The sequence below is a fragment of the Nelumbo lutea genome, chromosome 1 (assembly GCF_056320005.1).
Source record: "Nelumbo lutea isolate HS-2025 chromosome 1, American lotus-T2T, whole genome shotgun sequence".
In the NCBI taxonomy this organism is placed as follows: Eukaryota; Viridiplantae; Streptophyta; class Magnoliopsida; order Proteales; family Nelumbonaceae; genus Nelumbo; species Nelumbo lutea.
Window position 1 is genome coordinate 153,072,431 of NC_142684.1, and position 118,947 is coordinate 153,191,377.

The following is a 118,947-nucleotide window of genomic DNA, read 5'->3' on the forward strand; positions in this document are numbered from 1 at the left end:
TCCTTTTAGAGACTTAAAGGGATCAGCTCCTAATCCCATTAGGAGTTGCTAATCCAAATCATATCTGGATTAGAAGTCCCTTAAAGATAAGGGATAACCCTTATCTTATCTGCAGATTAGATCATCCATCTCCTAATCTAATTAGAAAGTTTCCAGATCTAAATCCTATTTAGATCTTGGACTCTGTAAGTGGATAGGGTGTGGGCCCAATCCTATCAGCTAATCCATCTTAGAATTCGCCCCTTAAGTGACTAATCAAATTAGCCCAGTTCGAAATGGGCTTAAGGACCATTTAATGTTATGTATTCATTTAGCCTTCCAAACTGCTGCCCAGTTGGGCTTCCTTGTATGGCGTCGGACCCAAACATTGATATATACATCAGCCACATGGATTCAACCCAGCCTTTGTTACAAGGCCTAGCCGAATACACTGTTATGGACAGTGCACCCGCTGAAACCCATCAGATGGGCTCAATGGGCCCAACACTTACCCTAAGTGGTCCCTGGGCCAACCCACCTTGTAACACCCAGGGATTGTGGGCAGATGCAAGATTAGTCCATTAGGTATAATCCTCAATGGTCTTACACTTAACCTCTCAGCCCATAATGATCATACATTGCCCGACAAAAGAGGACCTCTCCCTCGGCTGCAAAGAACAGTGTTACACTCTCTCTTCTATGGATCCCAGGAATTAAAACCTTTTGCAAATCATTTTGAAATCATAATTTATATACTTTTATATCTCATATAAAATATATTTTGCAAAACAAATCTCAACGATTGAAATCGGCTGCCGGCAGTCTTGGTTTCCATCAGTGAGAGCGCATCCCCGATCATTACCTTTGTCCGACAAAGAGGCTGATCCTGTCACTATGATCACCCACTCAGATGAATTCTCAGACAGTCCCAACATACCCAGGTTTGGACCCCCGCTAAGGATCTCACTGATTGGTACATCAAAGACAGCCTAATCCGACACCTAGTGCAGTATCATAATCGAGTTTAGGAGTCAGGTGTAACTTTCCAGTTTTGCCCATCAATCTCCAAGGTTCAGGGCAATACTGGAAATCCGGTCCAATTCAAAAATTCAATTAATCCTACACTGTATGTGCCTAAGGTCTCACCCTGGTAGCTGAGACAAGCCACCCCAACCAACTTGGTGGCACCACAATGTCAACCTTGTCAGGATAGGTCTCGCTAGACCGACCCATTGGCTGTGAACATTCTAAACTAACACGAGTCTCATTAAGTGTCCAGTTTAAGGGTATTACACAGAAACATACCAAGGGAGCATGAATCAAATATGCACTTTTATTCATTTACAATTAACTCATAAATTATATCATTTTGATTGAAGCTAAGGGCATACAAAACTGTCTAACAGCTCCCACTTGCACTTAGGTCCGATCAGGTACTAGCCGGAGTCCCATGCTTTTCACGTGTTTCTCAAACACTTTCTGTGACAGTGGCTTAGTCAATGGGTCTACAACATTCTCCGCTAATGCTACCTCTTACTATCATCATCCCGTAGGTCCAGTGTTGTCATACAACAGTGGAATGGGTGATGTGCTGAATTCCAAATTCAGGAATGAACACCATCATTCATAAGGCAGCCTCACTTACGGCAATGCACTCGGCTTGGGTTGTGGACTATTAATTTGCTACTCAGGACCCCTTTTTGTTGACATTCAGGAAACAGCACACGATCCTATCGTGAAAACATATCTGGATGTAGACTTTTTATCATCCGGATCCAACTGGAAATCGGCATCAGTATACCCTTGGATCTGAATTACCATCGAATACTAGACAAAACTCTTTTATCCTTTGAAAATACTTAAGTATGTTTTTCATAGCAGTCCAGTGCTCCTGCCCTGGGTTGGCCTGAAATCTGCTTACTACACTCACTGCCTGAGCAATGTCAGGACGAGTGCACAGCATGGCATACATGATGCTCCCTACGGCAGAGGCATAGGGAACGTCTTTCATGCCATCAATCTCCTCAGAAGTCTTGAGAGACATCTTTTTGGAGAGAGTGACTTTGTGCCTGAAAGGAACATTTCCTTTCTTGGAGTTTTCTATGTTGTATCTTTTGACTATTTTGTCAATGTAGGCAGATTGGGATAATCCTATTATCCGCTTCGATCTATCTCTATAGAGTCGAAGACCCAGTATATAGGAGGCTTCTCCAAGATCTTTCATGGAGAATTGCGGTGAAAGCCATACTTTCACCGTAGTCAACATTCCTACATCATTCCCAATGAGTAGAATGTCGTCTACATACAGAACCAATAAGGTAACCTTATCTCCACGGTACTTCCTGTAAACACAGGGTTCATCCGGATTCTACTCGAAATCAAACGATTTTACGGCAGAGTCAAAATGGATGTTCCAACTTCTAGAAACTTGCTTAAGTCCATAAATGGATCTATTGAGTTTACATACCATGTTTTCCTGACCTGCAGCAATGAAGCCTTGCGGCTGCTGCATATAAATATCTTTACTAAGATCTCCATTCAGGAATGCAGTTTTGACATCCATCTGCGAAATCTCATAATCATGGTATGCTGCTACAGCTAACAGGATCCTAATGGATTTAAGTATGGCCACAGGCGAAAAGGTTTCCTCATAATCGATGCCCTCTTTCTGAGTGTACCCTTTCGCCACCAGACGAGCTTTGAAGGTCTCAATCCTACTATCGGGGCCCTTCTTCCTCTTGTAAATCCATTTGCAACCGATTGCTTTTACCCCGGAGGGTGGATCTACTAGAGTCCAGACTCCATTGGTCTCCATAGAATCTATGTCCAACATAGCTTCCGCGTAAGTCACGGGATCCTCCTCACTATTCAAGGTCTCCACTAGGTAACTATCTTGGTCATAACCATAACGGACTGGTGGCCTAGATACCCGAATGGATCTTCTAGGTTGGTCACTACCTGGAACTTGTGGGACATCTCCCACTGCTTCTGAGCTCTCCTCATCAAGAACAATTTCTAGACGATGGGTGTCCATGATGTAATCGGTCTCCAATAATTGGGCATTGCGACCGCAGAACACTTTCCGCTCACTTGGGTCATAGAATAAGTAACCTGTTAGACAATTTTGTATGCCCTTAGCTTCAATCAAAATGAAGTACTTTATGAGTTTATTGTAAATGAATAAAAGTGCATATTTGATTCATGTTCCCTTGGTATGTTTCTGTGTAATACCCTTAAATGGACACTTAATGGGACTCGTGTTAGTTTAGAATGTTCACAGCCAGTGGGTCGGTCTGGGGAGACCTATCCAGACAAGGCTGACACTGTGGTGCCACCAAATCGATTGGGGTGGCTTGTCTCAGCCACCAAGGTGAGACCTTAGGCACATATAGTGTAGGATTAATTGAATCTTTGAACTGGACCAGATTTCCAGTATTGCCCTAGACCTTGGAGATTGATGGGCAAAACTGGAAATTACACCCGACCCCTAGACTCGATTATGATACTGCACTAAGTGTCAGATTAGGCTATCTTTGATGTACCAATCAGTGAGATCCTTAGCGAGGGTCAAAACCTGGGTAAGTTAGGAAAGTATGAGAATTCATTTGAATGGGTGATCAAAGTGACAGGATTAGCCGCTTTGTCGGACAAAGGTAATGATCGGGGATGCGCTCTCACTGATGGAAACCAAGACTGCTGGCAGCCGATTTCAATCGTTGAGATTTGTTTTGCAAAATATATTTTTTATGAGATATAAAAGTATACAAATTATAGTTTCGAAATGATTTGCAAAAGGTTTTAATTCCCGGGATCCATACTAGAGAGAGTGCAACACCGTTCCTTGCAGCCGAGGGAGAGGTCCTCTCTTGTCGGGCAGTGTATGATCATTATGGGCTGAGAGGTTAAGTGTAAGACCATTGAGGATAATACCTGATGGGCTAATCTTGCATCTGCCCACAGTCCCTGGGTGTTACAAGGTGGCTTGGCCTAGGGACCACTTAGGGTAAGTGTTGGGCCCATAGAGCCCATTTGATGGGTTTCAGGGGGTGCACTGTCCATAACAGTGTATTCGGCCAGGCCTTGTAACAAAGGCTGGGCAAAACCCATGTGGCTGATGTGTATATCAATTTTTGGGTCCCACGACAAACAAGGAAGCCCAACTGGACAACAGTTTGGAAGGATAAATGAATACATAACTTTAAATGGGCCTTAAGCCCATTTTAATCTGGGCTAATTTGATTAATCACTTAAGGGGCGAATTCTGAGATAGATCAGCTGATAGGATTGGGCCCACACCCTATCCACTTAGAGAGTCCAAGATCTGAATAAGATTTAGATTTGGAAACTTCCTAATTAGATTAGGAGATGGCTGATCTAATTTGCAGATAAGATAAGGGTTATCCCTTATCTTAAAGGGACTTCTAATCCAGATATGATTTGGGTTAGCAACTCCTAATGGGATTAGGAGCTGATCCCTTTAAGTCTAAAAAAGGAAGAGGGGGCGGCAGCGTTTAGACACAACAGACAACCACAAGCAATAGTCTTGTCTTCAGAGCTGAAATCACAAAAGAGAGAATTCTACACCCTGCAAATACTTCCTTGCTGCCTCCTTCTTGCATCCGCCGCCTACAGCAGTTCGATTTCCATTCCTTGGGTGAAATCAAGATTGGATCTTGATTCCAATCTTTTGGAGAAAAGATTGGTGGGAGTTGTATTCACAAGCCGTCCAGGTGATTCTTGAGAAGGATCTAGTTCTTTTGGAAGAATATTACTAATTCTGCTCCACCCTGCACTGCGCCATCTTCAGTGGGAGCAGATTTTAGATCCTACCTTGGGCAAGAACACCTCCATTGAGAGATATTATTTCTCTGTATCAGGTAATATCTCTCCCACTCCTTTTGGTTCAGATCTGGTTCAGTTTATGGTTCAAGAATGATCATTGAAAATATGATTTTCTAAATGGGGAATTCGATTCCCAGTTTAAGGGAGAGAAAAAATTTTGAAATTCGCCCCCTTATTTCACAATCTTTGGGCGTCCATGTGATGGATTTCCTATCCCTTCAGTGGTATCAGAGCCATGGTTCAAATCTTGAACATTCTATTTCAGATCTTAACTTGCGCAAATAGGGAGAAGGCATTCTACCCAATTTGCGCAGATATGGGTTTTGGGAAATTTGTCCCAAAATTGATGGGCAAATAATCTGAAATTAACTTTATATAAATCTGATTATTTTTTAGATTAGTTCTATGTGATTTTCTTGATTTATGGGCTGTTCGTACAAGAGGAGATCGAATTCTTGGTTTGCGTAGGGAGAACTGCAAGATTTGCAGTTTCTTGAATTTATTTAATATTTTTGGTTTGTAAATAATTTTTTTTTTTATTTTTAGACTCAATGTATAGGCATTCGATCTGATGTAGTTATTAATAGAAATAGGATTTCTATTTTTTTTTGGATCAAAGATGGCGGCGCAGAGAAGGAGATTTCACAGATGGGACATTCGCTATCTACGATTTGTGAAACTGCAATCTGTGATCTAACCTCTGTTTTGCAGGATGGAGTGTGCGAACGGCCCTGATTAACTGATTCTTGTTTTTCTTTTATCAGTTATTTAATTTCAGATTATTTTCTTGAAGTAAGGATTTAATTGAAGATTAAACCCTAGACCCATTCGAACCTAGATTGGTTCAAAACTGTTTGGACCAAATCTAGGGTTTAATCAAGGCTGAAAGTCAGCCCTGATTTTTCCCGCTAATGGGCCTGAGAATTGATATTTAATTAAATGGTTAATTCAACCCAACCTGTAAAGGCCCTGTTTTAAATAGTTAAAACTGCTAAAAGCCCACTTCAAAGGATAAAGCTATATGGGCCGAACTGGGTAACCCTAATTCAGCCCATATACCTAGATAATATTAATGGTTAATATTATGGATTTTTAACAGGCTTTCAATGGGCCTTATAGATAATTAATTGATTTGATCAATTTATCCCTGCATGAGATGTTTGGATGTGTGATGTGCTGCGTACATGGGCCATAAGTGCTTGGCCCATGCTCATTCGACAGTGGCTCTTGCGCACACCATGGCTGAATGCACATCATTGCCATGGTGCCCCTTTTGGTCATTGGATGACCTTCCTTAGTGGTGGGCCTCACACCTCATCGAGAGGTTACATGCGGAACCCTAGCCGATTTAAGGCCCACCGAAATCTGGCTATATGAAAGTCAGTGGGAGCCACTTTGGTTTGACCTAAATCAAAGCAGGGCGTAATTAACTGTTCCCCCCAGCTAATATGAATGCACGTGATAGGGAGATTCATATGATGAACTCTCTAAAGGCCTTCCATCATTAGCATGAGGAAGGGTCCTACAATAATGAGGAAACGCACCAAAAAATGGGTTATCCATTTGTTGTTGGGCTTGTCTGAGTGTTTCATAAGATGATAGGGGCGTCATAGACCGATGTGGGAGGGGCTTCACTAGAAAATGAGAACTCTCTCACGGTACCTTGGCGTTCACGAATATGATGGGTAAGCATTCACTGGACAGAAAGGTTTACCTAAAAATGGCTCAGAACTTTGTCTGACAAAGTCCAAAAGGAAAACTCATATGATTATGGATATGATCCTTCACAGAAAGGTGGTGGGGTTATGCAACTGAAACAGTTGGCTCCATTCACCCTATGTGATTTCCCACATTTCCAGAAACTTCTCGTAGTCTCCATCACTAAGAAAGTAGGGAAATCTTAGAGATGAATAAATGGAAATGGATCGTAGATTAAAATCCATATCTATGAAATAAACATGAATCAAATTAGGTTGGGGAATGATGTTTGCTCTTTTATCAGAAAATGGCAAACAGATCTTTTGCAAAGCTTCTTGATGACAACAAGCTTAAGGGCCCAAACTATGCCGATTGGTACAGGAACATTATGTTGGTCCTAACTTCTGAAAAGCTGGACAAAGTGGCAAAGAATCCTACCCCAGAGCGTCCGGGTGACAGGGCTTCTGAGGCCCGAAGGAGAGACTATCAGGAATGGGGGGAGAAAAACTCCCTAGCCCGGTGTTACATCATTGCCTACTTGGACAACCCAATACAAAGGCAATTCGATCAGATCGAACTTGCCAAGGACATATTGGACAGTCTGAGGACAATGTATGAAGAGCAAAATCATTCTACTCGACAAAAGGTCTTGAAACAGTTCATGACCACACAAATGTCCAAGGGCCAACAAGTTCACGACCATTGTCTTCGAATGGTGGGATACATCAACGAACTGGAGGCTCTTGGATCCGGGCTGGACCTTGCAACCCAGATAGATGCTATCCTTAATTCTTTGCCTCCTTTCTTTAATCCGTTCATCATGAATTATAACATGAACAAGCTGAATGTCAGCTTGTAAGAGCTCAGCAATATGTTGTAAAGAGCCGAAGAGCTGATTAGAAAGGATGAGCCTGTAGCTATGCTTGTTGAAACTAGCAAGACGGGCAAGAGAAAGAGGAAGGCAAAGAAGCCTTAGAATAAAGCCACTAAGGGTAAGAAGCAAAAGAAAGACAAAGCATCGGATGCCTGTCACTTCTGCAAAAAGACTGACCACTGGAAAAAGAATTGTCCTGCCTACCTGGAATCCAAGAAAGTTAATTTCGAGTCTTGTGTTATAGAAACCAATTTATTGGTAGCTTCTACGTCCTGGTGTATTGACTTCGGGGCTTCAACCCATGCGTGTAACTCACTGCAGGGGTTCAAGGTAAGTAGAAGGCTGAGTGAAGGAGAAGTCACTCTCTACTTGGGGACTACTGCAATTGTTGCAGCCACGGCAATAGGAACCATGGAGTTAATTTTTAGAGAAGGAAAAATTGTACTGAAAGATTGTCTTTATGTACAAAATTTAAGAAGAAATTTGATTTCTATTTCAAAACTGTGTGCAAATGGTTATTCTATCTTCTTTAGTAATACGATTACTATTAAAAGAAATAACAGATTCATCGCATATGGGGAACTGGAGAACGGTCTCTATGTTCTACATCCTTCTCTAGAAACTAACAGAACCGAAACTACGTCGGCTGAAATCTCCAAGAAGAGAGCCCGTGATACAATTAATACCACGTGTCTGTGGCATTACCGACTTAGCAACATCGGTGTTGACCGAATCACAAGGTTGGTAAAGGATGGTCCTTTGGATTTTCTAACTGTAGAAGATCTTCTCACCTGTGAGCCTTGCCTACAAGGCAAGATGACGAAACGACCATTTAACGGTAAGCTTGAAAGATGTACAGGCACACTTGACCTAATACATACTGATATATGTGGTCCCCTAAGTGTTAGGACACGGAATCAACACGTGTACTTCATCACCTTCATAGATGATTTCTCACGATATGGTTACGTGTACCTAATGAGACACAAGTCTGAATCCTTTGAAAAGTTCAAAGAATTTAGACAAGAGGTCGAGAATTAATTGGAGAGAGAAATTAAAGCCTTTCGATCTGATTGAGGTGGCGAGTATCTATCTGACGAATTCAGGGACTACTTAAAGGACAATGAGATACTATCACAATTAGCTCCTCCTGCTACACCACAACTTAACGGTGTTTCAGAGAGGAGGAATAGGACCTTATTGGATATGGTCCGGTCACTTCTCATACACTCAGAGTTACCCACATCCTTTTGGGGCTACGCATTAGAGACTACAATTTACGTGCTGAATTGGGTTCCAACCAAATCGGTTCCGAACACTCCATATGAACTTTGGACCGGAAAGAAACCAAGTGTCAGATACTTGAATATTTGGGTTTGTCCAGCACATGTTAAAAGAACGAGTGCAAACAATTTGGAATCCAAAACCAGTCGTTGCCTATTTGTAGGCTACCCAAAAGGCTCTATAGGTTACCTATTCTATGACCTAAGTGAGCAGAAAGTGTTCTGTAGTCGAAATGCCCAATTTTGGAGACCGATTACATCCAGGACACCCATCGTCAGAAAATTGTTCTGGATGAGGAGAGCTCAGGAGCAGTGGGAGATGTCCTAGAAGTTCCAGGTTGTGACCAACCTAGAAGATCCACTCGAGCAGTGTATGATCATTATGGGCTAAGAGGTTAAGTGTAAGACCTTTGAGGATAATACCTGATGGGCTAATCTTGCATCTGCCCATAGTCCCTGGGTGTTACAAGGTGGCTTGGCCCAAGGACCACTTAGGGTAAGTGTTGGGCCCATAGAGCCCATCTGATGGATTTCAGGGGGTGCACTGTCCATAACAGTGTATTCGGCCAGGCCTTGTAACAAAGGCTGGGTTGAACCCATGTGGCTGATGTGTAGATCAATGTTTGGGTCCCACGACATACAAGGAAGCCCAACTGGGCAGCAGTTTGGAAGGCTAAATGAATACATAACTTTAAATGGGCCTTAAGCCCATTTCAAACTGGGCTAATTTGATTAATCACTTAAGGGGCGAATTCTGAGATAGATCAACTGATAGGATTGGGCCCACACCCTATCCACTTAGAGAGTCCAAGATCTGAATAAGATTTAGATCTGGAAATTTCCTAATTAGATTAGGAGATGGCTGATCTAATCTGTAGATAAGAAAAGGGTTATCCCTTATCTTAAAGGGACTTCTAATACAGGTGTGATTTGGGTTATCAACTCCTAATGGGATTAGGAGTTGATCCCTTTAAGTCTATAAAAAGAAGAGGGAGCGGCAGCGTTTAGACACAACAGACAACCACAAGCAATAGTCTTGTCTTCAGAGTTGAAATCACAGAAGAGAGAATTTTGCACCCTGCAAATACTCCCTTGTCGCCTCCTTCCTGCACCCGCCGCCGCATACAACAGTTCGATCTCCATTCCTTGGGAGAAATCAAGATTGGATCTTTATTCCAATCTTTTGGAGAAAAGATTGGTGAGAGTTGTATTCACAAGCCGTCCAGGTGATTCTTGATAGGATCAAGTACTTTTGGAAGAACACTGCTGATTCTGCTCCACCCTGCAATGCGCCATCTTCAGTGGGAGAAGATTTTGGATCCTACCATGGGCGTGAACACCTCCATTGGGAGATACTATTTCTCTGTATCAAGTGTTATCTCTCTCTACTCCTTTTGGTTCAGATCTGGTTCAGTTTATGGTTCAAGAATGATCCTTGAAAATATGATTTTCTAAATGAGGATTTCGATTCCCAGTTGAAGGGAGAGAAAAATTTTTGAAATTTGCCCCCTTATTCCGCAATCTTTGGGCGTCCATGTGATGGATTTCCTATTCCTTCATAACCTACAAAGCCTTTTGGGTAGCCTACAAATAGGCAATGGCTGGTCTTGGATTCCAAATTGTCTGCACTCGTTCTTTTAACGTCTGTTTCAAGTATCTGACACTTGGTTTCTTTCCGATCCAAAGTTCATATGGAGTGTTCGGAACCGATTTGGTTGGAACCCGATTCAATACGTAAATCGCAGTGTCTAATGCGTAACCCCAAAAGGATGTGGGTAACTCTGAGTGTATGAGAAGTGACCGGACCATATCCAATAAGGTCCTATTCCTCCTCTCTGAAACACCGTTAAGTTGTGGTGTAGCAGGAGGAGCTAATTGTATTAGTATCCCATTGACCTTTAAATAGTCCCTGAATTTGTCAGAGAGATACTTGCCACCTCAATCAGATCGAAGGGCTTTAATTTCTCACCCCAACTGTTTCTCGACTTCTTGTCTAAATTCTTTGAACTTTTCAAAGGATTCAGACTTGTGTCTCATTAGGTACACGTAACCATATCGTGAGAAATCATCTATGGAGGTGATGAAATACACGTGTTGATTTCGTGTCCGTTCTCCAGTTCAGGCTTACCGTCAAATGGCCGTTTCGTCTTCTTGCCTTGTAGGCAAGGCTCATAGGTGGGAAGATTTCTACAGTTAGAAAATCCATATGACCATCCTTTACCAACCTTGTGATTCGGTCAACATCGATGTGGCTAAGTCGGTAATGCCACAGACACGTGGGATTAACTGTATCACGAGCTCTCTCTTGGGGATTTCAGTCGATGTAGTCTCGGTTCTGTTAGTTTCTAGAGAAGGATGTAGAACATAGAGACCGTTCTCCAGTTCCCCGTATGTGATGAATTTGTTATTTCTTTTAATAATAATCGTATTACTAAAGAAGATAGAATAACCATCTGCACACAGTTTTGAAACAGAAATCAAATTTCTTCTTAAATATCGTACATAAAGACAATCTTTCAATACAATTTTTCCTTCTCTAAAAATTAACTCCACGGTTCCTATTGCCACGGCTGCAACAATTGCAATAGTCCCCAAGTAGAGAGTGACTTCTCCTTCACTCAGCCTTCTGCTTACCTTGAACCCCTGCAAGGAGTTACACGCATGAGTTGAAGCCCCGGAGTCATTACACCAGGATGCAGAAGCTACCAATAAATTGGTTTCTATAACACAATATTCAAAATTACCTTTCTTGGATTCCAAGTAGGCGTGACAATTCCTTTTTCAGTGGTCATTCTTCTTGCAAAAGTGACAGGCATCCGATGCTTTGTCTTTCTTCTGCTTCTTACCCTTAGTGGCTTTATTTTGAGGATTCTTTGCCTTCCTCTTTCTCTTGCCTATCTTACTAGTTTCAACAAGCATAGCTACAGGCTCATCCTTTCTAATCAGTTCTTCGGCTCTTTGCAACATATTGCTGAGCTCTTGCAAGCTAACATTTAGCTTGTTCATGTTATAGTTCATGATGAACGGATTAAAGGAATGAGGCAAAGAATTAAGGATAGCATCTATCTGGGTTGCAAGGTCCAGCCCGGATCCAAAAGCCTCCAGTTCGTTGATGTCACCCATCATCCGAAGACAATGGTCGTGAACTTGTTGGCCCTTGGACATTTGTGTGGTCATGAACTGTTTCAAGACCTTTTGTCGAGTAGAACGATTCTACTCTTCATACATCGTCCTCAGGCTGTCCAATATGTCTTTGGCAAGTTCGATCTGATCGAACTGCCTCTGTATTGGGTTGTCCAAGGAGGCAATGATGTAACATCGAGCAAGGGAGTTTTTCTCCTCCCATTCCTGATAGTCTCTCCTTCGGGTCTCAGAATCCCTGTCACCCGGACGCTCCGGGGTAGGATTCTTTGCCACTTTGTCCAGCTTTTCAGAAGTTAGGACCAACATAAGGTTCCTGTACCAGTCGGCATAGTTTGGGCCCTTAAGCTTGTTGTCATCAAGAAGCTTTGCAAATGATCTATTTGTCATTTTCTGATAAAAGAGCAAACATCAGTCCACAACCTAATTTGATTCATGTTTATTTCATAGATATGGATTTTAATCTACGATCCATTTCCATTTATTCATCTCTGAGATTTCCCTACTTTCTTAGTGATGGAGACTACGAGAAGTTTCTGGAAATGTGGGAAATCACATAGGGTGCATGGAGCCAACTGTTTCAATTGCATAACCCCACCACCTTTCTGTGAAGGATCATATCCATAATCATATGAGTTTTCCCTTTGGCCTCTGTCAGACAAGGTTCAGAGCCATTTTCAGGTAAACCTTTCTGTCTAGTGAATGCTTACCCATCATATTCGTGAACGCCAAGGTACCATGAGAGAGTTCCCATTTTCTAGTGAAGCCCCTCCCACATCGGTCTATGACGCCCCTATCATCTTATGAAACACTCAGACAAGGACCCTTCCTCATGCTAATGATGGAAGGCCTTTAGAGAGTTCATCATATGAATCTCCCTATCATGTGCACTCATATTAGTTGGGGGGAACAGTTAATTATGCCCTACTTTGATTTAGGTCAAACCAAAGTGGCTCCCACTGACTTTAATATAGCCAGTTTTCGGTGGGCCTTAAATCGGCTAGGGTTCCACACGTAGCCTATCGATGAGGTGTGAGACCCACCACTAAGGAAGGTCATCCAATGACCAAAAGGGACACCATGGCAATGATATGCATTCAGCCATGGTGTGCGCAAGAGCCACTACCGAATGAGCATGGGCCAAGCACTTATGGCCCATGTACGCAGCACATCACACATCCAAACATCTCATCCAGGGATAAATTGATCCAATCAATTAATTATCTGTAGGGGCCATTGGAAGCCCGTTAAAAAAATCCATAATATTAATCATTAATATTATCTAGGTATATGGGCTGAATTAGGGTTACCCAGTTCGGCCCATATAGCTTTATCCTTTGAAGTGGGCTTTTATCAGTTTTAACTATTTAAAATTGGGCCTTTACAGGTTGGGCAGAATTAACCATTTAATTAAATATCAATCCTCAGGCCCATTAGTAGGAAAAATAGGACTGACTTTCAGCCTGGATTAAACCCTAGATTTGGTCCAAACAGTTTTGAACCAATCTTGGTTCGAATGGGTCTAGGGTTTGATCTTTAATTAAGTCCTTAATTCAAGAAAATAATATGAAATTAAATAACTGATAAAAGAAAATCAAGAATCAATTAATCAGGGTTGTTCGCACACTCCATCCTGCAAAACAGAGGTTAGATCACAGATTGCAGTTTCACAAATCGCAGATAGCGAATGTCCCAACTGTGAAATCTCCTTCTCTATGCCGCCATCTTCGATCCAAAAATAAATAAATAGAAATCCTATTTCTATTAATAACTACATCAGATCGAATGCCTATACATTGAGTCTAAAAAAAAAAAATTATTTACAGACCAAAAATATTAAATAAATTCAAGAAACTGCAAATCTTGCAGTTCTCCCTACGCAAACCAAGAATTCGATCTCCTCTTGTACGAACAGCCCATAAATCAAGAAAATCACATAGAACTAATTTAAATAATAATTAGATTTATATAAAATTAATTTCAGATTATTTTCCCATCAATTTTGGGAACAAATTTCCCAAAACCCATATCTGCGAAAATTGGGTAGAACGCCTTCTCCCTATTTGCGCAGGATCAGATCTGAAACAAAATGGTTCAAGATTTGAACCATGGCTCTGATACCACTGAAGTGATAGAAAATCCATCACATGGACGCCCAAAGATTATGGAATAAGGGGGTGAATTTAAAAAAAATTTCTCTCCCTTCAACTGGGAATCGAATTCCCTATTTAGAAAATCATATCTTCAATGATCATTCTTGAACCATAAACTGAACCAGATCTGAACCAAAAGGTTTAGGGAGAGATAATACCTGATACAAAGAAATAATATCTCCCAATGGAGGTGTTCACGCCCAAGGTAGGATCCAAAATCTGCTCCCACTGAAGATGACGTAATGCAGGGTGGAGCAGAATCAACAGTGTTCTTCCAAAAGAACTTGATCCTTCTCAAGAATCACCTGGATGGCTTGTGAATACAACTCCCACCAATCTTTTCTCCAAAAGATTGGAATCAAGATCCAATCTTGATTTCTCTCAAGAACTGGAGATCGAACTGCTGTAGGCGGCGGCTGCAGGAAGGAGGCGGCAAGAGAGTATTTGTAGAATGCAGATTCTTTCTTTCAGCTCTGAAGACAAGACTATTTGTTGCTTGCTTGTGTTTAATTGATGTCTAAAGGTTGCCGCCCCCTCTTCCTTTTATAGACTTAAAGGGATCTGCTCCTAATCCCATTAGGAGTTGCTAATCCAAATCATATCTGGATTAGAAGTCCCTTAAATATAAGGGATAACCCTTATCTTATCTACAGATTAGATCAGCCATCTCCTAATCTAATTAGGAAGTTTCCAAATCTAAATCTCATTTAGATCTTGGACTCTCTAAGTGGATAGAGTGTGGGCCCAATCCTATCAGTTAATCCATCTCAGAATTCGCCCCTTAAGTGACTAATCAAATTAGGCTAGTTTGAAATGGGTTTAAGGCCCATTTAACATATGTATTCATTTAGCCTTCCAAACTGCTGCCCAGTTGGGCTTCCTTGTATGTCGTGGGACCCAAACATTGATCTACACATCAGCCACATGGGTTCAGCCCATTCTTTGTTACAAGGCCTGGCCGAATACATTGTTATGGACAGTGCACCCCCTGAAACCCATCAGATGGGCTCTATGGGCCCAACACTTACCCTAAGTGGTCCCTAGGCCAAGCCACCTTGTAACACCTAGGGACTATGGGCAGATGCAAGATTAGCCCATCAGGTATAATCCTCAATGGTCTTACACTTAACCTCTCAGCCCATAATGATCATACACTGTCCGACAAGAGAGGACCTCTCCCTTGGCTACAAGGAACGGTGTTGCACTCTCTCTTTTATGGATCCCGGGAATTAAAACCTTTTGCAAATCATTTCGAAACCATAATTTATATACTTTTATATCTCATATAAAATATATTTTGCAAAACAAATCTCAACGATTGAAATCGATTGCCGGCTGTCTTGGTTTCCATCAGTGAGAGCGCATCCCCGATCATTACCTTTGTCCGACAAAGGGGCTGATCCTATCACTATGATCACCCACTCAGATGAATTCTCAGACAGTCCCAACATACCCAGGTTTTGACCCGCGCTAAGGATCTCACTGATTGGTACATCAAAGACAGTCTAATCCGACACCTAGTGTAGTATCATAATCGAGTTTAGGGGTCAGGGGTAACTTTCCAGTTTTGCCCATCAATCTCTAAGGTCCAGGGCAATACTGGAAATCTGGTCTAGTTCAAAGATTCAATTAATCCTACACTGTATGTGCCTAGGGTCTCACCCCGGTAGCTGAGACAAGCCACCCCAACCAACTTGGTGACACCACAGTGTCAGCCTTGCCAGGATAGTTCTCCCCAAACCGACCCACTGGCTGTGAACATTCTAAACTAACATGAGTCTCATTAAATGTCCAATTTAAGGGTATTACACAGAAACATAACAAGGGAACATGAATCAAATATGCACTTTTATTCATTTACAATAAACTCATAAAGTACATCATTTTGATTGAAATTAAGGACATACAAAACTGTTTAACAATACTTGCCGCAGACTGAATGTAACTGCAGCAGAATCAGACTCATCCTGTTTGGATGTTACAACTGAGACATAACATCTTAACTTTCTCGTGGACGTGAGAAGTAACCAAGCTACCTTACCTTGGTTTTAGACTGTAAGGGAGGTTTAATTGGGCTAATGTCGTGGATGCAATAATGAAAATCCTGAAGAAAAATGGTTGCTGTTATTCATCTTTTGGATGAAAGAAGATTCTGACATCTGAAAAATAATCGTCCAGACTGATGCGAATATTGGCCTCTGGTCAATCAAAAGGGTCGTCCTAGCTAGTAATTGTGTTTCTGATTACAGGGATTAATGAAGACCGGACACAAGCCCACATGCAGCATGTTGGTCCTCTTACACTCATAACAAAGAGACAATGTAGATTGGCACTCGGACCAATCGAGAATCTCCTTATTGGGAGTGGATAGTCCCCTTTCAGGGATGGAAAATTTTCCCTCCTCCTTTTGTTGGGTTAGTTGGTCTCAATCATTCAAATCAAACAGGTTGGTGACCTCATGGTTTTGAAACAGCCAATTGAGCAATGGGACCGAGCCTCAGGCTAAGAAAAGAAGAATCCTAGTGTTGCCTTCTATTTTTGTTAAAGGTTAAGAAGAAAACGATGACCACAAGAACTGTCTCAAGATTTGACACTTGTGTTCCTCTTGGAGAATTATTGTACAATATTCTGATTGGACAATCCTTTCAAGTACTATTATTTTTGTCCAAGAGAGTGCAACCACTGTTTTTGTTTAAAAACCACAGAGCTGCTTCAGCCTTCTGTTAGATGGACGGCATTGTTTTGTTTGTGAAAGGGAGCAACCCAATATTCGAATTCCACTAGTGTGGAGATGGATCCCTTGAAAGAGCTTAATTCTCCATTGAAAGGAACATTTTTCTCCTTTAAAATGGAGCAAAAGTGTTGAAAAACTGTCAATTATGATGGGAAATTATAAAAAATGTATTATCTTAAGTTCTTATATATGCCTTTTTTTTTGTATTCGGTGCTATACACTATTAATGATGGTTTTTAAAACCGATTTGGAGATCGAACCGGTTAGGGGTCCGGTTACCGGACCGACAGTTCGACCCGAAAGGTCAGTCCGTTCTGACAAAAAAAAAAAGGTCAAAATCGTTTAAACGGTTAACCACCCAGATCAGCAGTTTGCTGACCAAAATCAACAGTTTTTTGAGAAATCCCAGTTTTGAGAAAGAATGAAACTGGTTCCTGATTTTTCCGATCCGACCAACCGATCCAGTCCGATTTTGAAAACCATACCATTAATTTCCCCCTCACCCCTTTTCCCCCAAAATTCTAATTGCGGGATTTGATTCCATATCCCTGAAACAAACCAGTTAACACACCAACGAACCAACGAACCAGCCCTCGATTGGTAAATTCTTATATATGCCAAGGATAAGGGCAGTGAATTCTATGTGGTAATTTTCCTTATTTCTAAAGTTATGCCTACTGATTAGTTCATGTCTCCTTTGCTCCACGTACAGGCAACAGAGCGGCTCATGTCATTGCCAAATTGGCATGTAATGTCTCTAGGACCTTTTATCATGGTCCATTCCACCTGAACTTATGGATGATTTGGTTCAATGGATTTCTTGAGGAAAAAAGCTATTCCTACTATGTACTGAATCTAGCATAAATTCAGTTTTCTATTATTTAATCTCTTATCAGTTGGGGACAAAAATGAAAATTTCATTACATTCTTTTGTGTTATTTTGATTGAAACTTGTTGGAAATTTATATAGAGATCAATTATAAACAAACATAAAATAAAAATAAAAAACACTTCATCTTTGATTAATCTCTCCTCAACAATGTTAACAATTAATTGAAAATACCATTGGATGTTTAAAGACATCTTAAAGGTTATTGGGCAGAGGTTGAATACAAAGAGGACACACATAGTGGCCATAGGTGTCAATTGGAAGAAACTTTAAAGATTTTGGTTCGTAGTCTTAATTAAAGTAAAAGTATAAAGGGTGTCCATAACAGTAATTTTCTCAGTAACTTTCTCCCTTTTTTGGCAAGGAGGGAATGCCCCTTTTGGTGGTGATAAAAGATGCCACATCATCCATGTTTTAAGCTTCTGAAATAATATTCCTGATGTGACTTTGTTATTTACCACTGAAAGGAGCATTCCTCCCTTTTTAAGAGGAACCAAAATGATCTCTCTGTATGTATGTATTGCAACTCTAACCAGTGTCCTTGAATTATTTCTGATCTGACACCTTTTCTACCCCACTCCATCCGGTTATTATCAATCACTGTCCAAGTCAAAGAAGTAGAAAGCATTTTAACTGCATTTTAGCTCAAACAGGGGACCATGGGAAAGCACAACTTCTCACCAGTCATACTTCTTTTCTTTGATGGATATTCTCATCATTCATACTAGGTACTGTGTTGAGTAATTTTTTCAGAGAAAAGAACAGAGCCTGGCATCTGTATTATGTGGAAACAGGGGTTGAGCTAGGATTTTTTATTGAGAAGGGCCAAAGCTTAGAAAACATGGATAAGGGGGCCAAAAGTTAAAAAACATGAATAAAGGAGCTAAAATACAAGTAAAATTTAAATAAATTTGAAGGAAATTTTAAAGGCATAGGGGGGGCCATGGCTCCCCTCTGCCACTCCCTGGCTCCGCCCCTGTGTGGAAGAAGTTTGCTTTAGGGTCAGCACTGTTTAGAGATGAGCTTCTGAGTTCTGGCACAAAACTACATGGAGGGTTTGGCCAAGAAAGAAAAAGCAATTTTGATTACACCTCCCATGGGGTTTCGGTCTCTCGAGTTCACCTAATAGCTTAGCCCCTCTTTCTTTGACCATAAAACTACAGGGATTTGTTATCGGAAGAGACAGAAATGAGACAAAAGTATTTTATCAAAATGCCCTTAATAGTAAAATATCAGTTCTGTCTCTCAATTATATTCTAAAAATGAAGTACCCTATGGCCTCATTTACAAATACTGAATACAGTTGTATCCTGTGGGATAGGTGGTGCTAAGTCCAGCACAGAGGGTAAATATAGGGTACTGTGACTACTGTCCCTAGGGAACCCAGAAACCTTGGATACACTAAAGGGCAGATGCCACATTGGCTGGTTCTACTATAGTGGCTTAGTGCTTGTTATATATAGCTGATTGGGACTAATAATTCAATTCTATACTCGATGGCAAGTGAAGGTTTTGATTTTAAGACAGAAGAAGCGAATACAAATTGACCAGCAGAAAAATTGTGTTCAAAATGTTCTTTGACGTTGCTAGTAGGTAATTATGTATTACACCCAAAGGTTTGGCAAATTTCATGTGTGCACAAATGGTTGAATGCCACCCATTTACTTTAGGGAACGTCTGGTTCCAGTCAACATCAAAATCATTCACTAAATGGGTTTCTAAGTCACCTCCCTAAATGGAGCTATGGCCTGTGTAGGCTAGACCGCATGCATTATATTATTAGTCTCAGTACCGATTATTAGGCTGTTCATGGGTCGGGTTGGGTCGGTTTGGGTTGGTTTCGACTATAAATTCAACCATGGTAATAAATTGGTAGATTGGAGAAAAATGGCTGAAATTTGATGTAAAAAATGACACCTAATTCTATTAAAGAAAGAAGACTGAAATTGGTAGGGGGCGGACCAAGTTATAATAAAAGCTATCAAGAAATAGAAAGTCAAACTGTATTAGAAAAAGAAGACTGAAATTTGTATATTTCAAGAAACCTTTTAATCTAAGTAAAAGATGACACATAGTTCTAATTGTAATTAGTTGACTATTTGGTGTAAAAGACCACAAAAACTATGATCCTTTGATTCTTTTTTTTTTTTTTTTACTTTTCCAAAAAAATTCATTGTCTAGTTGTCTTACAATACTTGCCATTAATGTCATTCCTAACTAGAAGAATAGAAATTAAGTTAGGTTGTAACTAAGATAGAGACAACTTAGTTAAGTAGGTACTAAGTAGGTTGTAAATATTAAATAGGAACTAACTACTAACTACTAAGTCGGTTCGGTTTTCATATGGCTAACCCGAACCATCGGTTTATGATTTTTTACAACCCGAAACCGACCGGTACTGAAGAAAACCTGGCCGATTTGGATTGGGTCGGTCCGGGTTGGTCGGTTTGGTCGGATTGAATCTTCTTATGAACAGCCCTACCGACTACCTACCTCAAACCGTTCAGTTAAACATCTCTGGCATCAGTCCCAGGAGAAACCAGTTCTGATTGCAAAGAATGGAAGTGGATTCCTCTTAATAACTTCCTCAGAAAATGGGAAGAAAAGTTGATCCAATTTGGTTGAGTATTTTAGCAATTTAGACAGGAAAATGAGAAACCTTGGATGTGCAAAATGAAGGAACTAGTTGATGGAAAAAGAAACTGAGCACTGGGCATTGCTTTGCTCCTTTTGCTCATTTGCACAAGCACTTGCTGGGGTCGGGTGGGTGCTTCACTCTAAAAAGAAAGGCTCCTCCAAATTCAATTTGAATGGTCCAGCCATGCACCAAACCTCTTATCCCCACACTAAGAAGCATATTCTTATTCTCCTTTTTAGGGAGAAAGCAGACCCCACTGCCACCATCGCATGAAGAAGTAATGACCAATCACTAATAATCAGGTCGCTCAACCCCATCTCTATACACTTATTGTTCATGTTCATTGGAATGCACTGCCAAACTTGTCCACATCCTGCATGTCCAGAGGATTGGAAGTGGAACCCACCAATCCACACCATTCAACAGAGGCTCGCAAAGCCAAACCATTTGTGATTTGTCCAAGGACCATCACCTTTCTGCATTTTTCATGTAGTCATTTGTATCCTCATGATTTCAAAATTTTCCCTCAAAGCTCGGTACAAGCTTTTTAACTATAATGCAAACATTATGTGCATGCCACCAAGCGTATAAGAAGGGCTTATCAAGAAGAAAAAGAAAAAAAGAAAAAGCCCGCAAGAAGTAACAAAAATACACTGTTTAAATTCTTGTCCTTGTGTGATTTTAAGGGTCATGCGGTTTTTAAAGGCCCATGTCCCGTTATACATGGGTCTAGACAAACTTATTGTGGACCCATTTTTTGTAGGTCTGGACAAACACGTGGCAGTGCTCCAAACCCATGAATGAGGGGGTCCTTCAATGCACCGCATGCCCAGAACGGGCACATAAATTGATGGAATAATTGGTGCATCTCTCAATGGCTTGAGAGGAATCATTTTAAAAACTTGCAAGTTACAACTTGTTCTGAAAGTATGGCTGTCAATGGGTTGGGTCTGGTTTGGGGTTGTCTTGATTATTAATCGGGATAAAACCATAAACCCAGAATCATCTTAATCATAATTAGGATAATCAGGTATGACCCATTATATTGGCAGCTATAATTATTTAAATAAATAACAACACAAAACTTGGTTTTTGATAACATAATTTTAATAAAAGTGACAATTAAATAATAAAATATTTATATATGAATAAATCAAGTGTTCATCAAAATCATATTATAAATCTATCAAAGTTATCCTTTTACATGTAAAACATAATAAAAATTACAAAAGATAAAAAAAAATACTTTCGATTTGGAATAAGCAAGAATCAGAACCGACCCAATTATTAATCAAGATAAAACCACAGAACCAGAACCGATATAATCAGTTCAATTGGTTTGAGCCTGTTGGGTAAAACCAACCCATTGACAGTCCTATCCGAAAATCAATCAAGAAAAACGAAGCAACAGAGAAGTCAAGATTTGAGAAACATGATGAAATATAGAGAGGTCTATGGTCGAAGCAACAGAGAACTCAGATTAGGAAGCTTCGATTGATACTGTTGTCTATTATTACCTTTCTGAATTAACTTTTCACTTGCATTGGCCATCAATGAGCTTCGTTCCGTCATCCAAATATTCAATATGAAGATTGAAGAGAAAAAAAAAAAAAAACTAAAAAAAAAAACTAAAAGGGACGAAGACTGTGTCAGCTGGTAATAGTAAGATCTTCCACTAAAGTCCAACTCTGAAGGGTTGGTGCAGACACCTGCGTTTGACATGCATGGAACGTTTCTTAGCGGACAATCGTAGGACACAGAAAATCCACTGTTGTGGCTTTTCGTATAAAGCCAATATATAGTTTAGTAATTTAGTTGTAGTTGGGTGGATGGATTGATTATGACCATCTCTAATGAAGTCATGATTCAAATCAGTCATGACTCGTAAGATATCCACGAAGAGTAGTTCCCTAACGACACCCGAAACAGTGAAACTTAAACCTGTAACTAGTGGCACGAAGTTGATGTCGTGTATGGTAGATTGGTAGGGACCAAATCCAAAGAGGCACGCTTGCTGAGAAATGAGAATAGAAGAGATCAACTACGTATGTGTTGCGGGCATCTAACGGCAGTCATATACTCCCAAGCGATGGTCAGAGCCTGCCTGTCAAACGCACGCGTCCCCCTCCTTTATAAAGAAAAACTAATAGAAGGGGTGTTGGGTTGCAAATAGATGCATCTCCAATATCAACAACAGCTGCAGTAGTATCAACTGCTTTCTAACCTCCATGCCATACCCATCCAACAACTCAAAGACAACAGAATGTCTGGGGAGATGAGAGATGGATTGTAGTGGACTTTGGTAGAGTTCTCCTTATCTCTACTTCCATGTAGAGAGTAGCTGCAGCATGTTCTTAGTTTTCTCTCTTCCATTTTTGGGGTTGGGTTGATGGGATTCAATTAAAAGAAAAAAAAAAAAATCAACTCCAAAAATTATTCCCTCTTCCAACCCTTGTCTTGTCTGGGCATCCTCACCTCTCCTCTCTTCACTCAACAAAATGATAAAGAAAAGGGCGCAAGGGAAAAAAAGAACAATATCCCTCCAAAGCCAAAAGGGTTCTTTGAGACAAACCGACAAAGCATCACCCAACCTTTTATTCCCCTAAAGACACTCCTCCAAACACTACCCTCCACCTTCCTTTGGACTTTTCTCTCCCACCCTTTTCTACCCTAAAAGTCTTTTTGCCCCTCAAGCCCACCAACCCAAGCCTCCTTAGATTAGCCACATAACCTTACCTCCTTGGATTTTGCAACTGTGCTGCCGATTCTCCTCACTCCTCTCTTTATTAGATAATCCAGAGAATCAATCAGAGCTCTTAAAACGTATACACTAATGCAAATAGACAATACCCATTTCCTATATATAGGCGCGTTCCTTGCATGCTCAGTTGTTCACTCCCACCCGTTCCAAGATTCCCCGACTACAACAGAGTTGTCTTTCCAATGGGTAGGCAGAGTAGTGACTCCACCGTTGCCCATTCCTCCATTGCCCTGCTGCAAGAGAGGTTCAGACAGTTACAGAGAGTGAAGGAGATGAGAGAGGAGAGAGAGCTCTTGAGGTTCTATTCAGAATCTGAACGGGTTGCTCCAAGCATGCCTCTCGAAACAACTAGGCTGTTCTTCCACTCTGATTTGATCCATCCTCCTAGGCCAACTTTTCAAGGTCCTCTCTCTCACCAACTCAACTCACGGGCAAACCATGTGGACTTCCAGGCCGTTGAGACCCCACTCATGAAAAATTTATGGCCCAGAACTGTGACATATACACCAAACAATCTTGATGATGCAGACGTTGACACCTCTCTTCACCTGTAAACAAACCTTACATGTTAGTCTCTTTTTATTCTTCTTTCTCATTCTCTCTTTTATTTATTTTTGGTGCTGTAAGAATAGGAAGAGATGGGAGTATGTAATTACTGTTTCCTGTTATTATCATAATCATCTTCATGTTCAGCAATTACATAGCCATCAGAGAGTCCATCCTCCAGTCTCTCCTGGAATGGAATGTCATCGTAATGGCCCTTATCAAATTCTTCTTCACCACTCCATTTCTTTTTCATGATTCTGGGAACCAAGCGAGTAAACTCGTTGACCTCTAGTGTTGCATCGTCATGGTTTATACGTTCAAATCGAACTGCACTCACTTTTCTTGCATTCCCTGCCAATATCTGCATCCCATGATAAAACCACAAATTAGTAGGTCAGGTGAATTTTCAAACAAAAACTTAATAAAAGTGTCCCCTTGAGTCTGGTCACATCAGGCACCAAATGAGTAATTTATGTGGACTGTAAGTTTGTTTCATGAAGCTATCCAAAATTTTCTATTTACTGGTAATTACCATAAAAAAGGCCATTACACAATGTTGGTCCCAGCTATCTGAGGTCTAGGAAGGGGTGGACTGGATACAGTCTTAACCTTTAGCCTTTTCTTTTTTTTTTTTTTTTTCATTTGTGGCCACTCTCAGACTCGAGCCCACATTCTCATACTTGACAACCTAAGATTTTACCATTACATTACACCAAGTAATGGCCCCTATTTACTGGTAATTACCATATATGTCAAAAAAAAGGAAAAATTAAAGAAAAGGCCACAAACTTAAGAAGGCATAGATGGTGGCTAATGAAATCTTCCATGTACTTGTAATGATAACCAATAATATAAGTACAAATGATGCTTTAGCAAACTGGTCAGTTTATATCATGGAGAATGTTGTCTTCTTACACAAATTTGTGCTATGCAAGTGATAAGCATCATTTTCCATGAAAAAAGACAACAGTGGGGGCTCCTTAGAGTGTTCAACAGTGGGGAATCCCTTCTAAGTGTTGTTTTTATTGGTTACAATAGGAAATATCCTGCATTTGTTAAAAGAAAATGTCTTGCATAAATTGAGCTGGAGAAACTATATATCTGGAATCACTGGTAAAAAAACAGGATGTAAATGGATTATTAGATGAGGAGAAATTCAGGGATAGGTCAGTTTATTAACTAAAGAATTCTGGCCTGAAAATTTTTCTGTTAATCACTATCATTCAATTGAGATTGACGTATAATTCACTTTTACCTGCTTGCTTGATTTTATAGTACGTTTAAGAATTCAAATAGGATTGAATTTACGTGATGTTAACAATTCAGAGTTAGGCAAACTTGTTTTACATAAAAAAGTACTGCTTTCCACTGGAAAATATTGGCTCCCTCTTATAGCTAATGGGGCTTCATGAACAAACCGAAGGACATAGTTGAAAGTTTGACTGCTAGGAAATTTTTGAAATACTTTGAATTTTATTGGGCATGAACTACTAGATTCAATAAAACAATTAAAACAGATCCATTCATGTTTAGAGTTAAATTATGATTTAAAGGGAACTATAATAACAAGAGGCTTGGATAAAATTTAAATAATCCCTATTGAATACGAGAGAGAGAGAGAGAGAGAGAGAGAGAAAACCAGAAAATGATGTAGAAAATGAATCCAAATCTGCTGTGAAAGAAAATGCTTTAAGCCAATGCTGTGATGTCTATCAATGTTGGACAGCTGTCTCCTAAACAGCACATGAGGCCACAAATTCTTACAAGTTCAAACAACTGTCCAACACTGAGGGTTACAGCATTGTTTGCAGTAAATTCCAGGTCGTGCCAAATTCATGGACATCTTCCAGCCACCACCCAAGCAGTCACAGGAGGATTATTGGGTTGTTTAGCTTTTCTTCCCTGGAACATATGTCTATAAAAGCCATGCCTTATATTGCCTGGCAAAAACAAAGTTCAAAACAAGGCAAAGAAAACACCAGGACCAAGACATCTCATCTAGGCAGTCTATTACCTATCCAACAAATGTTTGACATGATATTTCCTAGGAAGCATATTGCCTAGTGTTGTAGAACCTTTTTATGTTTTTGTTTTTGTTTTTGGTAAGGAGTGTTTTGGAAACTATTAGATACCTAGCAGGTAACCATTAACAGCAATTCATACTCTTAATGCATTGAGCCCTACCAAACTAAGATAAATAAGAAAGTTATTTTCCTGGTATTTGTAATCCAAGTGCTAGATTTAACATTTCTAACTTGGCATGTCAGAACAACATAGTGGAACCAGATATTGCAAAAGCAAAGCAGGCCCTCATGCTATGCTAGATACAAGGTTCAAAGTATTGATACGTATTGACCCATATCGTGCCAATAGCTTCCCGATACACCCCTACAGGGGTTGTATCGGGTCAGACCATGGCTCAGAGGGTAGCTAGGACTTAAACCAACCCCTCTGAACTGGTTTTGAAAAAATAAATAAACAAAACATAAAAAAAAAGCACCGGCACAGACCGATATGCCCTACCAGCAGCCATTAGACAATATGGCCGATTAACTTGCAAAAATATGAATATTAGACAATTGAACTTGTGTTGACTTCCAAAAATAACACCCCAAGTTGTGAACCTTACCTCCAGTTTAAAAATCTGATGTTTTTCCTTATGATCTTGGCGGTCATTTTCTGCTTCATTATCGTTTTCCTCTTGGTTTTCCGTTTCTAGTACCACTTTGATACTCTCACCCGTCCTGGGGATGTAACCAAATGCTTCACAGATAAATCCTGATACTGTTTCATACTGATGACCCTACAACACATCAATGAGAAAACAGAAAGAAGATATAAGGAATAAAACTCTTAATCCAAAGTGAGCCCTATGAGCATTTGAACTTCTTTTTTACCCCCTCCTTTTTTGAACTGGAAAATAACAATCCAAAGTGAGCCCTATGAGCATTATGTGCAGCATATTTTCAAAAGTTTCTTTTCAACGGAAAGAGGAAATTCTCTTTTCTTTTCCAGAGGTATATTTCTTTCCTTTTTTTTGAAACTGTAAGGTAAAGTATTTCATTGATATCAAAATGCCAAAAGTACAATAAGTCCCCTGTACAATGAGAAGTTGTACACTGGAATAGACAGTAAAACTCATCCAAGTGCAGGTCTGAACTTTATCATGGTATCAGAGCAACTGTGAAAAAGAAAAAAAAATCAGATCTGCCCAGGGTTTAGTGGGTGTTTGTGGTGGTTTTGGAGGTTTTCATGCCTCTTGTCAGTGGTTTAGTGGGTGTTTGTGGTGGTTTGTAGGAATCCCTCTAATCGATGGTACGAAGGGGGCTGTTTCAGGTGGTGCAGTGAACAGTTGAGTGTTAGGCTGTTTTTCGGTGATCAAATAGGTGGGGCATATGTGTGTTTCAGTGAGGATCAAGTGGTTGGTGAGTTACTAGTGCTATGATGTGTATTCAGGTAGTTGTGTGGTAGTTTTTGTGGTGATGAAAGTAAAGAAATCAGTGACAGGTATTGCTGAAAATTTGTGAGTATAGGTGGTTCCGCTAGTGTGCAATGTGTTGTGGTGCGGAAAGTGAAGAAATCAGTGATGGGTATTGCTGAAATATATATATATATATATATATATATATATATATATATATATATTGTGATTGTAAGTGGTTCCAGTAGTGTGGAGTGTGGTGAAAAGTGATTTAGAAGCTTGATATACGAGAAAAAAAAGAGAGGAATTCAGATATGGGAGTTCAGCCCGGTCGTAGTGGTAGCAATGGATTCATGTATGGTCATAGTGGTGGTGGTGGACCCAATGTATAGTCGTAATGGTCAACATGTTGGAGGGCAATGGATTCATGTATGGTCATAGTGGGGGAGTTCGTGGCAGACGTAGCAATGGTCCAAGGAGGTGTACTCATTGTGGTATGGAAGGGCACACCATTAACTTTTGTTATGATTTGCATGGCCCACCTTCAACTTGAGCAAATCATGCAGTGTCCAATGATGGTAATTCAAAACAGGATATCCAACAAGCTGATCAGATGCCCTTTACATCTAAAGATGTCTCCAAGAAGGAGATGATAAGTATCCCGCGTGATGAGTATGAGCGGTTTATTCAAGCCACCTCTCAATAGAATACAACTACTCTTGCACATTCAGGTATGGCTTGTCTGGCATCCAAACTCTGGAGCTTCCAATCATATGACTGGGACTCTAGGTGTGTTTTCCTCCCTTTCACAGTGCTCCACATCACAGTCTATTACCCTTGCTAATGGTTTCACATCCTCAATTTGTGATGTTGGTAATGTTGACATAGACCCTTTTCCTCTGTCCTCTGTTCTATATGTTCCCAAATTCCCTTTTAATCTTATGTCTATTAGTAAGCTAAACCAAGTCTCTTAATTGCTCTATTACCTTTTACCCCTCTTCTTGTGTCTTTCAGGATCTCAAGACGGAGAAGAAGATTGGTGGAGGGCATGAAGCTGGTGGACTGTATTATCTTGATGGTGGTGGTGGTTTGACAACAACCCTTCAAACATCCCTTTTTCCTCTTTAGTGGCACTGCGAACTTGGTCATCCATCACTTAAAGCACTAAAGTCACTTGTTCCATCATTGAGTCATCCTTCTGTTATGGATTGTGAGTCATGTAAGTTGGGGAAACATCATCATGTTCCCTTTAGTCCTAGGGTTGATAATCATATGTCAAACCCTTTTTCTTTAGTGCATTCAGATATTTGGGTTCCAAATAGAATAGTGTCGTACAATGGCTACAAATACTTTGTTATTTTTGTTGATAATTATTCAAGGATGCCATGGCTATACCTAATGAAAGAAAGGAGTGAATTGTTTTCCATCTTCCAAAAATTTTATGTTGTTATTTGCAACCAATTTGGTGTACACATTAAGATCCTTCATTCTGATAATGGTCGAGAGTACTTTTACACACCATTTCAGGAGTATCTGGAACAACATGGCATTATCTATCAGACTTTATGTACCTACACCCCACAACAGAATGGGGTAGCTGAGAGAGAACTATCATCTTTTGGAAATTGCCCGGTCCCTTATGCACCATATGAATGTACCCAAAAATTTTTGGAGTGATGTTGTGCCTACATCTTGCTTCCTAATTAATCGGATGCCCACGCCCATCCTTGAAGGTCATTCTCCTTTCACCACCTTGTCTTCGTTTTCTTTTACTCCTAGGATTTTCGGGTGTGTATGTTTTGTTCATAATCTTGGACCTGGAATGGACAAATTAGATGCACGATCCACTAAGTGTATCTTCCTTGGCTATTCTCGGACCCAAAAAGGGTATAAGTGTCATAACCTTAGTTCTCAACATTCCTTTGTGTGTCTTGATATTACTTTCTTTGAGTCTACTCCGTTTTTCTCTAGGTCAAGTGATGTCTCTTCTTCTTCTTAACACTCCCCCTTTAGCTCATAAACATACATGGGATCTCACCACGTTTCCTCCTGGTAAGCATGTTATAGGTTGTAAGTGGGTATACACTATTAAGTACTTACTTGATGGTAGTGTTAAGCGGTTGAAAGCTAAACCGATTGCCAAAGGATACTCTCAAACATATGGTATTAACTATACAGAGACCTTTTCTCCTGTTGCTAAAATTGGTTCAGTATTCAGCCATGATTCACACCTTGAGAAGATCTTACTGGTGGTATATGTAGATGATATTGTCATTACCGGCAGTGATAGATTAGGGATTGATAGGTTGAAGACCTTTCTGCAGGAGTACTTTCAAACAAAAAACCTTGGTAAGTTAAAATACTTCTTGGGGATAGAAGTAGCAAGGTCTAAGCATGGTATTAACTTGTGTTAGAGAAAGTATGCTCTTGATTTGTTGGATGAAATAGGATTATTAGGAGCCAAACCAGATAAAACACCTATGGAACCAAATACCAAGTTGAACAGTGATATGGGTGAGGAGTTTGAAGATCCTAAAAGGTACAAGCAGTTGGGAGCTCCTGGTTGTGGCTTAATATACAAGAGTGGAGGAAATCTTGAAATAGAGGGATACACCGGTGCTGATTGGGCTGGTTTTGTATTTGACAAAAGGTCTACTATAGGTTATTGTACTTTCCTTGGGTTAATTTGGTGACATGGAAAAGTAAGAAACAGACAGTTGTGGCAAGAAGCAGTGCAGAAGTTGAATATAGAGCCATGGCACATACCACTTGTGAACTAGTGTGGTTGAATAATCTTCTACAAGAGATGGGATATTCCATTGACACTCCAATGAAGCTTTATTGTGACAACTAAGCTACAGTCCACATCTCTTCTAATCCAATGTTTCAAGAGAGAACAAAGCATATAGAAGTTGGCTGTCACTTTGTGAGAGAGAAGGTGCTTGGTGGAGTGATAGATGCTGCATATGTTAACACAGGACGTCAATGGGCAGACTTATTCACCAAAGGGTTAAGTCGGGGACTATATGATATATACTAACTAGCTTGAGGGGGAGTGATAGTGTTGACTGTATAGGGGTAGTTTAGTGATGTGTCCCATACTTAAGTAGGGACATAATGGTCTTGTTGTTTTATTCTAATAGAAACATATAAATATAACCTAGTCGACTAGATAGAGTGATTTTTCTCTCTTGTTCGAACCAGTTTTCTTCTTCAACTTTCTTCTCTTCTCTTCTTCTCTTCTTCTCTTCTCTAATCTTCCTCTATTTTTAACAGAATTCTAGTGCAGGTCTGAACTTTATCACTTTCAATCCCTTTGAAATGTTAAAATTCTTTTCTAACTCAAAGACCGCATTCTTCTCAAAGAATCTATCTGCCTCCTCCAATCTTTTTTGAAGGTTGTCCCTTACTAGTTCCTCAGAAATCAAATTTTCATTAATACCCACATTGTTTGCCTTGGCACTTGACTAACCAAGAAACAGATCATTCTTCTCTTTGTTCTTCCGCTGCAAATTAAACTTCTCCTCCACCTCCTTAAAGGCTTCCCTTGCAAAATCCTCCCCTACAAGGAACAACCAACCCAAAATTTTACTCACCTCAACCGCTTTATTTACTGCCGTGTCCAAGTCAATTGAACTTCCTACTTGATGAGTCTCATCAATGAGAACTTCATCCTCCTCTGGGTCCACACCCTCAAAAAATTTACCTTCTCCTTCCTTTTCTTCTTGAAGCGGTTTCTTTCTGTACCTCCTTTCCTTCTATAAACCTTTGACTGATCTGGTTTGCTCCCATCTTTTACTTCCCTCTCCTTTATCTTCTATACCTCAATCTCCGAATCCCCAACAACCTCCCCAAACTTCTCTCCCCCCCCCCCAACTTAAGGAATTTTCTGTTTTTCTACCCCATCCTCCAACTGCCACCCCTCTTCAAACTCTTCAAAGTCCTTTCCCAGGCCCTCCCTAACAGTAACCCCCCCCTCTCCCCCTTCTTTGTCAACCTCCCTACCCATAGCATCTTCACATAACCCAGAAGATCCAGCCTTTTCATCACCTAAATTTGACGAAACCCTCCCATCATCCATTTCCCTTCTTCCAATGGCACAACACTAATTTTCTCCTACTGTACAAGCATCTGGGTTCTCCTCTTCTACCTGTTGATCCACACCTTCAGTCTTCTTAGAACCAACATTTTCTGTAGACTGGACAGTTCTCCCAACACTGTTATCCTTCAGTGCTTTTTTTCTTTTTGATAAGAGTCATACTCCAATAATTTAAAGATCGGTTACATCAGAATCCCCTTAGGTGCGAGGTGCTGCCTCTCCATACAGAAAACACAAAAACTACATCAAAAAATGCATGACTGTTACAAAAGACACAAATTACAGTTGCACCCAAAACAATGTTTCCCTGTTTGTCCCTTGTTTTGCTAAGACATCAGCAAAAGCATTAGCTGATCTCCCAACCCATTGTACTGTTACAGACATATTCCTTGTCAGCCAATTGAAATTCTTTATCTCATTCTTGTAGTACCACGTGACATTCTCCGGATTATTTAACCAGTTTACCACTGTCTTAGAGTCCCCTTCAACCAAAAGCTGCACCACACCCATTTCTTTTGCAAGAATTATTCCTTGTATTGCAGGTAACAGCTCTGCCCTAATAGAGTTACCAACATCTAAAGGGCCAGAGTATAGTAAGACAGTCTCTCCAGCCTCATTCCTTAGTAAACCTCCCAAACCAGAGGGACCCGGGTTGCCCTGGCTACTTCCATCAAAATTCAACTTCAAAGAATCGTGAGGAGGGGGGACCCAGCTTGTCATTACCTTTATCTTTGAGGAGGAACAACTTGCTACTGATAACCAATCCCTCCAACAGTCAGTAGAGGAGAAATGATCAAACAAATCCAGAGTTTTTAACCAATGTATTGCCCTATACAAAATGCAGTCCTTCAAGGCCTGACTGCTTCTCCCCTTTTCCTGGAAGATCCCGGCATTCCCTTCTTCCCAAACTGTCCATAACAAGGCTGCTCGTGCACACCTCCACATTTTCCTTCCTCTTTTTTGGGGCCAATAGAACATAGAAGGGTTAAAGATTGTACTTACTTCTATTGGCATATCCTATCCACACCCAAACAAAGATAGAAACCAAACCTAGAGCTCTGTAGTGACACTACAAGATAAAAATAAGTGATAACAGTCCTCACCATGAGATCTGCAAAGAGTGCACCAGTTTGGAGAAATACATAGGAAGGGTCTTCTCTTTTGTAGGTTGTCCGTCGTGCTTACTTTACCATGCCACACTTCCCAACACAAAGCCATAACCTTGGGGGGAACCAGTCTACACCAGACTTCTTTGGAAGGAAAACTTTGTTGAGAGGAGGCTTGGTACAGGAAATTAAAAAAGGAACCACAAGAAAAAGGCCCATTAGGGTGAATGGCCCAAATCCTCTTATCATGCTTCAAAGAATCCAACCAAACCTTATTGAGGAGACCAAGAAGAGCAAACAAACAACCAATTTCATCCTCCCTTAACCCTCTATGGAAACAAAAGTCCCAAGACAAAGACGATAAATTTAAAACTAAAGAAAGGAATTTTGAAATCACCTCTTTTTTATACAAAGAAATAGAATACAAGGATGGAAAAAGGTCTTTTAGGGGAAGATCTCCCGCCCAAATGTCCTCCCAAAACCGAATAGAGCTACTAGAACAAGCATCATACCTTATACAACTTAGGAACTGCAGAAGAATTTTGTGAATTGCTTTCCAAGGTGTTGCTAGGTTAGCCCTCCTTGAAGCACCAATATCCCATCCACTCTCTGAGCATCCATGAATACTCTTCACCACTTCATGCCACAACCAATCTCGCTCCATAGGCCACCTCCACAACCACTTCCCTAACAAGGCTGAATTCTTCTTAAGCACATTCCCAATCCCTAATCCTCCTTCCTCTTTGCTTCTACCCACAACCTCCCAACTGATTAAGTGGTATTTTTTTACCTTCTCCCAGTTCCCAAAGAAAATCTCTCATTAATTTTTCCAGTTTCTTCACTTCCCTAGATGGTATCCTAAAGACAGAGAGGTAGTAAATAGGTAGGTTCACAAGGGTAGCCCTTATCAAGGTGATCCTCCCGCCCAAAGAGATGTAATTTTTCTTCCACACGGCTAATCTCTTTTCAAACTTCTCTATAACTAGGGTCCAGAACCTACTCTCCCAAGGGTTTGCCCCTAACGGCAGCCCTAAATAGGACAAAGGCCAAATAGAAATGGAGCACTGAAGACAATTTGCAATAGCCTCAGGCCCTCAACCTCCTCAAAGTCCAGATTGACTCCAGCAATGCAGCTCTTTTCTAAATTGATTTTCAAATTGGACATTCCTTCAAAGGCTTTAATCAATTTTTTCAAGTTTCCCACCTTCTCACTAAAACCACCACCACAGAAGATCATCAAGTCATCCGCAAACCGCAAATGAGTTACTAGAATTTGGTTTGTGACTATTCTCCATCCCTTTATCACGTCTTCCCTATCAGCCCTCGTGAAAATTTGACTGAACACATCAGCTACCAAGGTAAAGAGAAATGGTGAAAGTGGATCCCCTTGTCTAATGCCCCTATTAGCTGGAAAAAAAATCCTTTACCACCCTATTTACTAAGATGGAGTAGTGACAAGAGCTGACACAACCAAACATCCAACCACACCATCTTTCCCTGAACCCACACTTCCTCAAAACCTCTACTAGGAACTGCCTATCCACCAAGTCATAGGCTTTCTCAAGATCAAGCTTACATACAAAGCCTCTTTGTTTAGACCTCTTCATCTCCTCCACACATTCGTTGGCAACTAGGATCTGATCAATTATTTGTCGTCCTTGGATGAATGCCCCTTGGACCTGGCTAATAATGGAGGGAAGGATTTCTTTAATCCTCAAAGACAGCACCTTTGCCAAGATTTTATAGATACTAGTCACCAAACTAATTGGCCTGAAGTCTTTAGGATGGATGGCATCTGATTTCTTTGGAATTAGAGACAAGAAAGTAGCATTAATGCCTCGGCTGACTATATGCTTATCTGCAAACTCATTAAAAACCTCACAAAGATCATTTTTTATCACATCCCAACAAGCTTTGGATCTATTCATTAAGAATACCGTCTTCCTAATCTCTTCTGCTATCCTTCAGTCCTTCACAAAGATGTCTCCTGAATTCGAATTTTGTTTCCTGTAGTCATATTGTGTGATGAACCAAAGATAATCACCCTTACCTTTCACCTCTACACTCTAACCTGTGGGAACCCTTGGACCCTCCGTCCCCCTTTCTGCTCTCCTATCAGCCCCATGGTTGTAAGTCCCGAACAAGAAAGACGAAGATGGAACAAAAAGACTGTTGCCAAAGCCCACCTTCCTTCCTAACATGTCTAGTTCAAGTCACATGCGAACTGTGGTTATTAGGCCTGTCAACAAAAAGCAGCCCACTACCATGGTTCCTCCCTCCAAACGCTAACTGTAAAGAACAAGGCCCAATTCCCTTTACAACCCTCTCATTCGATGTGAGAACTCACAAATCCCACGAGGAGGCCTAGGTCCCCCAAACTAACCCAGTTCAACTCCTCAAACTAGATCAACAAAACCCCAACCTCTTGACTCTTCAGCTTCCCAGTCAACAAAAGGGCACCATGCGCATGCAAGGCTCATTAAAAGCCTTTGTCAGAGCCTGGGATTAAGACTTAACAGGTGTCGCCCCCACAGTAGCCAATGTCCTAACCAAAGCCCCTCGAGAAACATCCAATGGCTGAGAAGAGCTTCCTTCTTTGGGCAACTATTTCTTGCCTTCTTGCAACTTTCATCACATGCCAACAACTTTCACAGAATGTGAACCTTGCTGCTATTTATCTCAGTTCGGACTGCAGATCATGAAGACAACCTAAGCATGGAGGACTTTTAATTCCAAACTAGGGGTAATCATGGACCAGGCCAGATTTTGATACGGGTGTAAGGGCCATAGGGCAAGCACCGGCTCAGCCTAGGCCCTCAATCTAAACATATAGGCACAACCCTAGGCCTCCAGACCTGATAAATTCACCATATTTTTCTTACATTCAAAGTTTCCCATTAACAAGGTTCCATACTGAGCCTTGCTGTGCCTATGTCTTTAGATCCAGGGCCTAGGCTGAGCCTGTGCTGGTCCTATGGTCCTTATGCCCCTTTGGTCTCCACTAGATAGTGGGTTCATCAAACTTAACTTTAATGGAAGTAGTGCGGGAAACCCAGGTCCCTCAGGCATTGGAGGTGTTTTCTGAAATGAGGAGGGCAAAATAATTGCATTTTTTCAGGCCCAATTGGTGTAGGAGACTCTATAAGGGTTGAGATTATGGCTGTAATGGAAGGTGTGCAAAGGGTTAGGGAAATGAACATTAGAAGGTTGATTATTGAAGGAGATTCCAAGCTGGTGGTGGGTTGGCTGCAAAAGGAGGAGGTTGGATTTTGGAATTATAACAATGAAAGAAAGATATTCAAATGGTTAACACAAGATATGAAAGTAAGCTAGCAATGGGTCAAAAGAAGTGTGAACTCTTTTTCTGATGTATTAGCAAAAAAAGGGGCAGATAGAGATCAACTTTTTGGGGCTCAATTGTAATTTTGAGGAGTTTAGGGGAGAGTTAAGAGGGATTATCTCTCTTCATTGTATGCTTAAGCGTAGCCTGTTTTAATATTCAATAAAATTTTACAGTTATTGATAAAAAAAAAAGGTTCCGTAACTTAGTGATAGATCATTCAACTGCAATTCAATAGTTAGCCAGTTCAAACCTGGTCCATCTGTCAAAGAAAAATATTTTTAACAGTTTAATTGTAAAAAAGGTCACCATTTATCACAAGTGGGCCAGGCCTCCCTATCTGAGAAAGAAATTATCACTCCCATTCTGCAGTACAGTACCCCCCCCCCTTTTCCCAGAGAGAGAGAGAGAGCACCCCATTCTGAAATAAACTCCCACCTGGCTTGAAACCAAATTATGGCCAAATTATAGGTGAAACTGTGATAAGCCAAAGAAAAGAGAGAAAGTGCAGAAGTAACAAAAAAAAATATTTAAATAGGTTTTTTCATCCTTCTTTGCACCTCTATCTATTGATCCATTTTCTTTCCAATCTATTATTCTTCTTCCATATTTGTTTCTACTTTCCGGGTCTCCTATTTCAACTCAATATGGGACTAAAGTGTCTTTTATGCTTTGTACATCTCATATTGGTTATGCTGAAAACAGGAATGAAGCACTGAAATTTTGCAACATCCGTTGAAGCTCATATCCATTTGCCTTTCTGGCACACAGAATTTAAAGTGCTACCCAAGGAGAGAGACACCTTTAATTCCAAGCTGAGAGTGAGAAAGCAAGAACTAAAACAAGAGCAAACTAAAGTGGCATCTAGATAGCCAAACCATTCCAAAAATAGAACCATTGTTTAACAGCTCTCACATAAAACAATGGGTAGAAAGAGTAAAAGTAACATGATAAAAGGATAAGGAAAATAGGAAATATAAGGAATAATAGGTAGAAACTTTGTTCTTCATCAAAATTGAAACAGCATACCTCTGGCATTTTGACACTTAGGTCTTCTGAAAGGTGATCAATAGAAGTATTTGCATCCACGTCATATATTCCCTCTGCTCGCATTACAATATATCCTGTTTTTTTCTGAATCTCCTCCTGTTATATAGAAAAAGTAAATACAAACGATTAAATATAAGGTGTACAGTCAATAATCAAGATTAATACCATGAAAGAAGATAACCCTTACAATATATCAAGGAGAGTTCTAGAAAGCACAAATTATGCAATGCAACACCATTACATTATCAAGGTCTTAGTGTCAGAACTATTGGAACAAAAACCACAATATCAAAGTCAAATGAGCTTTACCTTTGAATCATTCTCATCAAAAATTTCGCCAACAATTTCTTCAACAACATCTTCCAGAGTCACTAGCTGTGTCATCCATAACAAAGAAAACATCTAAGGTTTGAGCAAAATACATGAGCTTTCCTTGCATAAGAGTCATGGCAGAATTCACATTAATAAACAGCAGTGAAAAATCCACAAAATTTGAGAATTCACCAAGATGGTAGATCCACAACTTAAGCAAAGTTTTCACTTGATGATTTTTCAGGTTCCATTTATTTGAGCAAGTGGGCCTATAAAATTAAATCATTGTGGATTTTAGTCCATAATCTGGCCAGCAAGGATGAACTTGAGGGCTGTTTTACAGGTCAGAAAGGGCCACCTCTCCTTCCTTAGGCCCACAACCGATTGCATCAATCAAATGGCTGAGTAAGGATATTGAGGTGAAATACAGCTGGGTGAAGAGAATTGCTAACACATTTGCCGATGGGTTAGCCAAGCAAGGGGTGAATAGGGAATCTTTGTTTTGGGCTAATTTTTTATTTTCTTCCCTTTATTCTGTTGGTGGGGAGTTAAGACATTTTACCTTCCCCTATCGTAATTAAAGTTTCACACAGCTTCACATCATTAAAAAAGTTTATTGTTATTGATAAAAAAAAAAAAAACTATTGCATCAATAAATCTGATTCTTTAGTCTCTGTTGGATCTAGTAGTTTAGCACCTTAGCTTATATATTTCTTCGATTGCATTTTGTTACTTTTCAAAACTTTAAAATTGCTAACTGCTAAGATTTTAAGTTATAAAAATTTACTTAAGATGCTCAATTCTTAGTCTCAAAAAAGATAACTATTTTCTTTTCTGGATTCTATTTAAGAGAGAATTTTTGGCACAATAATATAAACATTTATAGCAAATAAATTTATGTGAGCAATATAATTGCAAATCCACCCAACTATTTCAGCTAGATACAGTATATTGGTCCAGACCAAAAGCTTACAATCACTGGCAAGGATAGACCAAATTAAGGGTTTTCTAGCAATAACTATATTATGTTTCAAGTTTCAACAGTACCCAATTGGGCAAATCATCAACATGCCCATCAAGAAGATGTTCATGACCATAATAAATATAGAGTGGCAACCCAAGATATCAAGAAAAGATTAGCTGAATGCAATAGCTGTTCAGTGGGCTGTGGAACCAATGATAAAACTCCACATCAGTAATAAAATATAAGGGACCACAATCATTTAACTTTTCAGTGTGGGCCCCATGTATTTATCAATGGCGTGGGGGCATATCATTGGTTCCAGAGCCCGCTGAATAGCCATGGTGCTCAGCTAATCCAAATTCCAAGATAACAGTTGCCATCTCTCACCATACGAGAAGCCAAGCATCAGGTGGATCCAAGTGAACAATTACTAGAAACACATTGGTCACACATGAAGTGGGCAACCACCAGTGGCATATCTAAATTGATATTGTTCAGGATAAATCCCAGTGGGGAACGCAGATTGTATATCTAGTTTTTTAAATTTTGAGCACTATTCAAAATTCAGACAAAAAAATTGATAGAAATTAAGAGAAACATCAACAAGATGAACTTACTCCTACAGTTCCACCATATTCATTAAGAACAACAGCCATGTGGACCTTTCTGATGCGAAACTCTCTAAGTAGATTCCAGACAGACATAGAATCTGACATTATTGAAACAAAGTAGGTTTAAACAACAATTTTCTAATAATATTCACGTTAATTTTTCACATTAAACTTCAGTTAATATGATAAGCTTCCAATGATAAGAACAGAATATTCAGGTATGAAGGAAAAGCCAAGGGGGCAGAGTGGGTCCATCCCCCTCTCTTAACACAGACATGGACAAGAAAAAAGAGATATGGAAAGATTAAAAGGTATGCCACCCAAAAATATGGATATATTTGAAAGGTTTTCTTTGTCACCCTCATTTTTTATCTGTAAACAGAACTTATAAAAAGAATGGTAGCATGATGTAAAAGTATATAGCTTTAACATGATGCACAGAAAAACAAAAGGCAATGATGTATGGAGGAATATGAAGATGCCTTAAAATGTGTAATTGGTAATATGCAACTTAGACAGACTCAAAGCATTGCATAATTGCCAAACTACATGCAGCTTGGTCCACTAAGCTTAATGAAGATGAAAAACAGTTGTGTTTTTCTGGACCCTTTAAGATCTGATGTGAGACTTTGGTCCCCTAATCCAAAAGGTTACTTCACATGTGCCTCCTTTAAGTCCCTTTGCTCTCCCTCAGGACAAGTTGGTTTCCCAACTAAGGAGATTTGGTCTAAACCTGTACCTCCTAAAATTATTATTTTCTGCTGGGAGGTGTTCTATAGGAAAATCAACATTGCAGAAGAGAAGGCCTTCTATGTGTCTGTCTCCTAATTGGTGTGTACTTTGCAGGGCTAATGGTGAGGATTGCTCTCACTTACTTTTAACCTGTTCTTTTTCTGATGCTATTTGGGGTTGGATCTTTGCTTTGTTTGGTTGCAGATGGAATTTGACCACAGTCGTAGATCAAATCTTTGACCCTTCCTTCTTTGTGTGGCCCACAAAAATTGGTAAAACAATGTGGAGGTGCATTAGAGCTGCTGCTTTGTGGACAATTTGGAAAGAAAGAAATGCAAGGATTTTCCAAGAGAATGAGAGAAATATACAGAACGTAAAGGATTGCATTTTGACCAGGGCAATCCATTGGCAGAGATCTTTGGATTCCTTTAAAATATATTCCCTTGATGACATTTGGAGGAACTGGATTGCTGTGGGTAATAGCAGTAACAAGAAGAACAAGGTACCAGCTGTGTGGGTGCCTCCTCCAAAAGGCTGGACAAAGCTGAATTTTGATGATAGCAGCCAAGGAAATCCAGGTCCATCAGGGATAGGTGGAATGCTGAGAGATAAAGATAGTAATATATTAGCTTTATTCTTAGGCTCTGTGAGTATAGAAGACTCTATTAGAGCTGAGCTTCTAGCGGCAGTACAAGGTATTCAGATTGCAAACCAGTTAGGAGTTCAGAATTTGCTTATTGAAGGAGACTCCAAAGTTGTTGTGGGTTGGTTAAAAAATCCAGCTTCAGTTATTTGGTGCTACAGGGATATTATGAGGAAAGCTAATTGGTTTTCAAGGAACATGACTGCTAATTATCAGTGGGTGGGTAGAACAGCTAATACCATAGCGGATGGATTAGCTAAGCAAGGGGTATCAAGGGAACATTTATTCTGGGCAGCTCTGTAAACTTTCATTTCCTAGTCTGATGTAGTACTTTGTTGTTGTTGCAGAGAGGTACCAGCTCGTGCCTCTCCTTTGGGCAGGCTGTATTGTATTTTCATTCTGATTATCATGAATAAATTATCAATCATTTATCAAAAAAAAAGATGAAAAACAATTCATCCTTCTTTGAAGCCCTTAATTAAACTCAACTCCTCACCCTTCATTATAGTAGAAAAGTATAGAATATCTGTTTTGATATAAAACCTATGTAAGAAAAAGGAAAAGAAAGAGAAGAAAAGAGGAGAGAAATTGGAGAGAATGGGAGAAGCCAAAGTTGGAAATGGATGTCACACATTCCCAAGTTGCGTAGATCATGCTCCAACTTGTTTCTTGCAATACCTTTTGTAAGAACATCAGCAAACTGCAAGTTAAATGCAACATATGGTAAGCACACTACTATGGATGTTACCCTTTCCCTTATAAAGTGTCTATCCACTTCTATATGCTCCATCCTGTCATGCTGAGCTGGGTTGTGGGCAATGTTAATTGCTGCTTGATTGTCACAGTATAGCATCATAGGTTCTTCAGCCTCAACTCTAATTTCCCTTAACAAGGAATGGACCCAAAACAGCTCCGAAACACCATGTGCCATGGCTTTATATTCAGATTCTGCACTTGACCTTGTCACAATTATTTGTTTCTTACTCTTCCATGAGTATGTTGCTAGTGATAAAAGAATTCGGGCTGAGCTCATCTTTGCCACTGGTTCAAAAGTCTCCAAGTAATCTATGCCATAGGTCTGAGTGTACCCTTTTGCAACCAGCCAAGAGTATTGTATCGAAATTTTGATCCTTGATTGAACCCTCAAAATTTTCAAAACCTGAACCAATAAGCAAGGGAAGAACTTAAAATTTTGTCTAATCAACACATTTTCTTCTTCCACATCTTCTTCTTCTCTTCCACCTTTTCTTTTCTTCTTTCCTATAACAAAAGTAGGGGTTCAGCCCCTATATTTTTTGAATTTTCTTTCCTTTGTTCTTTTTCTTCTCATAAAATGTTGATTTTCTAGACTTAAACATTAAATCTATACTTCTCTTATGAAAATTATGAATAATTATTAAGGAAAGATGGTTATGGAACCTAGAGAACTATCCTAGAATATATGGTTTTACTTGAAAAAAAATCCATCGCCTAAGTGACTAGGCGACAAGGTGCCCCCCTATCGTCTAGCCTCGCCTTGGCACCCCCCTATCGCCTAGCCTCACCTTGGTGCCTTAAAACTATGCCTTGTAGTTGGTCTAGGGTTTTTACCAAAATCAAGAAAAACTAGAGAAAGGGGAGAAAGTCTTGTTTTGGAAGGACTCTTCATTTTTTACCTAGGAAGTGGTGCCCTATTTTTCTAGGGTTTCTTGAAGTTTTCTGAAGGGGCAGTTCAAGTCCCATCTTGTTTGGGGGCCTTTGGAGGGAGCAGCAACCTCTTCTCTCTCTTCTCCCGCTCCCACGAAAAAAGGAATCTTTGGAGGGAGGAGCTTCTAGGGTACCAGAAGGATGTTTGAGGTGTCTGAAGGAGATAAATACCTATTTTTTCATCTCAGAGTGATTTCCTAATCTTTTTTTGAGAATTATGGAGGGCAATGGAGTTGAAAACAAAACTGGAGGTGAGATGGGACAAGGGGGAGGAGGTGTTGGAGTCTTTTTTAGGGTCGGGACCATCACTACAGTTAATGGTACAAACTACTTAAAGTGGTCACAATCTGCAAAGATGACCATTGGTGCCCGTGGGAAATTGGGGTATGTCACAAGTGAGAAAGAGAAACCCGAAACTAATTGCTCCCGATGGGTACAAGAGAACTATATGGTAAGGACTTGGCTATGCATCCATGTTGCCCCATATAAGTAAAAACTTTTTATGGGCTAATACAGCTAAGGAAATTTGGGATGGAGTTGCAGAAACCTATTCACAAAATGAGAATGCTGCTAAAGCCTACCAGTTGAGGAACCATGTAATTGCTACCAGACAATGGAGATAAGTTTGTTGCTATTTATTTTTCAGCCCTCAAAACCTTATGGCAGGAGATATACCATTTGGAGACTATGGTTTGGGAAAGTAGCAAGGATGCAACAACTTACCAAAAACTATTAAAGAATAAGGTTTTTGAATTTCTAGATAGACTTAACCCCGCGTATGACATTGCACGGCAGCATATTTTTTCTAGAGACAATGTAACTCTCTCTCAGGCATATGCTTTTGTATCAAGAGAGGAGACTAGGAGGAATGTGATGATGAGGAGCCCAGGCCTTGAGCAGTCTGCTATGGTTAGCACAGTGAAACCGAAGCAGAGTGGAGACAGGGGTGGAAATGAACTCAGGAAATAAGATAAGAAGGATATGATCTGTGACTACTATAAGAAGCCTAAATATACCAAAGATACATGTTGGAAGCTTCACCCTCACCTTGTGCCGAGCCGACTTAGAAACAAGAAGAGAAATGTGAATATGGTTGTAACTAGTGACTTATCAGGACCACCTACTACAGATTCCCTGGAGTCTGTTGCAGCAACTGCAATGAGGGGCAAACTGGAGAGATATGGGCAGTTACTAAACCAAAGAGATACAGTCAGTTGTAACCCATTATCGGGTGGACAGCAAGGTACTGGTGGATCAAGAGGTGGCCATTCTACTTCTTTTGCACATACAGGTAGTTTACATGCCACTGCAAACTATGTTTCCACAACAGGTAAGGAGGGACCCCCTTGGATTACAGATTCAGAAGCCTCAAAGCATATGACCAACATTTCCACCAATTTCCCCTCATACCACCTCTACTCTGGCAGAGATAAAGTTTCCACAACTGATGGATCACATGTTCCCATTATTGGGAAAGGGTCTGTCAAGATAACCGATACCATTTTTCTACACTCTATCCTCCATGTTCCTAGACTGAGTACTAACTTTTTATCTGTTAGTAGTTTGACAAAATTTGAATTGTTTAGTAATTTTCTCTCCTGATCATTGTGCTTTGTAGGATCTGGAATCAAAAAGGACGATTGGGAGTGTTGTGAGGTGAATGGAATCCACCTTCTTGATGTGCTTCCTACTCTCAGAGTCATCACGTTAGCAAGGGTATTGAGTCAAAGCCAATGGGTCAGATAATGCTTTGGCATAATCGGTTAGGGCATTTGTCTTTTACTTCTTTGCATTTCTTGTTTCCAAAGTTGTTTGGGTCTGTTAATTTGTCCAATTTAGAATGTGAAGGTTGTCAACTTGGAAAATCGTAGATATTCTATTAAAGCTAGTAATAAAAGATATTCTTCTGCTTTTGATATTGTTCATATTGATAAGTGGGGGCCATATCATATTCCCTCTATGGGTGGCTATCGGTATTTCCTTCTGTTGGTGGATGATTGTTCTCGATATTCTCGGCTATATCTGATGAGATCCTGTGATGAGGTGCCATCTTTGGTTCGACAGTTTCATCAGATGGTGCTAATGTAGTTTGGGGTACGAGTGAAAGTGTTTAGGTCAAACAATGCCAAGGAATATTAAAAAAAAAAAACTAGCATCATACCTATCAGAGCATGGAGTAATCCATCAAAGTAGTTGTTCACTCACTCCACAGAGTAGTCAATCAAGACTACAATCAGTCTTGAATTCGAAAGCAAGAAAGGAAAGATTTTAGAAGAAAAGAAGAAGAGAGGGAGAAAAGAAGAAGCACACGAAGGGTTTTAGAAAAGAGAGAGAGGGTTGATCTTAATGATCTGCCGACCCACTCTTAATATTTATATATGTTGACTAATTGTGAAAGGGTTGAATTGCCCTTATTGCTTACATGGCAAATAAACTAATAATAAAGCTGAAATAACAAGCCGTAACAACAAACTGAAATAACTACCAACTAACACTGACATAACTAACAAAAAACATATGCTATGCTGCCATACGAACACAATGGAGACCACAGCAGTGGGATCCACAGCACGGGTTCAAAGTTAGCAGAAGATTGAGTGAAGGCGAAGTGACACTATTTTTGGGAACAACTGCAAGTGTTGCAGCTGCGGCAATAGGAACCGTAGAATTAGTTTTTAGAGAAGGAATACTTGTACTTAAAAATTGTCTTTATGTACAGAACTTGAGAAGAATTTTAATTTCTGTTTCTAAACTATGTGTTGATGGATATACTGTTTATTTTAATAATATGATTACTGTTAAACGGAATAACGAATTCATCGCATGCGGGGAACTGGAGAACAGTCTCTATGTTCTACATCCTTCTATGGAAACGAACCTAACCGAAACTACGTCGGTCGAAAATCCCAAGAAAATGAATCGTGATACAGTAAATCCCACGTGCCTCTGGCATTACCGACTGGGCCATATCGGTGTTGACCGAATCACAAGGCTAGTAAAGGATGGTCCTTTGGATTTTCTAACTGTAGAAAATCTTCCCACTTGTGAACCTTGCCTTCAGGGTAAGATGACTAAGCGGCCATTTGACGGTAAGCCTGAAAGATTTGGAAGCACACTTGACCTAATACATACTGATGTATGTGGTCCCCTGAGTATTAGGACACAGAATCAACACGTGTATTTCATCACCTTTACAGATGATTTTTCACGATATGGTTACGTGTACCTAATGAGACACAAGTCTAAATCCTTTGAAAAGTTCAAAGAGTTCAGACAGGAAGTCGAGAAACAGTTAGGGAGAGAAGTTAAGGCCCTTCAATCGGATCGAGGTGGCGAGTATCTCTCTGACGAATTCAGGGACTACTTAAAGGACAATGGGATAGTGTCACAACTAGCTCCTCCTGCTACACCTCAACTCAATGGTGTTTTAGAGAGGAGGAATAGGACCTTGTTGGACATGGTCCGGTCACTTCTCGTACGCTCAGAATTACCCACATCCTTTTGGGGATATGCATTAGAGACTGCTATCTACGTGCTAAATCGGGTTCCAACCAAATCAGTTATGAAAACTCCATATGAACTATGGACCGGAAAGAAGCCAAGTGTAAGACACTTGAAGATTTGGGGTTGTCCTGCACACGTTAAAGGAACAAGTGCGAACAATTTGGAATCCAAAACCAGTCGTTGCCTATTCATAGGCTACCCAAAGGATTCAGTGGGCTATCTATTCTATGACCCAAGTGAGCAGAAAGTGTTTTGCAGTCGAAATGCCCAATTCTTAGAATCCGAATACATCCTGGACACTCACCGTCAGGAAATAGTTCTTGATGAGGAGAGCTCAAGAGCAGTGGGAGATGTCCCACAAGTTCCAAGTAGTGACCAACCTAGAAGGTCCACCCGGGTATCCAGACCACCAGTCCGATATGGTTATGACCAGGATAGTTACCTGGTGGAAGCCTTGACTAGTGAAGAGGATCCCGTGACTTACACGGAAGCTATGTTAGACATAGATTCCCAGAAGTGGGTGGAGGCCATGAGAGCTGAGATGGACTCGATGGAGACTAATGGAGTCTGGACTCTAGTAGATCCGCCCTCCGGGGTAAAAGCAATTGGTTGCAAATGGATCTACAAGAGGAAGAAGGGCCCCGATGGCAAGATTGAGACCTACAAAGCTCGCTTGGTGGCGAAAGGGTATACTCAGAAAGAAGGCATCGATTATGAGGAAACTTTTTCGCTCATGGCCATGCTTAAATCCATTAGGATCCTGCTAGTTGTAGCAGCATACCATAACTACGAGATTTGGCAAATGGATGTCAAAATCGTGTTCCTGAATGGAGATCTTAGTGAAGATATCTACATGCAGCAGCCGCAAGGCTTCATTGCTGCTGGTCAAGAACACATGGTATGTAAACTCAATAGATCCATATATGGACTTAAGCAGGCTTCTAGGAGTTGGAACATCCATTTTGATTCTACCGTCAAAACGTTTGACTTTGAGCAGAATCCGGATGAGCCCTGTGTTTACAAGAAGTCCAGTGGGGATAAGATTACCTTTTTGGTATTGTACGTGGACGATATCCTACTCATTGGGAATGATGTAGGAATGTTGACTTCGGTCAAGGTATGGCTGTCACAGCAGTTCTCCATGAAAGATCTTGGAGAAGCTTCTTACATACTGGGTCTTCGACTCTATAGAGATAGATCGAAGCGGATAATTGGATTATCCCAGGCTGCTTACATTGACAAAATTGTCAAAAGGTACAGCATGGAAAACTCCAAGAAAGGAAATGTTCCTTTCAAACATGGAGTCACTCTCTCCAAGAAGATGTCTCCTAAGACTTCTGAGGAGATTGAGGGCATGAGAGACGTTCCCTATGCCTCAGCCGTAGGGAGCATCATGTATGCCATGCTGTGCACTCGCCCAGACATAGCTCAAGCGGTGAGTGTGGTAAGCAGATTCCAGGCCAACCCAAGTCAAGAGCATTGGACTACTGTGAAGAACATACTTAAATACCTTCGAAGGACAAAAGAGTTTTGTCTGGTATTCGACGGCGGTTCACTACAAGTTCTAGGGTATACCAATGCCAATTTCCAGTTGGATCCAGATGATAGAAAGTCTACATCTGGGTATGTTTTCATGATAGGATCGTGTGTTGTTTGCTGGAAAAGCAGCAAACAGGGGTCCACTGCAGACTCCACAACTGAGGCCGAGTACATTGCCGCAAGTGAAGCTGCCAAGGAAGCCGTGTGGATGAAGAAATTCATACACGAATTGGGAGTGATTCCGTCCAGCACATCACCCATCCCATTGTTGTGTGACAACAATAAAGCGATCGCCCAGGCTAAAGAGCCTCGGGCTCACTCGAAGTCAAAGCACATCGAGAGGAATTGGTAGAGGGGACGTCCTAATTCAGAAGGTAGCATCAGCGGACAATGTGGCAGACCCATTGACTAAGCCACTGACACAGAAGGTGTTTGAGAAACACGTGGAAAGCATGGGACTCCAGCTTGTACCGAATTGGACCTAAGTGCAAGTGGGAGTTGTTAGACAGTTTTGTATGCCCTTAGCTTCAATCCATTTTGATGTACTTTTGACATTTAGTGTAAATAAATAAAGTACATGTTTGACTCATGTTGTTTGGTATAATTCTATGTAAGACCCTAAAACTGGACACTTATAGAAACTTGTGTTAGTTTTAAATGTTCACAGCCATTGGACAAGTTTGGGGAGATTTATCCTACCAAGGCTGATACTAATGTGCCACTAAGTGTTGGGATGGCTTGTTTCGGTCATCAGGGTAAGACCCAAGGCACAAGCAGTATGGGATTGCTTGAACCCTTGAACCGGACCAGATTTTCAGTATTGCCCTAGACCTTGGAGACAGATGGGCAAAACTGGAAAGTTACACCTAACCCCTGGACTCGATTATGACACATCACTATGTGTCAGATCGGGCTGTCTTTGATGTGTCAATCAGTGAGATCCTTAGTGGGGGTCAAAACCTGGACATGTTAGGGCAGTCTGAGAATTCATCTGAGTGAGTGATCATAGTGACAGGATCAGCCCCTTTGTTGGACAATGGTAATGATCAGGAATGCACTTTCTCTGATGGAAACCAAACTGCCGGCAGTTGATTTCAATCGTTAGAATTTTGTTTTGCAAAATTAATATATATATATATACATATATATGTACGGTTTCAAAAGATTTGCAAAAGGTTTTAATTCCCGGGATCCATGTGAGTAGAGAGTGCCGCACTGCTCCTTGCAATTGAGGGAGAGGTCTTCTCTTGTCGGACAGTGCTTGATCATTAAGGGCTGAGAGGTTAAGTGTAAGACCATTTAGGATAATACCTAATGGGCTAATCTTGCACCTGCCCACAGTCCCTGGGTTTTTATAAGATGGCTTGGCCCAGGGACCACTTAATGTAAGTGTTGGACCCATAGGGTCCATGTGATGGGCTCAAGGGGGTCACTGAGTTTTTCAGTGAATTCGGCTGGGCCTTGTAATAAAGGCTGGGCCGAACCCATGTGGCTGGTGTGTAGATCAATGCTTGGGTCCCACGCCATACAAAGAAGCCCAACTGGGCAGCAGATTGGAAATTAGTTGAACACTGAACACTTAATGGGCCAAAAGCCCATTTCGAACTGGGCTGATATGATCACCTATTCATGGGGCGAATCTGAGATTAATGTTAGTAAAAGGATTGGGTCTTTAACCTTATCCACTCTAAGAGACCAAATTCAAATTAGATTTGAATCTGGTAACCTCCTGATAAGATCAGGAGTCGGCTAACTTAATCTGCAGATAGGATTAAGATTATCCCCTATCCAAATACTGATTTGGATTGGGATAACTCCCAAAAATTAGGAGGTTTCTTAATCAAGAAGAAAGAGGAGAAACCCTAATAGAAATATCAGATTTCGAACTAGGGTTTGTATGCAAGAGATACCTCCTGCGAATTGAGATTTGATCTCACACAAACTCCAGAGAGAGGAGACACAGTTCAGCCCTCTTCGTCCCTGGATTTCTCCTCCTCTAGCAGCCGTCATTCCCTGTTGCAAGATTGGATCTTTGCAGCAATAGGAAGTCAAGAAATCAGTTCTTGACAACAGTCTTGCAAGAAATACCAAAAAGATTCGGTGTTCAAGGTTTCCAGAGGATTCTTGCGAAGAATCCAGTGTGTAGGACGCACCCTGCTGGTTCCGTTCCATCCACAGTTGTGTCATCTTCAGCAGGAGCGGATCTTGGTTTCTTCTTTGGGCGTGAACACCAACTTTGGGAGATATTGTTTCTCCGGATCAGGTATAATCCTTCCTATTTCCTTTAGGTTCAGATCTGGTTTGATTATGGTTCAAGTAGAATCCTTGAATATTGTATTCTAAATTTAGGGAATATGATTCCCAATTGGAAGAAGGTAGGAAAATTTTTGAAATTCGCCCACCCATTCCGCACCCTACATGGCGTCCATTAGATGGATCCTACCATTCCTTCAGTTACCTCCTACAAAGGCACAATATCCAAAGGTAGACCTTCTGTCAACAACACTCCCAGTCCAATCAACATCTGTATAGACCTCTATCTTCATGTGATCATTAATCTTGAATAATATACCTCTACCTGGACATCTCTTCAAATATGCTAATATTCTCTCAACTGCAAAGAGGTGAGTAGTTCTAGGAGAGTGCATATAATGACTGACAACGCTGACTGCATAACTGATGTCCGATCATGTGACAAAGATAAAGGAGTTTTCCGACCAACCGTTGGAACATAACTTTGTCTTCAATAGGCTCTCCAACCTCTGCACTAATCTTGTGATTCTGTTCAATAGGTGTATCTGCAAGCTTAACACCCAACTTTCTAGTTTCTGCCAATAGATCTAGAACATACTTCCTTTGAGAAATAAAAATCCCATGTTTAGATCTAGCAACCTCAATACCCAAGAAGTATCATAGCTCTCCCAGATCTTTCACCTCAAACTCTTGATGAATGAGTTGTTTAAGAGACTCAATCTCACTGTTATCATTCCCTATCACTACAATATCATCCACATATACAGCAAGCAAAGTCAAGGAAGAGTCCACTCTTTTAATGAACAATGTATGGTCTGATTGGGCCTATACATAGCCGAATTTTTCAAGGGCTTGTCTGAATCTATCAAACCAAGCTCTGGGGGACTACTTTAGTCCATACAAGGCTTTATTCAACCAGCAAACATTCTTACCTATCTCTGCATCATAAAATCCAGGAAGTACTTGCATGTAGACTTCTTCCTGTAAGTCTCCATTGAGGAAGGCATTTTTAGCATCCATCTGGAACAAGGGCCAAGAATAACTTGCTGCAAGAGATAATAGAACTCGGATGGTGGTCATCTTAGCTACCGGAGCAAAGGTCTCCAAGTAGCCTATTTCATAAGTCTGAGTAAATCCCTTTGCAACTAACCGGGCCTTATACCTTTCAATGGAACCATCAGCATTATGCTTCACAGTAAATACCCATTTACATCCAACCGGTTTCTTTCCTTTAGGCTGGTCAACTAGCTCCCAAGTATTATTCCTCAGAAGGGCATCCATTTCAACCTTCATTGCATCTTTCCACTCAGAAACTAACAAGGCTTCCTGCACTGTTCTGGGAATAGGAATATCAGCAATGGATGTGAGAAAGGACCTGTAAGAGGGGGACAGGCGATCATAGGACAAAAACTGGGACCTGGATCTGATAAAGGGACTATGGTACCTGGATCTGGATCCGTAGAAGGAACTGGGGCTGGCCTGGATTGCTGATGACCGAAATAAACCTACCTCCACCACCTGTAATAGACTCTCAAATCCTAACACCTCTGACAACCTCCCCATTACATCCCTCATCACCCAATGGAACAGGTAAAGGAACTTCTTATGAGTTAGCCCCACACTCACTACTCTCCCCCTGAGGAGAAACCCTAGGGTAATAGGGTACCTCCTCAAAGAAAGTAGCATCCATTGAGACAAATATCCTCCCAGAAGTAGGTTCATAGCAGCAATAACCCTTTTGAGTTTGTGAATAACCGAGAAAAATGCATTTGGAGGCCTTAGGATCAAATTTGGAATGATGAGGTCCAAGAATATGAACAAAGCAAGTGCAACCAAAGGTTTTAAGGGGAATAGTAAATAATTCTTTATCGGGGTATAGAAGGGTAAATGGAGGCTTCATGTCAAGAGCCCATGAAGGAACTTGATTAATGAGATACACTACTGTAAGAATAGCATCGCCCCAGAAACGGATAGGCACATTAGAGTTAAACATAATGCTTCTAACCACCTCCATTATGTGCCTATTCTTCCTCTCAGCAACCCCATTCTGCTGCTCTGGTGAATAATCTCATGATCAAGCAAATAAGAGGCCAATGGCCTGGTAAAGTATTCTTTCGCATTATCGGATTTGAAGATTTTGATTGACCCCAAACTATGTTAAAATCATCTAATGAAAGATCTGGGTCAGAGCAGGAACCTCATCTCGAGAATGCATAAAGTAAACCCAAGAAAAACGGGTATAGTCATCAACAAACAACAAGAAATATCTGTATCCCCCCATAGAAGGGATGTGATACGGGCCCCAAACATCGGTGTGCACAACATCAAAAGAATTACTACTTCTTTTATTACTCAAGGAATAAGATGTTCTACAGTGCTTTGCAAGCTCACAACTCTCGCATCTTAAATTTGATATCTGAACAGACTCAAACAAATTTGGAAACAAACTCTTCAAAGACCAAAAGGATAAATGACCTAACCGATTATGCTAAAGCATAACCGGACTAACAGACTGAGAAACAAAAGACTTCCTATATTCATGATCTTTCCAATGAGAATTCTCTCCAAGCAGATAGATCTCATTCGTCTCACGATCAGTCCCAATCACCTTCCTAGTCTCCAAGTCCTGAAAAATACATCGGTTAGGGAAAAAAGTTACTGAACAATTCTTATGTTTTGTAATACTACTGACTGAAACCAAGTTAGTATCAGCTTAGGAACATGCAGAACTGAAGATAAGGAAATGGTATTAGACAACTTGATGTCTCCCTTGCCAGAAATGGGAACAAGGGAACCATCAGCAATGGAGACTTTATCTCTACCAGAAGATAAGTGATAGATAGTGAATAGTGATGGCAAGCTAGTCATATGGTCAGATGCACCTGAGTCTATTACCCAACAATGTTCAATGTTACCTGGAGTTGAAGCATGGTAAGCTGAGGCCCGAGTACCTGAATGAGAAAAGGCCGATGTGGAAGGAGCTGATGATGACTGAGATGATTGAGCTGAATTCCCAACTTCCTTTTCCAACTGAGTTAGGGTAGCCCGAACAGCAGCTAAGATGTCTAGAGGCGTGCCTTTTGTGCCCGATGAGGATGCAGAATCGGTATTAACAGCCATATGTGTCTTTAGTATGCTTAGGTTTCTTGCAATGTTCATACACTAGGTCCCGCTTATCTTCCTTCTTTATATCCCTTTCTGTATCACCCCCAGACTTAGGTTTAACTGCTGCCAAGGATGGTGGGAAGGGTCGATGTTGCATCATAACCTTTCTCCTATTCTCTTCACTATGCACCAAGGAGTAGGCTTGAGATAAGGCCACACTGTCCCTTGTTAGTATTTGTTGTCTCACAATATCACAGTCAGGATTCAAACCAGCTAGGAATTCAAAAACCCTATTAGTTTCAACTTGCTTTCTATTAGTCTGTGCATCCTTCTGACTTTCCCACTCAAGTGTTTCTAGGTAATCAATTTCATGCCACAAAGATTTCAAAGTAGAGAAGTAAACGGAGATTGGTTTCTCTCCTTGCTTAAGGTTATTAACCTCACATTTCAATTCATAGGTCCTAGCAACATTAAGGGGTTGGGAGTAAGTCTCTTTCATGACATCCCAGATTTCCTTGGTTGTTTTTACCCACAAATAGTTCCAGCTGATACGTGGTTACATATAGTTGCATAGCCATGTCATAACCAAATAGTTCTCCTGAACCCATTTGGTATACATTTGGTCCTCCTTAGATGGTTCTTTCACATCTCCCAACAGGTAGCTAAGCTTTCCTCTACCCCCAATGGCCATCATGGCCGATTGGGTCCGTTCTAAGTAGTTGGATCCATCAAACTTCACAGTTGTAATATGAAAGACATTCTCAGGCATGTTACCAGAATTGCTAGTCCCAAAAACACCTTCCCCCTGATTCTTGAACTCCATTCTTGGTCAAGAATTAGTAATAAAAAACTTTTGAAGCTACTATAATAGAAAACAGCACCTAAACAACTGATAACAGTCGGCCTAGGTCTTCAAAAAACAAGGAAAAGCAGAATTCTATATGAAACCAGTTCAAATCTGATCTGAAACCAATAACAGTTCTGAATTTTAGGGTTTTCTCTCAAAACCCTAGAAAGAAAAAAAGGTTTTCCAGCCGCACCTCTCAGAATCAGTTGAGCACACTACCAGTTCACTCTCCCAGCCTTTTACAATCTTCTTAGTAGTAGCCACACACTACCAGTAGCCTCCAAGAATCAGTCGATCCTCCTTCTTTGTTGAAAAACTTCTAAACCTAGGAAATTCTCATGTAGTCAGTCTAATTAGACTAGCATAAGACCTCCTTCTCTGCAACCAGTTTTAGGTTTTGAACAGAAATTCTGATCGCCACCTTCAGTCTTGATAAAGAAACTGATCTTGGACTCTTTATCTTCCTCTAATTCTTCCTGATTATCAAGAACACAATCCACTCTTTAGACAACTGCTACAGTCTCTGATAACCTCCAAGAATCAGCCGAAAAAGGGATCCTCTTAATCTTCCAGCCCTAGGCAACTCTCATGTGGTTGGCTGGATCAGACTCACATGACAAACCCTAATCCTTGCTCTGATACCAAGTAGTCGATCAAGACTACAATCAGACTTGAATTCGAAAGCAAAAAAGGAAAGATTTCAGAAGAAAAGAAGAAGCACACGAAGGGTTTTAGAAAAGAGAGAGAGGTTGATCTTAATGATCTGCCGACCCACTCTTATTATTTATATATGTTGATTAATTGTAAAAGGGTTGAATTACCCTTAATGCTTACATGGCAAATAAACTAATAATAAAGCAAAAATAACAAGTTGTAACAACAAACTGAAATAACTACCAACTAACACTAACATAACTAACAAAAAACATATGTTATGCTTCCATACGAACACAATGGGGACCGCAGCAGTGGGGTCCACATCAGTGTTCTCTACACACAGCAAAATGGTGTAGTAGAAAGGAAGAACAGACACATTGTGGAAGTTGCAAGAAGCATGATGATGACCTCTACTGTTCTAGTTCAATTTTGGGGTGATGCAGTTCTTACAGCAGTTTTCTTGATTAATCGGGTGCCTTCTCGTATTGTTTAAGATATAGCACCCCGTTCAGCCTTTTTTTTCCTGAGGGGGAGATGTTCCATATTCCTTTAAGGGTGTTTGGTTGTGTATGCTTTGTCCATGTTCTTGGTCCTCATCGCTCAAAACTTGACCCTAAGGCAAAGAAGTGTGTCTTCCTTGGGTAGCAGGAAACTAGAAGGGGTATTGTTGCTATGAGCTAGTCTCTAGGAGTCGGTTTGTTACTATGGATGTCACCTTTTTTGAGTCCACACCTTTCTTCCCGAGGGGTTCTTCTCAGGGGGAGTGTTTTGGGGAAGGAAGTAAGCAATCTATACCATTTCCGGTTCCAACCCCTTTGTCCACTCCAATGTCTGACCCTCCTATTTCACCTACTTTTCCACCTCTCTTGCATCCTGTTTCTCAGTGTTTTACACGACAGCATTTTCGACTACACAGGGAGGTTGATTCCACAGCAGAAGAACCCACATCACTGAAAGAATGGTAGGATCCATCTAATGGACGCCAAAAAGGTTGCGGAATGGGTGGGCGAATTTCAAAAATTTCCTACCTTCTCTCAACTGGGAATCATATTCCCTAAATTTAGAATACAATATTCAAGGATCCTACTTGAACCATAATCAAACCAGATCTGTACCAAAAGATAAATGAGAGGAATATACCGGATCCGGAGAAGCAGTATCTCCCAAAGTTGGTGTTCACGCCCAAAGAATGCTCCAAGATCCGTTCCTGCTGAAGATGACACAACTGTGAATGGAACAGAACCAGCAGGGTGCGTCCTACACACTGGATCCTTCACAAGAATCCTCTGGAAGTACTAAACACTGAATCCTTTTCAGTCTTTCTTCCAAGACTGATGTCAAGAACAGATTTCTTGACTTTCTTCTCTGCAAAGATCTAATCTTGCAATGGCAGATGGCGGCAGCAGAAGGAGATTTCCAAAACAAAAAAGGCTGAACTGCTTTTTTTATTTTTCTGGAGAGTATGAATCAGATCTGATCTGAATTCGCAGGAGATATCCTATACCTCTTCAAGGTGGTTCGAAATCTCCTCCTTTCTTCTTGATTAAGAAACCTCCTTTTTAAGAGTTATCCCAATCCAAATCTGTATTTGGATAGGGGATAATCTTAATCCTTTCTGCAGATAGAGTTAGCTTACTCCTGATCTTATCAGGAGGTTACCAGATTCAAATCTAATTTGAATTTGGTCTCTAAGAGTGGATAAGGCTAAATGGCCCAATCCTTTTACTAACTTTAATCTCAAATTCGCCCCATGGATGGGTGATCATATCAGCCCACCTCGAAATGGGCTTTTGGCCCATTAAGTGTTCAGTGTCTAATTACTTTCCAATCTGCTGCCCAGTTGGGCTTCTTTGTATGGCGTGGGACCCAAGCATTGATCTACACACCAGCCACATGGGTTCGGCCCAGCCTTTAATACAAGGCCCAGCCGAATTCACTAAAAAACTCAATGAACCCCTTGAGTCCATCATATGGACCCTATGGGCCCAACACTTACATTAAGTGGTCCCTGGGCCAAGCCATCTTATAAAAACCCAGGGACTATGGGCAGGAGCAAAATTAGCCCATCAGGTATTATCCTCAATGGTCTTACACTTAACCTCTCAGCCCTTAATGATCAAGCACTGCCCGACAAGAGAGGACCTCTCCCTCGGCCGCAAGGAACAGTGCTGCACTCTCCTCTCACATGGATCCCGGGAATTAAAACCATTTGCAAACAATTCGAAACCGTACATATATATATAAATATATTAATTTTGCAAAACAAAATTCCAACGATTGAAATCAACTGCCGGCAGTTTGGTTTCCATCAGAGAGAGTGCATTCCCGATCATTACCCTTTGTCCGACAAAGTGGCTGATTCTGTCACTATGATCACCCACTCAGATGAATTCTCAAACTGCCCCAACATACCCAGGTTTTGATCCCCGCTAAGGATCTCACTGATTGGCATATCAAAGGCAGCCTGATCCAACACCTAGTGAAATGTCATAATCGAGTCTAGGGGTTAGGTGTAACTTTCCAGTTTTGCCCATCTATCTCCAAGGTCCAGGGCAATACTGGAAATCTGGTCCGGTTCAAGGATTCAAGTAATCCCATACTGCATGTGCCTCGGGTCTTACCCTGATGGCTGAGACAGGCCATCCCAACACTTGGTGGCACACCAGTATCAGGCATGGCAGGATAAATCTCCCAGACTTATCCAACGGCTGTGAACATTTAAAACTAACATGAGTCTCTATAAATGTCCAGTTTTAGGGTTTCACACAGAATTAAACCAAACAACATGAATCAAACATGCACTTTATTTATTTCCACTAAATAACAAAAGTACATCAAATCAGATTGAAGCTAAGGGCATACAAAACTGTCTAACAGCTCCCACTTGCACTTAGGTCCAATCTGGTACAAGCCGGAGTCCCATACTTTCCACGTGTTTCTCAAACACCTTCTGTGTCAGTGGCTTAGTCAATGGGTCTGCCACATTATCCGCTGATGCTACCTTCTGAATCAGGACGTCCCCTCTACCAACGATCTCCCGCAGTACATGGTACTTTCTCTCGATGTGCTTCGACTTCGAGTGAGCCCGAGGCTCTTTAGCCTGGGCGATCGCTCCATTGTTGTCACACAACAACGGGATGGGAGATGTGCTGGATGGAACCGCTCCCAATTCGTGTATGAACTTCATCCACACGGCTTCCTTGGCAGCTTCACTTGCGGCAATGTACTCGGCCTCGGTTGTGGAGTCTGCAATGGACCCCTGTTTGCTGCTTTTCCAGCAAACAACACACGATCCTATCGTGAAAACATACCCAGATGTAGACTTTCTATCATCTGGATCCGACTGGAAATCGGCATCGGTATACCCTAGAACTTGCAGGGAACTACCATCGAATACCAGACAAAACTCTTTTGTCCTTCGAAGGTATTTGAGTATGTTCTTCACAGCAGTCCAATGCTCCTGCCCTGGGTTTGCCTGGAATCTGCTTACTACACTCACCGCCTGAGCAATGTCAGGGCGAGTGCACAGAATGGCATACATGATGCTCCCTACGGCTGAGGCATAGGGAACGTCTCTCATGCTCTCAATCTCCTCAGAAGTCTTGGGAGACATCTTCTTGGAGAGAGTGACTCCGTGCCTAAAAGGAACGTTTCCTTTCTTGGAGTTCTCCATGCTGTACCTCTTGACAATTTTGTCAATGTAAGCAGCCTGGGATAATCCAATTATCCGCTTCGATCTATCTCTATAGAGTCGAAGACCCAGTATGTAAGAAGCTTCTCCAAGATCTTTCATGGAGAACTGCTGTGATAGCCATACCTTGACCGAAGTCAACATTCCTACATCATTCCCAATGAGTAGGATATCGTCCACGTACAACACCAAAAAGGTGATCTTATCCCCACTGGACTTCCTGTAAACACAGGGCTCATCCGGATTCTGCTCAAAGTCAAACGTTTTGACTGCAGAATCAAAACGGATGTTCCAACTCCTAGAAGCCTGCTTAAGTCCATATATGGCTCTATTAAGTTTACATACCATGTGTTCCTGACCAGCAGCAATGAAGCCTTGCGGCTGCTGCATGTAGATATCTTCACTAAGATCTCCATTCAGGAACGCGGTTTTGACATCCATTTGCCAAATCTCATAGTCATGGTACGCTGCTACAGCTAGCAGGATCCTAATGGATTTAAGCATGGCCACGGGCGAAAAGGTTTCCTCATAATCGATGCCTTCTTTCTGAGTATACCCTTTCGCCACCAAGCGAGCTTTAAAGGTCTCAATCCTGCCATCGGGGCCCTTCTTCCTCTTGTAGATCCATTTGCAACCAATTGCTTTTATCCCGGGGGGCGGATCCACTAGAGTCCAGACTCCATTGGTCTCCATTGAGTCCATTTCAGCTCTCATGGCCTCCACCCACTTCTGGGAGTCTATGTCTAACATAGCTTCCGCGTAAGTCACGGGATCCTCTTCACTAGTCAAGGTTTCCACCAGGTAACTATCCTGGTCATAACCATATCGGACTGGTGGTCTGGATACCCGGGTGGTTCTTCTAGGTTGGTCATTACCTGGAATTTGTGGGACATCTCCCACTGCTCCTGAGCTCTCCTCATCAAGAACTATTTCCTGACGATGGGTGTCCAGGATGTAATCGGATTCTAAGAACTGGGCGTTTCGACTGCAGAACACTTTCTGCTCACTCGGGTCATAGAATAGATAACCCACTGAATCCTTTGGGTAGCTTATAAACAGGCAACGACTGGTTTTAGATTCCAACTTGTCCGCACTTGTTCTTTTAACGTGTGCAGGACAACCCCAAATCTTCAAGTGTCTTACACTTGGCTTCCTTCCGGTCCAAAGTTCATATGGAGTTTTAGGAACTGATTTGGTTGGAACCCGATTCAGCACGTAGATAGCAGTCTCTAATGCGTATCCCCAAAAGGATGTGGGTAATTGTGAGCGTACGAGAAGCGACCGGACCATGTCTAACAAGGTCCTATTCCTCCTCTTTGAAACACCGTTGAGTTGAGGTGTAGCAGGAGGAGCTAATTGTGACACTATCCCATTGGCCTTTAAGTAGTCCCTGAATTCGTCAGAGAGATAATCGCCACCTCGATCTGATTGAAGGGCCTTAATTTCTCTCCCTAACTGTTTCTCGACTTCCTGTCTGAACTCTTTGAACTTTTCAAATGATTCAAACTTATGTCTCATTAGGTACACGTAACCATATCGTGAAAAATCATCTGTAAAGGTGATGAAGTACACATGTTGATTCCGTGTCCTAACACTCAGGGGACCACATACATCAGTATGTATCAGGTCAAGTGTGCCTTCAGATCTTTCAGGCTTACCGTCAAATGGCCGCTTAGACATCTTACCTTGAAGGCAAGGTTCACAAGTGGGAAGATTTTCTACGGTTAGAAAATCCAAAGGACCATCCTTTACCAGCCTTGTGATTCGGTCAATACCGATATGGCCAAGTCGGTAATGCCAGAGGCACGTGGGACTTACTGTATCACGATTCCTTTTCTTGGGATTTTCAACCGACGTAGTTTCGGTTAAGTTAGTTTCCAGAGAAGGATGTAGAACATAGAGACCGTTCTCTTGTTCCCCGCATGCGATGAATTTATTATTCCGTTTAACAGTAATCACATTACTAAAATAAACAGTATATCCATCAGCACACAGTTTTGAAACAGAAATTAAATTTCTTCTCAAGTTCTGTACATAAAGACAATCTTTAAGTACAAGTATTCCTTCTTTAAAAACTAATTCTACGATTCCTATTGCCGCTGCTGCAACACTTGCAGTTGTTCTCAAGAATAATGTCACTTCACCTTCACTCAACCTTCTGCTAACTTTGAACCCCTGCAGTGAGTTACACGCATTAGTTGAAGCCCCGGAGTCAACACACCAGGACACAGAAATAACTAACATGTTAGTTTCTATGACACAAGTTTCGATGTTACCTTTCTTAGATTCCAGGTAGGCAGGACAATTCCTCTTCTAGTGGCCGGTCTGCTTGCAGAAGTGGCAGACATCAGATGCCTTGTTCTTCTTCTGCTTCTTAGGATTGGTAGCTTTCTTCTGAGGCTTCTTTGCCTTTCTCTTTTTCTTGCCCGATTTGTTAGCTTCAGCAAGCATAACCACAGGCTCATCCTTCTTGAGTAGATCCTCGGCTCTCTGCAACATATTGCTGAGTTCCTGGACGCTGACATTCAGCTTATTCATATTGTAGTTCATTGTGAACGCATTGAAGGAAGAGGGCAAAGAATTGAGGATGGCATCCACTTGCGTGCCAAGATCTAACCCGGATCCAAGAGCTTCAAGTTCGTTAATGTAACCCATCATCCGAAGACAATGGTCATGAACTTTCTGCCCTTTGGTCATCTGCGCGGTCATGAACAATTTCAGGACCTTCTGTCGAGTAGAACGGTTCTGCTCTTCATACATTGTTCTTAGACTGTCCAATATGTCCTTGGCTAGTTCGATCTGATCGAACTGCCTCTGTATTGAGTTGTCTAATGAGGCAACGACAAAGCAGCGGGCTAGGGAGTTCTTATCCTCCCACTCTTGGTAGTCCCTCCTCCGGGCCTCAGAAGCCCTATCACCCGGACGTTCCGGTGCAGGATTTTTCACTACCTTGTCTAACTTTTCGGAAGTTAGGACCAGCATAAGATTTTTGTACCAGTCGGCATAGTTTGGGCCCTTTAGCTTGTTATCATCTAGAAGCTTTGCAAATTGACCGTTTGCCATTTTCTGATAAAATAGCAAAATCATTAGTCCACAACCTTAGTTTGATTCATTTTACCTACATAGATATGGCTTTTAATCTATGTTCCATTCCCATTTGTTCATCTCTGAGATTTCCCTCCTTTCTCAGTGACGGAGACGACGAAATGTCTCTGGAAATGTGGGAAATCACATGGGGTGCGTGAAGCCAACTGTTTCAGCTGCATAACCTCACCACCTTTCTGTGACGGATCATATCCACTCATCAAATGAGTTTCCCTTTGGCCTCTGTCAAACAAGGTTCAGAGCCGTTTTCAGGTAAACCTTTCTGTCCAGTGAGTGCTTACCCATCATATTCAGGTTACGCCAAGGTACCGTGAGAGAGTTCCCATTTTCTGGTGAAGCCCCTCCCACATCGGTCTATGACGCCCCTATCATCTTATGAAACACTCTAATAGATCCAACAGCAAATGGATAGCCCAATTTTATGGTGCGTTTCCTCATTACTGAAGGACCCATCATTGTGCTAATGACGGAAGGCCTTTAGAGAGTCCATCATATGGATCTCCCTATCACATGCATTCATATTTGCTAGAGGGAACAAAAACGCCCTAGTTTTAATTTAGGTCAAACCAGAGTGGCTCCCACTGACTTTCATAAAGTCAGATTTCTGGTAGGCCTTAATCGGCTAGGGGTTCCGTACGCATCCCTTTTCAGGGTTGTGGGGGCCCACCAAGCAAAGAGGGGTCATCCAATGACCTTGAAGGACACCATGGCAATGATGTGCATTCAGCCATGGTGTGCGCAAGAGCCACTAACGAGTCTTCATGGGCCAAGTACTTATGGCCCATGGTCGCAGCACATCAAACATCCAAACATCACATGTAAAGGAGGAATTGATCCAATCAATTAACTGCTGTAAAGCCCATTGAACAGCCCATTTAAAATTTAAGTCATTAACAATTAATGACTACTAGGTGTATGGGCTGAATCGCAGATAGCAGTTCGGCCCATACAGCTTATCTCACAGTAATGGGCCTTTTGCAGTTTTAACCCTTTAAAACTGGGCTTTACAGGTGGGCCGAATTAATCCTTGTAATTGAACATCAAATTTGGAACAGCAAGTGTGAGAAATACAGACTGAAAAACAGTCCCTATCGAACCCCAGATTCGGTCCAAACAGTTTTGGTCCAATCTAGTCCGAGAGGATCCAAAACTGATTTTCAATTCAAGAATTAATTCATGAAAGATCTGAAATTAATAATTTTGATTTCAAACAATCACAAATCAAACTATGGACTGTTCGCACCACCTGCAAAACAGAGGTTAATCACAAGGGTTGCAGTTTCACAAACTGCAAATCGCAGAAAACGATTTCTTCAACTGCAAATCTCCAGCGCCGCCTTCTTCTTCCTTCTTCTTTAATCAAGAAAAATAACAAAAATCCTATTTCTATTAATTACATTCTTGATCAAATCCTATACATTCAGTCTAAAATAAAAAAATTATTTACAAACCGAATATAAATAAGAGGAAAGTAAAAGGGTGCGCAGACTATCTGCGCCAAATCTGCACTGTGATCTCCAGGTTCGAACAGTCCATTAAATCAAAAATAAATAAAGAACAATTCTAAATAAATTTTGGATTTAATAAAATTAATTTCAGATCAATCGCCCTTAACAAGAAACAGTTTCTTGAAAAAAGAAACAATCTACGCAAAACTTGAAAGAACACCTTCTATCCATCTGCGCAGGGTCAGATCTGATTTTCTTTTGGTTCAAGATTCGAACCTGTGGCTCTGATACCACTGAAAGAATGGTAGGATCCATCTAATAGACGCCAAAAAGGTTGCAGAATGGGTGGGCGAATTTCAAAAATTTCCTACCTTCTCTCAACTGGGAATCATATTCCCTAAATTTAGAATACAATATTCAAAGATCCTACTTGAACCATAATCAAACCAGATCTGTACCAAAAGATAAATGGGAGGAATATACCTGATCCGGAGAAGCAGTATCTCCCAAATTTGGTGTTCACGCCCAAAGAATGCTCCAAGATCCGTTCCTGCTGAAGATGACACAGCTGTGAATGGAACAGAACCAGCAGGGTGCATCCTACACACTGGATCCTTCACAATAATCCTCTGGAAGTACTAAACACTAAATCCTTTTCAGTCTTTCTTGCAAGACTGATGTCAAGAACAGATTTCTTGACTTTCTTCTCTGCAAAGATCTAATCTTGCAATGGCAGATGGCGGCGGCAGAAGGAGATTTCCAAAACAAAAAAGGCTGAACTGCTTTTTTTGTTTTTCTGGAGAGTATGAATCAGATCTGATCTGAATTCGCAGGAGATATCCTATACCTCTTCAAGGTGGTTCGAAATCTCCTCCTTTCTTCTTGATTAAGAAACCTCCTTTTTAGGAGTTATCCCAATCCAAATCAGTATTTGGATAGGGGATAATCTTAATCCTTTCTGCAGATAGAGTTAGCTTACTCCTGATCTTATCAGGAGGTTACCAGATTCAAATCTAATTTGAATTTGGTCTCTAAGAGTGGATAAGGCTAAAAGGCCCAATCCTTTTACTAACATTAATCTCAAATTCGCCCTATGGATGGGTGATCATATCAGCCCACCTCGAAATGGGCTTTTGGCCCATTAAGTGTTCAGTGTCTAATTACTTTCCAATCTGCTGCCCAGTTGGGCTTCTTTGTATGGCGTGGGACCCAAGCATTGATCTACACACCAGCCACATGGGTTCGGCCCAGCCTTTAATACAAGGCCCGGCCAAATTCACTAAAAAACTCAATGAACCCCTTGAGTCCATCATATGGACCCTATGGGCCCAACACTTACATTAAGTGGTCCCTGGGCCAAGCCATCTTATAAAAACCCAGGGACTGTGGGCAGGTGCAAGATTAGCCCATCAGGTATTATCCTCAATGGTCTTACACTTAACCTCTCAGCCCTTAATGATCAAGCACTGCCCGACAAGAGAGGACCTCTCCCTCGGCCGCAAGGAACAGTGCTGCACTCTCCTCTCACATGGATCCCGGGAATTAAAACCATTTGCAAACAATTCGAAATTGTACATATATATATAAATATATTAATTTTGCAAAACAAAATTCCAACGATTGAAATCAACTACCGGCAGTTTGGTTTCCATCAGAGAGAGTGCATTCCCGATCATTACCCTTTGTCCGACAACGTGGCTGATTCTGTCACTATGATCACCCACTCAGATGAATTCTCAAACTGCCCCAACATACCCAGGTTTTGATCCCCGCTAAGGATCTCACTGATTGGCATATCAAAGGCAGCCTGATCCAACACCTAGTGAAATGTCATAATCGAGTCTAGGGGTCAGGTGTAACTTTCCAGTTTTGCCCATCTATCTCCAAGGTCCAGGGCAATACTGGAAATCTGGTCCGGTTCAAGGATTCAAGTAATCCCATACTGCATGTGCCTCGGGTCTTACCCTGATGGCTGAGACAGGCCATCCCAACACTTGGTGGCACACCAGTATCAGCCTTGGCAGGATAAATCTCCCCAGACTTATCCAACGGCTGTGAACATTTAAAACTAACATGAGTCTCTATAAATGTCCAGTTTTAGGGTTTCACACAGAATTAAACCAAACAACATGAATCAAACATGCACTTTATTTATTTCCACTAAATAACAAAAGTACATCAAATCAGATTGAAGCTAAGGGCATACAAAACTGTCTAACAATCACTTCCTATCGACTCCTCGAAGACTCCAGGTTCGACTAACATTGATCCAGGTATGCCCCTTGCTTCCTCTGATGGTTTAGTTCCTATTGATACTACTAACCTCATTGCAGACGACCTTGACCTTCCTATTGCACTCAGAAAAGGGAAGGAAAAGTGTGTTGCTCATTGCATCTCACACTATCTCTCCTACAGACTACAGTGGACTATCTCCTTCCTATCGGACCTTCCTTTCCTCCCTCGACTCTATGTCTATTCCCAAGGGTGTTAGTGAAGCTCTCTCCATACTTGAGTGGAAGACAGCTATGTAGGAGGAAATGAAAGCTTTGATTAAGAATCAGACATGGGAGATTGTGGATCTATCAGAAGGCAAGGAAACAGCTGTATAAAGATGGGTTTATACAATGAAATACAAGGCAAATGGGAGTATAGAAAGGTATAAGAGCAAGGCTGGTTGCATAAGGGTATACTCAAACTTATGGCATAGATTACTTAGAAACTTTTGCACCAGTGACAAAGATGAGCTCAGTCCAGATTCTTCTCTCATAGCTACATACTCTTGGCCACTCTTCCAACTTGATGTGAAAAATGCTTTTCTTAATGGGGATTTGCAAGAAGAGGTTTATATGGATCTTCCAGCTGGTTTCTACGATGATGTGGAAAAGGTAAAGATATGCAAGTTGAAGAAGTCTCTATATGGTTTGAAACAATCACCCAAAGCTTGGTTTGATAGGGCTTAGAAGAGCCTTGGTTGTTTTTTGCTATACTCAGACTCAATCAGATCATACTCTGTTTGTAAAGAGGAGGGGGTCCGTGGTGTCAATTTTGATAGTGTATGTGGATGGCATTGTAGTTATAGGAAATGATCTGAGTGAGATTGATTCCTTGAAGGAAAATCTACACAAAGGGTTTGAAATTAAGGATCTTGGGGAGCTAAGGTACTTTTTGGGCATTGAGGTGAAAAGATCAAAGCATGGAATCTTTATTTCACAAAGGAAGTATGTTCTGGATCTACTACAAGAGACAGGGAAACTTGGGGCGCAAAGGCAGCTAGTACACCTATTGATTAGAACCATAGAATAAATGCTTCAGAAGGTGAACTAGTGAAGGATGTTGGGAGATATTAGAGATTAGTGGGGCAATTACTATACTTATGTATGACACGACCAAGCATCTCTTATGCAGTGAATGTGGTGAGTCAATACATGCATGCCCCACGACTTTAGCATTGGGAGGCCATTGACAGGATACTTTCTTATTTGAAAGGACACCCGGGTAGAGGTATATTGTTTGCTGACCATGGACAGTTGAAGCTAGAGGCTTATATAGATACTGATTGGGCAGGGTGTCTAGGTGACAAGAGATCTATATCAGGAGTTTGCACTCTTGTTGGAGGTAATCTAGTTTCATGGAAGAGTAAGAAACAGACAGTTGTAGCAAGATCAAGTGCAAAAGCTGAATACAGAGCCATGGCACATGGTGTTTCAGAGCTCCTCTGAATCTATTCCTTGTTAGGAGAGATTGGATTGAGGTAGAAGAACCTATGATGCTATACTGTGACAACCAAGCAGCAATTAACATTACCCACAACCCAGTTCAACATGATAGGGCAAAGCACATTGAAGTGGACAAACATTTTATAAGAGAAAGGGTGACTTCGGGGGAAGTTTGCTTGCCATATGTTGCATCTGATTTGCAGCTTGATGATGTTCTTACAAAAGGTGTTGCAAGAAACAAGCTGGAGCATGATCTACGCAAGTTGGGAATGTGTGACATTTATTCCCAACTTGAGGGGGAGTGTTGAGTTATTAGGCCGATGTTCTCTTATTGGGCCAACTTTATTTATTTTTTATTTACATAGTTCAGTTAAGAAGTTATTGGGCCTTAGGCCCATTAGTTTATGTTAAGTTAAGTGGTTCTTTTTAGCTTCTTACAAGTAGCCGACCTACTAAGGGCATACTTGTACTTGTACATCCTTTTATGAGTATAATTAAAAGGAAGCAGGCAGCCAGATCTAATTCTTTTGGCTTCCTCTCATTCTCTTCTATTTCTTCTTCTTTTATTTTCTATCAGAAACTTTTCTCTTCTTTCTTCTTTTCATAAAGTTTATATCAAAACAGCTATCAGAGCTCTTCTACTAAAGGGATTCATCAAACACCATCAGCCAGTTGGGGAAGCATGGGAATGGCCCTTAGTGGTTGACTCATTTCCTGAAACATTGCTGATTCTCTGCACATCAACTTCAAGTGGATCCCTAAGAAGTCAAATTCTATAGCATCTCATGTAATTTTTATTCTTAATACAAATTAAGTTATCCTTCTCAAAAAAATGCACAACATTTATTCTTTTCTAAAAATAAAACACAAGGGCACAAGCATGCACATGTACACTTTAATAAATTTTGGGGGCTTGCCATGTCTGACACCAAGCATCTGTATCCAAATGTGACAACACCCTTGCCCGCACCCAAAGATCATAGGTTTTAATTGATCTCATTCTGCACTAATAAAATCCATGGTTCAGTTCACCTACACACATTCCTCTGGAATTTATGATAACAGAGTGTCAACTGTATCCTTCAAAACAAAGGTCCTATTTTGCTATTATTGCAAAGTCATCCAGAAATATTCGCCTATTAACACCGCTGCAAACCCATTAAAACCCATCAATCAATGACATGGATGTTTGCTACTCAAAAAGAGAACTAGATTAATTGTCCCTTCCCTTCATTCTCTTAAAACAGGACTTCTCTCTCCCAGCATTGTTTCCCATTTTTCTTTCAGATTCTCATTTTTTCGGTTCCTAATGATGTATGTACATGTACAATTATAGGCCAAAAGAACAATTACATCCCCTGTTCCATCCCTTCTTGTATATCAAGTTCCAACTGGCATTACTACCAAAGAAATAAGCAAAGGAACATTAGGCAGAATAGTATAAAAGAGAAGGCAATTTTTAGTACACAACTGACATCCAAATTCAGGATTACCAGGCACAAAATATGCAGGCTTGTGTGCAATATCCCCCACTTTGGAACTTTCTAGTAGCTCACCCTTCAAAACCAAACAGATTATAATTTTTGCCATTATCAGAAGCTTGTTTAGCCTAATGAAAAAAGAAAAAAAAAAAAAGAAAAAGATAATTTAGCCTAAAAGGCAATAATTTAGATCAGAAAAAATTAAGAAAGGCTTTTTGCATCTACGCCTCCTTGTTTCAGTAATTTTATATATTGCCCCTATGATTTAGGTTTTTCAGTGATGTCCCTATGCTTTACAGATTGACTGCATCCCTTCACCCACACCTAAAAGCAACCTAAAGCCATTAGTTTAGGAAGCAATGAAATTGCCTTTTACTCTTTCAAATTAAAAGGGAATAAAATCCATAAAAATTGATTTTTTTAATTAGAACTTGATATGTCTTGGTTTCTCAAATTTTCTATTTATTAATTTCTATATTGGAAGAATATTTTAGATTTTAGATAGGAAAAACATGAATTGAAAGATTTCTAAAGCAAAATAAATATGCTTTATTCCCTTACAAATTTCAAGTTAATCAAGGGAAGTTTTGTCACTTTATGATTTTAAGTTGCTTTGGATGGCAGGGTTATGGATGCAGTCAATTTGTAGAACATAGGTAAATCAATACAAAACCAGAAAACATAGGGGGAATATGCAAGTTGCCATAACTTCATTGTATTGGGCATAATTGTAACTGATTGCTTGAGATTGCAGTTTAGATTAATGTCTCTCTGCAATCTTTATCTATTGTAACTGAATTTCTCTGTTATTAATTAAAATTTCTTGCTGATCAAATATATATATATATATGCAAGTTGCCATAACATGGGGGTATAGATGCAAAAAGCCCAACAAGAAACTAGCTGACCTTTTGAACATAATCAAGTAGATCCATTGCATATGCAATACCCACAATATTGTCAATGCGCTGCTCAAAAACAGGAACCCTAGAAATACATCCATATAGTTCTTAGTACATAACAGTAGGCACTTTTCATTATTGTGCACAACTGGTAGTTTAAAATACCTGGAATATTGATGAGTCACCCACAAGTTGTGGAAATCAATAAGAGTTGCACTACCATCAATTGCAACAACATCTACCAAAGGAGTCATTACCTCCCTTACATGTGTATCTTTTATCTCTAGCACATTTTCAATCATGTCCTGCAAGAGAATCCATAGCAATGTCAACACACAGACAAAAGCAGTTTTGAAGAGTAGGTGGGCACTTTTACTTTATGCTATTTATTTTTTCAAGGAGAGCTTAGAATCATCAAGAAACAAAGCATTATTTTGAAAGGGAAGTAGTTCATTCAATTACAGTGAAGTTTTGTGGTGAAATTGTTTCTTAGAGGCGTTTATTATGCACAGAACATTGGTTTGAAAGGAGGTGCAGGAGATACAGATATGGAAGAATTGAACCATGATTATGAGGAGGATGAAAACAAGGACCATAACTCATTGGAAGTGAATAAAAGTATTAGTAAGGAGCTTCAGCAATTGCTGTTGCAAGGTAGAACTCAGAGGGTAGCCAGGGTGACTGTTATTGAAAGATGAGCAAAAAGAAACAAAAGTCTATTCTGGAAGAGAAAGAAGGATCACATGGCCAAGGATTTATAAGAGTAGTCCTAGAGAGGGAAACACTAGTGGTATAAGTGGGGAAAGATTTATATAATTATAATTCTCAACAATTTGGAACTCAGCATCGAGTTGAAAATAGCATGAACTAAAATGCACAATAAACATAAAACTGCAAAATAACTCGTAAGCATACCCTATTACCTGTTCTTCCTCCTCAATTGCTCCACTCAGTTCTGCCCCTCGCAGCATCAACTTCAACTCATCTTCAGTGACATATAGTTCACTGCATAAAAGAATCAAAGGTTGTTAAGAAATAGCAGAAGCAAAATAAACAATACATACTCTTTTTTAGGTAAACAATCATAACAAGAGCAGTAATCGGGTCAGATTCAGATCGGGTCCAGCTACATCTGAATTTGATTCAATTATTAAAATGTTAGATCTAAATCCAGTCCAAAATCCAAACTGTTGGATTCAGATCTAATCCGAGTCTGACTTGTTGTGCTTAAAATAAAGAAAAATTGAACTTATTTATTTTTTAATTTATACATAGATAAATTTATATAAAATATTAAATATTAAATTTATTTAGTTAAATTGTATATTATCCGAGATTCAACATCCAATCCGAGATTAAACATTATTGTTTTATATTTATTTATTTTATATATAAATAAATGTATATATATATATACATATGTATGTATGTATGTATGATATATATATATACATGTATGTATAATATATGTATATATGTATGTACGTACGTATGTACGTATGTATGCATGTATGTATTTAATGTATTTATTTAATGCATATATGTATTTAATGCATCTGATTAGTAATCCAATCTGATTAAAATCCGAATAAATTAAACATTATTGTTTTATATTTATTTATTTTATATATAAATATATGTATATATATATATATGTATATATATATATATATGTATGTATGTATGTACGTACGTATGTACTATGTATGTATGTATGTATTTAATGTATTTATTTATATAATATATATATATGTGTGTATATACATATATATATATATACACACACACACACACACACACACACACACACATATATATATATATATATATATATATATATGTGTGTGCTTCTTGTGTAAAGTGAAGGGTGAGGACTGTAACCATTTACTGATATCGTGCTCTTTTGCTGCCAATATTTGGAACTGGGTTGTTGCACTATTTGGGTGCAGGTGGAACTTGCCCACCGAAGTAAAGCTGTTGTTCATTCCGGCTGCCTTTAGGAGATTGACAAAAAGAGGGAAGCTAATGTGGAAATGTATCAGAGCCGCTACCTTGTGGACTTTATGGGATGAGAGAAATGCTAGAATATTTCAAGAAAAGGAAAGAAGTCTTGCTGAAATTAAGGAATGCATAACGAAATCTTCACACTTGTTGGCAGCTTACTCCTTTGATGACTTAAGGAGAAACTGGGCAGCAGTGGCTTCTACAGTCTCCACAAAGAACAAATCACAAGCTGAATGGGAATCCCCACCGGATGGAGTGGTAAAACTGAAATTTGATGGTAGCTGCCAAGGTAACCCAGGGCCACTTGGAATAGGAGGGATTCTGAGAGACAAAGATAGCAACATGTTGTCTTTATTTTCAGGACCAGTGGGTGTTGGTGATTCTGTAAGGGCAGAGATACTAGCAGCGGTACAAGGTAATACAGATGGCCAGTCAACTTGGAGTGAACAATTTGATAGTAGAAGGGGATTCCAAGGTAGTAGTGGGCTGGTTGACAAGTCCAGAGACAGCTTGTTGGAGCTACAGGGATCTGTTAAAGAAAGTTAAATGGCTGACAAGGAATATGTCAGTCAGGTTTCAGTGGGTCAGCAGATCAGCAAATGCAATGGCTGATTCTTTGGCCAAGCAAGGGGTGTCAAGGGGAGATCTGTTTTGGGCCACTTTGTAACTGTGTTTCAGGCTTGTGTTTGTTTAGTGTTTATGACTCAGTCCTAGGGGGAGGTAACACCTTGTGCCTCTTCCTAGGCTGAATGTACTACATACATGCATATATATGTGTGTAATAGGATTATATAATTATAACATTATTTCTTCCCCTTCTATTTGATCATTTGGGTAGCAAGGTGTTTCCGTTGTTCTGATACAATCAGCCTTCTGTTTACTATCAAAAGTACTGACCAATCAAATGGAAAATTCAAACAATAACCAATGAAAACCATATAAAAGAAGATAAAACATACCTTCTTCCTTTCAAACCAAGCATTTTAAGCATTCCCATTGATAGAAAAGTCACAACTCTTCCCACAGGATACAGTACCAAGGAAAGCCATGCCACTGGCCTGGCCTAGAGAGAGTGCATGCAGTTGTCAAAAAAATGGTAACAACCTCATCAAAGTACATGAAGCAACCACCATAAAGAGGAATTGGTGGAAAAAAAGACCACTTTGTTATCATTAACAAAATCACTAAGCTTTGTTGAGTCAACAAATCAAAGGATTACAAAGATCAATCAAAAGCACCAAAATGTGCCAAATACAAAGCCTTCCACAGAGGAAAGGCCAAACTTTTTATAAATAAACAGAGACTAAGAATATCCAAAGGAAGAAGCTCCCCAGTACAAACCATTGCTCTCAAAAAAAGACCATATCAATTAGCATAAAATGTGCTAATCACTCATATTTATCTGAACTCCAGGAAAAAGGTGGAAAATTTAAACTTACCACAAACCTAGCAACCTCTGTAGCATGGTGAACTGCTATACTTTTTGGAGTAATTTCTGTGAGGAGCAAAACAGCAACCTGAAATCATTATGGAAGATACTTGGTTTAGTTGACTTACCCTAGGAAACAAAGCATGGCTTCTTTCGTGTTGCCATTTACATGAGACAAAAAGACAGTCAACCCATAGGCTTAGCCCACTTAAACTAAGATTTTTAATCATCATCGAACCCAACTTTAATGTTCTTAACCCTAACCAAACATGGTTTAGGTCATGGGCTGGTGGGTCAGGATAGGTCAGGGTAAACCTTGATATCTATATCATAGAAATAGATAAAAACTTAAGGTAAAAATCATGAAAGACAAGAGTTGGGCTCAGATCCTCCTACATCTAAGACAAAGCTATAAACCTCTAACCACTAGACCTACACCTTTCAAATGCTTGAAACATAGTTACCTGCACATGTATGTGTTTTCATGTATGCACATTTTCTTGATAGAAATAAAGAAAAATCAGAAAAGAAGGAAGAGTAAGAGAGAAGAGAGAGGAGAGGAGAGAATGAGAGAAACTGAGATTGAAGAGGCAAAAATCTTTGCTGGCAGTGCCAGCTTTCTATTATATAGTAGGGTGACACCAAAAAAAAACAATAATAAAAGGTAAAAAAGACCACAGCCCCGCTGTGGCCCATAATACATCAAATATTAACAGTTTTAACACCCCCCTCAAGTTGGGACATAGATGTCAATCATGCCCAATTTGTCACACAAGTCATTGTACCGCAAATGATGAAGGCCCTTTATGAAGATATCTACAAGTTATTCTTCAGAGCTGGCATAGGGAGTACACACTTGTCCACTCATGAGTTTCTCCCCGATGAAATGCTTGTCTACTTCAATGTGTTTAGTTCTATCATGAAGGATTAGGTTGGCTGCAATGTTGATAGCAGCCTTGTTGTCACAATAAAGTGATAAGGGACTATCAACTGTGAACCCCAGTTCACCTAACAAGTTCTTTATCCACATAATCTCAGCAACTCCATGGGACATTGCTCTATACTCTGCTTCCGCACTAGATCTAGCCACCACACTTTGTTTTTTACTTCTCCATGTGACTAAATTTCCTCTCACACAGTACCCATTGGTAGACTTTCTGTCATCTACTGCCCCTACCCAATCAGCACTTATGTACACTTCAACTTTCAAATGCTCATGTTTTTGGAACAACAAACCAGCACTTGGAAACTTCTTGAGGTACCTAAGAATCCTCTTGGCAGCCTCAAAATGTGTAATGTTGGGATTATGCATAAATTGACTAAGGACATCCATGGCATAAGCAATGTCGGGGTCTGGTCATGGACAAATATAAAAAACTGCCTATAAGCCTCTGAAATTGCCTCACATCTTTTATAGGTTCTCCCTAACTATCACCCAACATGTGATTTGGATCAATTGATGAATCAATTGACTTCACTCGTAACTTCTCAGTACCCTCCAATAGATCTAGGACACATTTCCTCTAAGAAATGAATATCCCCTTTTGAGAGCAGGCAACTCAATTCCAAGGAAATAGTGCAAAGGACCTAGATCTTTCACCTCGAATTGTGTGGCTAAGAACTCTTTCCATTTTTGTATTTTTGTTGTCCAATCACCAATAACTACTATGTCATCAACATACACAATCAGGGCTGCAATTTTTCCTTCACCTTTTATTGATAAATGAATGAAATTATCATTAATAAAGAAAAAATGAGCATACAAACAACCTAAGAAGAGGCACGAGATGCGACCTCCTCTTTAAGGATGAAAGCAAAAACTCACACTAAACAATGTATGATCTAACTGACATTGTTTAAACCCCATTTGTTGTACGACTAAATAGAACCTATTGAACCAAGCCTGCAGTGACTACTACAACCCATACAAGGATTTCTTCAACCCGCATACCTTATACTCACTACCTTTGGCACAAAGCCCGAAGGCTGAACCATGTACACTTCTTCTAAATCACTATTCAAGAAAGCATTTTTAATGTCTAAGTGGTGAAGGTCCCAGTCAAAATTAGCTGCCGCTGAAAGGAGGACTCTAATGGAGTTCATCTTGGCTACAGGTGCAAAAATCTCGTCTCTACATAGTCCACCCCATACACTTGTGTATACCCTTTTGCTACCAATCTAGCTCTGTACCTTTCCATTGTACCATCAGCCTATGTTTGACTATGAACACCCACTTACATCCCACTAGTTCTTTTCCTTCAGGAAGATCTACCAACTCCCAAGTGTTATTTTTATGTAAGGCATTAATTTCTTCCTTCATCACATTTTTCCATTCAAGTATAAATAAGGCCTCTACCACATTCTTAGGAATAGAAACGCTGTCAATGGAAGTAAAAAAAGCACAAAAAGAGGGTGAAACATGATCATAAGGAAGCAAAGTGAGAGATAGGATGTTTAATAATTCAAAACCTAAAACCCTTGCTCTTAACAATAAGAATATCCAAATTATCAATAGAAAAAGTATCTACATCAATGGGGTCAAACATATCAATAGTAGGAACAAGAATACCCGATTGATAAGGATCTGCCACTAGAGAGTCTAGTAGTATTGGTAGCATAGCTTCATGTTGTTCCACGACTGTTGAAATCTATTGGCCCTTACTACAACAAAAGAAAACACGGAACGGAGGAGGATCAGAAAGAGGAGGAAGTTGAACTTGAGCATGTTTCTCCTCAACCCTACTCTCCCCTCGAGGAGAAACAAGGAAGAAGAATTCATTCTCAAAAAAGGACACATCCATGGAGACATAATACTTGCAAGACACAAAGTATCAGTATTTTAAAAGCACAAGGCGCAAAAAAGGCACAGAGGTCAATTTGCTCCTAAGGTGTAAGGCGCAAGGCAAGGCGCGCACCTTTTTGAAACAAGGCAAAAAAATATAAAAAAATGCTAAAAATAAAAAAAATGTCAAAAAATTCAAAACAAATGCCAAAAATATTTGGGAACATGCAAATGCAATAACAGGCCACTAACAACTTCAAGGTGTCAATTCTTTCTTTCAACAACACTATTCTATTGAGGTGTTTTAGCACAAGAACTTCAATGAAGAGAACTACATGAGGCAAAAAAAATTCTATGAGATCGCTATGAAAATATTCTTTCACATTGTCAAACTAGAAGATGTGGATCTCAGTCTGAAATTGGGTAAATACCATGTGTTGAAAATTTTGCACATCTCTAGATCGCATTGGACAAAGCCAAGTGTATCGAGAATAGTCATCAATCAATGTGATAAAATATTTATAACCCGTTTCAAAAGGTAGAGTAATAGGGCCCCAAACATCAAAGTAGATAATATGAAAAGGAAAATCAGATCTTTTCTTTCTCAAAGGAAAAGAGTTTCTACAATGATTGCTCAACGGACACGTTACACTACAACTCATTTACTCAAAGGATAGATGCCAAGATGACTATGCCATAAATAGGCCTAACTCTTACTATAATGACGTAGACTCTAAAGCAACAAGACCAACTTCATTCTCCAACACGTAGAGACCATCCACCATATTACCTATACCAATTGTCCTCCCAAAGGTTTAATCTTAAAAAACACAAGAAGGGAAAAAAGTTACTGAACAATTTGAGGAATGAGTATATACTGTTAATAGAAAGTAAATTGATAGATAATTTATGAACACGTAGCACATTAGAAAGGGTGAGGTTAAACAAACGGGAGATGATTCCTTGACCAGCAATGGTAGAGAACAACCCATCAACTAGTCTCACCTTGTCTCTCTTAAAGAGGAGGTTATACACCTAAAATAAGTTGGACTTACTCGTCATGTGATTTGAGGCTCCAAAGTCAATGATCCAAGGAGACTTAAATGTGTAAGATGACACATGGAAGGCAGTGGCAGAGTTACCTAATATAGACGCAAAGGAGGTAGATGGAGTAGGACCAAAGTCCATCTAACAAAGTGTCCTATCATACAGTTCCAAATGGTCACGAAAAGAATTGATAATCTATTCCTTCGGATCAGAAATAGAAGGATGATCCTGAAATATGGTGGGGGAAGTCTCTTGAGTTGCCACATTTGCTGAAATTATACTTCTTTTGGCTTTGTTGGACTGGCTTCTTATTTTGATCAGATATTTTTTGCTCAACTCCTAAGCCCAGTTTGGCTTCCCATGAAGATCCTAGCAAGTCTTGATAGTGAGTACACCAAAGTTTGTCCTTGTCCTCCACTCTTTTCTAGGAATCACCCTTCTTAAAGGAGTTACTACCATTCACATTAGCACCACCCCTAGCTATCAAAGCAGCTGGCTCCCCCTTAGAAGTACTCATCACATTTCTTCTACTTTCTTCTAACTACACTAAAGCATAAACGTCTTGAACTAAAAGATAGGTCTTTATTTCCAAGGATTTGCACCTTAATGGATTCTTACATAGAGTTCAGCCCCAAAAGAAAAGCAAACACCCTCTGTTGGGAAACTAGAGTTTTGTAAGCTTTGGCATCATCTTCACGTTTCCAATTCATATTCTAGTAGTGATCCATCTCCTTCCAAATTGCGGTCAAACCTGAGTAATACACTTAAAGACTTCCCTCTCCTTGTTTACATGTAGTAGATGCAGCTTGGAACTGATAAATTTTTGCATAGTGTCTCTGTCCTAAATAGGTGGTTTTTGCTTGTTCCCAAATTTCAACAGCCATCTCGGCCCACATAAAGTCTCTCCTCACCTGTGGGAGCATAGATACAAGCAACCACAACATCACCATACTAGTTTCTTGGTTCCATTTGTCGTGTTCAGCACTCCCAGATCTTGATTCTTTTGCTCTCCAATTGATATACCCTATCTTCCCCTTACGGTAATGTATAGTTTAATTCCTCTCGACCAGTCTAGATAATTGACGCCATTTAGAGGGATAAAAGCCATGGGGAAGGTCATGTCCACACTCCCACTTAGTCCACCATGGCTGAAAGACAAACCCAAGGTAGCTGTATCCTCAAAGGACATGGTGTACCAACCAAAGAATCACTTTCCAGCTACAAACCAGAAGTCTCAACCACACAAAAAAGGTTCTGGTATAGGACAGCAATGTATTAGCGGCTCTGATACCATGTTTTCTTGATAGAAATAAAGAAAAATCAGAAAAGAAGAAGGAAGAGAAAGAGAGAAGAGAGAAGAGAGAGGAGAAGAGAGGAAGAGAGAAACTGAGATTCTAGAGGCAAAATTCTTGGCTGGCAGTGCCAGCATTCTATTATATAGTAGGGTGACACAACAAAACAAATAATAAAAGATAAAAAGACCACAGTACCCCTGTGGCCCATAATACACCAAATATTAACAGTTTTTAATACACATATATGAAACAAATTGTCAGACTAAGATTGGTTCTCCTCTAAGGCCTCAACCCAAGCTCAATCTGATATTCAGGTTTAGTGTGTATCAGACAGGTCACACCCTAAAAGTCGCCTGCTCGTTAGTTGAAATTTGTTTAACCTTTTTTTTTGGGGCATGAAAAATAAAATCGTTCCGATAGAGTACAGCAATATTGTTTTCTTGCTTTAGTCATTTAAAGATATACCTTACAAACAGCATTAATATTCTATACCTAATTCCATGCAAAATGGTTGTTATAACATCATTTTTATCACAGAGGGATAGGACACTATAAAAAAGACCCTACAAAAAGGGGTGAACTAGTTGTGGCAAGCTGCCCAACGGGAGATCCTGTGAATACTTTGAAAATTCAAAAGCAAGAACTGTCACAAAGGAAAGAAGGTGTCACAACCAGTCATGCATGATATGAATTAACTAATGCTTATGCCTACTTTCTCCAGAACTGTAAACTTAGGATTGACAAAAAACAGAGGATCAAAGAAAAGCCCAAGACCCAATCAAGAGGGCTAGCCTTGGGAGGACAAGTGCTCAGTTTGGGAAGATATTCAGATTTGGAAGTAGGAAACATGCCCATTTAGGCATAAAAAGTATAAACTAGAACTTCAATCTATTTTGCCTTTTGGTAAGATAAACTTTTTCACTTTTCTATCTTTGGTTTTGACTGATCAGAAGAAAACATTGTGACATACAGTCATAACTCCAGTTGCTGCACTGACACCAGCTTCACCAAAAATTGCTGTTGCTGCCTCTGTGACTAATGCAGTTGCTCCAATATTGACCACACTGAGTAGGAAAAATAAAAGCTAGAATAAGAAATCAAGATTGAGCTGAAAACATAGAAGACTGCATTAACAGAATATGTCAAGACAGAAAGTAAAAGTGAGTACGTTGTGCCAATAAGAATTGTTGTTAGGAACCGTGTAACATCACTACGAAGCATTCTGAAGACACCATTTTCAGGCTCTTTTTCAGCCAACTCACGCACCTGATAAGGAAACCACAAATACAAGCCTTAGAAAATTGATACAAGTACTTAATTCTCATAGATAGGCATCTATTATAGTGGTATATAAGCACATAGCATTCACAAACATATGAAACATCCCATCAAAGAACTATGAGAAGTTAGTCAATCATGCTCTCACTATGGAATTTACTAATTCCAAAATAAAATTCAGATCAAAGACAATATTTTCTCAAGGCTGACAACTTCCTTTAATCCCCAAGCATTATTAATTTATGTCCACAGATCAGCAGAAAACCAAACAGCTAAAGAAAACAATCCCTACTCTGGGATCTAAAAATATCGGGCTGCACTGATGTCTCTTCTCCCAATTTCATCATGTCTTATACAACGCCTATCCAGATCTCGAGCTTGAGGACAAGCTCGTTGCCTAGGAGGGGTGTGATGTTATGGATGCATTTGTGGGAAGGACATACCGCCACCGGCAGCAGCAGTGAGGGGGGCCCACACAGCAGCTTATCTTGCCACGTCAGCTCATCTGCTCGCCAATAGTTTATCTTGCCAGCTCGCCAATAGTTTACTTATTCCAGTTATGTTCTTACTTATCTATTAGAGATAGGAGCTAAGTTCTGTTAGAAGTCTGTTAGGAGTAGGAGTTTGATTTAAAGTTGGACTGTCCTAGCTTAGTCAAATGGAATAAGGAGTCTCCTCTTGTAATCTCCTATTTAAGGAGCTGTGATTTGGGAATAAAGCATTCAGTTTTCCAGTTAAGAGAAGAGTGAGGAGAGTTCGGGTGGTTTCTTGGACAAATCACTCATTCGGTTGCCACAATAGGGTCTGCACGCAAGGGAAGGTGCAAGGGGAAGAAAGAGATTCTCCCCGTGGACCGACCCGTGACGAGATCCTACGCCCGGGCCCATAACATTCTGGTATCAGAGACTACCGTCATGGGGGAACAAGAGCCGCTGTCATCCAGGGTCCACAAACTGGAACATAGGCTCGTAGAGACCAGCATGGAGGTTCGTGAAGACAAGGATGATGTCCGGGAACTGCGACGCCTGCTGGAAGTGTTCCTCTCCAACAAAGAAAGAAGTTCTGAGGGAACCGCCACCACCAACAATCGTCGTCCGGACTGGGCAGAGACGTCCAACGAACAGCAGATCGTTGCACCGACAGCCGCAATTATTCCCAAGTATAGCCAGCTGGAAGTTCCGTATTACAACGGCACCGGAGACCCGTTAGGATGGTTGTATCGCTGCGACCAGTTCTTCCGTAATCAACGCACTGATGACAAAGACAAGGTCAGTCTGGCCGCCTTCCACCTATCGGAAGAGGCACAGCGCTGGTTCTACCGTCCAGAGCAAGAAGAACTCGGGCTCAATTGGGGGCGATTTAAATCCTATTGCCTCCTCAGGTTTGGACCCCCGTTGACAAGCAACCAGCTGGGCGAGTTAATCAACCTCAAGCAAACTAGAACCGTAGCAGAATACCAACGCCAATTCCAAACCCTTCTCGCCAAAGCAACCTCGGTTCGCGCAGATCAACAAGTCGATATGTTCACTACGGGGCTAGCAGAACCCCTAAGAGTGGACGTGGAGATGCAACACCCTCCCAACCTGGTCACAGCAATGAACCTCGCACGCGCCTTCGAACGGAAACTGCAACTCACCCACGGAACCCTCAGTGTAGGTCGGCCAACAACAACCTGGGCTCCTTCGAAGGCAGCAAGGAACCGAGGCTTCCTACCGGTAATCCTTTCAAATCAGCATCAAGTATAGGGAGTGGCAGGACTACACCCCCTATTAGACGACTATCCCGAGCCGAGATGGCAGAACGGCGCGCAAGAGGGCAGTGTTTCAACTGCAACGATTTGTACTCCTCCGGGCACAGGTGCAAGAAGCTATTTTGTCTTCTGGTAGACGAACCCGAAGAGGACGAGGAGGAACCTGCAGCATCAAACCCCGAGATCTCCCTCCATGCAATCACAAGGATCAAAACCTCACAAACCGTGCAACTAAGGGCGCTGGTAGCAAGGAAACCAGTGCGCATTCTCGTAGACTCTGGCAACACCCACAACTTTGTCAGTGAACAAGCTGCCCGCCGGTTAGAACTACCGATGGAAATCAGGCCGCAGTTACAGGTAGTCGTGGCAAACGGGAAAAGAGTTCACAGCCCCGGAATCTGCAAGGGCACCAAGATTCAGGTCGGATCAGAATCTTTCCTTGCTGATTTATTCGTACTCTCCTTGGATGAATTCGACATCGTCCTGGGAGTCAAATGGCTGATCACTCCAGGGCCAATCCTATGGGATTTCAGCGCCCTGACAATGACATTCCAGCTTGACGAAAACCCAGTTACATGGTAGGGGACCAGGATAAGAACAAAGACGCAGTTGCATACACTTCAAGGAGAGAACTTGCGCACCACAGATATGGAAAGGCTCCTCATAGATTTTTCAGTAGTATTCCAAGAACCCAAGGGGCTTCCACCTTCCAGAGCCTGCGATCATCGGATCCCTCTGATAGCCGGATCGGATCCCGTCATCATCCGACCCTACCGCTACCCACACCGACAAAAGGATTAAATAGAGAGGCAGTGTGCGGATATGTTACAACAAGGGATCATCCGTCCCAGCCGCTCCCCTTTTTCCTCTCCGGTTCTGTTGGTACCCAAGCAGGACGGGACTTGAAGGTTTTGTGTGGACTATAGAGAGCTTGACAGTAGAACGGTCAAGGATAAATTTCCTATCCCCATCGTAGATCAGATGCTGGACGAACTCCATGGTGCCCAATACTTCTCAAAATTAGACCTTCGGTCAAGTTACTTCCAGGTCCGGATGACTCCCGAAGATATAGAGAAAACGGCCTTCAGAACACACCATGGCCATTTGAATTCCTAGTTATACCATTCGGCCTCAGCAACGCTCCTTCCACGTTCCAGTCCCTGATGAACGAGGTGTTCCACTCCCACCTCCGCAGATTTGTCTTGGTATTCTTCGACGACATCCTAGTCTATAGCAAGTCGTGGATAGAACATGTGCAGCATCTACGGATCGTTTTTGAACTCCTGCGACAACACCAACTCTTCCTTAAGCGATCCAAATGCTCCTTTGGGGAACGTCGGGTCCTTTACTTAGGACATGTGATCAGTGGGCAAGGGGTCACTGTGGATGAGTCCAAGATTTAGGCGATCGCCGCAATCCGCCAAAGCTCTCCGCAGATTCCTAGGGTTGACGGGTTACTACCGCAAGTTCGTACAAAATTACAGACTCTTGGCGGCACCACTAACCAATCTGCTCAAGAAGAATGCCTTCCACTGGGATCGTACAACCGATGCAGCCTTTGCAAGTTTAAGAGAAGCCCTCTCCTCCACTCTGATTCTACAGTTGCCAAACTTTGAGCTCGAGTTCACAATCGAATGCGATGCATCTGGCACCGGCATAGGTGCCATATTATAGCAGCAAGGACATCCGGTCGCCTTCTTCAGCCGCAAACTGGCTGACCAACACCTTAAATTACCCGCCTATGAACGAGAACTGATTGCGCTGGCTAAGGCAGTACAGCACTGGAGGCCATACTTATGGGGGAGGTCCTTCGTCGTCAAGACAGACCACTACAGCCTCAAATATCTGTTGGAACAACGGCTTACCACCTCGCCGCAACAGCATTGGATCAGCAAACTACTGGGTTTCGATTTTCGGGTAGACTACAAGGCGGGAACCTTGAACCGTGCAGCAGATGCCTTGTCTCGCCGAGCAAAAGAAGGCAGTATGCTCCTCCATGCGATCTCCCAACCCCGAGCCACCCTGTTGGAAGACATCCGGAGCACGCTGCCACAATCACCAGAGTGGAATGATCTGGTCCAGAAGATACAATCCGGCACGACCAACCCAAACTGGTGCATGCAAGACGGGTTAGCACTCTACAAGGGACGGATAGATCTTCTAGCCGACTGTCCCTTAATCCCCTTCGTCATCGCCAACAAACACAACTCCACGCATGAAGGTGTCCAGAAAACATTGCATCGCATCCACGCCGATTTCCACTAGCAGAGCATGAAGGCTTTGGTGCGGGACTTCATTCAGAGTTGCTCTATGTGCCAACAACAAAAGTGGGAAAACTTGCACACAGCAGGCCTTCTCCAACCACTTTCACTCCCAACTCAGATCTGAGCCGATATTTCCATGGATTTCATTGAGGGCCTACCCAAGGTTGGTGGGAAATCGGTCTTATTCGTGGTGGTGGACCGTTTTTCCAAGTATGCTCATTTCCTTCCCTTATCCCACCCATATAGCGCGATCTCAGTCGCCCACGCCTTCTTCACCCATATTTTCCGACTGCATGGGCTACCCGAATCCATTGTCAGTGACAGGGACCCAGTTTTTACTAGCACCTTCTGGAAGGAGCTATTTCGACTGCAGGGATCAGCCCTAGCCTTCTCCTCCACCTACCATCCGCAGACTGACGGCCAAACGGAGGTGGTAAACTGAACGATAGAGATGTACCTCTGTTGTTTTTTGGGAGACCAGCCACGGCGTTGGGTGGAGTACCTTCCATGGGCCGAATACTGTTACAACACATCTTATCACTCCTCTCTTGGCATGACTCCCTTCCGAGTTGTTTATGGTCAGGACCCTCCCCGTCTATTGTCTTACAAACCAGGTTCAACACAATTGGAAGAAGTGGATCGAGGTCTGCAGGACCGCAATGACCTCCTCGCCGAAGTCTCCCTACGCTTACAGCAAGCTCAGACATGCATGAAGAACGCCTACGATCAGCACCACAGGGAAGTAACCTTTGAACCCGGACAGTTTGTATGGCTGAAGCTCCAACCCTATCGACAAGACTCCCTCAGGCGAAGAGCTTTCCCTAAACTGGCCCCCAAATTCTACGGGCCCTTCAAGATTTTACGGCGGATCGGGAAGGTTGCATATCAACTCGAGCTACCAGACCACAGTAGACTCCATGATACCTTCCATGTTTCCTTACTCAAGCCATTTACAGGGACTCCTCCAAAGAAGATACCTCCCCTGCCACCCTTAAAGGACGGCAGGCCCATTCTCCAACCTCGAGCTCTTGTCCTATCCCGTGTCAATCGGGGGACCTTAGAAGTGCTAGTGGAGTGGGACGAACTACCATCAGCTGAGGCCACCTGGATTCCCTGGTCTGATCTTCACAACACCTATCCAGATCTCGAGCTTGAGGACAAGCTCGTTGCCCAGGAAGGGTGTGATGTTATGGATGCATTCGTGGGAAGCACATACCGCCGCCGGCAGCAGCAATGAGGAGGGCCCACACAGCAGCTTATCTTGCCACGTCAGCTCATCTGCTTGCCAAAAGTTTATCTTGTCAGCTCGCTAATAGTTTACTTATTCCAGTTATGTTCTTACTTATCTATTAAAGATAGGAGCTAAGTTCTATTAGAAGTCTGTTAGGAGTAGGAGTTTGATTTAAAGTTGGACTGTCCTAGCTTAGTCAAATGGAATAAGGAGTCTCCTCTTGTAATCTCCTATTTAAGGAGCTGTGATTTGGGAATAAAGCATTCAGTTTTCCAGTTAAGAGAAGAGTGAGGAGAGTTCGGGTGGTCTCTTGGACAAATCACCCATTCGGTTGCCACAATAGGGTCTGCACGCAAGGGAAGGTGCAAGGGGAAGCAAGAGGTTCTCCCCGTGGACCGACCCGTGATGAGATCCTACACCCGGGCCCATAACATGATGATTCTCCATGAGTGCCCAATCACCTAGGTGTCATTCTACATGTTAAGTTACTTTGGTATTACCTGATTGTCATAGTTAGGTAGTATATCCTCGAGATAGTCTCTCTATTTTTTGAAAGTAAATAAACAAGAAAATTTATTAGAGAAAAGAAAAGAGAAAGACAAATACACAGGTGATAAGAAATCACCCAGTAAGATCAAAACCCAATGACACAAAATGCAAACCCTTCAAACATTCAAATACAATCCAATTTTCCAACTGTTATAAGCAATAAACTAAAGCCCACTGATAGAAAAAACTAAGACATCGAACACCCAGAAATTGTTGTGACTATGTATCATTTGGTGTAGTGGATTGTTCTTGTATCATTTGGTGTAGAAATAGCAAACATGACTTTGCTGGGTTATTCCAGTTTTTCATTTCATTGATAGCAGCATGTTTGTGTTTTATTGGATGGTCACAAGTTGTGATTATGTGAACTCATGAAACCTAAATCACCCAAGCATGCACTCACTGGTGATTTGATTTATCCTTTGACTTATGGCATATTTGGGTATTCTTAGAGGCTACAAGAAAGTGTTATGATTATGTGAATTCATCACTCAACATGTTAGGCTACCTTCATAATTCTTGATATTCCTAGTAAGGTAGTGGATCCCAGAGGTAGTCTCCATTTTATCATATGATAGCAGGTGGTTCATGTATCGCTTGGGGTAGCAACAACAAACATGCACTCATTAGGTATATATGTCATTTAAGTGATTGATAGGAAGTCTATATTTTATTGGAGGGTTGCAAAAAAGTGGTGTGACCTACTAATCTCACAGTTAGAGTTCAGTGGGAGAGGAGGTCAGCAAACGGGATGGCTGACCCACTAGCTAAGCAAGGGGTGAACAGGGATCATTTATCCTGGGCTCATTTGTAATTTTACTTTGTTTTTGAGGCAGCAACTTGCGACTCCTGAGAGATATCAGCTTTGTAAGAATTTGTCTGCTTACTTTTATTATTATTATTATTAATATTCTTGATTATCCATCAAAAAAAAAAGTGGTATGACCATGTGGAAATATATTCTCAGACCAAGCCAAACCATTTGGTGCGGTTTCTGATATGTATTGGGCCATCCAATTGGGCTTAACCCAATTAGAAAGCCCAAACAACATATATGCATATATGCCTGCATAAATAACAAATATAATCTTTTAGTCGCCATAAAATTATCAAATTGTCATAATTGATATGCTATGTAAGCATCAAATTTGGTTCGAACAACATATTTTTAGGACTCTAAGGTCAATTCCATTAATCATCAAATATAGTTTCAAGAGTTCATTATATATACATGGTTTGGTTTGGTTTCTAACATTTAGGAAATTGAACCAAAACTGTAAAGTGAAGTTTTAAAGAATCTCAAACCAAACCAAAAAACTTTTATGTCTAGACCAAACCAAACCACCAATTTTAGTTTGGTTCAGTTTGGTTCAGTTTGGTTTGGCAGTCTAGACCATATAATGAACACCCCTAATTGTGACTATGTGAACACAGCACAATACATGTTAGGCTACCTTGGCATTTCTTGATTGTCATGGTAAGGTAGTAAACCTTAGAGGTGGGAGTGGATTCGAAGAGCCGAACCAAGCCGGGTATCTGGTTATTCGAGCTCAACTCGGCAGAAAAATATGAGGCTCAAGCTTGATTCGAGCTAGAAACATGAGCTTGAATTCAGTTTGACTCAAAATCACACATGGAACTCAACACTGAGAGAGAGAGAGAGAGTATGTGTGTGTGTGTATTGTTATCAGTAGTTGGGATCTCCATGGAAAGCCTAAGTGGGCACAAGACTTAAGTAAGAAATCAGCTCAAGAACAGAATAAAAAGCCTATTCAGCAAGGTCAAAAGAAATACAATTCAGCAAACATAGTTTCACAAGAGCATCAAACTTCAGGTCCAAACTTGAACCATGATCCCCTCCTAGTTCTGATCCAAAGGAAGACATCATCAACCCATTCTGTGATCATCTTGAGCTGTATGGTGGATCCCTTTGTCAGATAGACTCTAGCACTGCTCCCTCCACCTCTTTTGCATCTACAACATTAACTCTACCACAACCTTCCATGTATCCTTTCTTCCTTCAGAATCTCTCTGGAGCATCGAACCACATGACGGGTAAGTTAAATCTGTTTCAGTCCTATAATCTACTTTCTAAGAGAGATAAGGTGAGACTAGCTGATGGCTTATTCTCCACCATAGCTGGTCAATGAACCATTTTTCTCCCATTTGGCCTTACTCTTTCAAATGTATTGCATATACTTAAACTTCCTATAAACCTGTTTTCTATCAGCAGTATTACAAACTCATTAAACTGCTCAATAACCTTTTTCCCTTCCTCTTGTGTTATATAGGATTTGACCTTGGGGGAGACGATTGGTAGGAGTATGGTCAATGGTTTCTATGTGCTAAAGAATAAAGCTGGTTTTGAAGCTACAAATTCAAGTCTTGCAGCTACAAAATCTATGGTCCAGTCCAGTATGAGTCATGTCTTGTGTCTTGGCCATTTGCCTTTTGAGTCGTTAAAAATTGTGTTTCTAGATTTGTTTAAGTCAGTGTCTATGTCTGAATTGAAATGTCAAACTTGTCAGTTGAGCAAACATTGTAGAAATCATTTTCCTTCAAAGAGTAATAAAACTGAATTTCTTTTTCATATTGTTCATTCTAATGTTTGGGGCCCTGTCACTTTATCCTCTGAGATTAGTTATAAATATTTCATTACGCTTATGGATGACCATACCCAATATGTGTGGGTATTCCCAATGCAGTCTAGAGATGAACTTCCAAAAATTGTGAAAGATTTTCAACACCCAATTTCAGATTGAAATTCAAATCTTCCAATCTGACAATGCAAAGGAGTATTTCTACTCGGATCTCATCGAGTTCTTTAACTCACATGGATCCTTCCACTGCATTTCATGTGCTAGAACACCTCAACAGAATGGGTTTGTAGAGAGAAAAAATCATCACCTTCTTGAAGTTGCTCGTAGGTTGTCAATTCATATGAATGTTCCTAAACACTTATGGATGGATGCTATCTTATCTGTTGCTTACCTCAATAATTGCATGCCATCTTGGTGTTGCAATACAGGGCCCCACATCAGCTTTTGTTTCCCAAAAGCTCTATTGTTCTCCATTCCTATATGTGCTTTTGGTTGTTGTTGGTTTGTTCATGATCTATCTCCCTCCCATGGTATTCCATGTGTCTTCTTGGGCCATCCCTCTTCTTAGAAGGGTTACCATTGTTATGATCATGTTTCCCAAAGATGCCACATCTCTATGGATGTGTCCTTTTTTGAGAGAGTAAGCCTTATTTTCCTATTTCTCCTCAAGGGGAGTGTAGGGTTGAGAAGAAACATAAGCAAGTTCGCCTTCCTCCTCTTCTTGATCCTCCATTTTGGGTGTTTCTTCCTCACCAAAAGGTCTAGTTGGGTTCAAAAGCAATAGAGCAACCTGAAGCCATACCTCCAACATCATCAGAACCTCCGGGAGATGATCCTCCTTTACCAGGTACAATTATTCCGATTGATATGCCTGAACCCCTGAATATTAACTACCCCATTGTTGACGATCTTGACATTCCTATTGCTAAAAGAAAGGGTGTTAGATCTTGTTCGACTAAATACCCTATCTCCCATTTTGTTTCTTATGAGAACATCTCACCTTCCTTCCGTGCCTTTCTTTCTTCCATTGACAATACCCCGATTCCTAAGAATGTGGCAGAGGCCTTGTTAGTCCCTAAATTGGTAGATGCAATGAAAGAGGAAATGAGTGCTTTACATAAAAATAGTACATGAGAGTTGGTGGACCTTCCTGATGGAAAGGAACCAATAGGGTGAAAGTGGGTATTCACAGTGAAGCACATAGAGCCGATTGCATAGTGGAAAGATATAAAGCTAGGTTGGTGGCAAAGGGATTCACACAGGTGTATGGAGTTGATTATGATGAGATTTTTACTCCAATGGCCAAGATGAACTCTATTAGAGTCTTCATTTCCTTGGCCACCAACTTTGACTGGGAACTTCACCAGTTAGATATTAAAAATGCTTTTTTGAATGGTGATCTAGAAGAGGTTTTAAGCAATGTCAATTTGACCATACATTATTTGTGAAGAGAGGTGAAGGAAAAATTGAAGCAATAATTGTGTATGTTGATGACATAGTTGTCATTAGAGATTAGACAAGTGAGATTGTAAAGCTATAGAAATTCTTAGCTACTCAATTTGAGGTGAAAGATCTAGGCCCCTTGAGGTATTTTCTCGGAATTGAAGTTGCCCGTTCAAAGAGGGGTATCTTCATTTCCCGAAGGAAACACATCCTAGATCTTCTTCAGGACACAAGTAGCTGGGAGTAAAGCCAATTGATTCTCCTATTGATCCCAACCACAGGTTGGGTGTGATTGTTATGGGGAGACAATAACAGATGTGAAACAGTTCCAAAGGCTTGTAGAAAGGCTTGTGTATTTGTTTATGACTAGACCTGATGTTGCATATGTTGTAGGTGCCCTCTGCCAGTTCATGCATGTGCCTAAGGCTGCCCACATGGAAGTTGCAGAAAGAATTCCCAGGTATCTCAAGAAGTATCTAGTGGTTGGTTTATTCTTCTAGAAGCATGGACACTTAAAGGTGGAAGTGTATACAGATGTTGATTGGGTTGGGTCTATAAATGATAGGAAATCCACCAGTGGGTATTGCACTTTTGTGGGTAGAAACCTTGTCACGAGGAGTAAGAAGCAAAGTGTGGTTGCAAGATCCAGCGCAAAAGCATAATACAAAGCTATGTCCCATGGTGTTGCTGAAATGTTGTTGATAAAAAAGTTGTTAAATGAGGTGGAAATTACTATTGATAGTCCTATGTCATTGTATTGTGGCAACAAGGCAGCCATCAATATTGCCATTAATCTTGTTCTCCATGATAGAACCAAGCACATTGAAGTGGATAAACATTTGATCAGGGAAAAGATTGTAAGTGGGGAAGTGTGTACTCCTTATGTTAGCTCTGAAGAACAAATTGCAAATATCTTTACCTAGGGATTCCATTACCTGTGGCATAATAACTTATGTGACAATTTGGGCATGATTGATATCTATGTCCTAACTTGAGGGGGGAGTGTTATCAGTGGTTGTACTATGTCACAAGGGCATTTTTGTCCATGTATTTATTTTTATTCTTTAGTTGGGTCGCCCTAATATAAATAGATGTGCTAGAGCCACCAACCCAACTTTTTGACTCCAAATCATTCTCTCCTCTCTTTGTCTCTTCTCTTCTCTCTTCTATTCAGCAACATTTCTACCAAGAAACATATACATATATAATTATTTCTTATTATACTATAAAAATATTATGTGTAATATAAGCTTGATTAGGCTCGCGAGCTTCACAACCCGAGCTTCATTGGGCTGGAGCTCAGCTCGATTAACAAACAAGCCTATATGTTAGGCTCCAGTTCGGATCGAAGCTTGGATTAGACCAAGCCAAATTGAGCTTTTTACAACCCGAGCTCAAATAGCTCATAAAAAGCTTGATTCATGTCCACCCCTACTTAGAGGTAGTCTTTATTTTTTCATATATTTGTGGGTTATTTTTTGTATCATTTGGGGTAGGAAAAAGGCATGCACTCATTAGATGATATGATTTCTCATTTAATTGTCAACATTCTGCATTTTATTGCAAGGTTACAAGAAAGCGTTGCAACCAAGTAAACTCATTGAAACCAAATCACCCAGGCATGCACTTATTGGGTGATTTGGTTTTTCATTTGCTTGATAGCATGTTTGTGCTTTATTGGAGAGTTGCATGAAAGTATCGTGGTCGTTTGAACTAATCACTTAACATGTTAGACTACCTTGATTCATAGTAAGGTAGTAAACCCTAGAGGCAATATCTATTTTTTCATAATGTTAGTGGATTTTTAGAGTGCTATTTGGGGTAGTAACAGCAAGATGCATTTTTTTTTATCAATAACAAAAATCTTTATTGAGTTCAATTAAGAATAAGTTACAGAAAAGCAGAGGGAGGTAAAGTATCTTAACTCCCCCAAAACAAGGAAAAGAAAAAGTACAGAATGAGAAATAAGCCCAAAACAAATAATCCATATTAACCCCTTGCATGGCTAGTCCATCAGTGAAGGAATTTGTAGTTCTTTTCACCCAGTTGTACTTTATCTCAACATCCTTTGCCAACCAGTTGAACTTTTTCCTCTCATTGTTGTATTTCCACATTCCTATCTTATCTTCTTTTAACCAATTTATCACTACCTCCGAATCACCTTCAATAATCAGTCTCCTAATATTCAATTCTCTTGCCCTTTGAATCCCTTCCAAGGCTGCTAAAATCTCATTACTAAGAGAGTCACCTTCACCAATCGGGCCAGAGAAAAGGGCTAGGCATTCCCTTCCTCGTTTCTGAAAACTCCCCCAATACCTGACAGCCCTGGATTCCCCATGCTACTGCCATCAAAATTCAGCTTTATATAACCAGCAGGACGGGGAATCCAAGAAGGATTTATGACCCTTTTAACCTGGGCAGAACTTGCAATTTCTTTCCATCTTCTCAATAAATCATCCACAGTAAAGTCTAAAAACAGGTCCAGGGATTTCAACCAATGTGCTACCCTTATGTGGATGAACTTTGTTAAGTTCTCAGCATTCCTCTCCCTATATAAAAATAATCTGGAGTTTCTTTCTTCCCACAAAGATCAACACGCAGCTGCCCTTATACTCCTCCACATTATCCCTCCTCTTTTACTGGCCAGCTGAAGAAAGATGGAGAGAACAAACTCTGTACATTCAAAGGAGGGTTTCAACTAGACCCAAAAAGGGATAAAGCCCAATCCCAAACAGCTTTTGCATAATGGAAAGACACTAATAAGTGGTACTCATTCTCCCCATCTGCTTTGCAAAGAATACACCTATACGGGGATAAACAAGTCTTGGGTCTTTTTTTCTGGAGAAGATCACAAGTGTTGATTCTTTCCAGGAAAGATTCCCAACCAAAACTCCCAACCCGAGGAGGGAAAGGTTTGCACCATATCTCTTTAACAGGGAAAGACATGCAAAGGAAGGTAGGTTGCTGAATTAGGTTGTTAAAGAAAGAAGCACAAGAGTAAGAACCCCGAAGAGGAGGGGATCCAAATTCTACAACCTTCCTTTTCGGGGTCTAGAAAAACATTTTCAAGCAATGCCAAAAGGGACATAGTGTTTTCTAACTCTGTATCCCTAACCGCCCTTCTCAAGTTCAAATTCCACCCATAACCAGAGGTTGCATCTGAGGGTACTGAAAAGGATGAAATGGGCATATTCTTTAGATCAGAGAAAACATAGAGAGGGGAACTGGATCATCAACGGAGAGTGCCCTACCCAAGTTTGTTCCCAGAATTTGATAACATTGTTTGAGTTCAAGCCATACCTGGTCAACTGTGAGAAAACTGGAAGAAGGTTATGGATGGCTTTCCAAGGAGATGTGCTTGTAGTCCTTGCCATGATTCTGGTATCCCACCCATTGTCCTCCATCCCATGAATGCTAGCCACTATCTTTGCCCACAATTTATCCCTTTCTAAAGGAAATCTCAATAACCACTTCCCCAATAATGCCAAATTCATTTTCATGATATTCCCAATCCTCCTTGTTTCTTGCTTCTTGTTACCACCTCCCATCCCACCCTATGGTCCCTCCTTTCCTCTCCTAGCTCCCACAGAAAGTCCCTCATCAACTTTTCCAACCTATTAGCTACCTGAGAGGGAATCTTAAACACTGACAGAAAGTAAATAGGTAGATTGGTTAGGGTTGCCCTAGTCAATGTGATCCTCCCCCCAAGGAGAGATAGTTCTTCTTCCACGAAGTAATCCCTTTCTCAAATCTTTCCACCATTGGGTCCCAAAACCTACCGTTCCTAGGGTTGTCTCCTAGGGGTAAGCCCAAGTAACTCATTGGCCAATCTGAGGTTGTACATCCCATAATATCTACACACTCCCTAACTTCCCTTTCCTCCATGTTTACTCCCACTAAACAACTTTTCTCAAAATTCACCTTAGGATTGGACATTTGCTCAAAGAGTTGTATAACTAGTTTCAGGCTCCGTATCCAATTCATATTCTCACCTTCACAGAACAATATTTTATCGTCTACAAATTGCAAGTGTGTGAGTGGTATCTCCTCCCTTCCTATTCCCACCCCCTTAACAAATTTCTTGGATCAGCTCTATGAATCAATCTCCCTAAAACATTTGCTATCAATATGACTAAGAAGGGAGAGAGTGGATCTCTTTGTCTTATCCCTCTCAATGCTGGGAAAATCCACCACCATCCCATTTACCAACACTAAGTAATGACAACTCCTCAAACACCCAAAACCAAAGTTACTCATCACTTGCAACAAGAAAGACCAATCCACCAAGTCATAAGCCTTTTCTAGATCCAGTTTACAAACCACTCCTTTTTTCTTTGATTTCTTAAAGGCCTCTACACTCTCATTTGCAATTAGGATTTGGTCTGGAATCTATCTTCCCTTCACAAAGGCTCCCTGGTTAGGTTCAACTATAGTGGGGAAAACTTGCTTAGAGAGACAACACTTGCAATTATTTTGTACAGATTGTTGACCAAGCTGATTGGTCTGAAGTCTTTTGGATGTATGGCATCTCTCTTCTTTGGTACCAAAGCAATGAAGGTGGAATTCAGCCCTGGGTTAATTACCCCCCTACTATTGAACTCTTCAAATATTAATGTTAAATCCTTCTCCAAGATTTCCCAACAGTCTGGATAGAATGCCATTATGAACCCATCTGGACCCAGAGCCTTTGTTCTATCCATTGAAAACATGGTCTCCTTTATTTCCTCAACTTCAAACTTTCTTTCTAACTACTCCCTGCGATCTGACCCCTACAAAGGCCTTCTAAATATAGATATGAAATGATCTACAAAGGCCCTTGCTATTTCTGTCGGATGTGAAATAGTTGACCCCTTAACTTCCAACTTGGATATAAAATTCTTCTTCTCCCATTTGCCACAGTATGGAAGAACCTAGTATTGTCATCCCCCTCCTTCAACCATTTGCAACGGGATTTTTGCCTCCAACTAATTCCCTCTTGTGCAAGTGATCCTCCAATTGTTTCCTCAAGACTCCCTCCTTGTCCCCTTCTCCAAAAGAACCTCTCTCTTCCTTTAGGTCCAACTCATAACCTTCTCAACTAAGAATTGTTTTCTTTCTTCTAGTATGACAAACACCAATTGGTTCCACCCTTTAATCCTAAGTTTCAAGTATTGGAGTTTCTTATGAAATTTCATTCCTTCCCAATCCACTAGGGGGTTACATTGCTCCCACCTCCCACCATTCTTTGACCTTCTTGATAAAACCCGGATGGGTTAGCCACATGTTCTCAAATTTAAAGGGAGCAGGCCCATCACTCTTTAAAACTTCCTTACAAATCATTATGGGCCAATAATCGAAAGTAAGTCTAGGGAGTGTTCTAGAGTTAATATCCCCCAATGTTCTTCCCAATCAATCAAGAAGAGGAACCTATCCAACTTAGAGCAAATTGGGTTCGAATGGAGATTGGACCGGGTGAAGTTATTGTGCAAGAGATGAAGTCTAAGGAGTGTCTTGTCTTATCGCCTTGACAACCATCTCCCTCCGACGCGGGAAGGGAGTGACCAACACTTCCAAAACCATATGCTAGTAAGCTACCAAAGTCCTAAGCATTCTACGACTTCAAAACCCTTAAATCCATTCCTCCCTTTACCCCAACACAAAATTGATATTCTAGAATCCTCCTTCTATCATAATTTTAATTAGGAAGAGAAGGTCTGAACTTTGACTTTCTTGTTGCTAACAGCATCACAAACTTTAAATTTCCCTAGTATTTATCATATATCTATACATCAAAGGAACATGAATTAGTGGAGCTCACCCCTTCAGAACCACGAAAACACCCCAATAGGCAAATTACTACAGTATTTTGAGGAACTGGACAAGCTCTATAGGAGTCTGACAACAAGCAAATATAGCTGCTTCTATGTTCATGTTTGAAAGGCATACCCATTTCTACTTGCCGTTATTTGAGTGTGTCGACTGGTATTTAAAATGATATGCAACAAAACATAAAACCCATTTCTACCTTCTATTATCTAAAATGAAATGCAACAGTAACATATTCATCACTTCCAATCCATGCTATGGTGCTCTCTGGTGTGGGCATAGTTAGAGACTGCTATAAGGATTATTGGGAAGAGGTGGAGCAAAGAAGGTTCCATTGTGTGGAAGACTGCTGTCCATGCTTTGATGTGAACTATTTGGTCAAAAAAAACTTTAGAATTTTTCAAAATAAACTTGAATCTGAAGATGGGCTGAAGGCTATTCTAAAGGGGTTAACAGAGAAGCATTGTTTCTGGACTGAATTGTAAAAAAATAAAATAAAAGCTTTCTGTTGTTGAATGTTTCTGCGTTAAGTATGTAAGGGGGTAACCGATGCTACCTAAAAGCTGTAACTTTTACTAAATTAATAAACTTTCTGTTGCTGATCAAGAGAGAGAAAGAGCAAGGATTAGCTGAACATGATGGCTGTTCAGCGGGCTTTGGAACCAATGATAATGTTCCACGCTAGTAATAAAATACATGGGACCTTTAGGCTGTTCAAAAACAAGAGCTATATGATACAGTTTTTGTAAATCAAATAAACTAACTTTTTTAGAAGAGGTAACCATGAAAAATAAATTAACTATATAGTCCCAATGTACAGATCCTTCATGTACATGGGTCCTATATCTGATTTCTTTTCAAAGGAAGATCCACGAGGGATTTTTCTTCAGTCAATTCATTCTACTCTCTGCTTGGCAAGGTGATTGAGTTTGTTCCCTGAACAACATGGCAGCCAATGTCCTAGTCTAGGCCATTGGATAACACAATTGTCCTTTATGTGGCAATTCAAAAGGATCAGTCTCCCACATGGTTGTCAAAGAGTTGCCTAGGTGAACAACCAGGCATTTTATGGGGATCACCTTAGTGCATACTGTTTACTGTTTATTGTTCCTGGTTTGGGGCACCATGTTGGGAGCTATCATGTGCCTGTTGGCCTGCTGCTCACTATGGAAAGCAGTTTGGTGGCTTTCCTTCAATGAAATATTTCAGTTATTTATCAAACAAATCCTTGGAATTTTTATATGGTGGTGTACAGCTAACAATAAAGACTATTTCCCAATGTTGGTCCCAGGCACCTAGCTATCTGGGGTCTTGGGAGGGGTGTACAGATAACTATATCATATTATTCAAAAAAGGGTAAAAGACTATGACTAAAAAAAAACAGTTTTTGATTTAGATGTGTGCAAAATATGGTAGGTTGCAAACTGTGACAGCAATGAGAATGAGAGAGTATGTAATGTACGCACTGCAGAAGAGGTTCAACCCGAGATTTTACTAATTACCATTACAACAAGTAATGGCCCCTATGTTACCAGTCATAAACAAATATATAACATAAGCTCAATAAAGCCAATGCATATTTCTCCACTGCAATATCAGTCTATTCATAGACAATTCAGAATCAATGACCATAAGAGTTTGGCAAAGGTTTTAATGCCAGCTGCCAACCTGATGCAACCCTCCTCCTCCAAACATGGGACTGGTGATATTAGACAAGCTCATACTGGCAGAACATAAGTGCTTATAATTTAATAATGGATATCACATAAAGCAAATGGAATGGCAAAACAGATTCATGTAGCCAACCCCATATATTTGGGAACTTGGGATAAGGCAACGGCAATGACAACAATGGTGAACATCAATCCATTCATGGTTATTTCCTTCCTTCCACATAAAGAAATGAAGATGAACCCTAATTATAAACCTTGGAAGGCATTAAGTCAATGTCCATTTTGGGATATACACATGAAGAACTACCAACAACTCAAAAGTAGATAAGATATGTTTAGATATTTGAATATTCGCATGCTGTGCAATACAATGACACCAGAAAAAATTCAATGAAACACAGTATAATATCTCTCTTTTTTCCTGTCTGTCATAAATATAGTTCACTAATACCCATAGTTTTTCTCTTCTGGATATGCAACAAATATGCAAGAAGAATGAGGAAGAACATTCTCAGTATAAGTCAAACAGGAATTGTCATAGAGACAAGCTTATTATACGACAACTCCATCTCATATCCCAAAGGGGAAGAGATTTCCAAGGAATGCTTCTCATAATCTCATTATGTAATACACATTCATTCTATAGGACTCCTCCAGTGTTCTAAAGCGTTTTGGGCATTTTGAGGTATAAGAGGTGTCAATTAAACCAACTATTTGGTGCATTGGTGTCATGCGAAACCATTCTAATTTCAGCAATAAGATTACCTTCAACCTCACAAGTTAATCATAGTTTATCAAGAACTTGGGGAGCTCAATGTCTAATCAGTTAGACTTTCATGTATAAGAGGTTCCTCTTGTCTATTTTTGCATCAGCAATGTAATTGCTTCCACCACGTGCTTGTGTGCTTGGTATGCAGAAATGCACGAAAGCGTACTTCTCAAATGTAAATAGGCCCAACTCCTAAGCTCTATAAACACCAATCTGAGCAAGGAAAATTAAATAAATAATAACAATAATAATAATAATAACTTTTGATTACACATTCATACCTTCCAAGGCCATAGCGTCGTTATTGCTGTTTCTGCCATGGAGAAAAATGCAGAGAGACCCAAAAGCGCAGCCAAAACCAAACCTTGCTCTTTGAGGACACATAAAACCTGCAATAATTTAGGCCACGCGCCTCGAAGCAACAATCCACTCTGTCCAAATACTCCGTACCCCGCACCAATAGCCCCTTCCATTGCAAAAGCTCTTTGGCACCCAATCACGACCATCGTGGCCAACACCAATCCATGCTTGACCAAAACCTCCAGAAATTTGAACTTGCTATCCGCAACCGAACCTACCACCATCCCACTCTCTTTTTCTTCGATCACGGATTTCAAATGGACGTTACCGTTAATCACCTCAACTTCCTGTAATTTTGACCTGCAGGCATTTCTGGGAATATAAGGATAGACGCGATGTATCGTCATTAAACGAGGATAATGCGGAATTCTTGGGTAAGTCTTGGTTGAGATTCTCAGTTCACGATTACAGGCAAAAAAAAATGAAGGTTTTCCTCCATAAATGAATCTAGAACGACCGAGAATTGAAGCTTCTGCTCCTAAATCCATGGATGGCGTGCTCTATAATGATATCAGAAAAAGTGAATTCTGAGACAAATTACAGAAAAAACGAACAGAATAAAAGTTCTCCTTGAGAGCTCATATAGATGCAATCGAGACGTAGAGCTCATTTAGAGTGAGAAACCCTTGAAAGAAAAATGAGGAGCCATTTGCCGGTTCTGTGGGTGAGATGTGTTCATCGTCATCATCTTGGGAAGCTGAAGCCGTGGATTTTGTGTCGAAGCATCTTTGAGCCCATTTTGGTCTGATCCGGACTCCACTGAATTGACATATTCTACCTCTTATCTTTTTTTCCTTTTTTCTTTTTTTAGGTAAATTACAAAGACCCCTGTAGTTTGTTTTGCGATAACTGTGAGACAAAACCCCCTTCCGTTAGCCTTCCATCTGCCGTTACAATATTTTTTAATCTTTATATTACCCTTATAACAACAATTTGGAAAAAAACTGTTCATCTCCGATCTCATGATACACAAACAGCAGCGGCGGACTTTCGAATTCCTCCCTCTCTCTCTCCCGAAGCCGATCTCTTGAATTATCGTGCTAACGAATTCTCTTCACAATCAAGAAAAGTGGCCATAGGCATAGAGTGGAGGTCCAAAACGACGTCGGGCTTAGCACAGTCGCTTATCGTCTTTTCCTCCAGTATCTCGTCAGGGCGAAAGAGAGGTTGATGGGAAGATAGAGTTAACTCATTGTTGTCGTCATTGCACCAGCCAGTCTTCCCCGCCATATGTCAATTATCGAACTGGAAAAGCTGGAACAAGTCAGAATTGGTTAGATCAGATAGACAAAACTCGACCGCATTGAGACCCATCATAAAATCCACTTAATTATCTTCCCCCGGAGTGAACGACGATAGCCCGTCTTAGAATTCTGAGTCAATCGCTGTGGAGGTCGCAACGTCGACCCCAACCGTGGAGGTGGAGGGCACTACCGCAGCACTGTTATCATTAATGTTGACGTGTTCAACTAGCTGGTTGCATGGTGGACTGAGAAAAACTTTGATGCACCTCACTACCTCGGGCCTAACCACTCTAGATTCCGTGTTGGTCGTCGGTGATGGCTCGATTGGCTTCTTTTTCTTGTTGTTGTCGTCGTCGTCATCTTTAGACACGTTTGAGTGCCTATGAGTAGAAGTAGTTATTGTTTTAGGATGGTCTTGCACCTTCTTTACTAATTTAGTGTTCCGGTAGTTCTTGATTTCATTGTCTGTTCATCCTGGAAGCCTCCTTGCTATCAGCGACCATCTGCACATTATAACACAACCAGTTGCTCCGCACACCGTACAGAAGATTATTATAGCAACTAAACGGATTTCAAAGAATAAAACACCCTAGTTGAGCTGATATGGAGGTTGTGATCATCGTCATCCCTCATCGCATGACAGGAACCCGAACTTGTGAACCATTCCTCATAATGCCCACTCCACCCTGCATGCTACTACCAATCTCAATCTGGGCGGGATAGACCGAGAACTGCGGGCAGCTCTCATCGCTTGTGACATCAGAGCAGGATGTGGCAGAGCCACCTGGAACTTCAGATTCTGATTGATTTCCACCTTGTTGTAGAGAAGTAGTCTGAGACATCATGGCCACCCATAGGAGCAGTAGGCTTGGACTACTTCTCCCAGGGGCAGTGGGCTTGGACTGCTTTGTGTTGAGACATCATGACTACTTCTCCCTTGAAGTAGCTCTTTTCTTGATAAAAAAGCAGAGCATAATACAACATAACAAAAGTGAAACCGCGCGGAGGTCCCCGGTGGCTATGAGAATTATGTCTTTGGTGGTCAGTTTGCAGTGACTTGGTTTCGTAGTCTCTGGTGATGGAAATGGCGAAGAGAAATAGGAATCCTTCCAGAAATGAAGTTGTGATCAAGGGTCAATAACTGAAGCTGATAGCTCTGTTCCACCCTAGGTATCAGAAATAGAACCGGAGAGATTATTGTACCGAAGAGCAAAGAAGATGAGAGAAGGGGAGAAGGTAAGACTTACAGGAATTGAACCTGACAAGGCGTTGAAGCTGACTGTAAAGCCTCGTAGAGTTCCCGAGACTAGTGAGAATTGTTTAGTGAGCGAGTTGTTGCTAACGTCAAGAGTTTTGAGCAATGGAAAAGAACCAACCGAAGGAGGAATTGAACTTGAAAATCGGTTGTCCAAGAGATAAACACCTCTCAATTGGGGAGGAACCCAAGAGAAGTAGGAATCATGACTGTGATAATGGGTTTCCTCCGTCCTTTCATTTTGGAGAATTGGGAAAGAGAAATAATGAGAGAGGGGTGAGGGAGGGGAAAAGAAGAGAAGAAAGGGAAAACAATAGGTTAAATAGGTTTTAAGAGAAAAAGGGCAAAAAATTAAAATAGAAAAAATTTCGTAGGGTATTTTGGTAATTTAACACATTCCATCGTTACAAGGGGTCTTTGTCACAAACCCCATAGTACAGGGGCGGGTCTTTGTTATTGCCCATTTTTATGATTAAAACGGAACAATAGCCCTATTGTTTTAACTTTTAGGGAAATTGTGCAAAACTGGCCATGAGTTTTAGCATTTCTTGTGTAAAACTTATCATATCACTGATTTGATGTTAAATAAATTTAACGGGTGTTAATATATTACCATTTTTACCTTTATAGAAAAATATAAAATATATATAAAATAAATTAACGAGTATTCATATGTTATCATTTTAATATTTAGACCTAAAAAAAGTTTAAAAAATATTTTCAAATATAAAAGGGAAAATGATTGATACTCCCAGTGTTAGAATTCATAGGTTCAAAGTACATTTGGGGTAGGTGCTAGCTGGAAATTTATGCCAATTCACATGTAGGTATGGGTGCATAGAGTGTGGTTTTTTGTCGTTTTGAATGTTTATAGCTGTGAAGTGGGAATCAGATTTTTGCATTGGGTGTATCCATACTTCTCCGAATATAAAATACATAAAAACATGGAAATTATCAAAATTATAAAAAAATTATAAAAATTTCAAACAAAATAAAAAAATTTATTTTCAATTTATAGTAACTATAGAAATTGAAAAACAAAATCAAAAAATAAAATTTGTAGAAAAATATAAAAAAATTATAGAAAAACACGGAAATTGCAAACAAATAACAAAATATACAGGAAAATTTATAGATTGTAGAAAATAGAAAAATGTAAAAAACATTGAAAATTATAACAAAACACTAAACGTGCAAAAAAAAACAAGAAAACTGAAAACTAAAAAAAAAAAAAAAAACATTTTTCCTCTAACTCACTATTCAAGGGTAATTTGGTCATGACAATTGTTATTTATGTTGACATGGACACCTCTATTAAGAAGCATTAACGGTGCATTGACGTAATGTGAGTTTTGAAAAATAAAAACTTACTACCATGGTGAGTTTTAGTCATTTTGAAGAGTTTGTGGTGAGTTTAAGAGAAATGCTGAAAACTCATTAAGTTTTAGACAATTTTCCAAACTTTTAGGCTATGTTTGGTTTGAAGGAAAAGGTGGGAAAAGGAAGGGAAAGACAGGGAAATCAATACAAGGTTTGTAAAGGTTTTCCTTCATTTCCCTACATTTTCCTTTAAACCAAACATAGCCTTGAGGAAATGCAAATTCACGTCCCCAAGTGGCCAAGTTGGTCCAAAGGTGAATTGATAGACAGATCTTGCCACTATTATTTAGGTTGTGTTTGGTATGAGCCTTTTCCTACCTTTTCTTCCAAGGTCGTGTTTGGTCTGAGCCTTTTCCTACATTTTCTTTCAAACCAAACATGACATTATACGAAACTCTCGGGTCTCCACACTTGTCGCCAATCCTCTTAAATTCATCTCATTTTTAGTTTGGATAAAATATAAAAACCTTTCATGCATTTTTTGACAATCATATGAACCACCCCTTACCTTACTTTTCAAGAAAACATGCAAAAAAACTTCTCTTCCCTTCATTTTATTTTTGATAGAAAATTGTGATGTTGAGCATTAAGTGCTATAAAATGCCACTTTTGCCTATGAAGGGTGTGTTTTGGTATACATATAAATAATGTTGGACCACCATGAAAGTCGAAAACCTCATCGACTAGAGCCAACGTTTAACCACCAGATCACTGAAGAAGTGAGAGGGTTCAGATTTGATTGAAGATAGTAGTAGTGACTTGATCAACATTGTTTTATGAATCAACAAGCAACATTAACACTAGTTGTAGCATTTAGTTATGGAAATCAGGCATGCTACAGAAGAAGTTGGCAATGTTTTAATAATCGCCGCTAAGGTCAAACTATTTTGCCTCAAGGTTGTGGGTTACCAGCTTGATCGGTCAAGTTGAATAGTTCAAATCTTTAGATATGATATATATATATTATTTTAAATAGAAAATTATGGACAGGCCCATTGCATATTTTTGAATTCCATTACAATCCTATAAATATTCAAAATGTCAAATGTTCCCACTTTATACACCAATACCCATTTGTGAATTGGCATCAATTTTGAGTTGGCACCTACCCTAATTGTACTTTGGGCCTAAAAATTCTGACTTTAGGCTGAACTGTCATTTTCCTTATTTTATATTTCACTTATGTTTTTTAATTCAGTTTTAATTTTTTATTTATAAAAATATTAAAATTTGTGATTTGAGGAGAAAATTGGTTTTTTTCACAAAAATAGCGAGATAAGGCGTGGGGCACATGGATCTCAAAAAATTACCAAAAAAAATCACCTCAATCGGACATTAGAGTGCAAAGTTATGACCTCCAGAAGTTTGCATACATAACCCATGACCCGGTCACTGGGTCAACTAGGTCAGTGGTCCAACCATTTGGGTCGGGTGATTTTTTACAAAATCAATGGGTTTTGGCATTTATCTGGGTTTTACTTGAACCGAACCCAAAATCTTAACCGAAAACACATTACTACATTAGTTGGCTATAGACCTACCCATGTATGTTTGGTCACGCATGGAAGCTAGACCTGAATTTTACATGGCATTTAAGCTCCAAGAGTCACTAATGGTCATGGGAATGGAGTGTTACTGTAATTTATGGCGAATAGTGTGAACGAAGTGTTTGACAGAAAGGCAACCAGTATCCACCTAGTCTCATGGCAGAACCAACTGTGTTGTATACGATAATGCCACGTCCATTAGGCCATGTTTGGTTGCAATGCAAATAAATTTGCACTTATATAAAATTATAGCGGTGCAAATGCTTTGAGAGTAAATTATGACTTATTTTTATTTTAAACTTTAGCTTATTTTGTTTGATTGCAGTATAAATGAAATAAATTAAGACATGAATCATAATGAAATAAAGTCCAAAGAAAAATTAAACGAAAATTTGCATTTTTTACATTTACACTCCCATACATTTATACTAGTGCACATTTGCACTGCAATCAAACGCAGCCTTAGATACAAAATGGAGCTGTGTGTGTATATGTGTGTAATTTTGAGCTTTAAAGGGTGCTTGACATTTGAAAGTCCATTTTTCATTTTTTTGGTTTAATGAAAATCAATAAAATTTTATTGCTAGCTTGTTTAATTTACATATTGCTCGTCTGTTAATAAAAAGCATTTTACCGGCAAGTACCTTTTGATTATCGCATGTAAGGTCAAATTCACTTTATTGTTTTGTTTTTAACGCTATGGTCATGGGGGGTATCTCTTTACATGAAAAGCTGAAATACTCCTAAAATTGTTAATTGATCCATTTAATTAAGCTTAGTAATGGTTTTTATGGTTCTACCCTAAGGTTGCATTTGGTTGCAGTATAATTTTATTTGTACCAGTACAAATACATGAGAGTGCAAATGTAAAAATGCAAACTCTTATTTAATTTTGTTTTGGATTTTACTTTATTCTGCTTCATGTATTAATTTATTTCATTTATACGATAATCAAACAATATAAGCTAAAATTTGAAACAAAAATAGGTTAGAATTTACACTCAAATCATCTACACTGCCATGATTTTGCATCGGTATAAACTTATTTGCATTGCAACCAAGCACAACATAAAAGAAAGTTGATGGAATGAAAGAAATCATAAGTTATTCTTCCAATCCCCGGAATTAAAAGTTTTATTAGGCCAACATTTTTAACGCAATACATGGATCAGGGAGGTGCAAAGGATGGGATATAGCAGATGACGTATAGAGGCAAGCTGCCTACTTGATCAAGTTTTGCAGGAGGTTCGAATTACCGCAAAATTTGGTAGGTTTCATTTTATTGGAACCTTTCTTTTCTAAGGTAATTTAGTAAATTTATGATGGGCAAAAGTGGCATTTTATAGCATTTAATGCTCCATGTCACCATTTTCTATTGGACAAGAACAAGGGAAGGGAGTTTTTTTGAGGTTTTTATTAAGTCGAAACCTCGGGGGAGGCTATATTTTACCCTTTTTTGTTTTGAAGGTAAATTCACCACAATTTTTGAAACCTCGAGCGATACCCTGTCAAAGTCACGTTGGCATGAACACAAACATTTTTTGTGAAATGATTATAATATTTACATGAAGTCGAAGGTGACGGTAACATAAGCGTCAAGCGATATCACATTGGTGTGCCCACACAGGGCACCCCATATGCACATCTCAATGTGCATGGGAGCATCTCCAATAGTTATTATAGGGAGATTGTCCTCAATACATGTAATGCTGCAACTTGAATCGGGTTAGCCCGAATCCAACCCGAAGAAAGTGATGCTCAATTTAAGGTTAGGGTTAAACTTCATGAATCTGACATTATTTCGTATTGGGTTAGGGTTTATCCATTTGGGCAACCTAAACCCAACTATATAATATATGTCACATTATATAAATATATGTTACATGAGATATCATACATTGATTTGTTTAGATGCATGATAGTTGTTAACCCCCACCACATACCATCATACGTTAATAACATATTTTATGTTTTTTGAGTATTTTATTTTTCATTTATCTTTTATTGTTTGTCACCCATGGCTTGCAGTTCATAAAAGATCTATCATAAATCATAACTCATAATAAACTATAGTCATTTCAAACACTTATTTTTGTGAATTTTGTACTAAAATAACTAATAAAAAATCAACAAACAAATACTAATAAAACATAGGATAATATATGTAGTGAAAGTTGAATTAAGATCTGACATTGAGAAGTTTTATAAGATTTTAAGGGGTGGGAAGAAGGTTGGATTGGGTTGAAGGAATTTATTTAGGGTTAGGTGTTTAGAACCTAGGATTGGACTAGGGCTGGCCTCAATCCAACCTAACCGGACACAACTTGCAGCCCTAAATACACAGGTGGTAGGTACTGTGGGGTGCTTGTGGGCCACCCTCTATAGGGTGCCAATCTGATCTCCTCCCAAGCCAAAATGGTGCCCCTTCTTTTTCCCTTCTTCCACCAATAAAACAAAATTTACAATTACAAAACCTTCCAACCCACAAGTGCTTATTAATAAAGGGATATTATCTAAAACTCAAGGTGGCTTTTTTTTCTGCATTTCTCTTAAATTCATCACGACTTCTCAAAAGCTTTGAAGAATCCCTTGTCATTGAGTTTTCATTGTCCAAAACTCACATTCTGTTAGACCACTGTTAGTGATCATTAACAGAAATTGTCCATGTAAACATTTAAGTAATTTACCTGACCAAACTACCTTGAGTGGCCAATCAACCTTATTAGATACTTTTATGGCAAAAAGTAAAGTATTTGAGTGCTTACCTAGAAAGAGATAAAATACTAGCTTATGAAATTAAATGACTCAAAATCAAGGCAACAAATTAAGAGATTAACCCTGTTGATTAGTCTTCATAGGAATGAAATCAGAACGACAAGCTATGAATCAAAATAGGAAAGTTGAAACTAATGAAAACATAAATAAGGAGAGAACGAAATTGAGATAAAACAAATGGAAGGAGAAATTTAGGGGAAGCTTCGCGTTCTGAAATATATAGCCCTTAAAGCTTGCATTTGGTGATAGTGGAATCATACAAAATGCTGGACTAGGTGAGGGTCAAGTATGAATAGAGTTGGGTATCCTACGCTTGATGGATTTCCAGTTTGATCCCCGATGAGCTACCGTAGCTAACTAAAATAAAGTGAAGACCTACAAGGGGTGGATGGGATCATGGAATCTAACTGCAAGATTGGATGTTCAATGAGATCCTGTGTGACGAAAAGGGGTGGTTACTGACTAGCTTCTACCTTCTAGCATCTGCTACTTAACGGAGAATTGCCAGCGTTCCTTATTCCTCAAAATTGTTCAAGTATGGAAGGGTTAGGTTTATCAGAAGGAATGCTTAGGCGCTACAAGAGAGGTGATGCCCATAGTTGTTCTATTCCTCCGTCATAATTTTGATTGGTGATGGGGGTTTTGATTCACCCGACACTTAAATCTCATCCATGACTATTAGAGTTCTGTGGGACACTCACTAGGATGGTGAGATACCCAACAACTAAGCAAGGAAAGATAGGAAATAATTATAGGAATTACTGTAGATGCTTACATGTTAGGAACTCAAAAGGTTCTTATTAATAAAATAATTAATAAAGAAATTAACTAGGAAGAATTTTCTGAGCAAAGCAGGCCTAGCTTCTTTCCTCGTTCAATTAATAATCAGCCCAAATAAAGGCCAATGTAAAAAGTCACTAACACTCTAGCGTTTTCAACTATAGATAAACCCAAGAAACAGAACCCCTAAATCCTAAGGCTGTGTTTGGTTTGAAGGAAAAGGTAAGAAAATCTTTACAAATTTTGTATAGCTTTTCCTATATTTTCCTTCAAACCAAATATAGCCTAATAAATCATGTAATTAATCAACGAATATCAACAATAACAACTCAGATTCAACAAAAAGGTTCCAAATTAGCTTGAGGATTTATATAAGTAATGAGCTTTGAAATTGTGTAATTGTAGATGGGAACTGTAAAAGTACATGTGGAGGTAATGTGTCGAAGAAGGGGTTCCATATGATTTGAGGAATAAGACCCCGTTGACATCATGAGTTTTAATAGGAGGGTAGCATAGGAAATTTAATAAAACATTATGGTAGATCATTGATAAGGGGCTCTCTAGAGGTTTTGAAAATGTACGGTGAGTATAAGAGAAGTGCAAAAATGTTATGGGAAGTTTTAAATAATATTCCATTAATAAATAATAAGTGAATAATCACTTCCTAGTGTTTGGTGAAAAAGTGATTCTTTCAAATCGGGTAATGATGAAGGGTGATTTGGCCCTTCAATTGCAACATAAGGCATGATAAGACCGCCACATGACACCTTAGCACCACACGAACAACTGCGGATCTTACTAAGTCAAGGAGGTGCACCCCAGAACCAGTCCAAGCACCTTGTGTACAGCTTGGGCACCTCAAGGGAATGACTAGTAGCACCTCATCCAAGGCTGACTTGTGGTACCTCGACAATACCGATCCAAGGGACTTAGGCATGAGGAACAACCTCCCCCAAAGGGCTCACCGACTTGGCCAAAGCCCAAGTGGCAACCTCCTCTGCGTGCTTCTTATCACTCTTGGGGGTCCTCCGGAAGTCAGCTCCTGCACCGATCGTTTCAGAGGAAATTGGATAAGGCACGGAAGCCTAGTCCGCGTATGAAACTACCTTCGAGGAATTCGGACCAGTAAGTCACATCCTCCGAGGATCTTGGACGTAGTGTGTGAAGCTTACACCAACCGACGCCTATATAAAGGCGCTCCCATTTTCTAAGAAAGGTACACACAATTTAGCACTCAAGCTCTCTAGCTATCTCTTGCTTTATAGCTCTCAGAAAACTCTAGTTCGCTAGCTTAAGCATTGGAGTTCCCACACTAGTTAAAGTAGCCCGAGTACTCTGATCTTTTCACTCTTCCCTTATAGCTCGACCAAGTGACCTATTTAGCCTAACGTTCAAGTTGTCCTCCAATAAGGAGTTTCCAAATCGTGCACCATCGGGTAGTATATGTATTTTAAGAATTATGTGATAGACCAAGATGGGTCAAAAAGCAACGAATGCATAAAGAATAAGCACCTCCTTTGGTGCTTATTCAAAACCACTTTGTTTCCATGAAAAAGCACTCATTGAAACTTATTTCCCAAACATGCTTAAGTGGTTATTGGTGAGGTGAGGACCAAAAACAAGTGATTTGAAATGAGAACTCCCAAATGAGGGTTTATTAGTGTTATATGGCTTTTAAACTGGCTTCTTCTGCTCTTTCAAGGGTTTGTTGTATCAAGCATTTGCACAAAAGGTAACCTTATGTAGGCAAATGAATGGATTAGGCTTCAAATTACCAATATACCTAATAAACCAACATATTAGAGGAAAAATCATTATCGAGCTTTGCCACTAGATCTGTAGCTAGCATGAAGCTTATTGAAGAGATGGAGAGTATGAGTGATAATTTTTAGCATAGCCCAATCTGTTTGAGAAATTCTAAACTTAGGCCTAGGTTTTGTATTTAGGTTGGGCCCAAGCTTGAGCCCACATAGGGGTGTCAATGGATCAGTTTTGGGTTGGACTCCGTCCAATGGATTGGATGGACCAATAAGACATATTGAATTTGGACAGACTAGATACACCAATATGACATATTTGATTGGACTTGGTCCGTCCATAATGAATTTATATTGGATTGAGCCAATATCTAGTCCATCGATAAAAGATAAGAACATAGGTGTCAATGGACTAGGTTTGAGTTGAAACCAATCTAAATTAACAAGAATTTGAATAGATTGGATAGTATATGGACTGGTCCTAAATATTCATTGGATTGGATTGGACCAGGTCGATTTGTAATGGACTCACATTGGACTGGACCGGATTGGACCAAATCCAGTCCAATTGACACCCCTAAGCCCACATTAAACCAAACTTACACACACATGCACATGCAATAAAGTAAAAAAAGTGCTTTGAATGGAGCAATTTTAGATTGACGATGATGACAGTAATAATATGTTTCCAAAATTTTCAACAATTTTTTTTATATTTATGTATATAAAAAAAGAATTCCTATTTATCACACTTTTTTATGTTTAAAATGATGAATATATGATATTAGAGACGTGCCCAATTGATTTCTACAAAATTTAGTCAATTTTTTAAATTCTTATGGTTGACGTGTTTGACCTAAAAGCAAGGTTTTTAAAATCGGACTAGACAAAGAACCGTTATGGGGTCCAGTTCCTAGGTCGAACGGTTCAATTGAATGGACGACCCACTCTGACAAAAAAAAGACCAAAAACCGTTATCCAGGTTGACAATTTGACTATCTAAGCCAATGGTTCGTTGACCAAATCAATGGTTTTTGGCCAAAAAGCAATTTTGAGGAAACGGAACTAGTCGGGTGACCAATTTATGAATTTTCAAGTCCAACCATTTGGTTTGGTTTGATTTTCAAAACACTGCCTATGAGATTTAATTACTAACCTACCACCAAACATGAAAACAACTTTACTTTTGGGTTAGTTTGGATTTTGTATTTCATTACCATCACCAATAAAAACAATTCAATTTTTATCAATACTTTTTTCTTAAATACATGACTAATAATATTTTCATCAATAAAATATCAAAGAATGCAAAATGGATTTTTTTTTAACAACCTTGTTTAGTGAATATGCTATTATGGAGGTGTTAAAACTGGATCGACAAGGAACTGTTCTGGGGTCCAGTTCTTGAGTCAAATGGTCTGACGGTTTGGATCGAACAGATGGCCCGCACTAGCAAAAAAAAAAAAGAAGTAAAAATAAAAAAAAATTAAAAAAATTAAAAATGGCTAAAACATGTTGTCCGGATTGATAGTTCAACCGACCAAGTTAGTAGTTCGTTAACCAAATCAACGGTTATTGGCCAAAAAGCGGTTTTGGGGAGAAACGAAACCGATCGGCTGACCAATTCCAATTTTTCCAATTCGACCATCCAATCCAGTTTGGTTCTAAAAACATTGGTGTTAACAATGGAAACCTCCCCTCCATTCTTTGGCTTCCCTCATTGATGCTAACCCTCCTCTTCTGGATTTGTTCTTTCAATATTCAAGTTTGCTCAAGCTAGGCTTCAATGGTGGTCTCAAGCTTGACTACAAAAAAGAAAAAGAAAAAAAAAAAACCTTGCTACTTGAAATTGACTCAAGCTTGATCAGGTTTTGTTTTTCTTTGTTGAGCTTAACTGCTTCAATACTAGATATTTGAGTATCTATTTGGCTCAACTCAATTACAATTGAGCCAACCCTAATGACAATTCTAGCCCTAAAATCATTGTGAATTTTCTTTTCTTGACTATGTGAAACACCAATGGAATCCCCTCAAATACATCCTTTGGGGATTCTTTCTCTAATCCGTTGCATGTACTCTTCATTAATTTCCCACTACAAAACCAATCAGCCCAATCCCTAAATTCATCAATACCATATTAAGTTATGTAATTAAACTTAACCTCGATGTTCATGATTTCATGATTCCATTCATGGTGATAACTAACCTGTTGGTCTAGATCCACATGAGATGGTATGACTTGTTTTATTCTGCATGCAAATCGATCAAGCAAGAGCAATTTGAAAGAAATCAACTCCAAATCTACATTAGAAAATGTGTGACAAATTGAGTTGTATGTATAGATAGGCAATGAAATTAATTGAATATAAGCATCACTAACAATGATCGATAATATAACAAGGTTGGGATTAGGGTTTCTAGATAGAGAAAAACAAAGGATGAGAATATTAGAGGAAATGTAAATTGGCTTAGGTCCTTATTTGCTCATACCTTATGGTGGTGTTGTCATCCATTGGTTAGAGGCATCAATTAGGCTAGGAAGTCTTTGTTTGAATTTATGGAGGTTACAATAAAAGTCACCAATCGGTAACAAGATGATCAAGAGTGGGGTATCTAGTGTGATGCAAACGAAAGAGAGTTGAAGTTCCAAGAAGGCTTTGATGGAGAGAAATAAGGTTAGGGTTTTGATGTTGGAGTAAGAATAGGCCATAGACAAATAAGTCAACAAATGTGTCAAAGAAGGAGGATATAAAGAGGGGGCCTTATTCATAGGGAGATCCTATGAAGGAAGAAAAATAAGGATCATTACTAAAATAAAACTTATAATTTTATATTAAAAATTAAGATTTATTAAATATCGGATAGGCTCATAATGGTTGAAATTGAGGTCCCTTTTTGATTCACAAGAATAGGGGTCTGGAATTGGAATTTCGACTCCAACTATTTGGTTTGGGGAATTGGAATCCCATTCCATTCCCATTCATGGTGGAACAAGGGAATGAACATTCCCCCATTTGAGGGAATGAACATTCCCTCCCTCTTCCTTGGGAATGAAATCCCATTCCACCCAATTCTAATTCCCATTCTGATTCCTATATGAACCAAACAAACTATGGGAATAAATTAATCATTATGATTTTGATTGCAAACCAAACAGACCTTGATTATTACAAACTTGAATCTCGACTTGATTTGATTATCCACTTGAGCTATACAAGCCCGACTATAACTCAATTATTTACGAGTAGAATTCTACAATCCGATTGAAAGGGATTTTACATTGATTGAGTTGGATTTAGTGAGCCTTTTTTTGGAAAAAACAACTTGAGGTAGATTTACTGTAAAGTCAAATTTATGCCTCACTTAAGCCTACTTTTGATTTTTTTGTTTTTTTTTTTTTTTGTAATTTTATCAAACATGACTTCATGGCGATTTGAGTTTCCTGACTCATGTATCGCTATAAGTCGTTTCATGTAAGTTCTCTTAAACATAGTTGGGGTATGCTCCTTACAAAGTGATCCTCACACCAACCTCACAACCACATCCCAACATGTATTGGGAACATTGCCCATGAATAATAACATACAAGTATGGAAGATGTTCCTAATGTACGACTGGTAGATGTGGTGAGGAACACTTTGTGATGAGAATATCTAGATTCAATTCGAGATCACATAAGCACCTTACTGGGCATGCCCCACATGCACATCTCAACATGCATTGGGATTATCTCCTATACTTGCCATTGAGAGATGTTCCTAATACACAATCTAGGATGTATTGTGGACAATGATTAAAATATCAATACGATACACCTGACATGGGGCACACCACATCATATTCATGCTCACTGGCACATGATATGCTATAGTTTGATATCTATGCATATCATGTCAGTATCGTTTGATATGACATGATATTCATCAAGACAGAGGCATATTAGACCCTAATTTGACGCATATTCAAACCTTGTTTTAAGATTTAATTTTCCTCCAAAATTTAATAAGATATGAAGATTATAAAATTGATTCATTTTATTTATACTAAATGATTTATATATTGTATTTTACATATAAACTATATGTTAAAAATAACTTGTTTTAAGATTTAACTTTCCTCCAAATTTTAATAAGATATGAAGATTATAAAATTGATTCATTTTATTTATACTAAATGATTATATATTGTATTTTACATATAAACTATATGTTAAAAATCAAAGCATATTTATTATTTGAAAAAATAGTTATTATTTAAATAAAAATTCCAAATAAATATTTGTCCCAATAAATTTAATAAAAATTGTAAATTATAATTATAAAAACTGAACTAAATAATTTAAGTCATTTTCTCCAAAATTTTAGGGAAATAAGGAATTATAAAAATGATTTAATTTATCTATCTTAAATGATTTATATGTTTTAATATTAAATTTATATGTAATATAAACATTTGTATATTAAAAAATATATTTATTATTTTAAAAAATAAGTATTATTTATATAAAATAATACTAAATAAAAGATCCAAAAAATTATTAAATAATAGAAAAAATAGAATTATAAAAACTAAAACTAGAGTGATAATTATTGTATAATATATACATCTTCCAAAGTCAGCAATATTGTTGATTGTAATGTTTCATGCTTCTCTTTGCAACCTATTAAAGTGTGTATTTCTCATGTTTTATAGCTCATTCATAATTAATTCAACTTTAGATTTAGTGTTATTATTTATCAATATATTTATATGATTTCTATGCATTTCCCTAGTGCATCTAAGCATTTTCATATCTTTCATTCGTATTCATGCATTTTCAAAGTGTAATCATATCTGTATTCATACCTGAGTTGTTTGATACGATACTCGGTACTAATATTTAATCGGTTGTGAGACACTAGTATAAACTCGCTTACATCCGTAGTTTGTTGTAAGGGTTTGGATTGGATTCCACTGTAGTTGGTTTTGTGGTTGTGCTCCAGGTTGGAGTTTGGATCTCCTACCAATAAAACATGTTCCAACATTTTACCAACTTGATTTGACACTATACATCTCATTATAAAATTGGGTCCCACCATAAAAAGATACCATAATACAATGTGTGGTGCTGACTATGTTGAAATGCATTTTGTTGATAGGTGATCTGAACTTCGAGGTCTAAGATTTGCCATTATTAACTTTAGGGAAAATTCCTTATTAGTACCTTGTACTTTGGGCCTAGTGCCACTTTGGTCCCCGAATTTTAAAATGTGACAATTTAGTATCTGAACTTTTAAAATGTGTCAATCTAGTACCTACTGTTAACCAGCTATTAACCAGTCGTTAAATGCCTTTGACAAAGACACAAATACCCTTCAAGTGTTATCTAATTTTTTATCAACCATTCAAACATTGACGAAAAATTAATAGTCCTAAATCCTTACCTCTTTTATTTAATAAAGTTGGAGTCCATAATGCCCACATAGATGTGCCCCCAACTTTATTGAATATAAGAAACAAAAATTTGGGATTGTTAATTTTTTGTCAATGTTTGGATGGTTAATGAAAAAAGATTAGATAACACTCAAAAGATATTTATCTTTTTCAAATGCTACTTAATGATTGATTAAAAGGTAGTAAATGATAGGTATTAGATTGACATGTTTTAAAAGTTTGAGTATTGAATTATCACATTTTAAAGCTCATGCAACCAAAGTAGTATTAAGTCCAAATTATGATTTTTAAAACCGACCCGATGATTGAACTAGTCAGGGGTCCGGTTATTGGGTCAAAAGGTCTGGTCATTCAAATAGAACACTCGACCTGTTCTAACAGAAAATTAAAAATGATCAAAACCGTTCAAACGGTTCAAATGATTAACTGCCCGATTCAACGATTTGTTGATCAAAATAACGGTTTTGGGAAAACGGAACCGGTGATCGGTTCCTGTTTTTCCGATCCGGTCCGATTTTGAAAACCATAGTTGAAAGTACATACTAATCGGGAGTTTTCCCGATATACGCATATTTTTTACACGCGCGAAAGGGTAGTAGAGGCTTGTTTAAGGACAGGTGTTTCCCACTAAACAATAACACGAAGTTTTTATCTAATAATGATCTTTTGGACCAAGCTTGCTGGTTATGGTTAGAAAAATGAAATGTTGAAAAATAAAAATAAAAATACGAATGTCCACTTCTAGAAATTTCCACAAATCCATTATAAACCCTACTAAAACCCTAAGACGACAATGCAATTGCCAATTGGTGATTGTCAACAAATTGTGCTTCCATAATCTTGTCGTCGCAAATCGCAAGTTAACTAAAATGCACAGGTTATCGAGGCGTTCCGTCTCTGCTGTACTGCACAACAGTGGCGCCCGACGCTGAAGCATATCTGCTCCAATTTCATCGTCTACTTCATTCACCCACAAGGTAAACGACTAAACGTCCAAACCCTAAACGATCACCCTTCCCGATGTGACTACTTCATTTGATGGCATTTTTACCCGTTTATAATTTTTTTATAATTCGTAACGGAAGAGGATCGGTCTGTTTATTATTTATTGTTTTCATTTTTTAATGCTGAAATGGAAAAACGATAACCTTCTATTTTTTTTCATAAATTAGTAACACTTCTTGGGTTTTATTTTTGATCGTTTTGTCACATACTGAAGCCATTAACCCTGAACGAAGTTGAAATTGGTGCAGAACATGCATCTGAATGCCGGTTAAAGCTTCGCGTCAATGATTATGCATCTTGGCAAAATATCATCCTTTTTTTTCATATTGTTTTTATTGAAAATGCATATCAGAGCAAAACATTAACATTGTTATTCTTCTCATCGAGTTTGACGTGGCTGACAAGGGACATATTTGGAAAGTTATAGTTTAGTATTTGCTTCAGATATCTCCATCCCTACTTCGGGTGGAGTTGCATTTTCTTACCTGTATATTGTATATCATATCAGGCTCTGTTGTTGTAGACTTGCATGTTTATTTAGGTTATGAGTTTGGACATTTTTCTCATGGATTCATTGACCACTTGGGTCTTTCCAAAGGGGAAAGAGGATAAAGTTAAATTACTTATTTGTTTGTTTCATTATATAATTGCTTTCATAGCACATAGTATTTTGCTATGCGGTAGATACTGGTGCTTATTTTTTGATGTCATACCTATGCCATCAGTGTTGTCAATAACTGATGTTTGGTCTGTGTTTTTTGCATCCTTATATTTTCTCTTATCGATAGGTCCAAGATGATGATTCTAAACTCTCCCAGTTCTCAAGCAGATGGTACTTAATTTTAACCTCAGGAAGACACAATGCATCCAAGTCCACCCTGTTCAGCCCACACAATGGTATGTTTTGGGGTAATCGATATGAATCAACAGCAGCAGCATCCGATGCCTCTGATCCTCCAGTTGAGAAATATGAATATCAAGCAGAGGTATTGAGCTTGGATTGAAGGAGATGGTTCATTTGTTTGTTGTTTTGTCCTCTATGCGGTTGGTGGAATCAAAGGTTTTGTCCGTTTTTTGCCTGTTTGCAGGTTAGTCGTCTTATGGACCTCATTGTTCACAGCTTATATAGCAACAAGGATGTGTTTCTTCGGGAGTTCATTAGGTATGCTTTTATCAAATCAATTTCCATGTTTTTTTTATTCAAAATATATTTCTTTTGGAATGCACTATCATATTAACCTTCATCCAGGGCATGAAAGCCTTTTATCTTTCATCTGTAATGGTTTGTTTAAAACTTATTTTATCACCATTGCAGCAAATCAGGGATCTCTCTCTCTCTCTCTCTCTCTTTCTCTCCCTTTTAATATGTGTACGATTCTATTGATTATTGCATGGAAACCAACACACATCAGACAGTGTATTTTATGATCATCTTGTAAATGGCGTTATGTTCCATACTTGTAATCACACAGTGACACATGCCCAGGGAGATTTTGCCAATGATTGTACAATAAGCCCATATGAAATATTCTGATACCTAGTGCTCCACCAATTAATGCTTCACAATAATGGTTTTGAGTTTTTTTTTTTTGTTGGTAGATTTTGTGATATTAATGTGTTTCACATTTAACATTTGATATATTGTCCACAGCAACGCAAGTAATGCCTTGGACAAGCTTCGATTTCTTAGTGTTACAGAGCCTGCACTGTTGAAAGATGCGGTAGATCTTGATATCCGTGTACAAACAGACAAAGACAATGGGGTTATCACTATTACGTAAGTGTGATGACAAGCAAGATCTTGGTTCTATCACATATTACATAAATATTATATGATTATATCCTTTGTTTTGTCTAGTGACACAGGTATTGGGATGACATAGCAAGAGCTTGTTGATTGCCTTGGAACTATTGCACAAAGTGGAACTGCAAAGTTTTTGAAGGCATTGAAGGTTTGTTTGGTTTGAAAACTAATTTAATCTTTTTAGCATGTTTTAAATTAGAAGGTTAAACCCATGTCCATGGACTTATGGTCTTGATTTATACAGGACAGTAAGGATGCTGGTGCTGACAACAATTTAATAGGTCAATTTGGTGTTGGTTTTTATTCAGCATTTCTAGTTTCTGACCAGGTATGCCATAACCTTATCTTATAATCATCTTTCTGCCACTCTAGTTTCCATTTATCCTTTTGTTGTCCAATTCTAGGTGTTTTGTTTTGTGTGTTCGATTCTTTCTTCATTACTAATGTTTCTTTTGTTATTGGTAGGTCGTTGTTTCAACAAAGAGCCCAGAGTCTGATAAGCAATATGTATGGGAAGGAGAGGCTAATGCTAGTTCTTATACAATTAGAGAAGAGACAAGTCTAGAGAAACTTATCCCAAGAGGAACTCGCCTTACTCTCTATCTTAAGGTCATTAAGCATATTTATTTTTTTGCATTAACATTGCTTGGTGGCACTCTTCCTTCCTCCTCATGCTAACTTCATCTGCTTGTATGCAGCGTGATGATAAAGGTTTTGCACATCCAGAAAGGATTCAGAAGCTTGTGAAGAACTATTCACAGTTTCTGTCATTCCCCATATACACCTGGCAAGAAAAAGGATATACTAAAGAGGTCTGTCTACTTGATCATGTTTTATATATAACATTATTCTGTGTGGTCTAGTCAAATCAGACTGAGATCTTTCAATTTTCTTCCAAATCTGGGGGGGGGGGACCAGTGGCATGGCACTAATCCATAGGTTGCCAGCAGAGTGGTCAAGTTGAGGAAAACCCAATTAAGCAATTGGGCTAATCCAACATCCAAATATAGTTGGTGATATCAGTACATCACCAATATGAATGTTGATGTTCTTGGTTAGTATATGTGTTGGTCATGTTGTCTAGGTCAGCCCACCACCTAGCTTGCACAGGAGTCTTGCCCTATGATAATAATTGTGCAAAAATTTTAGTTTTTCCAATTAAAAGATATCCATGAATGATGGCTCTGAACTTGTGGTGAGGTCTTTTGGCTGAAATTTATTGAATTAGAAGGTGGTGAGGTCTTCTAACACAAAGTAAGCTAATACATGGAAAACTCACCAATGATCAGATTGGTTGTGGGTTTTACAGTTTTGTATGGTTTCACTTGAGTCATTATGAATCAGATCCAATGAAAACCTTATTTTTTTGGGTTGAACGGTCAACCATGCAAGAACCTTACTATTTTGTGCCCCTAGGCTTTCCAAGATGTACATGTACTCCTATTTAGGTTGCAATATTCACTATTTGATTTTATAGCATTAGTTCTATTCTCCTGATCATTGAATATCTAATAGGTTGAAGTTGATGAGGATCCAGCTAAAACAAAAAATGATGGAGATGGCAAAGCTGAGATAACTTGTGATCTTTCACTATACCGACTACTCATTTATTGTGGGTTCCTTAGTTTCTGAGCAATCTTTCTTGTGCTTATGTCATGGCAGGAAAAGAAGAAAACTAAGACTGTAGTTGAGAGGTACTGGGACTGGGAGCTGACAAATGAAACTCAGCCCATATGGGTAAGGCTTAAAACTGCTATTTCCTCTTTGATTATGGGAAATTCAATGAACTGTCAGCTGTTCATATTGTTTCTATATATGAACAGCTATGCAACCCTAAGGAAGTCACTACAGAGGAATACAACAAGTTCTACAAGAAGACCTTCAATGAGTACTTAGACCCTTTAGCATCCTCACACTTCACTACAGAGGTAACAACAACAATAATAATGACAATACATGTGTCAGCTACATTCTAGAATGAAAATCCTAGAGATTATTTAGACATAGGATATCTTTAGCAAATGGTGGAACTTATTTTTTATCACCTGAATTATCTGATACTCCCCCTCCTCCAATAGGGGTGCATCTTGGGTGGGCTCAAGTTGTGCATTTGTTAAGATTTGAATGGGCCCAGCTCAAATGCAATGTAATTTGTTCAAATTGAGTACCCAATGTGCACACCTACTTTCTACATGCACAAATATTTCATCATGCATGCTATTATTTAGTTTGTTTTATTAAGCTTATAAATTGCATCTATTGCAGGGTGAAGTAGAGTTTAGGTCCATACTCTATGTGCCAGCTATTGCTCCTACAGGAAGAGATGATATAATTAATCCCAAAACAAGGAATATAAGGCTCTATGTTAAACGAGTGTTCATTTCAGATGACTTTGATGGAGAACTGGTAAGACATGATCCTTCATGGTCCACAATTCAAGGGGATATTACACTATGCTCCCCTTCTGTGTAAAAAAGTTTATCAATAATCGGTTTACTTACATCTGTTGTTTCTAATTGATCAGTTTCCAAGATATTTGAGTTTTGTGAAAGGTGTTGTGGACTCAAATGACCTTCCACTCAATGTTTCTCGTGAGATTCTTCAGGAAAGTCAAATAGTAAGTTAATCTACCACATGACCTCAAACCTTTTAGAGACATCTCTTATTCTTGTTTTGTTGTTTATTTGAGTATTCATGGCCTAGTATAATTAGCTTTATATCTTGGTTATAGGTAAGGATTATGAGGAAGCGATTGGTTCGGAAGGCTTTTGACATGATCTTGGGCATATCTATGAGTGAGAATAGAGAGGTATGCCACTATTTTTCTTCTATTTCTTTTAATCTTTTTGGATTTTGTTGCGATGAGTAAGGGTTCAACTGAAAGTATTTGTTAGAGATATTCCAACTCATGGAGGAATCAGTCATTTGTTTATTATGTTACAAAAGAACTATGAAAGGTTCTGGGAGAGCTTTGCAGAAATCCATTTTATTTGCATGAGGGCTGTGTACATCCTTATCCTTATTTTTGAAATATCCCAACTCCTGGAACTGGAATAAAAATAAGTTGTTGATTGTTTGCTCAGTTATTTGTTTATTGTGTCACACTAGGACTACGAGAAGTTCTGGGAGAACTTTGGCAAGAACTTAAAGTTGGGTTGCATTGAGGATCGTGAAAACCACAAGAGGATTGCTCCATTGCTTCGATTCTTTTCTTCTCAGAGTGATGAAGAGATGATCAGCTTAGATGAGTATGTTGAGAACATGAAACCAGAGCAGAAGGATATATGCTACATTGCATCAGATAGTTTGACAAGTGCAAGGAATACGCCATTCCTTGAGAGACTTGTTGAGAAGGATTTCGAGGTATATGCTCGTCTTTGCCTGAATGATATATTCTTTTCTTTGACTATTCCATTAACATTGTCACACACTATTGCTGTAGGTTCTCTTCTTAGTTGATCCCATTGATGAAGTTGCCATCCAAAACATGAAATCTTACAAAGAGAAAAATTTTGTTGGCATCAGCAAGGAAGATTTGGATTTAGGTTAGTCTCCACTACACATGCATGCACACAGCCACACACAAAAAAGGGTCAAGATGGGGGGACAAGAGCAAGCCCCTCTCTCTCTCTTTGTCCTCCATCATGTTGATTTTTGAAAGCTACTGTGAGGATAAATGATTCAGCCCAGCTAGCTGATCTACCCATTTTTTAATGGACAATAAATGGTTCAACTCCTCAGTAGTGTTCATGTAAATTAATGACTAAAGTCTTTCTATTTGAAACCATGTGTCAGGTGATAAGAATGAGGAGAAGGAGAAGGAGATCAAGGGGAAATTTGGCCGAACTTGTGATTGGATCAAGAAGCGCTTGGGTGACAAAGTTGCTAGTGTCCAAATTTTTAACCGCCTGAGCACATCACCATGTGTTCTTGTGTCT

General features: G+C 39.7%; 1 protein-coding gene and 1 pseudogene across 3 annotated transcripts; one reads left to right on the forward strand and one right to left on the reverse strand.

Annotated features, from left to right (window-relative positions):
* Positions 1–22,971: 22,971 nt before the first annotated feature.
* LOC148878465 (putative DUF21 domain-containing protein At3g13070, chloroplastic) lies at positions 22,972–97,109 on the reverse strand. Of its 3 annotated transcripts, XM_088955088.1 has the most exons (15): positions 95,951–97,109; positions 77,476–77,573; positions 77,278–77,371; positions 71,194–71,271; positions 70,714–70,817; positions 68,674–68,755; positions 67,916–68,055; positions 67,757–67,835; positions 66,861–66,924; positions 38,448–38,539; positions 36,864–36,929; positions 36,534–36,650; positions 26,168–26,341; positions 23,649–23,899; positions 22,972–23,540 (listed from the first exon to the last, which is right to left on the reverse strand). In XM_088955088.1, exons 1-15 carry the CDS (start codon positions 96,515–96,517, stop codon positions 23,537–23,539), a joined length of 2,010 nt encoding a protein of 669 aa, XP_088811214.1. In that variant the 5' UTR covers positions 96,518–97,109; the 3' UTR covers positions 22,972–23,536. The 3 variants fall into 3 exon arrangements, with proteins under 3 accessions (XP_088811214.1, XP_088811205.1, XP_088811221.1); XM_088955079.1 differs by lacking the exon at positions 22,972–23,540 and having other exon boundaries at positions 23,634–23,899; XM_088955095.1 differs by lacking the exons at positions 22,972–23,540; positions 26,168–26,341 and having other exon boundaries at positions 23,634–23,899; positions 95,951–96,805.
* A 15,960-nt stretch (positions 97,110–113,069) lies between these two features.
* Positions 113,070–118,947, forward strand: part of LOC148878466 (heat shock protein 90-6, mitochondrial-like) — a 6,573-nt pseudogene continuing 695 nt past the window's right edge.

What these genes read in the sequence shown, in the direction of transcription:
- LOC148878465 (XM_088955088.1), bottom strand. Translation starts at nt 96,517, where the DNA reads ATGGATTTAGGAGCAGAAGCTTCAATTCTCGGTCGTTCTAGATTCATT. An exon ending in CGACGCTATGGCCTTGGAAG is followed by an intron (nt 77,574 to 95,950) that starts GTATGAATGTGT and finishes TTTCCTTATCAG; the next exon opens with GTGCGTGAGTTGGCTGAAAA. An exon ending in TTGATGAGAATGATTCAAAG is followed by an intron (nt 36,651 to 36,863) that starts GTAAAGCTCATT and finishes TCTATATAACAG; the next exon opens with GAGGAGATTCAGAAAAAAAC.